The sequence below is a fragment of the Megalobrama amblycephala genome, unplaced genomic scaffold (assembly GCF_018812025.1).
Source record: "Megalobrama amblycephala isolate DHTTF-2021 unplaced genomic scaffold, ASM1881202v1 scaffold391, whole genome shotgun sequence".
Taxonomy (NCBI): domain Eukaryota; kingdom Metazoa; phylum Chordata; class Actinopteri; order Cypriniformes; family Xenocyprididae; genus Megalobrama; species Megalobrama amblycephala.
In genome coordinates this window covers 84,790-206,193 of record NW_025953355.1, presented here as the reverse complement: position 1 = coordinate 206,193, position 121,404 = coordinate 84,790, and the positions used below count along the sequence as shown (strand labels likewise).

The 121,404-nt window shown below is 38.7% G+C and overlaps 7 protein-coding genes across 7 annotated transcripts; 5 read left to right on the top strand and 2 right to left on the bottom strand.

Annotated features, from left to right (window-relative positions):
* Window positions 1-7,052: 7,052 nt before the first annotated feature.
* LOC125261326 lies at window positions 7,053-10,038 on the bottom strand. Its single transcript, XM_048179897.1, has 8 exons — window positions 9,920-10,038; window positions 9,549-9,629; window positions 9,029-9,236; window positions 8,545-8,714; window positions 8,225-8,323; window positions 7,569-7,801; window positions 7,306-7,484; window positions 7,053-7,218 (listed from the first exon to the last, which is right to left on the bottom strand). Exons 3-8 carry the CDS (start codon window positions 9,226-9,228, stop codon window positions 7,095-7,097), a joined length of 1,005 nt encoding a protein of 334 aa, XP_048035854.1. The 5' UTR covers window positions 9,229-9,236; window positions 9,549-9,629; window positions 9,920-10,038; the 3' UTR covers window positions 7,053-7,094.
* Window positions 10,039-14,880: 4,842 nt separating this feature from the next.
* Window positions 14,881-26,888, top strand: LOC125261322 (gastrula zinc finger protein XlCGF7.1-like). The gene is made up of 2 exons (XM_048179893.1): window positions 14,881-15,563; window positions 26,404-26,888. The coding sequence occupies exons 1-2, from the start codon at window positions 15,440-15,442 to the stop codon at window positions 26,886-26,888; spliced, it is 609 nt and encodes a 202-aa protein (XP_048035850.1). The 5' UTR covers window positions 14,881-15,439.
* Window positions 26,889-27,280: 392 nt separating this feature from the next.
* LOC125261321 (zinc finger protein 226-like) lies at window positions 27,281-82,167 on the top strand (the record flags this gene model as incomplete). The annotated part of the gene is made up of 4 exons (XM_048179892.1): window positions 27,281-28,280; window positions 39,010-39,036; window positions 81,908-82,019; window positions 82,164-82,167. Coding segments are annotated over 4 exons (1,143 nt in total), but the record flags the coding sequence as incomplete, so codon positions are not given.
* LOC125261316 lies at window positions 40,670-42,135 on the top strand. The gene is made up of 4 exons (XM_048179886.1): window positions 40,670-40,851; window positions 41,213-41,345; window positions 41,509-41,713; window positions 41,831-42,135. Exons 1-4 carry the CDS (start codon window positions 40,700-40,702, stop codon window positions 42,133-42,135), a joined length of 795 nt encoding a protein of 264 aa, XP_048035843.1. The 5' UTR covers window positions 40,670-40,699.
* On the bottom strand, window positions 42,324-45,653 carry LOC125261315 (RING finger protein 141-like). The gene is made up of 5 exons (XM_048179885.1): window positions 44,672-45,653; window positions 43,958-44,148; window positions 43,712-43,805; window positions 43,081-43,280; window positions 42,324-42,819 (listed from the first exon to the last, which is right to left on the bottom strand). The coding sequence occupies exons 1-5, from the start codon at window positions 44,959-44,961 to the stop codon at window positions 42,629-42,631; spliced, it is 966 nt and encodes a 321-aa protein (XP_048035842.1). The 5' UTR covers window positions 44,962-45,653; the 3' UTR covers window positions 42,324-42,628.
* Window positions 82,168-98,090: 15,923 nt separating the features above from the next.
* Window positions 98,091-100,398, top strand: LOC125261320 (E3 ubiquitin-protein ligase Smurf1-like). The gene is made up of 2 exons (XM_048179891.1): window positions 98,091-98,640; window positions 100,188-100,398. The coding sequence occupies exons 1-2, from the start codon at window positions 98,091-98,093 to the stop codon at window positions 100,289-100,291; spliced, it is 654 nt and encodes a 217-aa protein (XP_048035848.1). The 3' UTR covers window positions 100,292-100,398.
* Window positions 100,399-108,207: 7,809 nt separating this feature from the next.
* LOC125261319 lies at window positions 108,208-121,190 on the top strand. The gene is made up of 7 exons (XM_048179890.1): window positions 108,208-108,483; window positions 110,873-110,938; window positions 111,123-111,182; window positions 113,189-113,311; window positions 114,376-114,411; window positions 118,972-119,182; window positions 121,178-121,190. Exons 1-7 carry the CDS (start codon window positions 108,219-108,221, stop codon window positions 121,188-121,190), a joined length of 774 nt encoding a protein of 257 aa, XP_048035847.1. The 5' UTR covers window positions 108,208-108,218.
* The last annotated feature ends 214 nt before the right edge of the window (window positions 121,191-121,404 follow it).

Sequence of the window (121,404 nt, the reverse complement as noted above, 5' to 3'; positions counted from 1 at the left end):
AAAGAAAAAGGCTTCCCTCCACTCTCTGGCTAACCAAAAACAGGGATAAACATTACAAAAGAAAAAGTGGCACCCTCTCCCTACAACATCAAAATATTTAATACAAGAAAAATACAATACCTTTTATTTACCAAAACAATGTTAGAAAGAAAAAAGAAACCACTTCCTGGTAACGATAGGCCTGTGTGGCAGGGGGGGCGTGGTTCAGTGGAGTCTGCAGCGGGAGAGAGAGGGAGGAGACACGCGGTGTCTGAGTGGATTAGACGCAAATAGTAAACACCTGTCTCTTGTTTCAGTAATTGGCGTGGAGAGAGTATTTAATGCCAGGAGAAACAGGAGCCTGCGAGAGAGAGAAGGACTACTGGCTGTGTTCCCCCACTCCTGGATGTCTGTCTGCTGCTGGAGTGAAGTGACGTTATGTTGATTGGTTTGTGCCTGTTTGCACTGTTTTGTTATTATTATTTTGCTGATTAATAAACAGCCAGTAGTCACCCGCCGACCCTGTCCTCTTCCCTCCTTATTTACGAACTTTGTTACAGCCTGCAACACTGTTTTATCACTAGAGCACACAACAATCTCAGGGTGTGCAAAGTAGACCTTCAGACCAAAAGCAAACACATAGGTTTTACACTCAGTTACACAGAAACAACACAAGTCTGGTGCAGGGGAGAAGTAAACCTCCAACAAGCAGTGTTCACTCCACTCTTTTATAGTGGTAGCTTTGCAGCACACTCCTAACGAACAACAGGTGTGGCTAGTTAACTGCAAAGCATGTAAACGAAAAGAGGAAGAACTGTTTTATAGTTTGTTTGGTTATAAATATACATGCAGTAAAGATTGTAACATTCAGCCTAAATAAGGCAGGGTGTAGCCAAAAAAACAAAAAATAAATGCCAACCCAGAGTGTTTTATACAAGAAGACACGGGAAAGCAATATAAACAAAATGTATAGTGTCTGTAAGATTGTCCTTTGAATGGTGTGATCGCATTTAATAATCCAAAGAAAGCATGTTGATTGTTGCTCCAGAACACCGGTAAGTCTGCTTTTTTTTATGGGATATGTCCGAATCAGCTGATCCTGATGACGTCATGGGGATTCCCTGGCATGTTGCGGCGGAACTCTCGTGAGACAAAGCAGGAACACAAAACTCGACGGGGCAACTGAAACACAGTGGAAAACAATTATACACAGACAGCTGACATATATACATACATACATAGTGGAATTCTGGTAGCCACTGGTCCCAGGTTTGATGTTGCTGTCCAACATATTGCTGCATGTTAAATTTGCCTGTAGGTGGTAGCTTGTTGTGAGTTTCTGAACACAACCCCATGTCTTGCACAGAATGCTGGAGGTGAACTGGGTACCAGGTTTGGTGATCTGTGCGCTCTGTAAAAGTCCTGGTTCCCTTTCGAAAGGGAACTCAACTCTGTGTTTACCGCATTTGGGGAATGGCACACGTGAACCGACTCCTGAAATCCAAGTATCAAATCTCTCCAATCCTATTGACCAGCGACAGCCTATGACATCATTATAACACGACCCGGATGTATATAAGGAGCACCTAGAGAATCAGTCAGTTTCTTTTGCCTGGTGATTCTGGCCCTGTTTGTGCTGAGGCGGCTGCAATCATGGGGCTTGCAGGTGAATTCATTGGGAAGTTTGAAAGAGGTGTATTCTCTCTCAGCCTCCTGGAGCTGATGAGGATGAGTTGTTGGATGACGATGACGTCATCGCATCTGGCAGCGAGCGCTATTCTGGCTGCTGTATATGCGGAGCTGCTGGAACTTGTGGGACGCATGTCTGGCAGGCTGCAGCTGCCTTGCGGGCGCGTTAAGAAAGGGGCCCAATGCGAACGTCTCGACGAGCGGTTCCTTTCTGTCCATAGCTCTGCAGCTCCAGTGAGCCTTCCAATCCTTCCTGATCTCCATGTTTAAGATCTGAATCTGGGACAGACGGGAGATGGATGATTGATTATAAACTCCAGCGGCTTTTGTGATCGATCCCCCAGCTGCAAGGGCCTCCTATATATATATTATATATATTTTATCCTTTTCTGGTTTAATAATGAGAGGCTCTTTTAGGCTTAAAAGAACCCTAAATTCCATCCTTTCATGTGGAAAATGAGGAATCTTCGGTCTTCGAGCCACAGAAAGGTAAGCTGGGTCTATATTTTATGATTTAAAATGGCCAGAGGTCCAGTATGGCCGCTCGGGCACCTCCTCCTTCTTGGAACAATTCACAGAGATGGCAGGACTAGAAGAGGAAGAAGCAGGTTTTAAGGGAGGTGATCGATTGGAGATGCCACCACTGTCTGTAATCGATTTCCTCTCTTTGCAAGGGTGACTTTACACCCTCGCCCTTCTTCCTCTGCCTCCTGGGTTTTGATTCATTTAACATACTCAGGCACTTCTTAAACAGTCAGGCTGACAGCTGGGCCCTTGATAAATATTTTTCTAAATGCCTGCCTTCTGGCTTGATAATGAAAGAAGCTCTTTTAGGCTTCAAAGAACCCTAGATTCCATCCTCCCTTGTGAAAGAAAAGGAAAAGAGGAGTCTTCGGTCTTCAAGCCGCAAGAAAGTAAGCTGGGTCTATATTTATGTTTCTAAATATGTTGACCATATGTTGACCTTGTGTTCCTGTATAGTTTTTCCTGAGTATGTAGTCGGAAAAAGTAAGAGGTTTTTGGGCAAACTGAACTTTGAAGTTTGAGTTAGCACTTGTCAGTTCAGTTAATATTTATGTCTAGTGTCTAGAACTTTAGTGGCCACTACACTAACGCCACATGTTTACAAGTAGTAAACATGCTTCTTTGAGAGCATGTTGGTGTATGTAATAGTGTACTCCTCTTGCTGAGAGAGTTTCAGAGGTGTTTTACTGAGTACACTGCTGGTTGGCCAGGGCCCCAGGTGACTTATTGAACCTCTCTGTAGTTTGGTTATTTGTCCGCCCTGGAGCTTGAAACACTGCTATGAGCTGACGCCACATGCCTGTCTGAAGTTGTAGGCCCGTTTTTGGGCCTCCTTTAGATCATGATGGCGTATGTTGTACTCCTCTTACTTTAAAGAGTAAAAGGTGCATTTACTGAGTACACTGCTTGTTGGATTGTGTTAGGTGGACTGTTATGTGGGCACTTTACAGTCTTATCTGCTGTTGCTGTTGTGTGGTTATTTTTTGCTCCCAGCAAGATTGGTGTTCAAGGTGAGTGGCCTTGACAGGCCGCCCTTGGATTTTTCCCACTCCCACTTCTGGGGTTGTGACTTAAGCAGAATGACATGTATGATTTTCTACTCCACATAGAACTATTGTCATGTTGTAGGCCCCTCTCTGGCCTCCATGATTATGTGCCTACAGTATGGTCTATCTGTTAGGTTGAACTTTGTACTCCTCTGCTAGGGTTGTCTTGTATTGTGCTTAGGTCCCTAAGCTGATCATTGGTTGAAGGCTTCCATGAGGCCTCCCATTGAAGATCAGCACCAGGCTGGTTTGTGCTCCCCTGTAGCAGGGTTTCTCAGTGCACAGCCTCCTCAGTGTAAATAATCAGGCGCTGAGTAGATCCTAGGATTGAGCAGATTATACTCCCCTCAGTAAGAGGGTTCATAGCATTCAGCTGAGTTCTGCTCTCCAGGATGCCCATCTTCACGCGTGGGTTTGAGTTGCTTACTGCCTTTTTGCTGTCGCTCTTACTTGCTGTCTTCTCTGAAGAATGCATTGTTGAGATTCTGTTTTCAGAGACAGGGTTGGCCAAGACTAAGTTTGTCCTCCGTCAGACCAGGTTGGTCTCCCTGGTGGCATTGGAGTGACTACGTTCCCCCTTCTAGTGGCTTTCAGTTCCCTGGCCACATTCCCTTAAAGGGACCTTCTTTCCTCTGAAGATTTGGTCCCAGAAGCCTTGGAACAGCCTTGGTAGGCTTTCTACGGAAGGCCTTTTTGAGGTTTAGCTTGGGCTGTTAGCTGTAGGGAATGCTTTCACTGCCAGCCTTTGTGTGACCCAAGGGTGAGTTGCTATCTGGCGTTTCTTTCAAAACTGCTTGATGTTTGTCTAGCCATCTTATGTCATGTACTCTCCTTAAGCATGGCGGCGTGGGTATAACGTTCCCCATAGCGTTCTGAAATGCAGAGTTGAGTTCCCTTTCAAAAGGGAACATCTCAGGTTACATATGTAACCATGGTTCCCTGAGAACAGGGAACGAGACTCTGCGTTGCCCTGCCATGCTTTGGAGCTGCCTGCTGAACAGTCCCTCAACACGATAAGATACTGATTCTCTAGGCGCTCCTTATATACTTCCAGGTCATGCTATGATGATGTCATAGGCTGTTGCTGGCCAATAGAATTGAAGTGGTTTGATACTTGGCTTTCAGACATCGATTCACGTGTGACGTTCCCCATAGCGTTCTGAAATGCAGTCTCATTCCCTGTTCTCAGGAAACAATGGTTACATACATAACCTGAGACAGTTTCCTACATTTTTTTTTATTTTTTATGTCATTTCAAAGTCGAGGACAATTTCCAAAAGCCTGGACCAAATATTACACAGCATTCAAAAATTTGCTAGACCTGGCACCAATATAAAGGACTATACCCAGACAGCAGGTGACTCCGCGCCGGATCCGTTTTCAAACCGGCAAATCCGCGTTACAGTTACCTCCGTTTCACTGCTCTAAAACGGATCCAGCCCGGTCCCGGTTTCAGTGGGCGGGAACAACAGTCGCAAAGCAGATTCGGCCCGTATCCGTGGAAACGAGTGCGCAAATCTTTTTCTGGAGTTTAGAAGAGGAGGCAGCCACAGTCGGTGCTCGGTATCCTACCTCAAAAACTTCACCAAAGTCAGTCAAACTGTTCTATTAATTAATTAATTTCTAATTAATTATATTGTGAACTAGTTGGCTTAAAGTTTAAACTGAAGTTTTGGAGTTTTTATTGCTTATTAGATCAGTATTGAATCGTAATGTTAGTTAACTCTTATGTTAGCAGAGAGCACGCTAACACGATCCTGAGCATTATAATTATATAACTGACGAATTTTAACTGCTTTTATTTTTACTGTTAAAGTTTGAATTGCGTGGTAATACTAGTGATAAGCTAGCGTTAACTTAAGCTAGCTAAGGCCTACCACAGACCCGTACTTTACAAGGGTTCATTTTGTTAACATTAGTTAACAACTAACATAAACTAACCATTAACATTATATAGTTATTTGTTAATCTTTGTTAACGTTAGTTAATAAAAAAATACAGTTGTCCATTGTTCATGTTACTTCACAGTGCATTAACTAATGTTAACAAATACAACATTCGAATTTAATGTATTTGTAAATGTTGAAATTAACATTAACAGAGATTAATAAATGATGTAGAAGTGCAGTTCATTCATGTCAACTAACGTTAATGCCAACTAATGATACTAGTCTCTTCTGCTTACCAAGACTGCATTTATCTAATCAAAAATACAGTAAAAACAGTGATATTGTGAAATATTATTAACCTACATTCTATAGTAAAGTGTAATTTATTCCTGTGATCCAAGCTGAATTTTCATCATTATTACTCCAGTCTCCAGTCACATGATCCTTCAGAAATCATTCTAATATGATGATTTGCTGCTCAAGAAACATTTATGATTACTATCAGTATTAAAAAAAAAAACGTTGTTGCTTTTATATTTTTGTGGAAACAATTATGTCATTCAAACATTTGTGGTAAGATTAAAAAAGAGAAATTAATACTTCATCAAGGATACTTTAAATCGATCAAAAGTGACAGTCAACCATAAATGATGACGTTTATAACAAAAAAATCTATTTAGTAAATGCTGTAAATTTAATTCAATAAATACAAATAAATTGACATTTTCTATTCATCAAAGAATCCTGAAAAAAGTATCACCATTTCCACAAAAATGTTAAGCAGCACAACCATTTTCAACATTGATAATAATCAGAAATTTTGCATGAGCAGCAAATCAGCATATTAAATGATTCTGATCAATTTAAATTAACATTTAAATTTTTACCTGTTTATCCTTTAACTGACCTACATTACAGATGAGATTTCAATTAGGATTCAGGAGCGTATTAGTCTGGAGGTTGGAGATGTTTATTGCACATATATATTTTTTCTCAACAGGAGCTGTAAGGAATAACCAGTCCTCTACCAGTGCAGCAGATTCTTGCCTTTGACCGTGGCGGTGGCCAGAAGGAACATGCCAGAGCCAAAGAGGCCTTAACTGAGGTAAATTTCAGATAGAAGCAGCATAGTGGCGGGTTGTGTTTTTAGCCATTACTGTTTTTCATCACCATAACATTACAATAAGCAATAGTAGCTGACTTCATAAAGAAAAAAAGGGACAGTTGAGTTATATTGTCACATGTTAGTGTATGCCAAGCCCAGTTGAAGCACATTTATCTATATAATACTGTATAGTATTATCTCTACATTTAGAAATTATTTTCTGTGGACTGGGCTTGCCTTATCTTTTTTGAAAACATTATATGAAAAGCATTATATTAACATGAGAAAAGCATAAGGAGAAATGTAGAGATTTTTTTTACTTGGATACGACAGTGAAAAATGTGTATAGGAGAGCAGATTTTTATCACAATAACATGATTGAAATGTTTTTATTAATGTAATTATAAAGGATTAGTTCACTTTCAAATAAAAATTTCCTGATCATTTACTCACTATGTCATCCAAGATGTTCATGTCTTTCTTTCTTCAGTCAAAAAGAAATTATGGTTTTTGAGGAAAACATTACAGGATTTTTCTCCTTACAGTGGACTTCACTGGCCCCCAAACAGTTGAGGTCAAAATTACAATTCCATATTCTTCAAGAAGCTGCTGTTGTATGCTGTATGTCCTACGCCTTTCCTATTCAACTAATGGAAAAAAACTGAATTGGCACCACGTTCGTTCCGTAAGTAGAATAGGGAAGGCGTAGGACATACATAACAAACACAACAAATCAAATAAAAGCAATGGAGTCTTACCATATATAGCATTTATTCTCTCAGTTTGATTTTAGAGTAGTTGGTAGGCAGAAGTAGTTGAAGTGGGGAGGAAATCCAGGACACATGGTTATTTTTGTAACAACTATTTTGTCAAGTTAAAATTAAAACTTGCATTTCTCACTGCTTTCTGTATGGTGTCGACAAATGTAGACACCGCACTGTCTTCAGCCACAAAGAGCCCTTCAAAAAAACCAGGATCATCAGAGCTGAGGAAGAAAGACAAATAGAGAATCCATCCATTGCATATATAAAGTAAATAAATAAATCAATAAAAAGACTGAAACAAAAACCACCTTGTGTTTCGTTGAAAACGATATAGCTTTCTGTTGCCATCGGCGGAAACAGCCAGCATTTCCGGTGTGCAGGCTGGGCAGGTGAAAGGAGCACTACAGCAGAGCTGGTCTTCTTCAAAAGAAGCGTAGGAGAACTCCAAGAAGCTCCGCTGCAATGCATCGCCGTTGATATGTCCAGACTGGAAGATATATAGAAAGAAATAGTATTTGTGATGTTGTCTGCTTATGTTATAAGTAATAACAGTAATAACAATTACACTTACTCTTCCTCCACACTTAGTCCGATGCTCCAGCAGCTTTGCAAAGGCTTGTCTGGAGAATCCTGGAGCGATGACCTTGAGCTCCTGAAAGGAGCTCAGGAGGTCCAGTGTATACAGCGTTGAATTGCTGACAGAGGCTGGCCAATATCCACTCCTAAGGAGGACCTTCGAATCAGGAGTCCACTGCTGCTGGCATGCTTGACATTCATATAGTGGCTGATTCAAGTCAAAACGCCCTTGGAACAAAAAAGTAAAATTTAAAAAATAATAAATACACATTTACCACATACTTTATTTTACAACAGTTAGTTCATTCTGCACATTGTGAATGGTTGAGAGACATTGCTTAAGTTCCTATAATCCCAGTATAGCACTCATACTTCTGAGAAGTCTCACACCAACTTTGTTTACATTTGTCTAATTCACCAAATTCCAAACAGCTGTGTCGATTGGACTTCAACCTGGAAGCATGCAAAGGATGTTACTGCTTTGCAACAGCTAACTATTTTTTTTGTTTGCAGAGGACAAAAATAAAAAGATGTCTGTCTTTGTTCCGGTTAATATCAATACCATGGGTGTTGACGGGCACAATGTCACAGCACACCAGTGTGAAAAACATCAAATCTAAAATAGAAATCTAAAAAGTGAATTGTTTTTACCATTGATGGTAATCAAAACCACTGGTTTGCCTGGTAATACAGTGAAGTTTGTGCCTTCACAGGAGCAGTCTGGCACCTTCACAGTTGGCAAAATGCAAGCTGGCAAAAAGAATGAAAACAACTAAATTAGATGATCTGTAATTGGCTGCTGACACACATGAACAGCAAAATTAGCCTTGTGTCTCAATCAGCTCCCTAGTTCAGTAGTCAGGGCACTGATCAGGGAATCAGCCACATTCACTTTCATGATATACTGATTCACGACCTAGGGAACTAGGGAGCTGATTGAGACGCAGGGTAGGACTTTCATGTCAACGTACCTTGCTCATGGGTGCAATATCCACCATCTCCTTTAATGATGCATGAGGTTGGAGGAATGGCTTCAAAAAACCCATGAATCACACTTTCCCTGTTGTGGAGTGGCTGTTTTTTGTGATGCAATACATCACAGTCCCCACAGAACCAATCCTCAGGAAGACACTCTCTGCACCTAGAGAAAAATAATAAAAAAAAACATTCTAATATACATTATTTCAGGTGATTATTTTAAGTTATTTCAAATGTACTTTGATTAGTTCTGATTTGATTTTATAGGACTGCATAGTAGCTCAGTGTTTAGCACTATCACCACACAGCACAAAGTTCCTAGATTTACTTTTCTCATTAATGTGGTTTTCATCTGGGTATCCAAGTTTTCTACCATTCCACAAGACATGCATCTTAGCTTATAAAGCATGCCACTGAGCATTAATTCTCAGCAAACTGACCCTGGGTAATTAAAGTTTAATATTATTGAAAACCAACCTGATAACAGCAGGCTCATGGCAAAGGCAACACGAGGGATGACCAAGAGCCTCCTTTGCGATAAGGCATTGTAGGTGGTATGGTCTTGCCTCTTTCCAGCGCTCTGAGGCTTTCTGCTGCCGAAAAGACCATGATGAAGCAGAGCTTCTTTGAGGCTCAGCAGAAGGACATGATGCCAAAATGTTTGAGAGCCTCTCCATATTTTTCTCTGTAAAGAAAATACAAAATAAAGCTGTAAAGGACGATTTAGATGAGGACCAATTAAAAGTCAACTGATCAATATTTTGAATAAACTTTCATGATTCAGTATCAAACTGGACCAAAGTAGCGTTTCCCCCCAAAAAATTTGGTTTCAATGGAGCTACGATCAACTTAAGCTTACGATGCTTTTGGGAAACGCAGCCCAAATCTTTACTACATTGTGTTCTTAATCCATCTACTGCACTGACAGTTTTGTCTTTAATTACTTTACTTTTATATGAATTTTAGATTTAAACTTAAAATCATCACTGTTATTCACCAAATTCCTCTTAAGGATTTAGTATTTCTGAGGGAACCTCCACACTGGATGACAGGGAACACTCAACCGGGGGGTGTGTGACTGTCAAACACAGAAGAATAACAACAGGTTAGGCTATAACTGCATTCATGTTCTTTCTTCTTTTCAACCTACTGTATATACTGAACAATTTTTGAAATCGGATATATTTCTGTCAAGTACTTGGTAATGTCTTCTATAATAGTGCCACAAAAAGGTTTATGAACTTTTAAATGTCTTTTTCGATATTGGAGCATTTTAAATTCTCAACAATCAATTACAGTGTTCTAATTTCAGTTGGTCCACCATTTACATAGTAAATTCCAACAAACATCAAATAATTCACATATAACCTGTAGCTGAGGCTTGGCGTCGCCCTCCACGCCTTCCCCTCGGCTTGCCACGACCTACAAAGACCCTTTTTCCCCATTAGTGGACAGATATGCTCATCCAATATATTGTCTTTCATTTTCATTTTTTATATGCAGGACCAATTAAAAGTCAACTGATCAATATTTTGAATAAACTTTCATGATTCAGTATCAAACTGGACCAAAGTAGCGTTTCCCCCAAAAAAATTTGGTTTCAATGGAGCTACGATCAACTTAAGCTTACGATGCTTTTGGGAAACGCAGCCCAAATCTTTACTACATTGTGTTCTTAATCCATCTACTGCACTGACAGTTTTGTCTTTAATTACTTTACTACTTTAATTACCTTACTACTATTATTATTGTAGCATGGAGACTGTGCCTTGTAGCATGGAGACTGTGCCATTATGCTCATTGTTTCTCTTTAGTTCGATAAAAAAAAACTGAATAAATTGACCAAAACATTCAAAATCACTTATTTATTGGAATATTTTTGAAGTTGTTTACAACCAAGTCACCAAAATACGATGAATACACATTGAGCACAACTCAACACACAACAGTAAATCTATTAGCCTTATTACAGTTCACATATTTTTATCATGTTAGTTGTTGTTGGTATCCAACAAGCTATTGTGTGCTACCAAACAAGCTAGGTAACATTGTAATCGCTAAAATAGCGGACTCACGGGAAAAAAATCATGTTATCATCTTTTTTTATCTTTCTTTTTTTTGTTATGACAAATTATTCAGCATCGTCAGTATTAAAGAGAAAATAATCACTTCATCCGATGTTTTTGAATAAAATAGCCTTGACAGGCTACTTACTGGAACTCTTCTCAACTAACGTTACTGTAGTAGAACTGTTCTCTCCCGCCGGCGCCGCTGGTCTTGTACACTCACGAGTGTGACGTGCACGGTGGACCAAACCACTGTGAGGCAAGGGAGGGGTGACTCAAACTGTTTCTAAACTTAAAACGCCTGTTTGCGTTTGTATTGCTATACTACTTACACAATTATTTAAGTATATATAATTTATTTACAATACTTAGAATGGTTTTTAATTAACCCCCCCGGATTTCCGGATTTTTCCGGAAGAATCACACCCCTGGTTAAACGTACTGGAACCAAAAGAAATGTAACTAGTGAAAAGAAAACACAACATAGTGTGTTAGTAAGGTGTTAGTAAGGTGTTAACGGCTTGAATGAGCCTTGGCATAGAAGTCTTTGTAACTCAAATATATTCCCTCATTTACATATGCCACAGAGCATGATAGGATGTTAAATGCTTAACTGCATCATGCAATATACCTGTCTGAAATCTAATACACTCATCCTTCCACATTCATTATGTTTTTACTTCAGTTTGTCCCTCATCTGTATGTTCAAGTATAAAATGATTGAGGTAAAGATAAAAACTCTAACCCTGGCTTCAGCTAGAACGTGATCATGTTTCAGTTCAAGAGCCATGCGTCTCCCCTCTTGGTAATGGGGGTCCTGTGAGTCAAGGATATGTCTGGTGGCCATTGCAACACAGACAGACTGACAGAGACAGATAAGACAGACAAGTAGACAAAGACAGAAAGAGAGGAAAGATTGAGAAATAGAGAAATTGAGATAGATGACAGATAGAGATTGAAGAGATGGATAGAAATATAGATGGACAGAGAGGTTGTGAGAGATAGAGATAGAAAATGATGAAGATAGATAGAGGTTGGCTCTTAAAAGTGCCTTTGGTTTTTGGAAATCAGGTGTATCTATAGGGTGAAGATGAAGCTCGACAGGATCTGCAGGGAGAACAGAAAATGTTCATTATATAGTGAAGGCTTGATATGTTGAAAAAAGGTTTAAAATGTGTACCCCGATAGTGAGAGATACCAATTTTCTTTAAAATATTTCATAAATCAATAAAATTCACGTTTTTTCCCATTTTCTGTATGACTGCACAAAATGCGCATCTTTTTTTCCTTCTTTTTTTACTGTTAATATGGAAATCATTGGTCGGCCTTTAATTCGTTGCTCTAACATGTAAACCATGTGAGTTTAATGGCAAAGAAAAGCATCAATTATAACATTTAAACAAATTTGATCATTACTTTCAAGTCTCGTGGCTTACCTGGAAAGTGGTTCGAGCGCAATGACGGAGAATTCGCGGCCTGCAGAAATCACCCAATCGCGAAGTGGACTGGCTCCGTCTCCATAGCAACGGATGCTGAGGCTCACGGGTAATGCGGGCGTCCACTAATTAATTTAATTTATTTTTTTATTTCATTTTAATTTAATTAATAACCACAACTAAACCCCCGTTCTCACAATAGAAGGAGAATCAAATAAAACGGATGGTCATGACATCGTATTGTTGAATTATCAAGCACACTTTCGTGTTTATGTGTTGAAAAAAAGATGAGGATATCATTAAAAGAGAATCGGCGGTGGGTCATCAGGTAGTTTTAGCTGACGTCTTCAACATAGTAAAAGTAGATAAGGCTCATGGGTACTGTAATATTTAGTTTACTGTCTGATTTGACACACCAAATAGATGGAAAAACGGCATTTCTCAGAAAAGAAACCGTAGCACAAAGGTTATAGCCTACAGAATATAAAGCAATAAACTCAAGGATAAAATCTCCTGGTTAAATGTTGAGTAACTTGTAATGTAAGGTGACCAGATTTCTGAAATGGAAACCGGGGACATTTCCTATGTGAGTGGTCAAAATACCACCAAAATCTCATTTGTTATTATCTATTAATTAAAAAACGGGGACAGTACATTTTTTATTTTTTTATTGCTGTGGGTTTCACATTTTACATTAATAAATATTATGGTTTAATTTTATTATTAGGATTTTTGGTCTGGTTTTAATACAATTCACCAACAGCTTTACTGACATGAAAGGAGATTTGTTGTAGTATTCTTGAGTAAAGTTCATAAAATGTAGGCTACATTATTTCCCACTGGAATTTGTAAAATGTTCTGTATACCTCCTCTAGGGTGGTCCGGGGGCATGCACCCCCGGAAGAAAATTTTGTACATTTTAAGGTTAAATGCATCAATCTGGTGCACTTTGGAAGCTCAAAATTAAGAGCTTCAACCCATGTACAGTGTGCACATTGAACAAAGAAACAACATTGACTTGTACCTGGACATTAAAGAGGGTTCAAACATCTTTTTAGTTGTGATATAAAGTCTACGTCATTTTAGGTGTTTTAGGTTGCCAAACAATTATTACAATAAAATAATAATATAATAATGTTTTAGGCCTAGCTATATAATTATTCATATGACAATAATATCCATATAGGCTATTGTAACAATTTTTTTTTTTTTTTTTTTTTTTTGGGTTAGGCTACATTACACAACGTATAGGGAAATTAAAATACTATTTTTAGCCAATTTCTAAGATAAATCCTTGAGTTTTAATTTTGATCACCATGTCACCAGCTGATCGTGTGAGCAAAGTGCGCACTTCTCTTTAAAACACGCAGCACAGACTGTATATATAGCCTACTTAATCACTGTATTTTGTTGTTGTATAAAGGCACAAAGCCATATCACGGTTTCAATTTTAGTTCGTTGGCAAAATACAATGTTAGAGACCATTATATTTTAAATTTTCGGTTTATTATGAAACAGCGGTGGCGGCACAGGGTCATTAATGGGAAACACTGAATGAATGTTTAGCTGTCACATGTGCTAAAGTTGTCATATCAGTTGTTATATCATAACAAAAACCCTTCAACCGGACCGAACGAGAGTCTCGAGGCCTGCCGCTGCTCTGAGTGAGTGACAGGAGGCGTGTCTGTGTTCAACTGCGGTGTGCGTGAACTCGCTGCCGGTGTATATGGATACTGTAGAAAAGCGGTATTGAACCGTTTAACATATTTTAATAGAGAGATATGTTTAGAAAAATTAAGAAACCTCTATGCTGTATGCTGGCCAGATTTTTTTGCAATGTATTTGCGGATTATTTTGAACGAGATAAAACGGGGACATTTCCGGGGACAGCTCCAGTCGGGGACGGAGCACCAAAAACCGGGACTGTCCCCGGAAAACGGGGACGTCTGGTCACCCTATTGTAATGTTGAAGTGCTTAAAGTTTAAAAATGAATAACAAATGAGAAAAAAAACAATGCTTCCGAGTGGCAGAAAGAAAAACGTGGTGCAGACACGAAAGATGCCTCCTATTGAAATACATTGGATCGAAAGTCGTGCTGAGTGACACGAAAAAAGAGGGAAATTCGTGTCCACGAACACGAACCAATAGATTAAATTTCGTGACTATGTCACGAACTGCCGTGAGACTGGGTTGTGCTCAAACAGTGAACATAAACGAGAACAACAAACACTAACAAACTAATCATGTTTTCTTCAAAGAGTAATCATTTAAATATTATCTATAATTCATTAAAATACCAAGTGTAGATCATACATGTGTGATAGATTAAAATATGCATTTAAATTCATAATATGCAATTAAATGTGATAGATTGAAATATGCATTTGAGTTCATAATATGCAATTAAATTCATAAATCTGAAACAGTAAAAATATTTTACATATGATCTTGTGAATGTTTAAAACTTTATAGAATGTACATATGTAATTTGTTTATCATTTTGAGTTCATCGGTGATCTATTAGTTTGGCACATTTAAGGTGTGATCGATTGCTCTGGCCTGCTGGAACACTAGGGGGAGATCTCGCGGGTTTCTTCATTCTACATAAAGTTCACAGTGGGGAAACAACCACGAGATTTATGTTTGTTCATCTCCCTCTTTTCAGGTATTCTAATGATAAACTGTTATAAGGTGTTAATGATATAATGTTTAAGAGTGTGTAGATGTTACAATGATACCGATTGCATTTTGTTAAAGATGTTTAAAAGTTTATTAGTTTAGAGATGTACGAGCTCAGCCATGAGATGGCGCGAGGGCTACATAATGGTGCGAGATCACATGTAGAGTGTTTAATATTTGCGTATTTTGTATTTAATGTTGTTGGTTTAGTGCCAATTGGTTGAATTGCTTTAAAAACATGAATATATTGAGAAATGTGAAAAGTGAATTACAGAGAATCCAAGATATTGATGTATTTTCAGACGAGATAATTGTTTAAAGAGTATTAACATGTAATTTTGAATTGTATCGGATATTCTCATAAACAGCTATATAATATGTATTAATTAATGTATTATTTATAAATAACTGAAGATTTTATAATTAACTAAAAATTGTATAATTAATAGCTTATGGTACTCATTGTAAAAATCTGTGAAATGAAAAGAGAAGACCATTGATGCTGTTTTGCAAAGTTTATTGTCAATTGTTATGAACAAATTCTACATAAAGTTCACAGTGGGGAAACAACCACGAGATTTATGTTTGTTCATCTCCCACTTTTCAGAGGTACAATACATGCCTACATATAAAGTGTTGTTTATTATAGTGTTAGCTTTCAGTGTTTTTGTTTAAACCATTAACTCTGTTAATTCTCTTCTTAAAGATGGCGTTCATTAAAGAGGAAGAGAGTGAAGACATAAAGATGGAGTTTATTAAAGTTGAGACTGAAGACATAAAGATTGAAGAAACAATCAGTGTGAAACATGAAGATACTGAGGAACAAACAGGTTGGTTTTATTCTCTAAGCTGAACTCAGTCATTTGATCATTATTAAAATCTCCAGCTCTACAGAAATAGAGAATATTTTGTGCAACATTAAACTCAATATCTTCTTCTGAATAGAGAACAATGGAAAAGTAAAGAAGTTTTTCTGTTCATGCTCAAAAGTTCTGTACTATCATTTTAACATACTTTAACATAGCAGTAATTGAACATTAAAGTAAAAGTTCACCCAAAAATGAAAATTATCCCATGATTAACTCACCCTCAAGCCTTCTTAGGTGTATATGATATTCTTCTTTCAGACGAATACAATAAGAGGAATTTGATTTGTGGCTTCTTGCTTGAAGCTTGCTCTCTGGTTGACCACTGCCGTGTGTGTATTATGTGTCCTGTAGCAAAGTGCGGCAAAAACTCCCACATGACGTTAAAGGGATAGATGTGAATTTGTTTCTTCAGTCGAACGCAAATTATGATTTTTAACTGCAACCGCTGCAGTCTGTCAGTCAAATAATAGCAGTGGATGGGAACTTCTACTGTAACAGTAAATAAAACTTGCTTAGACAAATCCAAATTAAACCCTGCGGCTCATGACGACACACTGATGTCCTAAGACACGAAACGATCGGTTTGTGAGAGAAACCGAACAGTATTTATATCATTTTTTACCTCTAATACACCACTATGTCCAGCTTCCTCCAAATGTCTAGAACCGGCCCTGACTTTAGTGATAAATCACATGATAGCGCTGACAAGAAGTTTCTGCATTCCTCTCTGTGGAAAGTAACAGGATTAAAAAAATGAAATAACCGACATGGGAAAATTACATTGGTTAGAGGTTCAGAATTTTGGTTTTGATTACTTTTCGATTAATCGTCCAGCCCTACATGAGTGCCGCGTTTTTAAGACGGTGTGTCAAGTTAAAAGAATTTCAACTTTTACATGCAGCAGCACTCATCAATGTCAGTTCCAAAACAGTGGACCAATCAGAAGAACTGGATCAGTTCGCCGCTCTCAAGCAGCTCTGGTCTACATGCCTTTTCCTTCTGCAGCTGCAGTTGGAAAATAAAAGAGCATAATCTCTAATGAGCAGATCTCTCACGCCGTTGTATCAACGTCCCTTTGCACATGGATGACGGGCACAGTGAGTGCATGCGATGTCTGGGCAAGTCCCACACAGAAGCCACGCTCACTGAAATGACGTGCTCTTATTGCAAGAGCATGAGTGTAGCCTCCTTGTGCTCGCGGACAGCATTCTTTTCAGAATGCGACTCTGTCCCTCACGCCCTCACATTTTTCATCCTCCCAGGAGACCTCTCAAACCCATCCTCGACCTCAGATATTAAAATCAGGCCCTGATGGCCATGCAGTTTCACTGCGTGATTGAAAAAGGCTTCAGTAATTAGAGAAAAAGAAGTTTCTCCCTGTAGCGTCTTGTTTTAGAAAGACAAATGATGCAGGGAACCATATCTAAGGGAACCGAGGTTACATTAGTAACCTAGTACTTTCATTATGTAGTTACTCTGGTTTTACTTCAAAAACCATAGTAAAACAATGGTTATTTTGTAGTTACTATGGTTTTACTATAAAAACGTCTCGGTTATGTATATAATCTTAGTTCCCTGAATAGGGAACTAATATTCAGGGAACTAAGGTTATATATATAACCGAGACGTTCCCTTTCAAGGGAACTCGCGCTGCGTAAATCGCTATGGGAACGCCATACCAACATCGCCATAGTAGGCGCACATTCACAGTAACACTTGTGCCCCTGGAGCGGAGCCGAGGTCTAGCTCGTAGAACCTGACAAATGTGTGCGGTGACGACCAGCCTGCCGCATCACAAATGTCCGAAAGGGAGACTCCCAAGATAAAAGCCTTGGAGGCAGCCATACTCCTAGTAGAGTGCGCCCGGACAGCCAATGGTGAAGGCTGTCCGACCGCCTCATAAGCAAGTGAGATAGCTTCGACCACCCACTTGCTCATTCTCTGCTTAGATGCCGGTAGACCTTTTCTTGGTGCACCAAAACATACGAACAGCTGTTCGTTCTTTCTCCACATGGCAACTCTGTGAACATAAGCATCCAATGCCCATACTGGACAAAGCAGATTCAGCTTTTCCTGGTCCGATGACGTAAACGGAGGAGGACAGAAGGCCTGCAACACTATAGGTCTCGCAGTATTAGTGAGAACCTTAGGGATGTATCCCGGTCTGGGATGTAGAAATGACTTCACATTACCAGCCGCAAATTCCATGCACGGTGGAGCAACTGACAGGACTTGAATGTCCCCAATTCTCTTGAGAGACGAGTCGATGATAAGAAACACTGTCTTTAGTGTTCAAAACTTTTCTGCCACCTCTTCGATGGGCTCGAAGGGGGCCATAGACAGGCCCTGTAATACAATGGCCAAATCCCATGCCGGAACTCTCGTGCGTACTGCAGGTCTCATCCTCATAGTGCCACGAAGGAAACGGGTTATGTGTGGGTGTCTCCCCAAAGAGACTCCACTGAAAGGAGCGTGGTAAGCAGCTAAGGCCGCCATGTACACCTTTAGTGTGGAGGGGGATAACCCTGCAGAAAATCTTTCCTGTAGGAAGTCCAGCACCACGCTAACCGGGCAGTTAACTGGATCCCACTGATGATTTTCACACCATGAAGTGAACAATCTCCACTTCAGAGCGTATAGTTTCCTCGTGGACGGAGCTCTGGACTGGAGTATGGTCTCAACAACCTCAGTTGAGAGACAGGAATCTATGAGACATGCCCCCTCAGAGGCCACGCCCACAACTTCCATAACTCCGGGCGGGGATGCAGTATTAGACCGCCCGCCTGTGAGAGAAGGTCCTTCCTGACCAGAATCTCCATCGGAGACCCGTCGAGGAGAGAAACCACGTAGAAACCGGTAGCCTCGGCCACGGCTGTACCATAGCATCCAGCCCAAGAGGTGCTGGGTTTGTCATGGAGAACCACAGTGAACTACGGCGAAGCCCAAGTGGATCTGTTTGCGTCTCGAGGGACAGTGAGTCGTCCCTCGAGACGCAAACAGATCCACTTGGGCTTCGCCGTAGTTCTCCCAAAGGAGCTTCACCACATCTGGATGAAGTCTCCATTCCCCGGGCCTCGGCCCCTGCCTCGACAGGATGTCTGCTCCCACATTCAGGTACCCCGGGATGTAAACGGCTCTGAGGGATAGCAGTTTCCCTTGGGACCACAGAAGAATCTGATTCGCCAGCTTGTAAAGCGGGCGTAATCTCAGACCCCCCTGGTGATTTATATACGAGTCTACTGATGTGTTGTCTGTCTGGACTAACACATGTTTGTCTCTGAGGTCTGGGAGGAAGTATCTCAAAGCTAGAAATACCGCCATCATTTCTAGACAATTTATGTGCCAAGTGAGATGATGGTCCTGCCACAGACCCCGTGTCGAGCGACCACTCATGATCACCCCCAACCCGTGAGGGATGCATTAGGGCTGGGCGATATATCACATGCGATTGTCACGCGCATTTCGTCAGTAAAGCCGGTTCCCTGATTGCCGCTAAATCGCCATCACCTGCTTTCAAATGGAGCGGCATTTACTAAACAGAGCCGTAGTTCACTGAAAAGCCACGCAATATCGCGTTCATTATCGAAGGCGATTCATCTGCGATATGAACGCGATATTGCGTGGCTTTTCAGTGAACTACGGCTCTGTTTATTAAATGCCGCTCCATTTGAAAGCAGGTGATGGCGATTTAGCGGTAATCAGGGAATCGGCTTTACTGACGAAATGCGCGTGACAATCTCATGCGATATATCTCCCAGCCCTAGGATGCATCTGTCGTTAGCGTGACGCAGCGACTGAGAGCCCCCAGCACAGGTCCCTGGGATAGAAACCAAGGTTGCTTCCATATGTCTAGAGCACGTAAGCATCGCCGCATGACTCTGATCATACGAAACGGATTCCCCCTCGGTGAGAACCCCTTGGTTTTGAGCCACCACTGCAGTGGTCTCATGTACAGCAGGCCGCAAGGTATAACGTTGGACGCTGCTGCTATCAGACCTAACAGTCTCTGAAACTGTTTTACAGTGAGTGACTGGGCTTGCCTTATGTCCGAGACAGTATTGAGGATTGATGATATTCGAGCCGGAGATAAACGGACTTTCATAATCACCGAATCCCATACCACGCCCAGATAAGTGGTTCTCTGTGCAGGAGAAAGCACACTTTTCTTTGCGTTTAGTCTCAACCCCAACTTTTCCATATGAGCGAGAACAACACCTCGATGTTGAACCGCCATCTGTTCTGATTGAGCGAGAATCAACGAATCGTCTATGTAGTTGAGAATGTGGATGCCCTGCATACGCAAGGGCCTCTGCGCCGCATCTACACATTTGGTAAAAGTTCGGGGTGACAATGCTAGGCCGAAGGGGAGAACCCGATATTGGTATGCTTCGCCCCCGAAAGCAAACCTCAGGAATTCTCTGTGATATGGAAGGATCGACACATGGAAATACGCGTCTTTCAGATCTATCGTCACAAACCAATCCTCGGATCTGAATCGCGTACCCCTTTTCTATAGTTCGCAGGACCCACTGAGATACTTTTGACAGATTTTTCCACTCTGACAAAAAATCTACTAAGGGTACCAGCGGCGGACCGGCAGGGAACAACTGGCGTGACTGCAGAGGAAGCGCGCCACCCTTGGGTGACAGGCAGGGAACTACTGCGCCCCGGCATTGCGGCGGGGTTGGCAGAGCGCCCTTCTGAGGACACCGAAGACACACAGGCACCGTATGATGAGGTGAACACTGTTTGTCTCCGGAGGGGACCACCCTCAGGATCCTGACCGCCCCTCTGGCGTCAGGATCTCTTAGACGAAGCCCTCTTAGCAGCAATGACGGCCCTCAGATCCGTCTTGCCCTTCGAGGACTTCGCCTGCGAGTGCTGCCCCGCCTCCCAACTCCTCGGAGGGGGAGCATGGGTAGCAACACTCTGCTTCTGGTGTTGTCTGTATTGCGAGGAGCTTGTACTAGGCTTCTGCTGCTCTCACCCGGCAGCAGAAGGGATTTGGCCGCGTGCGGAGAGAGATGGCCCGCAAGCGTCTCTTCCGCTCTTGGCATCGCCCCATACCCGTGTCTCCTCATTCCAGCCACGTTGCTGTAAATGGAGGTCTGAGGTGTGTAGACACGGGTAGATACCGGCTTCTTCCACGACCTCGACACCTCAGTGTGGAGGTCGGGAAAAAATGGTAGCGCCCGACGTGGAGGCTGAGCAGACCTGGATGGCAAGAAGCGTTCGTCAAGCTTGCTTCTCACCGTCTGCTCTTGCTTTTCGGCCGGCCAATCGATGCTCAACTTGGCCACAGCACGAGAAAGCACCTCCATGAGCTCCTCGCTCGCGGGAGACTGAAGTGGCGAATCCTCAGACTCTCCCGTGGCCACGCTAACAATATCCAGCTCCTCAGAACTAGACGCCATTAACGTGACCGTATCCCCCGGAGCGGAAGAAACCGCAAAGCGTGCTTCCGGCCTGGATACACTGCCGGATGCACCAGGTGAAGGCAGAGATAAGGCATGGCCCGTCTCTAACCCCTCTGATAGATCCATCTGCGAACCCCAAGACATAAGGCGCCACCCTGCCTCGGCAGAAGCGGGACTCGAGCCCTGGGGAACACGAACCGAGCCACTCTCCTCAAAGAGAGCTCGGCGGGAGCGCAGCGTTCTCAGCGGCAGCTGATCACAATGCACACAAGCAGCCCCCTCGAGAGCTGCCTGGGCACGCTGCACTCCCATACAAACAACACACATTTCACGCGAGTCCTCGTCCGGGATAAAACACGGACAAGGGTGCACGCACTTCCTGTATAGCTGCTCGCTCGCCATGGTAATACTTTTCAAAGTAGACAGACAACGGTAAATAAGACACACAGATCACACGGAGCGCTTGCTGAAGACACAGAAGCTGAATGACAGTGTTTTCGGGCTGGCTTTATGGTTCCTGGTCAGTGACGTCACCCGCCTATGACGTTCCATCTCCTGATTGGACAGATTGCATACGTGCTTCATTTACGCAGCGCGAGTTCCCTTGAAAGGGAACTATAGTTAAACTATGGTTACTGTAGTAAAACCATAGTTTTACTATAAAAATCATGGTTACTACAAAAAACATGGTTTAGTTTCATAAGGGTGAGTGTTTGTAAGGATACTGATTGTTAGAAGGCAGCTGTCTGACTCTGTCTGAGTTGAAGAACAGGAACGGTATGTGTAACACTAGCATCACATTATTAGCTGTTTGATAACGTAGTCAAGCAAAAGGCTAATCATATTAATTCATATTAATTAATGACAAGGGCTGTGCCAAGTGTGTGAGCGCATAGGGGCTTGCGCTAAGTAAAGTGACAGCTGACTTGAAATAAAGCCAATAAAGATCATTTGTTTGTCCTTCGAAATATTTTAAAACTATAAAACATACAAACCCAATTCCAAAAAAGCTGGGACACTGAACAAATTGTGAATAAAAACAGAATACAATGATGTGGAAGTTTCAAATTTCAACATTTTATTCAGAATACAACATAGATGACATATCAAATGTTTAAACTGAGAAAATGTATAATTTTAAGGGGAAAAATAGGTTGATTTTAAATTTCATGGCATCAACACATCTCAAAAAAGTTGGGACAAGGCCATGTTTACCACTATGTGGCATCCCCTCTTCTTTTTATAACAGTCTGCAAACATCTGGGGACTGAGGAGACAAGTTGCTCAAGTTTAAGAATAGGAATGTTGTCCCATTCTTGTCTAATACAGGCTTCTAGTTGCTCAACTGTCTTAGGTCTTCTTTGTCGCATCTTCCTCTTTATGACGCACCAAATGTTTTCTATGGGTGAAAGATCTGGCCTGCAGGCTGGCCATTTCAGTACCCGGATCCTTCTTCTACGCAGCCATGATGTTGTAATTGATGCAGTATGTGGTCTGGCATTGTCATGTTGGAAAATGCAAGGTCTTCCCTGAAAGAGACAACGTCTGGATGGGAGCATATGTTGTTCTAGAACTTGGATATACCTTTCAGCATTGATGGTGCCTTTCCAGATGTGTAAGCTGCCCATGCCACACACACTCATGCAACCCCATACCATCAGAGATGCAGGCTTCTGAACTGAGTGCTGATAACAACTTGGGTTGTCCTTGTCCTCTTTAGTCCGGATGACATGGCGGCCCAGTTTTCCAAAAAGAACTTCAAATTTTGATTCGTCTGACCACAGAACAGTTTTCCACTTTGCCACAGTCCATTTTAAATGAGCCTTGGCCCAAAGAAAACTCCTGTGCTCCTGGATCATGTGTAGATATGGCTTCTTTTTTGACCTATAGAGTTTTAGCCAGCAACGGTGAATGGCACGGTGGATTGTGTTCACTGACAGTGTTTTCTGGAAATATTCCGGAGCCCATGTTGTGATTTCCATTACAGTAGCATTCCTGTATGTGATGCAGTGCCGTCTAAGGGCCCGAAGATCACAGGCATCCAGTATGGTTTTCCGGCCTTGACCCTTACGCACAGAGATTGTTCCAGATTCTCTGAATCTTTGGATGATATTATGCACTGTAGATGATTATAACTTCAAACTCTTTGCAATGTTTCTCTGATTGGTGATCCTCTGCCCATTTTGACTTCTGAGAGTCACTGCCACTCTGAGAGGCTCTTTTTATACCCAATCATGTTGCCAATTGACCTAATAAGTTGCAAATTGGTCCTCCAGATGTTCCTTATATGTACATTTAACTTTTCCGGCCTCTTACTGCTACCTGTCCCAAATTTTTTGGAATGTGTAGCTTTAAAGAAATCCAAAATGAGCCAATATTTGGCATGTCATTTCAAAATGTCTCACTTTCAACATTTGATATGTTATCTATATTCTATTGTGAATAAAATATAAGTTTATGAGATTTGTAAATTACTGCATTCCTTTTTTATTCACAATTTGTACACTGTCCCAACTTTTTTGGAATCGGGTTTGTAGCTAAAACAATATTGCTCTGAGCGTGTGACCGTGATTCATGTGCATATTCAGTCAGTGTGGAATCACACGTCAAGTTCTGAGAGAGATATTCAGACCATTATAAATTCGAGAGCAGTCCAAATGTTTTGCAAAGGCGTTTTACCAATTCATATTCGATTTAAGCATCAGAACATATGAGCAGTTCAGTTGCAGAGCTGTTAAACTGAATATACGAAGCGAAGCAAGCTTTTTTATTAAATATCCACAACACAAACAACAAATTGCTCATATCCAATAAAATAAGTATTTTTATTGTTAAAACCGCCTCCTGTGAGGCCCATGTGAAAGTGCGCACACATACACACCTTATTTACATTTAGTTCACACTTTAATTCATCCTCTCTAATCTACATGTAGCCTATACTGGTGATTATACTGGATTTAATACAGATCACTGTTTTGATATCTTAAATATGAGATGATTCTGTATTATGATGATAACCCTACTTTGTGCTGCTCTTTATTTCGAAAGGTTTTGTGATCATTGTCTCTTCTGATTTAATTTCACTACTGCAATCAATGTACTTTATTAGAAAATCAAACTTTCAGTTCATATATATTATATTGATATGGTATTTAGCAGCAGTAGTTGATGAAGATGAGTGTTTGTTTTTGTATTATTGGTGTTTTATCCATGTCTTGTTGTGAAAAATAACAGTATTGTCTTTCAGTAGAGCAGTTTATAGGACTTCAATAATGTATTTCTATCATCAAACACTCAGAATAAAGTGAGATGATCTGCTAATGATCTGAATGTCTTGTTGAATGAGTGTTGATAGTCTGAGGATCATCAATATTAACAGAGAAACTGCTGAAAACACTCTTTATTTCATGTCAATAGTTCCTGTTTTCACCTAATTTATTATGCTGATGTCTTCAGATCTGCTGTAAATTGACACTTAAAGCTCATTTCATTGCTGTCAACAGACTGAGGGGATTCGTGGACCTCTAACATGAACAATTATTTTTGTTTTTGTGCTTTCAACTGTTTTCTTACAGTTCTTTACTACTTTTCTGGATACCTGTCAACATTTTAATGGAGAAACAGAATGAAGTTCTGAATTAGCATCAGTTGCTTTACGATAGACCAATTTAATTCTTAATGTGCTTAGTTTATGGGTGAAATACAAAAAGTGGATAATATAGCACAAAAAATAATTAATTGAAAAAGAATCTGTTACACTAAATGATGATGTCACATTAAAACATTTTGTTTTCCAAAAAGTAATTTAAAACATTAAATTCTTCTGCTCATTTAGAGAAACAGTTAAACTATGAAATGATACATAATGTTAATTTTTAAAGGTGCCATTGAATGTTTTTTTACAAGATGTAATATAAGTCTAAGGTGTCCCCTGAATGTGTCTGTGAAGTTTCAGTTCAAAATACCCCATAGATTTTTTTAAATTAATTTTTTAACTGCCTATTTTGGGGCATCATTAACTATGCACCTATTCATGCTGCGGCCCCTTTAATTGCTCACACTTGCCTTAAACAGCATAAACAAAGTTCACACAGCTAATATAACCCTCAAAGTGGATCTTTACCAAATGTTCATCATGCAGCATGTCTAATCGCGTAAGTATAGTATTTATTTGGATGTTTACATTTGATTCTGAATGATTTTGAGGCTGTGCTCAGTGGCTAAAGCTAACATTACACACTGTTGGAGAGATTTATAAAGAATGAAGTTGTGTTTATGCATTATATAGGCTGCAAGTGTTTAAAAATGAAAATAACGACAGTCTTGTCTCCGTGAATACAGTAAGAAATGGTAACTTTAACCACATTTAACAGTACATTAGCAACATGCTAACAAAACATTTAGAAAGACAATTCACAAATATCACTAAAAATATCATCATGGATCATGTCAGTTATTATTGCTCCATCTGCCATTTTTCGCTATTGTCCTTGTCCTTGCTTGCTTGCTCATATGTTTATGTCAATTTTCTATACAGAGGAGTTATATTTATTTAATATTCATTGTCATCACTATGAGCGCTGGTGTTTTCAATTCATACTTGCAGACAGAGGGCGCTCTTTGTGCATTTTTAGTCCACAAATTCATCTAAAGAAGAAGAGGCTATTCCATGAATGGTGTTTTCAATTCATACTGCAGCCGGAGGGCGCTAAAGAAACAAAAACTCATCTAAAATTCATCTATAGAAGAAAAGAAAACAGGAACTAACTGCATGTCTTCTAGAGCTCGCTAACCATGACTTTTACATCCAGATAAACACTTTTCAAGACAATAAATACACGATTGAGACGATGTATGCATGTGTTGCCTCTGAATTTGCCTCTGAATAACGCTCGTTCTGTGGGCGTAGCTGAATTAGTGGGTAATGAGCTGAATCACGGACTTCTGACATGGCTCTCTTTTCATACAGATTACATAAACACAGAATGTTTGTTTTCAATTTGACTTGCACGATTTAAAACCTGACATTTCAACGTTTTGTGACATAAGTCTGATTTTTTTTTTTGTGATTAGTATTCAATAAGTTACAGTTCATTTTCTGAGAACTATCAGATTGGACTTCGTTCAGAGGGAGACGAGAGATCACGCATCATGTTTGTTTTCTTTATTTTACGAAAAGCACAACATTTTGTTTTTACTCTGAGTGTATACAAATAAAAGAAGATATTCTATAGTTTCAATTGATATATTACTTATGTCTCTATGACAAAAAATGACGGAGTATTTTAAGTCTGTTTTGCTGCAATGTGAAAAAAAACCTGCAAAACGCGCCAGCGCGTTTTCAGACCTCAGAGAGTTAAATTACTCTTCTTCTCTCATTTCAGACCTGATGGAAGAAAGCAATGAGAGTGAAGAACTAAAGACATTTCTAAAGAAAAGAGCGAAGAAATCTTTCACCTGCACTCAGTGTGGAAAGAGTTTCTCAACCAAACAACATCTTAAGGTTCATATGAGAGTTCATAAAGGAGAGAAGCCGTTCACATGTGATCAGTGTGGGAAGAGTTTCACACGATCATCAAGCCTTAAAGAACACATGAAAGTTCACACCGGAGAGAAGCCGTTCACATGTGATCAATGTGGGAAGAGTTACACACAAAAAGGACATCTTAAGAGTCATATTAAAGTTCACACTGGAGAGAAGCCGTTCACATGTGATCAGTGTGGGGAGAGTTTCAGTCAGTCAACAAACCTTAAAAAACACACAAGGATCCACACTGGAGAGAAGCTACACACATGTGATCAATGTGACAAAACATTTCTAGAGTCATCAACCCTGAAGAGACACCTGAGAGTTCATAAGAACACATGAAAATTCACACCGGAGAGAGATCGTTCACATGTGATCAATGTGGGAAGAGTTACACACAAAAAGGAAATCTTAAGGATCACATGAGAGTTCACACTGGAGAGAAGCCGTTCACATGTGATCAGTGTGGGGAGAGTTTCAGTCAATCAACAAACCTTAAAAAACACAGGAGGATCCACACTGGAGAGAAGCTACACACATGTGATCAATGTGACAAAACATTTCTAGAGTCATCAACCCTGAAGAGACACCTGACAGTTCATACAAAGGAGAAGCCACATTCATGTTCTGTGTGTGGAAAGAGTTTTTCACTGCTGTATTATTTATATCAACATCAGAAAACACACACTGGTGTGAGAGAGTACATGTGCTTTGAGTGTGAGAAGACTTTTACTACAGCAAACAATTTAAAAGTGCACCAGAGAATTCACACTGGAGAAAAACCTTACAATTGTTCACACTGTGACAAGAGATTTAGTGATTCATCATCTCTGAAAATACACGAGAGGATCCACAGCAGAGAGAAGCCGCACACGTGTGATCAGTGTGGAAAGAGTTTCACTATTAAAAGTAACCTGAAGATACACATGAGAATTCACACTGGAGAAAAACCTTACAAGTGTTCACACTGTGACAACAGATTCAGTCAGTCATCACAACTGAAAACACATGAGAGGATCCACACTGGAGAAAGATCTTACAAGTGTTCATACTGTGACAAGAGATTCAGTCGTTCATCATCTCTGAAATCACATGAGAGGGTCCACACTGGAGAGAAGCTGCACACGTGTGATCAGTGTGGAAAGAGTTTCACTATTAAAAGTCACCTGAAGATACACATGAGAATTCACACTGGAGAAAAACCTTACAAGTGTTCACACTGTGACAACAGATTCAGTCAGTCATCATCTCTGAAAACACATGAGAAGATCCACACTGGAGAAAAACCTTACAAGTGTTCACACTGTGACAACAGATTCAGTCAGTCATCATCTCTGAAAACACATGAGAAGATCCACACTGGAGAAAAACCTTACAAGTGTTCACACTGTGACAAGAGATTCAATCAGTCATCATCTCTGAAGACACATGAGAGGATTCACACTGGAGAAAAACCTTACAAGTGTTCACACTGTGACAAGAGATTCAATCAGTTAGCACATCTGAAACAACACAAGAAGATCCACACTGGAGAGAAGCTGCACACATGTGATCAGTGTGGAAAACGTTTCACTATTAAAAATCACCTGAAGATACACATGAGAATTCACACTGGAGAAAAACCTTACAAGTGTTCACACTGTGACAAGAGATTCAGTCAGTCTTCATCTCTAAAAACACATGAGAGGATCCACACTGGAGAGAAGCCACACACGTGTGATCAGTGTAAAAAGAGTTTCTCTATTAAAAATCACCTGAAGATACACATGAAGATCCATGCAGTGGAGAAACCACATCACCACAGTCTGAAATCATGATAAGTAGTTCATCTTTGTGCTGAGAAACAACGTCTCTTCTAAGACACACACCAAATCTCTCCTCTCCACCTATAGATGGCACTGTTGCACTGTCTGCTGTTGAATTATCCAGGTTGTGGATGAGGAGCGGCCCCTGATGTGATTGCGAAGCATTTAGGGTGTACAGTAGTACATAGTAAAGTGCTATATAAATGCGTCATTCATTCATTTATTCATAGTTATCCATTTCTCAATATGCTTTCTTGTCTGTGTTCTTGTGAAACGTCATCAGTTGCTGTCCAAGTACTGTTCCAGTTCAAAATTCACATCTAGCCAAGTACAGTTCAAATCTCCGGATGTGTTCTTGATACACCCTTTTTATCACGAATACATAGAGAGGTGACTTGTGCGGACTTGAGACAGCCAGGTATCCCAGAATGCATTGCGTACTAACCAGCAAGTGTTAGTAGCAGAGGAGAAAACCCAAGTAATTCAAACATACTACTGTTATTATGTCATGATATGTAGTTTTAAGAGTTTTCAGGCAAGAGTGTACTGTTTTAAAGCTCAAATTTGTGGTTTATTGATAAAAGTAGAGCCTATTTGGAGTTGTGAGATCCAGATGATCACCTGGTGCTCAGTGCTCATGTACCCCGCTGAGAGCATCCTTACCTTGGCTACTTCTTCTGATGTTTGCCGTTGACTCTGATGTCTCTGTAGTGGTTGAACATAATATAATTCATCTTTTGTATATCTAACGGGTGATCTTTGGTCTCATAAATCTATAATTTGTTGAACTAAAAGTGAAATCTCATAACTTTATATAGTTAGGAGTTATATTTTACTGTTGTAGCCTACTAGAGCGCTGACTTTGTATGTTTGACTGAATCATTTGCTTTATTTTTTATTGTATCTTCTTATACTTTTTGCTTATACTTTTATAATAGTTATTTGGTAATTAAAACTGATATCTAACAAAAAGAGTTAGGGTTGTTTTATATTTGCAGACTATATGCATATATTGCCTGAACCACATATGTTTAATATTTTTAAAATGTAAACAAATATAGGAAGAACTGTGTTTTATAGTTTGTTTGGTTATAAATATACATGCAGTGAAGATTGTAACACTCTGCCTAAATAAGGCAGGCTACACAAATAAAGTTTGTTCTTTTCCCTCCTAAAACTGTTTGACTGAGTGAGGTTATAACAAATAACCACAAATACAAAGAATAAATGCCAACCCAGAGTGTATTATACAAGAAGAAACAGAAAAGCAATATAGACAAAAATGTGTGTGTGTGTGTGTGTGTGTGTGTTATAGTTCGGCCTCACCGGTGAGGCATTTTGAATCTGGGAGCACATTGAGGAACAGCGCTGTCCTGTGAAGAAGTCCAAAGCAAAATAATCCCACCAGGTTGGTTTGTCCTCAAGGATAGAAAACAGAGTCACAGATGTCATGTATGTTGATTGGTTAAAAATCCTGATGATGCCACAGGGATTCCTTGGCATGTTGCGGCGGATCTCTCACGGGACAAAACGGGAACAAGACAGAAAGACGGGAAAACAATTATACACAGACAGGTGAACAGCTGTCCCCTCAAAATAACAATAGTGAGTGGGCTCAATTAGCCATTTTCTCTCCCCGGTGTCATGTGACTCGTTAATGTTACAAGGTCTCAGGTGTGAATGGGGAGCAGGTGTGTTAAATTTGGTGTTATCTCTCTCACTCTCTCATACTGGTCACTGGAAGTTCAACATGGCATCTCATGGCAAGGAACCCTCTGAGGATCTGAAAAAAACAACTGTTGCTCTACATAAAGATGGTGCAGGCTATAAGAAGTTTGCCAAGACCCTGAAACTGAGCTGCAGCACGGTGGCCAAGACCATACAGCGGTTTAACAGGACAGGTTCCACTCACAACAGGCCTCGTCATGGTCGAACAAAGATCACACCCTTAATATAAAATGTGATGCTTCTCCACCCTTCACAATGAAACATTACATCAAGAGAAACTGCTACAATCTTACAATGGGTAATATTCCTGGTTTTCTTGTAACAATTAATTCAGAGTAGTTTAAAGGGGCTTTATATAGGAAATGACACCCAGTGGTTGAAATAGGTACTGCAGTCCAAATTCAAAATATAGTTTGCCCCGCCCCCTCGTTCAGAGACGCGGGTGGCCAAGGATACGCATCGAGAGGGAGCACAACTGACAATGGCTACGTTTACATGCACCCAAATAATCCACTTGTAATCGGATTGAAAAACGTTCATGCAAACGCCTTAATCGATCCGATTGAGCTCGATCCAAATGAAATTTCGATCGGATTGGAAGGGGTGGTTTATTCCTTTTCTAATCCGATCTAACAGCAAAAAATTACCATGTAAACGCTTGAATCCGACTACTTTCTCAATCAAAAGTCAAAAGTCTCTGGAGCACATGTGCAGTGCAATGTTGACATGCATTACGCAGTGCGCAAGTTCACGTTCACGTCTGTAGTTGTAAAGATGTATGCCAACAGGCAGTGACGTATATATCCTTTCGTTATAATATTGGATTTTTTTCCGTTTTAAAACAAGAAGGGGAGCCAATGGATATCACACAAGAAGCAACGTGCAAACTTTGCTCAAGAGTTATGCCGGTGAAAAAGTCTCAACCTCGGTCAGTATTCACCACAAAAAGTGAAAGTAAAAAAGTGACAGAGCTGTCTGACGCTGCATTAACAGAGCATATTCTCTCAGAGACGAATTTCAACATAAAATGCTGATAACGGTATATAACTCTCTAAATTTATTCCATTATTTGTCTTGTGGCCGTACATGGCTAGTGAAACAAATGAGAATAATAGTATTTCGTGTAAACAGTTTGTTTGAGTGTTTGTAGTGTTTGTCAGTGCTTGAAGTAAAGCTACGCTTAATTTTCATTGATGACAATATATAGCCTACACTCTCAATAATATAGGCCTATAATTCATTGTATAAGACCTAAAACATTTTAAATCATTTTCAAAGTTAGCAAATAGCCTAATCTTATGTTATCCTCAGGACATGTCAGTTATGCAATGATGCGCTATGAAATTATTGCGGGGCAAATTTATTATAATATTAATTTAATAATGAAAGAAAGAAGCCTAATGTAACAGGCCTACAATAATTGGAAATGCCAAATCTTCTTAATATTGCCTAGATTTGATGCTTTTGACAATATCTCATCGATACATGATCGTCTGTTGACGTAACCCGGGTTACCGCAAGTGTGATTGATATGACGTCACACATGAGTACATGTTTAGAGTACATGTAAACAGATCTGCAGTCGGATTCAATTCATTCGGATTGATGAAAATTGGTGCATGTAAACGTAGCCAATGAAAGCTGAGGAGACTTACACACTGTAAGCTGATAAGTTGATTTATCTGTGTTTTAAAGTGCTGTTGTTCATAAAGATTATTAGATGCATCCAGAGGCTTTAGGTCAAGTAGAATCTGCGATTCTCTGACCCAGTTTGTTAGCTGGTTTCCACGGCTGCAATATGCGGTGTTTTCCGCCAACTGGCAACCTGTTATGTCGAAATACTATTGGATAAACTGGCTGCACACGGTTTCACACAGACCAAAACAAAGACAGACATTCCAACACGGAACGCACATTTCAAAGTAGAATATCTGGCTGTAGTATTGTTTTTCTGAGAAACAAGTAGGTGAACTTAACATGTTTCCTAAATATCTGCAAACATATTGGGGTATTTTTATGCTTTATTAAAGTAAAAATCTTACATATAGCCCCTTTAATGAATTTAGGACAGATGTTTGACAGTTTTAGGTTTATAAAACACAGTTCTCTATTTTGAGGCCACCACCACTTCTGGTTAAAGCCTGTACCAGCCCCTGAATCCGTTCCAGTGTCAGAGTCAGCTCCAGTCCATGAACTCCGCCCAGTGCATGCACCTATACCAGAGAGCATTGCAGTGGCCCTGATGACACTAGCAATTGTGTGTGTTTGGCCACCCACACAATCACTCCTGCTTACTTGCTTACCTGCATAAAGTCTGTTGATTCAGCTGTGCACATCCAGATGTTAATACTGGCTTGTCTAATGCCTTGAACTTGGGCTGGCATATGCAAAATTTGGGGGCGTACATATTAATGATCCCGACTGTTGCGTCACAGTCGGTGTAATGTTGAGATTCGCCTGTTCTTCAGTGGTCTTTTGCACAAATCAAATTTACATAAGAAGAAGGAAACAATGGTGTTTGAGACTCACTGTATGTCATTTCCATGTACAGAACTCTAATTATTTAACTATGCTGAGGTAAATTCAATTTTCAACTCTAGGGCACCTTTAATGTTTGGCACGGAGGCCCGATATCCTTGTGAGGTGCCAGAGACGTATGAGGTAATTTACATTGTTTCATATAAATATCATGTAGTATCATTTAGAAGTTAATAATTTCAATCTTCAATGTTGTTTCTGAAAAGGTCAACAGCACTGTGGAATCTGTGTTAGCAGAGGACACTATATCAAATGCCATTTCTCTGAAGAAGAAAATGGACAACATTGTAAAAAAACCCAAAAAAACAGGACAGAAGACAGAGGGTGGCAAATCAGGCACCATTTTTTGTAGGCCAGAAGGTCCTGTGAAAAAACATAAGGGCCCAGCAGATGAAAGGGGGCAAGTTTGAACACAGGTTGTTGGGACCTTATGAAATTGTCCATTTACAAGAAAAAAGCGCAGATTTAAGGGACGAAAAGGGATTTTTTCCGCCCAAAATCAACACTGACCATCTCAAACCATTGAAAAAAGACAAACCCCGGATATCTCATACAACAGGGGTTCTCAACCTTTTGCAAGCTGGGCCCCCCCAAAGCTGGTTCATTGCAGTTGGGGCTAAAGAATTCCTTCAGTCTACTGTCACTCTTCAGCTCAATAAGCTGTTCCTGCATATCAACTGATAGCTCGTTTGCTGTGCACACAAACGGATCTCGAACCAATGCAAAAGAGCGATAATCCTCTTTAAAGTATGTCGCAAATTGTTTTCTCATTGCTGACAGGTGCTCAGACGCTGATTGAAATAGCGAGGAGAAATCGTGTGACGTGCCTGCATCAGTGATAAAGTCTGCAAGGCTGAGGAACATGTCGCAGTTCCCTCGACTGATGCGGCCATGCCAGAGGTCTAGTTTTTGTGTGAAGGCGTGCACTTTGTCTGCAAGGTGCAAAATATGAGTTTCGCGGCCTTGCAAAGACAGGTTGAGGCCATTCAAGCTGTCAAATATATCGACCAAATAGGACAGAGACGCAAGCCACATAGTGTCATCCAGATGCTTCGCCAGATCTGATTTGATTTGTCAAAAACCACTTCACCTCCTCTCGCAGCTCATACAACCGCTGTAACACCCGCCCCCTGGAGAGCCAGCGAACTTCAGTGTGCAGAAGCAACTGTTCGTGCCCTGACCCCATCTCCTGCCTGCGCACCATCCATGCATAGGCTAACGCATCGGTCCCAAGCCAAACCATTTTCACGGATAAAAATATCAAGGACATTGAAAATGGCTTGTTCTGTAGTGTGCAACTGAAGAGGCCGGCAAAACAGGACATCCTCCTCAATCGACTTGTCCCGCAGATACCTGACATAGGTGAGGAGCTGTGCCTGCCCAGCAATATCAGTGGATTCGTCCAGCTGCAGCACGTAGTAAGGACTCTTTTTTACGAACTCTATTGCTCTCTGATATCATTGGACTTGTCTACAATTCTCCTAGCGACAGTGTCATTGGACAGGGGTATTGCTCCGAGTTTGGCTGCTGCACTATCGCCTATCATTATTCTGCACGTCTTGCGCTGCCGGCAAAATGAGAGTCTCTGCGATTGTATGCGGTTTACCCAGTTGAGCGATTCTTTTGGCCACTACATACGATGCCTCCAAACACTGTTTAGACACAGTGCTGTGCACTGAAATGGTTGCCTGTTGCTGATGGAGGCCATCAAGCTTTCTTTTAAAATATTCAGCCGGTTTATTTTTAATTCCAGCATGCTTTGTTTCGAGGTGCCTTTTTAATTTGCAGGGCTTCGTACTGTCGTTTGCCAGCACCTGGACACACGACACACTGAGGTCTCAGATCAGCCATGACTGTAAACCCAAACTGCAGGTATACTTCATCGTACATTTGAAGCTTTTTTGCAGCTGGTGGTGCGTCGGTTGGCTTGTTGGTCCTCACAAGAAATTTCTCCATTTTTGTTATGTGTTTTCAATAAAGTTTAGGCAATATGTAACTGTGTGTGTGGCTATGTTGAGAGACGTATCAGGGGCTAATCAGTCGGGACTTAGGCACGATCTTTAATTAAACGAACAAAATAATTATTTTGCAGACAATTCAGATTTTATTTTAATACTTAACAATTGTAGTCCTCGTCAGTGTGTGTGTGCGCATGTGTGTCTTAAGGCAGGAGCACACCAAGCCGACGGTCGGCCGTCGGGCAGTTTTTCTTCGTCGGCCAACTAAGTTTTCTCAGTGTGTTCTGCAATGTCGGCTGAAGTTGGTCCTCGTCGGCTTTTTTTCGGCCGGTTCGACATGTTGAATCGGCGTTGGAGCTCGTCGGGCCATCTGATCATTCTGATTGGCTGCTCAGCTACTGCCGTCTGCTGTTTCGGAAAGGCATTTCATCTCACGCAGGCGCAGAACTGACGTGCTACTTGGCTGTCGGCTGTTTAGCGTCGGTTTGGTGTGTCTGGGCAACTTTGGACACAGACGCTACCGACGTGAGCCAACCCCGCAGTTTGCTTTCGTCGCCACTAGTTCGTCGGCGTCGGCTTGGTGTGTTCTGGCCTTTAGTCGCGTGGGTAGTTTTAGCTAAGTGTAGCTACTGCCTAGCAGATACTGGCTAGGGCTGAGATTTGATCTAATCTTTAAAAACAATATTTGTGGGTTTAGTCTTTAAAAAGTCTGTTGGGGTTTTGTAGTGAAGGCCTATGTAAATCGAGACTGATAACAGACTAGCGAGAGCTGGCACAAGTGAACTTGGCAAGAGACTAGACTAGAGTGAATGGAGAGCTATGTCGTGAGTCAATTTAAATGCAGTTTTTTATTTTTGTGTGAGAGTGGGTGAACATTTACACTCCGCTCTGTAAGCCAGGACAGGAACGGCAGCGGCCATGTGCATGCGCGATTCATTTGCAGCCTGGACGCGGAGGGGTGTGTGTCTCCTCTCTGCTCTGACTGCAGGCTGGGATTGCTGCGCGAGGCTACTGAGAGACTGACCGCCTGTGAGTGCTTTTGGATAGGAGAGGGGTTCACGGCAGCACCCGCTGCTCGTTGAGCACAGTAGGGCTCACTGCAGAGTGATTTGTGCTTTCGAGTCTCCAAACACCACAAAAGTCGCTGGATTTGTCGCTTTTGACAAAAAAAAGAAGTCGCCAGGAGGATGATTTGTTTGTGTTATAATCAGTGCTTGAAGTGGGGGAAAAAAGGTGGCGGTACTCTCTTTGCAGTTTATAGTTTATAGTTTATATAAACTAAATACAACCTCAGGTTTTATACATTTGCAGCCTCTGAAACTTCCATCCGTCATAAAAATTAATTCAGATGGTTCGATTTTCTGCATTTTTCGCATCCGTTGCAAATATTTTGAGGGGTGTTTTTGACAATTGAGAGCCACCAAATGATGAATATGAAAAAACGAATAGGACAGTTTCGAACTCAGTTAGGATGCAAGGACCTTAAAGGTGATAGAGAGGATTTTTTCATCGACTGAGAATCCAAAGACTGTTAGTGAGTTTTTGAAATGAGCGCATGCGTAAGAACAACCCCCCTCCTTCACAACACATTTCAAAGGAACGCCTCCCAAAATGCGTGCACGAGTATTGATACACAAGTGTTTACCATCATTTCGAGGGAACGCCTCCCAAAACTCGTAAACACTCGTATTGGAACACAAGTGTTTACCACCGGCATTCGCTGTGTCGTGTTTTTTGGATTCATTATGTCGGACTCACCGCAGGTAACTCATAGTCTGCAGTTGTTACTCCTGTCTCCTGACAAAAACATTGCATGCGGCGCCTGTAGAGTGTGGAAAGTTACTGGAGTGTGCAGCCGCGCTCGTCTCTCACAAGGAACGTCACGGCAGTGATTGACAAGCCAGAGGGCCAATCGTTTACGCGATGATCGCGTAAATGATTGGCTGATGTTTTTAAGGCCCTACCTCGTGCACAGATGATGTATATTAATATTATTACTTTCAGTGCACCTAATAAATAGTCTTTTATCAGTTAGTAAAGACAGTTTCAAGTAATATTGCAAAAATGTATAAAACAAAACATCCTCTTTAGCACCTTTAAACTTTTGAGGCTTGCACAGCTTCTCGAGGAGAAATCAAACAAATGAGCGCCATTTTCTAAAGTCTATGAGCGCAGCACACACAAATAATCTAAATTGACATAATGCAGTTCAATTTCAAAATATGGTGTTTTTATATTTATAACATTTGAATACAGTTCAGCAACATACATCATCACACGACCTGACGACCAAGAGAGCTGACAATTGACCATCACTTAATTTACCATCACCTCGCGATTGAAAATGTGACACTGATATGACAGTTCAACAAACAAGTTAATAATATTAAGTCACTTACATTTTAGACGAAATAATGACTGTTTTGTTCTATTTTAGCAGCGAAAATAGATCCGATGAATCCAAAAAAAGATCGCAACATCTCATAGCAACACTCAATCGTGTTTTGAATGATTCAGTGTTTTGAACAAATCGTTTGAGTCAAAGATTCAATGACCCATGACCCGTCTCATTCTTGATGAATCGGCCGTTTGAACGAATCGTGAATGAATGATTCAATGACTCGCTTAATAAAACCGCTTATCACCTGCATTTGCACTATCGACAAACCAAATTTGTTCAAAACTTTTAAAAAAAAAATCAGTCCAAACACATTTTAATTTTTATTCAGGAGTTATGTATATACAAAACTATAACTTTTTATGACAGTAGTTTAGTGATAAAAAAAAAATTGCACTTTTTTTTTTTTTCAGGTTTTTTTCCTCCCATCCTGTAGCCTACTCACGCCCGCCCGGGAGAGTGTGAACACTTGTAAGGTTTTTCTCCATTGTGAATTATCTGGTGCAGTTTTAAACTGTTTTCTGTAGTAAAAGTCTTCTCACACTCAAAGCACATGTACTCTCTCATGTACTCTCTCATGTACTCTATTAGTATGAATTTTCTCATGTTCTTGTAAACTATACAGCTGTGAAAAACTCTTTCCACACAGAGAACACGAATGTGGCTTCTCCTTTGCATGAACTGTCAGGTGTCTCTTCAGGGCTGATGCCGAGAGAAACGTTTTGTCACATTCATTACATGCGAACAGCTTTTCTCCTGTATGAACTGCACTGTGAATCTCAAGACTTTGTTTTGATGTAAAACTCTTTCCGCACTGATCACATGTGAATGGCTTCTCTCCTGTATGAACTCTCATGTGAACATCAAGACTCTGTTTGGTTGTGAAACTCTTTCCACACTGAGTACAGATTGTAGATTTCTTGGCTCTTCTTTTCTTTAAAAAAGTCTTTTTAGTCTTTGAGAGACTCAAAGGTTTTTCTCCAGGTTTGTCATGACGATCCTTCTCCACTTCACTCAGTTCTTCACTCTCCTTCACTTCCATCAGCTCTGAAATCACAACAAAAAAAGTTAATTTTCAGTATATTAAAGTAATTCAAAATGAGGATTATGAAGTGAAAGAACATAAAAGTGAACCTTCATGTACTGAAGTAGACAACTGCTATGAAATATTCTGATCACTTTGATGCCTTTTTATATATTTATTATATGTCCCTGAAACAATTATTATATTTAAAACATTATAGACAAATCAAAAGTTTCTATAGTGAGAACTTTTCAATATTTTGATGAATGACACAATTATTGTCATATTTTGACACCAACTTTTAGATTTATATTTATTTTACTAAAACTGTTTAATTATTAAGGGTTGGTCACACTTTTTCTTTTACAGACTTCCACACATGTGAATGTGGGACACTGAAAACAAACTCAAGTGAATTTTGACCCTCAACCCTGTTATGAATTTTCCTCATCTTAAAACTGTGACACCCAGGAAGTGACATCTGGGCTCTTTCTAGCATGATGGGAGGACAAGAAAATAATCTCAATCCATCGTCTCAGTTTTTACACAAACTGTACAGTGTTGATCACATTCATCACCTCTGCTACCAAAGTTACTGTAAGAAGAATAATCTATATAATTATGAATAACTTCTACATTTTATGAAAAGTACAAATTTATCAATAACCTTAAATCAGTTTTTGCTTAAGTGAAGCTTACAACCCTGTCAGCCATTCTGGAAAGTGAATTTGCTTGATACAGTTTGGTGTTTACTGATATTACTATTTTTTTATTTTGAAACATGTCTAAAATTTTGGTTACATTGTTGCAAATTTTGAACCAGATATAAAAATATGTATTTTGACCTGATGTTGATAATCAATATGAACATTTTTCAAATCTCACTTTACTGACCATTTGTTGAATATTATATTAACTGCATATCTAAATGTGTTGTTGAATCTTTCTAACATGAATGTTGTTCAGCATCATGAATGAATGAAGAATAAACACCAACCTCTTTGTTCTTCAGTATCTTCAGTGTGTTTCATTCTGCAGGGTTCTGGATAATCCGTGTATCATTCGTTCTTTTCATATTAAATTAAGAAATCAAATTCGGAAAATCGAAAAAGGACTTGTTATTTCCTTATTCGTTTACAAATACAATATTTAAAAAACAAATAATGACTGTTTTTTTGTATTTTCGATTACATGCTCAAATTGAAAATGGGAGATACGAAAAACGCCTCCACCACGAATCTGATTTTGATATTTAGTTATCCAATTTGGCATGACCCGGAAGTTTGTCTTCACACATATGGTTCCACCATAACAGTAGCAGATACAGTAGGCTACCTTACTATGGCCGCTCTAGACCAATACATTAATTTGGTTAAAGGCTTATTCGAAAGTGGCAAGACTCATGCAGAGATTTCCATCCATCTGCAACAAATGGGTGTCCAGCGATGCTCTGAAATGAGTGTTAGACGAATCTGTTTTAAACACAACCTTCGTCGAAAAAGACAAGTATCGGACACAGAACTGGAAGCAGCTATGATTGGATCTATTTATGAGGTTTTTCATCTTCTTCTTTATCTTATTATTATTATTTATATTCGTACTGTTCGACCAGTGTTTTGGGACAAGACAGTGCATTCACAGCTAAGTTGGTCCTTCATGAAACAGGCAGCTTTGCATTCAAAACAATTAACTGTAGATGTTTTTTCTTTTAATTGTATTTACTTTTAGCAATTATTTTGTAATAAACGCTTAAAGTGAGCTATTAAAACATGATATGTTGAATTATGTTTTATATTTAAGGTAAGTATAGGCACTAGTTTTTGTGTTCATTTTTATTTCCTGTCGCTGCTCTTTTTATTGTAGCCTATTGTAGTTCAATAACCATTTTATTTAAGGTTTCATGTATTTACTGTAGGCCGGTTTCGATTACGATTTCAAGCAGTAGGCTATCGATAATGCCAAAAATGTTATGTACAGTCAAATGTCCCGTTGTATACTTTTTAAATATCTTGCTTCTCAGTCTTTGGTTGTCATGGATACAATAATCTTATCACTCAAACATTATTTCATGGTTATAATTTCTTAACAGACGGGGTCATCGTATGGCCGCAAGTTCATGACTGGCTATCTATCTTCACTGGGAGTGCGTGCAGGAGAAAGTCGAGTCGGAAAATTGCTGAGAGAAATTCATCAGCCATACCACGAATTGCGACGGCAGGTAGGTTTTGCTACACTTGTGCTCTGTATTAAACAATAATAATAAGCATGATAAAGTGGCATCACAATCACCCTCTATTACTAGACAGAAAAAAATCTTGATTACTTGTTCCACAAATCATGGTCATGAGATCCAAGTATATATATGCATCTAGTTTTGTTTCCTTTCGTTACTTCCTTACACCATACAAACTGTGGCATAAGTCCTAAAACATTTTGTTATCAGAAGCATTCCAAAAACATTTAAATGTTAACCCTGCAAAAAAAGAATGTTAGTGAAATATGATTACTTCAAATTTCCTTCGTAGTATTTGTGGTGGAACTTAATTAGTTATAACCAGCATTTATAAGAATTATCTTGTAGCAAAAAACATTCTGTAAATACATGAGCTATGGGTTCAAGATGTAAGCCTGCAATAATCAAATGTTCCCCCCTTGTTTAGGGTGCACGTAATCTTAACCCAGTCCCATATCATGCCGAATATATGGGCCACAAACTACACCTTGATCAAAATGAGAAGCTTGTGATGTTCGGTGTAACGCACGTTTTGGCAGTTGATGGCTACAGCAGCAAAATTATTGCCAATGCTACAATGCCAGTGAAAAACAACCTCGTAATTTATGAAGAAGTTTACAGGTGAGCATGTTCAGAGGAAGTAACAAGCAGTGAATGGTAACATTTCAATATGGGGACCAATTCTCACTTTTAACTAGTTGCTTATTAGTTTGCATATTGGCATATTAATGCATTATTCTGCATGATCATATTCTACATCCCTTAATCCTATCCCCATACCTAAACTTAACAACTACCTTACTAACTAATAATAAGCAGTAAATTAGGAGTCAAAAGTCATAGTTAATAGTGACTATGTGTTTGCCATACTGAAATGTTACTCAGTGAATATGCATTGCTGTCAACATAAAAAAATGCTAAAAATTGTCTTTGCATTTCTCAGAATTTTCATGTGCAACAAATTTACATCTTTTTATTTCAGATCTGCTGTAGTTAACTATGGCATGTGGGACCAGCTCAGGGTTGACCATGGTAGGGAATTTTACATGTCCCTATACATGCAAGAGAAGCTGTCAAGACGCAGACAACCATACCTCCAAACAGCTTCAACAATGGTGAGGTTTTTGCAATGCTGATAACAGTTATAAGACTACTACAACCAATATAAAAATATGTAATTAATAATACATATGTGCATTTCAAACTGGCAATTTATTTTCCTTATTAGTTCATACGTTCTTCATTGTGTTTCATAGAATATGAAACATTGTTTTTCAGAATCTTAGAGTTGAAAGGATTTGGCCTGAAGTGAACAATCGGGTGAACTACCCATTGAAACAGGCCCTGGTGCACCTGCTAGACCAAGAAGTCATCAACATGGAGGACAGTATGACTAAATTCTGCACTTCAAACCTGGCATGTCAGTTAAGCCAAATTGGACTAAATAGAGTAGTGCAGGCATGGAATGCTCATAGGATCCCAGGTATGCTCTGAGGACTTTACAATATTTTTCTGAATAGGCACTTTAAAATCACCGCACATTCACTTTCAGGGCCCATTCACTTTGATAGCTGCTGTTTACCATGCTTAATTGTTTTAGGCCGTGGAATACCCAATGAACTTGCAGCAAGTGGATGTCCATCAAAAATTTCAGATGAGCTGCTGCCCAATGCCTCTGTTGTGGCAAATATGTACGAGCAGGAGTTGGGATCGTCGCTGACTTGGACGTCTACCTTTGGAACGGACCCCTTTTCCTCTGAGGAGGACAGATGTCATGCAGAGCAGGACTTTGTAGAAAAGTATCCAGACATCTCTCTACTTTTCAATGAAGCAGTGAACGGTGAATATAGCCTTTTTCAGGATGCATTGCTTTACCTCATAAATGTAACCCAAAGATATGTATGAAAAGTGACATTAATTCTCTATTTTTTTTTTTAAGCAGTGAAGTCTTAATTAGGCAGTATTAATTAGGCATGTAAGTAGACTTCTACTGTGAAGTCAATAAAATCAGCTTGGGTATACAAATAATGGATTAAATTTTTGTATGCATGTATTTAGCTGCCACCATGCCCAAATCTCAGTTGAATAAACAGACAAGTCTATTTTTTGCCAAGAACTCTGTTGTATTTAAAATGTCTTGTTCAAACTCTTCAATACAAAGACATAAATATATTAAACATTTTGCTTCAGTTTGTATTTTGCAACAAAAAAAACAGTTGTGTAAAATTGTATTGGATAATACAATACACAGATTGGATGCAAAACAAAATGAAATAACCAAATGGAATGATGCACATCTAACTGTGCACTAGAACTGCATATCTTGAGATGAAGGAACAACAGTAAGAACAACAGTAAAACGCAATTGTGCAACGTTTGATAATACTAGTACATAGTATTAATCCAAGAATATGTTTCTGAGTGCAGCCAATGCATCAGATAGGCCCATGAGTCTTTGTATGTTGTTGCCAGAATCACCAGCACGGCATTTTGGGCAGGAGGGAGAATTTGTTTGCCATTCCTCAATGCAACTCCTGCAGCCAATAAGGCTTTGGCAGCATGATGAAACCATGGGCTCGTTCATTGGACCTGGAAATTTGATTCAGAAAACAGTTTTAAATACTATAGTTACAGTATTTGAGAACTATTCGATACATTTGTGGAACACTGTTGTCTTTGTGTAAAGTGGTAAATCAGTTGTATTCATAAAGTTTAGATTAGCACAAACAAATTATATATTGTTTTCTTATTCCATAAAATGGTAGGTTCAGTCACTGCTTGATGATTTTACACAATTTAATAATATTTTAAAATATTATTTTGAAGAATAAAATATAAAATTATACAAACCTTTGCAGATTATACACGCAAAAGCATCTCTGACAGCTGTGGTTTCTGCATCTGTAAGGGATACTGTCGTCCTCCGACTGGAATTGGCAAATTCCATTAGCTCTTTCATCGTTGTGGACACTGCTTGCAGTCCCTGGGCTGCTGCCACAACCTCTTCAATAGTGTCCACAACCTCTTGGAGGCCAGTATCTTCTCTTCGACTGGAAAACATTTAAATCATACAAGGCAAAAATTATTACATTTGTTTTCAACAGATAGTGTATTCACAGTGAAAGTAAGCAGATACAATCATTTTAACTATACTTTGATCATTATAAACCTATTAAAGTCTCAAGGGCTTCATGCAGTCTAACTGTAATCCTATGTATTAACCTGTGACTTTAAATAACATGTTAAGCAAAAGTAATTGTTGTAATAAACAGAGTAATTAAGGTCCCAGTCCATCAACTCATCTGAATTTAGTGGCCCCAACTGAGCCCAAGTGATGCTGTGCATCTGCACTAGGACCTGAATTCTCAAATATACTTTTAAGAAAATACTGAATATCTAGCAAATTTAGTTGACAATCCATACACATGTGATTGAAATTGTAATGAATTTAATTAATAATGAAATGCAGCAGTTTCTGTACCTCAGTCTCCTCCTTTTACCTTCTCGTAGCTGCAGGAATTCTTCCTGCGCCACAGCAAATACTTTCCGTGCATTCTGCTTCCAGTATGCTGATCCTGTATAGTAAATAATTTATAAAACAAAAGATTTGGAATAATTTCTAACATGATTATGAAGCATTTAAAACAAAGTATGCTGTATTTATATGTTGTGTTCTTGAGGCAGTGAAAATGCTGCTATAATAAGAAATACAAAATGTTAATTATACCTCTGGTTCCTTCAGAATCCAGGATTTCCTTTCCTTGCCCATCAGTCAGGATCAGTGAGTCTTCTTGTCCAAGGGCCTCTTTAACTTTACTCAGAATACCCGAAACAGAAGACTCAAACTCAGAAAAACGCACCGTTAACGTTTTGTTGGTCTCCAACTTGCCATCATGAAGTTCAGCAATGAAAATATTCCTAAATAATTATAAAAACAAAAGCATTTTTGCACATTTGATATTAGAATCCTCTTCATGTACATTATGGCCTGGTTTCACAGACAGGGCTTATATTAAGCCAGGATTAGGCCTTAGTTCAATTAGGGCATTTAAGTAGCTTTTATAAATGTTCCGTATAAAAAAAAAAAATAAAAAAAAAACATTACTGGTGAGCATCTTGAGACAAAACAAAGGCACTGAAACATTTTAAGATATCTTAGTGCAAGTTGCTTTCAAAACATCTCAAACAAACATTTTAGTCTGGGACTAGACTTAAGCCTTGTCTATGAAACCAGGGGTATATGTTTACATGCATGCAGCATTTTTATGTTTTTGGCAATTAACTTGTGTGACTGGATGGCAAAGTAACTAATGCACTGAAAGCATGTAAAGTCTTCAATTGTTTTATATACTATTATACTGTGATGCTTAAATTATGTACTAGGTGTAACATATTTAGTTGTTTCAAGTTTTTACAAAGAGGAATTGTTTAATTTGGTTACCTTTGGAAAGTTTTTGGCATAGTTGCTCTTGGAACTGCAGAAGAACCAGTTGCAGAACCCGCTGCTGCACTGACTGGCCGGTGGAAGGAAAAGCGAGTAGGGTTGGGCGTTACAGGTGTATTAGGTGAACACTCCACGCTGATGCTCTCACCGTGCACCTCATAATGACCCCTTACTGTGAGGTCAAGAAGACTGAAGTGGCCATCAGGCTCAGGAAACAGAGCCACATTGTTGTCATCAGTGATGTACAAACTGGGGCCATGGACCTTTAAGATATTTATTTTCAACATAAACAAGTTCAGGATATTTATCAGGCCACTGGAATTTATGGTGTAATTTAACAATGGTGTAATTTAACAGATGGCGTCCAATTGTTTTCAAAGACAGTGGGCCTCCCTTCTGACAGAACATCAAAATGGTGTATTCTGAACAAAAGTTTTGTAAAGAGCATAGTGAATTTTTTTAATATACATAGAGAGGTATATTAGCCTGATGTCACTTTAAGACCTAGCACATGGATTCAATTCAATTATATACATTCGATTTTCTCACTAAAAATTTGCCAAATAAAGGCCAATTCACCCTACACCGACAGACTCCGACAACGTTCTACAATCAACAAATTACCTAAACCATTGCCAATAGAGCCAAAACACTGATCCGACGAAACCAGGTGAAGTGTCTTGGTCGGTGCAGTGTGAATTGTAGTTGAATCTACAGTAACTTTACCTGAAAGATCCTGCCGATCTTTATGAAGAAGACCTGCCGGTCAGTTGTAAGGTCATTTTCTTTTAAAGTGATTCGCTTGTTCCCTCTAAAGAACACAAAACTTTCCATTGTGATCGATTGTCAGACAGTGATGGTCACGTGCGCTCTTTCATCAGTGTTGCCAGGTATATGGTTTCCCGCTTGAATATTCCTCTTTCCCTCCCTGGATGTGGAACGGAATATTTACCACCCAAAAATGCTAATTTTACTCCCCGAAAAGTTATTACATTTTTTTATTTGATTTTTTTTAGAAGGGGAACACCTCTGGAATTCAGTTGGGATAATGATGGCCGTTTTGTGGCTAGATTGATCAACAATTGGGAGGGTGTTGTTATGCAGACTCGGCAACCCTGTTTCACAGCTACATCCGGGTCATGCCAAATTGGATAACTAAATATCAAAATCAGATTCGTGGTGGAGGCGTTTTTCGTATTTCCCATTTTCAATTTGAGCATGTAATCGAAAATACAAAAAAACAGTCATTATTTGTTTTTTAAATATTGTATTTGTAAACGAATAAGGAAATAACAAGTCCTTTTTCGATTTTCCGAATTTGATTTCTTAATTGAATATGAAAAGAACGAATGATACACGGATTTCAGACCTGCAATGGACAGTTCCATTGAGTAAAACAGAAATGGAAAGTGTCATTAAAACAGAAGTCAATAAGTTATGGCAAGGACAATGGTAAAAGGAGACCAAAGGTCTTTTTTTATATAAAGTACAAAAGCAAGTGACAACAAGGAGGCAGGGTGGTTGGAAGCAAAGACTAAGAATTGGACATAGCCTACAGGTCTCAATCATAATCTCAGTCACTTAGGGAAACACACAACAGGACTGTGCATAAATTGTGACAAAAGAGAGACTGTAGAACATGTATTGCTAGAGTGTGAAGCATACAGGACAGAGAGAACCATACTGTTAGAAAAAGTCAAAGAATTAGGATATACATTTGTCAATAAAGGATTTACTTTCTTTTTATACAACAAAACCATCAGCATGGCTAGTTCTCATGAGATACTTAAAAACTCATGTAACTTATGTACATACAGGTGCTGGTCATATAATTAGAATATCATCAAAAAGTTGATTTATTTCACTAATTCCATTCAAAAAGTGAAACTTGTATATTATATTCGTTCATTACACACAGACTGATATATTTCAAATGTTTATTTCTTTTAATTTTCATTATTATAACTGACAACTAAGGAAAATCCCAAATTCAGTATCTAAATTAGAATATTATTTAAGACCAATACAAAGAAAGGATTTTTAGAAATCTTGGCCAACTGAAAAGTATGAACATGAAAAGTATGAGCATGTACAGCACTCAATACTTAGTTGGGGCTCCTTTTGCCTGAATTACTGCAGCAATGCGGCATGGCATGGAGTTCCAAAGGAAATGCAAAATTTACTTTCATCAGAGAACATAACTTTGGACCACTCAGCAGCGGTCCAGTCCTTTTGTCTTTAGCCCAGGCAAGATGCTTCTGACGCTGTCTGTTCAAGAGTGGCTTGACACAAGGAATGTGACAGCTGAAACCCATGTCTTGCATACATCTGTGTGTAGTGGTTCTTGAAGCACTGACTCCAGCTGCAGTCCACTCTTTGTGTATCTCCCCCACATTTTTGAATGGGTTTTGTTTCACAATCCTCTCCAGGGTGCGGTTATCCCTATTGCTTGTACACTTTTTTCTATCACATCTTTTCCTTCCCTTCGCCTCTCTATTAATGTGCTTGGACACAGAGCTCTGTGAACAGCCAGCCTCTTTTGCAATGACCTTTTGTGTCTTGCCCTCCTTGTGCAAGGTGTCAATGGTCATCTTTTGGACAACTGTCAGGTCAGCAGTCTTCCCCATGATTGTGTAGCCTACAGAACTAGACTGAGAGACCATTTAAAGGCCTTTGCAGGTGTTTTGAGTTAATTAGCTGATTAGAGTGTGGCACCAGGTGTCTTCAATATTGAACCTTTTCACAGTATTCTAATTTTCTGAGATGCTGAATTTGGGATTTTCCTTAGTTGTCAGTTATAATCATCAAAATTAAAATAAATAAACATTTGAAATATATCAGTCTGTGTGTAATTAATGAATATAATATTAGTGAAATAAATCAACTTTTTAATGATATTGTAATTATATGACCAGCACCTGTATATGCTGCCACTGAGCCAAATAATGAGAAAGAACCAAATAGCATATCACAGTTATGCAGATGACACCCAGATTTATCTAGCCCTATCACTTAAAGACTACATTTTATGTGCCTAAACCTCTTTCAGTTAAACAAAGGTAAAACTGAAGTCATTGCATTTGGAAACAAAGATGAAGTTCTCAAAGTGAACGCCTACTGTTACGTTCCACGTATGTTTTGTATTTTTTGTTTTTTCCTCCCTCTCTTTTGTTATCTATTGAGTTATTTAGGTATATCTTATTGGACGGGAAAACCAGCAATCATCCTTGTGATGTTATGATGTTCTGACGTCATGACCAGCGTTCTGCCAATCTGCGGGTGACTGATCGTTTAAAGGGCTTTGTCGGCGTTCCACCTGCAGTAAGCGTTTGGGCTTCGGACCTCACTCACCTTTGTTGAGCCAGAAGCAGCCAGCCAACCTACGAGTCTTTGAACTGTTCACTTAGTCTGTTGTTTACTGAGACGGCATTTCTGTGATTTGTTTGATGCACTCGTGTAATAGTTAACCTGATGGAGTTAGAGCGTGATACAAGTTTCACATGTTCATTGTATGTGCGCATTTGTATGCTGGTGTGAAGTCGTTATCTGTTAACCACTTGATTTGGTCTTGATTGGCAAATAATGATCCCTTTGTTATGTACAGCCCTACTCAGTGTTAATCTCAACCTCACTGACAATTGTTAATTCCGTAGTGCGTGACGGCTCGAACTGGTAGCTAGTACTCTATGTTAGTTAGTGTGTGGGTGTATTTTGGTTATTTATATAGTAAAGTTTAGTTAAGGCGTCACATACGCCAAAGATTTCAGTTTTGTTTCTACATTTTATTTTTAGTAGTTAGTTTAGGGGCGTGGGCGCTAGTTAATGGATTTTGTTTTGATTATTTCTTGATTATTTTTTTTTGGAAACACCCTCATTTTTTCTTTTATTGAGTTCATGTTTTTATTGTATTGTCTAAATTCTCCCCGTGTCAATAAATATTGGGTTATTTCTGCATCCCTTGTTGTCTGGTCTGTTCTCCCTCACACTGCAACAGCTGCATCTCACCTAAATGTTGCATTCATTCCATTTAACATCTTTAAATACGTAACTGTCACAGACATGGCTTGCGACCATGTATCGATTACCAGGCACTTAACTCCATCACCGTCAAGTTCAGGTACCCCCCTCCTCTCGTCCCAGCGGCCCTGGAACATCTCCGTGGTGCCACTGTGTTCACCAAGTTGGACCTCCGCAGCGCATACAACCTCATCCGGATACGCGAGGGGGAAGAGTGCAAGACCGCCCACCGGCCACTACGAGTACCTGGTGATGCCTGGTACTGCCTGGTCAATGCCTCCTCTGTATTCCGGGACTTCATCCATGAGGTGCTCTAGGAGTTCCTCCACAAATTTGTGCTGGTCTACATTGACAACATCTTGATCTACTCCCGGAGCATGAACCATCAAGAACTGGCCCACACCCACAACAGGAGCTCCAACGTTTCCTCGGCTTCGCCAGTTTCTACAGACGTTTCATCCAGAACTACAGCTCCATCACCAGCCCGCTCACAATCCTCCTCCGCAATAAACCCAAGTCTCTGTCCTGGACTCCAGCTGCCACAGAAGCATTCGACATCCTCAAGAAGGCCTTCACCACCGCTCCTCTCCTGGTCCACCCTGACCCAGACAAACCCTTCATTGTGGAAGTGGATGCCTCCACCACAGGAGTAGGAGCGGTACTCTCACATCAGCAGGGGAATCCGAGCCGCCTCCATCCATGTGCCTTCTCCCGCAAACTCAACCCAACAGAGGTTAACTATGATATCGGCAACTGAGAACTTCTTGCTGTCAAGTTGGCCCTCGAGGAGTGGAGGCATTGGTTGGAGGGAGCCAGACACCCGTTCCTGGTACTAACTGACCATAAAAATCTGGAGTACCTCCAAGCTGCTAAAAGACTCAACCCCAGACAGGCCCATTGGGCGCTGTTCTTCACAAACTTTAACTTCACCATCTCCTACTGATCCGGCTCCAGAAACATTAAAGCAGATGCCTTATCAAGACTTCATGCTCCAGAAGAAAACACAGAAGAACCTGAGTCCATTCTCCCTGAGCAGATAATTGTCAGTCCCATCACCTGGTCCACCGAGACCCTTCCCTCCTCCAATGCCTCCACCAACACTCTGCCGGGTTGCCCACCGGGCTTGCAGTATGTCACCAGGACATGGCTCACTCCACTTATTCACTCTGCCCACTCTTCACTCGGCACTGGCCACCCGGGGGTCAATGAAACCCTCTCGCTGCTGAAGGAGCGCTTCTGGTGGCCCAACATGGCAGCCGATGTCAGAATTTACGTGCAGGGATGAAAGGAATGTGCCTTCTCTAAGAGCCCACGCCATCTACCATCCAGCAAGCTTCTTCCTCTGCCTGTTCCTAATTGACCCTGGTCACACCTAGGATTGGACTTCGTCACTGACCTCCCATTCTCCAATGAATGTACCTGCATACTAGTTGTGGTGGACAGGTTCTCTAAATCCTGTCGTCTCATCGCTCTGAAAGGATTCCCCACTGCTATGGAAACTGCTGAAATCATGTTTAACCATGTGTTCTGATAATACGGTATCCCCGAAGACGTCGTGTCTGATAGAGGACCACAGTTCATCTCCCGAGTGTGGAAGGCTTTCCTCTCGCTCCTAGGTGTTACCGTCAGCCTCTCGTCAGGATACCATCCACAGATGAAAGGGCAGACGGAACGGAAGATTCAAGAGATTGGTCGCTTCCTCCGTACCTTCTGTCATGGCCACCAGGACTCTTGGAACCAGTACCTGGGTTGGGCCGAGTATGTGCAGAACTCCCTTTGCCAACCGACCACCAGACTAACACCCTTCCAGTGCGTACTTGGTTACCAACCCCCACTGTTCCCCTGGACCGGGGAACCATCAGACATACCATCTGTGGATTACTGGTTCTGAGAGAGCGAGAGGGTCTGGGACTCAGCACATCACCAGCAGCAACATGCTCTCCATAGGCGCAGGATGACAGCAGACCTTCGCCGCTCCGAAGCTCCTGCATACCAACCTGGACAGAAGGTCTGGCTGTCCACCAGGGACATCCATTTGTGCTTACCATGCCGTAAGCTGAGTCCCAGGTTTATTGGCCCATTCACCATCTTAGAGCAGGTCAACCTGGTCACCTACAAGCTCCAGTTACCACCTGAGTACTGCATTCACCCCACATTCCATGTGTCACTTCTGAAACCTCACCACCCTTCTGTTCCTCTCTCCACAGAGCCTGGTGTGACCGAAGCCGAGCCCCCCCTTCCACTCATACTGGACGACGGAGCTGCAGACGAGGTGCGAGGGATCTTGGACTCCCGACGCCGGGGTGGTCAGCTCGAGTATCTCGTGGACTGGGAGGTTTAAGGTCCTGAGGAACAGTCCTGGATTCCACGTAACAACATTCTTGATCCCAACCTGCTAGACACTTTCCACACTGCTCATCCCAACAGACCTGCCCCTCGTGGAAGAGGAAGACCACCACGACGTCGGGGTCCTCGGCCCTCAGGAGCGGGCCCTGGAGGGGGGGGGTACTGTCACAGACACGCCAGGCTCCAGCATCCACCAATCACAGCGCACACCTTCCCCTGAGTACTAATCACTGCCACCTGCATCTCATCAGTGCACTCATCACCAGCACTATTTAAAGGGCACCTATTATGCCCCTTTTTACAAGATGTAATATTGGTCTTGGGTGTCCCCAGAATGTATTTGTGAAGTTTCAGCACAAAATACCCCACAGTTAATTTATTATAACCATTTGAAAATGTCATTTTTGGGGCCTGTTTTAAAAAGAGCTGTTTTGGTGTGTATCACCTTAAATATAAATGAGCTGCATATCCCCGCCCTGCCTTTGGATGAGGGCGTAACTTGCATACCTATGGCAATAAACAGAGACCCGCTGTTTTGTATGGCATTCAGCCGTACATGTTTGAACCGGAATCAGACCCAGATGATGAAGAGACTCCGGCAGAAGAAACACAATTGAGAATGGAGCAGGACGTCTCTGAATGGTTATTTGATACATTTATGTACTTATAGAGTTTTAATCGCGTCCCCTTTGCAATTATGGATGTGCAACACACACACACACACACTGTGATAACGTTCGCGCAATTTTTTGAAACTACAAACACAAATACTGTGATAACGTTTGCTAAGTACAAACGAAATTATATTTATGCGAGGGAACGGTTGCGTCATGTTGACATTACTTGTCGTACAGGTGCTTATGTGGCAAATGTGAGAAGATGGCTACAGAACTATACAAACAAGGTTTAAATTATAAACACAGACATTCTACGACGACGACAACAACTTTAGACGCATTTGTTATTGAATTGGCTGACATCGACTGAAATGACTATTTGCTCAAAAAACATTAAATACACTTACTTCTTCTGGAGGTGACGTTGGATCGCGAACAGTAGGCAACTGCAACTATCCACACTTGAGGATTAACTTTGAAGCAAGACCTGCTTTGAATTGACCCTCGTTTTCAAAACAGTCAGTCAAAAAATGATTCGCGCAAACATAAACGTATTTTGGAATTTTGAGTGGCGCCTTTCCTTCGTAAATAAAATCCATCCACTGCGTTTTCAGTGGCTCTGATGTCGGAAGTAAGTGAAAACTACTATGTTCATTATTACATCCCACAACATAACACTTTCTGTTTCTTAGGAGACATTACCGGCTGTCGTTGAAACAATGGAGGATGATTGACAGATCCCCGAGGGCGGGGTCTACCGTCTATGCCAAAACCAGATTGTCAATCAAACCACGTGGGTGGGGCTTAGCGCAATTCTACGTCACAGTGAGAGCAATCTTAGAACAGGGCGTTCTGAGACAGTGCTTATGAATTATTGAGATTGTAAAAAAACCACTGGGTGGATTTTTCTCATTCTAGGGTGGTTTTGCTCACACACTGCCAACACACATTTATGGTCAAACACCATGTAAAAGTGAATTTTGCATAATAGGTGCCCTTTAAGACACTCACACACACAGTCACATTGTCCGGTCTCGTTCGCATCAAGGAACTTACCTCTATGCTTACCTCAAGGACTCCATTGCTACTTACCTGTCTCCTGTGTCTCCGTACTACCTCCTGTGCTCCAAGTCTGTGTGTGAGTGTCATCCGCCAGCATTCTCCAGTCTGCTACCGCTGCCAACCTGCAAACCACAAAGGACAGTATTATCACCCATTCATTCATCACTCACTTCTACAACTGCTATTGGTGTGATTTTGGAGTCAGACCTGAGTTTCAGTAGTCATGTAAAGACATTGCAAGAATTAGATGCTTTGTCTCCAGTTAAGACTTAGAGAAACTTTTTCATGCTTTCATCACCAGCAGGATTATTGTAATGGACTCCTCACTGGCCTTCCCAAAAAGACCATAAGACAGCTGCAGCTCGTACAGAATGCTGCTGCCAGGATTCTGAGCAGAACCAGAAAACATGAACACATCACACCAGTCCTCAGGTCCTTGCACTGGCTTCCAGTTACATTTAGAATTTGATTTTAAAGTACTGTTACTTGTTTATAAATCACTCAATGGCCTAGGACCTCAATACATTGCAGATACTCTCATAAAATATAAGCCTAACAGATCATTCAGATCATCAACATTAAGTCCCAAATACCAAGGGTTCACTCAAAGCAAGGAGAGTCTGCTTTTAGCTGTTACGCCAGCCTCAGCTAGAACCAGCTTCCAGAAGAGATCAGATGTGCTCCAAAAGTAGCCACATTCAAATCCAGACTCAAAACACATCTTTTTATCTATGCATTTACTGACTGAGCACTGTGCTATGACCAAACTGTTTTACAAATTATTTTACATGTATTATCTTTTTATTTTTTTAATTCCTTTTCCTGTTTTTATTTTCATTTATAATGCATTTTATATCTTTTATGTATCATCTTTTTTATGCATTTTAAATCTGGCTGTCTGGTTGAAAGAGCTGGTAGAATTATGAAGTAAGTGATTAGGTTAAAATGTGGTAAATTTGGAAAAGGGGACAAACCATGATGGTGGGGCTACCTGACTCTGTGGTACGTAGAAGGGCTTTCTAAGGGTAATTGAGATCACTTGCAAAGGCAACGTGATTAACGCATTCTGGAAATCAAAACACGTTGGTTGGGGCACTTTCCAAAGGAGGAAGTTTCAGAAGAGGAAATCTGCGCTGTGGTGCATAGTTAAGATATCTCTGGATTACAGTCAGGACACTTTCCAAAGGGGAAATTTCCAATGGGAAAATTTGAACTGCATTGCATAGTTAAGATATCTCTGAAAGGGGGATTGGGACTGTGGTGCAGTTTGAGGTGTTTTGGCAAAAGGGGAGATTGAAATGTTTGAAGTGCCTTAGCAGGTAGAGCAGGCTCTGGTGAGAATTAAATGTGAGCAAGATCCATTTACATCCTGCTCTGATGGATAGATCCTTTTAGAGCCACTCTGACAGACAACAAAAAACTCCCTGAAACTTCCTAACTCTTCCATCCAGATAGCAGAATTCTCTGTTTTTACTGTTATCTCTATTTCTTATGCATTCCATTTTTATTATTATGTATTTGGTTCTTCTTTAAGCACTTTGAATTACCATTGTGTATGAAATGTGCTATACAAATAAAATTGCCTTGCCTTGAGAGTGGATAACATCCCGGGGCATCAAAATGTGGGGGCAGGGGCTGAGGCCCGGGGAATGGAGACTCCACCCCGAGGTGGTGGAGCTCATATGGAAAAACTTTGGTCGAGCAGAAGTCGACCATTTTGCTTTGAAAGAAACGACTCATTGCCCTATGTGGTTCTCTCTCACTCATGTTTGTTAATTTTAACCTATTATCATACATAAACCAGTACTCGTCAAATTGGCAAATGGCTGCATTTCCTCCTTCCAGTGCCCTGCAATACAAGAGAGAATGCACCTGGCCTCACTTTTGTTTCCGTCTTTAGGTATGTGCCTTATTGATGTAAATGTTATCAATGGGTATATATTAATATAGTTAAAAATGAAGAATTTTGGACCCTTGCCATATTTTTTTTTTCTAAAAAGTAAAGTAACGGGCCACTGTTAAAAAAAGTGCATGGGTACACAGCTTTTTGTACAGATTGAAAGTCGCCACATTATGAATTAGCATAGCATGAATTGTTCAAATTCAAAACTTTCCCTATAATAATAATAATAATAATTAAAAAACAAAGAAAACTTTTTTTTTTTTTTTTTTTTTTAAAAAACAAAAACATGTGGAATTTGTGCCAAAAATGTTTCAGGGAGAAAGAACTAAGTGGTTTTCACATATAAAAGTGATATTCTGCATGTGTCTAATTCATGCATAATTATCATGTTCTACAAGTGACTACACACACAAAATGATATACAGACCATACACCCACAGGCATGCCTAAGAGAAAACATATTAAAGGATTAGTTCACTTTCAAATTAAAATTTCCTGATGTCATCTAATATGTTTATGTCTTTCTTTCTTCAGTCGAAAGGAAATTATGCATTTTGCAATCCAGGATTATTCTGGATAGGATTATAATGGTTGAAAAATTAGTTTCAGTGCAGCTTCAAAGGGCTTTAAAAAATATCAGATGGGGAATAAGGGTCTTATCCTCTTATTCTTCTCTTGGCTCTCAACGAAGGCGCATTTTTCTTCCCTCTCCTCCCCTTTAACTTCCCTGCTTTGCTCCTCTCATCTCATCTCGTTTATTGTCTACACTTTGAGAGACTCTCTCTGCACTGCTCTCCAAACATCTAAAATCATGGATTTGATCAACTGGTCTCTCAACACATTATTGAAGCAGTGGGCAGAGCGGTCAGTACTGAGACTGGGACTATCAACCGCAATATGGATAACATCACGGAGAAGCTCACGGCTTTGCAAAGGCAAATGGATCGATTTGGAGACCAGAATGGACTAAGAGAGTAGCCGTGTAATTGAATGCGGCTACTCGATCTAAGACCAAACAATCCCAATCTTATCTGCTTTCGACTCCCCTCAACCAGCACTGGCCTCAGCCAAGGCCGCTGTTGGAACAACAACTCCCCCGGAAGAGCACTGCAGTGAGACGCTCTTGTGTTCCTCCCCCCATTCCCACAGACACCTGCTGATTGACTCTGTCTGGGACTTTATCAAGGTTGTCTCCATGGCAATTTGCTGTGTATCGCTATGACAATCCTGCGGACTGAGGCACCTAGATTTGATGCCAGGAGTAGCGACTCTCCAGGCCTACACATACAAGAACTTTACATACATACTTACACACACATATGCACATACATAAAGATATGCATTCACCCCCCAACCCCCCATCCCTCGCCTTCGCCGCTTTGTACCGCCAGTCTGACAAGCGGGTCTGTGACCAGCGCCTAGAATGGCTGCAGGACCGGATGGCTGCTTGCCTGTGCTGGGTTACCTCCAGCCCCCATTTCCCTCCCCTGTTGCAAGTCATGTGTTTTCATGTTGTACTGATTATGTGCTTATGTTGCTGTGGTGTTTTTTTTTTTTTTTTTTTTTTTTTTTCCTGTTCCCACACTGTACTCCCCACTAGGAGCATAGTCTGGGGGTTGTTTTTTTTCTCTCCTACCCTCCCTCATGTTATGCTGTATTTCTTCCTTAAATCCTCTGTCTTCCTGTCCTGTCTACCCCCTTGTCATATTGTATGTATGGACAGGTTGATGGCTAATTTCGCTGGTACCTGTGACTAGTGACAATAAAGTACTACTACTACTACTACTACTACTTATCTAGCAAAATGATTAAAAAATTTTTTAGAAAATGACCAATGTATATGCTTTATAAACACAAATGATCACCATGCAAGTGTTTCCGCCTTCCTTATTCTTCAAAAAGCTTGCGCTGTATGTCCTACACCTTCCCTATTCAAATTACGGATCTAACACTTCTTCAACTCATACTCTTGGGTCCTGTTCACTGCCATTATAAAGCTCAGATGCAACAGGATATTTATTAATATTTCTTCAATTATGTTCATCAGAAAGAATTTAGTCATATACTAATGGCGTGAGGGCGAGTAAAGCTTGGGCTAATTTTCATTTGAAAGTAAACTAATCTTTTAAAGCTGCAATCCTTCACTTTTGGCGCTCTAGCAGTTAATAAACAAAACAGCATGCGTCCTGTGGAGGAACATTGTAGCCGGAGCTACTTCTTTCCGTTTATATCTATGGCGGTTCACGCAGTTACTAGTGGTTTCTACCAGACCGGTCTAAAATAGTCTGAATATAAACACTTATTATAAGTATACCATAATGATTCAGTATTAGACAAAAACACAGTTTGGAAAATGGATTCATGTTGTACATTCTCATTATATATTTTTTGTACATTTTGAACACAAAGTTAGACAGCAGCTTTAAGTACAGTTAAGACCTTTACCCAAGTTGTTTTAGAATTTGTCACTTTTAATTTGTAATGGAGTAATTTTTGCTGTAAGATATCTGTACTTTTATTCAAGTATGGTTTTCAGGTACTCTTTACACCTCTGCTCTTTCCACAGTGACGACTTCTAAAAGAGTTATTTTTCGAGTGAATCCTCATGTGGCCCTTAAGGTCACCTTTAGTTATGAATCTCTTTCCACACTGACCACATGTAAAAGGCTTCTCTCCAGTGTGAATATTCATGTGTTGCCTGAGACTTTTTTCCCGTGTAAAGTTATTCCCGCCAGAGTGCAGGTGTAAGGCTTTTCTCTAGTGTGAATTCTCATGTGGGCTGTAAGTGTCCTTTTTGAAGAAACTCTGTCCACATTGCTGGTGGGTGAAAGGCTTTTCTCCAGTGTGAATTCTCATGTGGATTTCAAGCTTTCTTTTATGTGTGAAACTCTTTCCACACTGTTGGCAAGTGTAAGGTTTCTCTCCAGTGTGAATTCTCATGTGGACTATAAGGCTTCCTTTATGACTGAAACTCTTTCCACATTGTTGACAGCTGTAAGGCTTTTCTCCAGAATGAATTCTGATGTGGGCTATAAGGTTTCCTTTCTGACTGAAACTCTTTCCACACTGTTGGCAGGTGAAAGGTTTCTCTCCAGTGTGAGTTCTCATGTGGACTTTAAGGCTTACTTTATGTGTGAAACTCTTTCCACACTGTTGGCAGGTGTAAGCCTTCTCTTGATTGTGAATTCTCATGTGGGCTATAAGGTTCCCTTTTTGACTGAAACTCTGTCCACATTGTTTGCAGGTGTGAGGCTTCTCTCCAGTGTGAATTCTCATGTGGACTTCAAGGCTTACTTTATGTGTGAAACTCTTTCCACACTGTTGGCAGGTGTAAGCCTTCTCTTGATTGTGAATTCTCATGTGGGCTATAAGGTTCCCTTTTTGACTGAAACTCTTTCCACACTGTTGGCAGGTGAACGGTTTCTCTCCAGTGTGAATTCTCATGTGGATTTTAAGGTTATCTTTATGTCTGAAACGCTGTCCACATTGCTGGCAGGTGAAAGGTTTCTCTCCAGTGTGAGTTCTCATGTGGACTTTAAGGCTTCCCTTTATAGTAAAACTCTGTCCACACTGTTGGCAGGTGAAATAAGTTTTAGTTCCTGTCTTTTGAGCTCTTTTTTGTAAGGAAGACTTTTTAGCCTGTGTCAATCTTTCTCCAGTCATGAAATCCTGATGTTCATCATAATGTTCTTTCTCTTCTTCCCTTTCATTAAGTTCATGACTCGCCTTCTTCAGCGCCATTAGGTCTAGGACAAAAATAGACAAAACAATTTAGACATTTAATGCATAAAAACCAACAACATGCTCTTTAGCACGGTGAACTAAAATGTGCTTTTAATATACTATCTCTGTATTTAAAAATATATTTAGTTACCAGATTGAACACTATGGGTTCAAATGTACTATAAGTAGTATCTAAATAAATTTTCTAAATACAGAGATAGTATATTAAGAGCACATCTAAGTTCATATTTCATAGTGTCTCAAAATAGCACAGTTGAGTACACTTAGATGTTAAGAAATACTAAAGAAGACTTTTTAGTAAATTAAAGGGAAGCCCAGAAAGTACTGCATAATTACAGCAAATTTACAGCGTAACTTTCGATAATTGTAGTGTACTTATACAGTAAGTATGTGTAAGTATAGGGGACTATGTAATATGTAAAGGAATAAAGGGGTAACAACAAGGAAAATATCAAATTATTTATACTGCAAGTATTTTATTACTAAGGGGTACACTGTTATGACAGACAACAATCTTACATTTGGGAGCAATTTAGCGATTAAGTTAAGGAAAGTAGAAAGATGTCACATTTACCCTGTAACTACATGAAATAAGAGCGTAACAAGCTCCACTTTAATTTACGGCCCAGTAATATTTACCCTGTAACTACACAAAACAAAAGCATATTTCCCCATTTATTAAAAAAGATTGCAATAGTTCTTTCTACTTACCTTGAAACAACTTAATCAGTGCATTTTCTTGCTAAATTGCTCCCGAACATAAGATTGTTGTCTATCATAGTTCTAAAATACTTACAGTATAAATAATTTGTTAATTTCCTGGTTGTTACCCTTTTATTCCCAAGATTTTACATATTGTTTCCCTATACTTACACATACTAACTTTGTAGGTACAATATAATTATCAAAAGTTACGCTGTAAATTTATTGTAATTATGCAGTACTTTCCGGGCTGTAATATAAAGTGTTACCGTGGTTCATTGTGATTTCACTTTTTTTAACTTTAGTTAGTGTGTAATGTTGCTGCTTGAGCATAAACAGTATCTGCAAAGTTACAGCGCTGAAAGTTCAATGCAAACGGAGATATTGTCTTTTAAAGTTATGGCAGTTTTAATGCCTACAAAAACGACCGGTTTGGACTACAACAAGCTTCTTCCCGGGTTGGTGACATCATAAACCCTGCAAAACACGCCCCCGGGAACATGCAACAAAGTGGGCGAGGCCATGTGACGCAGCATAATGGAAGCGGAAGAGTTGTGTACACCAGATGTGAGCGGCACGTCAAAAGATAATAGAACCCATTATAATCTGTGATATTTTCTACACTGGATGCGGCGCTGAAGAATCTGAAGCTGAAGCTTCCAGAATCTACACGAGTTCAATGCTGGATGGCTATTACTGAATACACAAAGGCTTATTACTGAAAGATGAAGCAGTTCCCTACTTTAAAAGCAGAAGCTGTTTATGGGCCCAAACTGTAAGTACGTTTTGTAAGGTCTGCACAGGATCAAAATTAGCAGGCCAACCATAAACTGTGTTTAAGCCTTAACTCATTGAACTTTTGTTTGTAAATCTCACACTGGCTCCGGCCTGGCGGACACTAACAGCTCACTGGACACGTTTTATGGCTATTTTCGATAGATTCCTGAACATCTCCCTTGTGACTTTCATATATTAAATACATTATATTCATGTTAGATTGTTCTGCTACTCATTCAGAAAACCAAGTCACTTCTACGTTTTGTTTCTGCAATACTGCTTTACACTTTGATGCTATAATAGGAATTTATTCTCGTGGCCAGAGAATAAAATTTCGTTTCATAATCGATTGTTCTGCTGCTCATTCAGAAAACTGATGGTTTGCTGGACAAACTAGGATAGTTTTTTAAAACAACTATTAAACTAAAACTAATCATATATGTAATTGATTATAATCCATTGTAATTAATTCACAATATATGTGCATTATTCCCTCTTGGGTTGATATATATATCATAATTAATCATGAGGCTTTATGATTATATATGAAGAGTTCAGATGCAAAACCCTCTAAATCCATCAGACTTCTTTTCTTTTAAATGAGCATTTTTTTACCAGGCTTTTACAATCAAGTTCAGGAGTTTCATTTTAAAGGTAATGATAATGTTATTAGCTAGTGAATAAAATAACATTTTTTCAAAAATGTCACTCTAGACAATTTATTGGTTTTTAACGAGTTAGATTTTCTTTTGCGTCAAAACCAGCTAAATCCACTTGTGTTTATTTTGCAAAAACCTAGAATCCACCTATTTGGGGCAAGACATAGTAAATAGTTTAAAAATCACTAAAGATGCAACTAGAAACCCTGAAAAAGATGATAGCACAATCATTTCAAAACTAAACAGTAGACAAACCTCTTTACACAGGGATCTAACACGTCTCTTCTGTTCAGCCTCCACTTTTTGCCTCCTCCGTTTACATGGCACAGCTTCCATATGAGACAGAAGAATAGGATCTTGTTTGACTTTGTCTTTGGCGAAATAGAGCTGTTGTTTGATGTATAATAAATCCGATTCCTTCAAAGTAACGGCACTGTGCGAATAACTGTTATGAGTGCATGATACAATTGCGACCAAGCCATTTCCACTGTAGGCTATTTTGCCTTATGACAGGCGGAGTTTTGAGGTAAATAACGTTTTCTTCTGCCATTCAATATTAGTAGGACAGGCTGATCCATTTCATCGTACTCCATCTTTTATTTTAAAAATCTCAATCTGAATCTGACTCTAAAAAAATCTCCTCAGCGCGCCGCTATATTGGAAATCATATGTCGATTCGCGCCTTCTATTGGTTCTATATAGCGGCTTTTGCTGCCAAAGGGAATGGCGTTTAGAGGCTTTTAATTAATCATAAGGCTTTAACGTGTAATGTATTATATCTATATATATATATATATATATATATATATATATATTTCACCCATGATTTGAGCTAACTCATTGAAATACTTGTAATATCGCTAAAGATCGTTACAGTTTTATTGTTTGTACATGTCTTTTAAACATATAGTTCTGTTGCTTTTTGGAAGAGGCTTGTTGCATCAAGGAAGTAAACAAGGACAAACGCGTTTTTGCTTCGCTAGCCAGTTAGCTGTATTCTAGTGCGTACTTCTCCGAACAAACGCCAACAAATGTCTGTTCACAGACAAACAGTTGTTCATGCTATAAATTAAACGCTACCTTTACAAAAATGCTGACTACTCAGTCATGTATTCAGCTACAGTAAAGCTTTAATCAGGATAAAACTGTATATTGAAAGCTAACAAACAGCAGTGTCAGCATCTAAACACTTTGACACAAATACTAAATGAAATACCATTTCATAAACGTCCTTTAAAAAGCCAGTGATTGCAGAGGTTCTGCTTGACCCTCTTTCATCTGGGTCTGATTCGGGCTCAATTTGATACAGCAATATAGATGCCGTATCATGGGTGCAGCAGGAGCAATGATATTACGCACTGCCTGTGACCCCCTGCTTGCACAGGGAGCGTGCCTTGCAACCAAGGAGACATTTATGAGAGACGCAGTGTAATATCATTGCGCCTGCTGCACCCATGGTACGGCAGCAAAGTTCCTTGATTATTACGCCGAAATGAGAGTATAGTTCCTAGTCATATCGGCCTAGAAAATTCGCGACATTTCATTTTACATCGATCTCAGTAAACGATGTAACTACAGAAGAGTCAAGTTTAAAATAGGAAATAAATTTTTTGAGCGAGATGCTAATGGTCTCATCAGATTCAATGAACTATGCTAAGCTATGCTAAAAGTGGAACCGTCAGACCCGGAGATTCGGCTTGAATGGATTCAAAAACTGGTAAAACTCAACTGTTTAACTCTAGGGGAGTTGGAAAATGAAAAAAAAAAAAGTGTTCTTTTAAATAACATTTTTCAAGGTACAACGGTACTGTAATAAGAGAAAATTTCAAGTTTTGTTCAGTTATGGCACCACCGAGTGAAACTGTCCCACCACTTTTTTTTTTTTTTTACAGTCAAGCTTGGTAAAAATATCTAATTTCATTTATGAGTTCCAGACATTTACATTTTTGAGCACATGTCCAGAAAACTACCTATGTCCGATTTTATTTTTACGCTTACAATCAAAATTTTGACTTTTGGCTTGAAATATTAATGGGCTAGTAATAAAAATTCTGTCATCTACTCATCATTATGTTTTTCCAAACCTGTAAAAGTTTCTTTCTTCTGTTAAACAAAATTTGAAGAACTGTTGGTAACGAGATAGCTGACAGTTGCAATTGACATCCATAAGTACTTTCGTCCTATTGAGGAAGTCAATGGGAGGCCGTCAACTGTTTGGTCAAGATTCTTCAAAGTACACTATATTGGCAAAAGTATTGGGACACCCTTCCAAATCATTGAATTCAGGTGTTCCTAATCACTTCCATGGCCACAGGTGTATAAAATCAAGCACCTAGGCATGCAGACTGCTTCTACAAACATTTGTGAAAGAATGGGTCACTCTCAGGAGCTCAGTGAAGTTCAAGCGTGGAACCGTGATAGGTTGTCACCTGTGCAGTAAGTCCATTCATGAAATTTCTTCACTACTAAATACTGTCAACTATCAGTGGTATCATAACAAAGTGGAAGCAATTGGGAACAACAGCAACCCAGCCATGAAGTGGTAGGCCACGTAAAATCACAGAGCGGGGTCAGCGCATGCTGAGGCGCACAGTGCGCAGAAGTCAGCAACTTTCTGCAGAGTCAATAGCTACAGACCTCCAAACTTCGTGTGGCCTTCAGATTAGCTCAAGAACAGTGTGTAGAGAGCTTCATGGAATGGGTTTCCATGGTCTGAGCAGCTGCATCCAAACCTTACATCACCTAATGCAATGCAAAGCGTCAGATGCAGTGGTGTAAAGCACTCCGCCACTGGACTCTAGAGCAGTGGAGACGTGTTCTCTGGAGTGAACGAATCACGCATCTCTGTCTGGCAATCCGATGGACGAGTCTGGGTTTGGTGTTTGCCAGGAGAACTGTACTTGCCTGACTGCATTGTGCCAAGTGTAAAGTTTGGTGGAGGGGGATTATGGTGTGGGGTTGTTTTTCAAGGGTTTGGGCTTGAACCCTTAGTATCCAGTGAAAGGAACTCTTAATGCTTCAGCATACCAAGACATTTTGGACCATTTCATGCTCCCAACTTTATGGGAACAGTTTGTGGATGTTCCTGTTCCAAAATGACTGCGCACCAGTGCAGAAAGCAAGGTCCATAAAGACATGGATGAGCGAGTTTGGGTGTGGAGGAACTTGACTGGGCTGCACAGAGTCCTGACCTCAACCCGATAGAACACCTTTGGGATGAATTAGAGCGGAGACTGTGAGCCAGGCCTTGCTCGCCAACATCACTGTCTGACCTCACAAATGCGCTTCTAGAAGAATGGTCAAAAATTCACTATAAACACACTCCTAAACCTTCTGGAAAGCCTTCCCAGAAGAGTTGAAGCCTGTTAATAGCTGCAAAGGGTGGGCCAAACTCCATATTAAACCCTACGGATTAAGAATGGGATGTCATTAAAGTTCATGTGCACGTAAAAGGCAGGCATCCCAAAAATATTTGGCCATATAGGTGTATTCTTCTTTATGTGTTCAGCAAAAGAAAAACTCAAAGGTTTGGGGACGACATCAGGACGAGTAAACGATGACAGAATTTTAATTTTTCGGTGAACTACTCCTTTCATGTTTATTGACTCATAAAATCCATGCTAAGTTTACTTAGTTTAACACAAAATTTTCTGAACTTATTTTTAATTTGTATCAGTAACTTTTTAATCATTTACAGAATATTAACAAAACATGTAAATGACAATTTCATGACAATTTCACCTCTAGCCTCAATCTGCTTATTAATTTCTAACCTGCACCTGTACCACAAATGACAAGGTAAATATTTTTCACTGGTTTCAATCAAATATTATCAGTTCACTCGGTTCTACTTCAAAATGTTTTACACACTTCTACTGCTGACTTTCCTCCATATGGACACACACATGAAATGATTATTGATGTAAAATATTTAAATTAGGACTTATTTATTGCTTGATTTAACGTTCAGTTCCTGCTATTTATGTTCAGGTATGTTAAATGTTAGTACAGCACTTTTGAGCATGAACAGAAAAAAAATACTTTCATTGTTCTCTATTCAGAAGTAGATATTGGGTTTAAAGTTGCAGAAAATAATTATTTCATTTTGGCTACTTCTGTAATATTCTCTGTAAGATTATACTTCTGTATATTCTCTATTTCTGTAGAGCTGGACATTTTAATAATGATCAAATGACTGAGTTCAGCTGTGAGAATAAAACCAACCTGTCTGTTTTTCAGTATCTTCATGTTTCACTCTGAATGTTTCTTCAATCTTCATGTCTTCAGTCTCATCTTTAATAAAATCAATCTTCATGTCTTCACTCTCCTCCTCTTTAATAAACACCATCTTTAAGAAGAGAAAAATGAACAGTTGAGGTGTAACGTACACGCATTCATACTGAATAGGTCTCCTATTAATCGCAATAAGTGCTGCATTTTTTTATACTTTCGACAAGAAACAAAGTGCCATCCTTCAAATTCTCTCTACAAAATCATGAAATTTAAACAGAAAATGCCGTTTTGACACACTTTGATGTGACAGATCACTGTTAAAACCGGCAGCACGAGCATCTCTTCCTCTTTAATACTAGTTACAGAATAAACATGAAAGAACATCTGAAGGTATGTAGAAAAGATACAGTACAACTTACTGAAACGGTCATATTTCATGTAATCGCTCAATCAGTGTTGCAACGGCAGAAAGACGTCAATAAATCAGATTGTAAACAATATGTCATGTAGCATTTACTTCAGAAAAGCCATTCAGTGTCCACAGCTTCTTAGTTCACCAGATAAATTAACTCTATCACTAAATATAGGCTATGCACTGTATTAACTCCTATATTCATTATATTTTACTTCACCTGCTATCTTGATTATTTAATGCATGTTTATATAAACCTGTCATGAAAATGACAACCACTGTGTAGAAATTATTATATTTCAACAACAAACTGGAGTAAAAACATTCAGAAGTTAATGGTGCAGCTTATATGTTTGCATGCAATTTGAGTGTTGATTATTATATCTAAAAATAGAAAGCGATTGAATTTAAGCTTATAGTTTTGGCTCTTGTAATAATATAATAGCCTAATTCACTGAATCATTTTTCAAAGTGTTTGATTCAATTGACTCGGAGTTGAAAAGTTCAGTTTCTCCATCATTACTCGCCAGAGACTGAACTCGTGTTCATGATAAACTGGCTGTTTCTCAATATGTGTTCTTGTCTGTACTTGTGGACTTGTGAAACGTCATCAGTCGCTGTCCAAGTTTGTTCCAATTCAAAGTGCACATCTAGCCAAGTTCAGATCAAATCCCCGGATGTGTTCTTGATCCTGCCCCTTTTATGGAGGATGCATCGAGAGGTGACTTGTGCAGACTTGAGAGAGCCAGGTATCCCAGAATGCATCTCGCACTAACGAGTAAACGTCATAGTAAGGAGAAAACCCGCATAATTTAAACATATTACTGTTATTATGTCATTAGAGTGTGATATACATTCTTATTGTATATTCTTACCTTTTATAATGGCCTATTATTGAACATTAAAACTGACATTTAACAAAAAGACAGTTGTGTTTTATGTTATAGCCTATTTCATTTCATTACAGTGAAGATAATCAGAGTATGCACAAATAGTATTGTTTAATATTTTTGAAATATATACGAAAAGAGGCAGGGTTGTTTAATATTTCGTTTTGTTATAAATATTAGTATGCATTGCAGATAATCAATCACTCGTTGCCTGAGGCTAATATGTTTTTGTTTGTGTTTTAAATAAAACGAAAAGAGGCAGAGTGGTGTTTTATAACAACATTTCGTTTTATTGTTGGCTAAAAGATACATGCAGAGATAACCGGAGAAGCCAGAGCGAGCTGAGTGACGTTATCAAGTACGCTGCTGTTTCATTTGCAGAATCACCGGACTTACGTACTCCCGTATGTAACGTTAAGTATGTTCTCCCGTCCACGGGAGTTCGTTCTCCTGAGTCGAACTTACCAAGTCCGAACCACCAAGGACGCAAGTCCGAACTTTGCGAACTTGGTTTTGAGAAACGGCCACTGATTTATGATTATATAGAAGAGAGAAATGAGACGCAGGTTTACTGTTTCTCATCAGTGGATATATGAGTTTTACTCACACAAATATCCTTCATTACAGTTAGATAAAGCATCACAATGTTACATTAAACAGTAAATAAACTAATTTAACATCGCTTGTAAAAAATATCAAAACAGTTTATATTTATTAAAACAGCTTAAATTCTTAAAACAAACCTTTCTTCAGCAGAATCACAACAGATGCAGGAGCTCGGCGCAGTCTTATGACGTCATGTCGTCACTCCAAAATAAGAGTCCTGTTCAGACGCTGCATTGCTGCAAGTTATGGGAGAGTCCTGCTGCTGACTAAAACTCTACTTTATTCTGCTCTTTCATATTGATAATAGAACTAGTAAATCTATTGACTCTCTGTTGAATGTGTTCAGAGGAATTTCAATTTTCTGCTTCACTCATAAAAATGTCATAATAGTAAAGTTTGTTTTTCTTCTTTGGTGTTTTTTATGACAATTAGCATCCAAAATGAAAATATCTCTCCATCATCTAGTGTCTGTATGGTTTGTACCTGATTTCAGACCAGTTTTATTAGACATTTTAATGACTTTGTATAATAAAAAAGAAGCGCTGTAATAGTCTCTTAATTGGCCTGAAACTCTCCATAAAACAAACAAAACAAGCCCTGGAAATGAATAAAGAACACATATACAGACACTTCATATTTATGCCGAGTTCAGACTGCACGATTTTAGCCCCGATTTTGGCTCGCCGACAGGTTTTGAGAAATCGCCGACAAATGCCCGAAATCACAGGCAAATCGGTGCTCGTTCACGCGAGTGACAATCACGCAGTGTGAATGAGCAAAGATACGATCTGAGAGAATCACAGACGAGTCGCCGACGCCCGTGAGACATTTGGCATGCTAAATATCTGGACCTGTCGGCGATTCAAAATCCTGCTGTGTGAAAAGTGTTCTGACTGAAAACTACATCGGCGATGACCGACAGCCAATGAGAGAGCAAGATACAGAGCAGCGGGGAGTTCGGGGAGGAGTTATAGACCACAATATCAGCAAGCATGGCTTCATTCACACAATTGTATCAAACGGAAACAAAACACAAACATTTGCTTGACCATCCGCAACAGCAGCACATTGAAAAGTTATGTATTTACCTCCAACTCTCGTTGCAGAACACACAATCCACAGTCTCCCCAACCATTTCCTCCTCCATATTTTTCTTTTCTTTTTCTTATATTCGCTGCAAATCAGCGCACAGGCAACTCGTATTTCAAGCTTCTTGCGGGCTACCGTTTTTAATAATAATAATATTAGGCTTGTTTGAGATGAGCAAATTCTGCGCAGAACCGATCACCGTGATCACCGCGAGATGCATGCCGGTTAGAAATGTGTCCGAGGGTGGGCCGCCTTGCTCTGATGTCAAAAACCTCTCGCGAGTGCGAGGCGGACGTGTCGGATTCTGCAGTCGAGCACAGTTGCTCTCCACCGACTGCGCTGACCAAAAGCACGATGGGAAACGACTTGCTGACGACACAGTTTAAAGCTTATTGGTTTAAACAACCGTGATGTATTGATCTGATTTAAAATGTTTGATTTTAAAACTATAATATCATGTTTTTATGTGTAAAAATAATGTGTGAATATTCCCAAACTCTCTGACACAGTGATCTCTCTATGGGTTATGCGAACGTTGTCATTTATAAAAAAAATATATAAAACATGTCTATAATTAAAGTAAAAATGATTGATACACACATCTTTCGAATGGAAATAAATAACAAGTACTTTGGGTGTATTGTTCATTATGTTTATTTTCATATAAAAGCAACAGAACTTAAATTACATCCAGTTTATCAGCAACACAGCGCACGAGTGTGAATCCCGCGATATCCGCCTTTGATCTCGTAGGTTCTGATCCACTACGAGAACAGAGAACTGTTCGTCTTGCCTGCACTTTTTTCACTCCTCCCCTAACTGCAGCCGCCTACTCTCGGCTGAACTTCAGGCTAGGCTAGGCGCATCTCAAACAAGCCTAATAACTCCGGTCCTGCACGCGTGATATCGCGTTGTAAATTTATGTGGGTACCAGCGCATGTAGGGATCAGGGGAAATGAGATGGCAGATAAGTTAGCAAAAAGGGCATTATTGAAAGATAGTATAGAAATGCAAGTAAGTTTTAGCAAAGCAGAGGTTAAAAGTATAATATGGGAGAAAATAAATCAAATTTGGCAAGAAAGGTGGGATAGAGGGGATAAAGGGAGATGGTTATATCAAATTCAAAGAAATGTTAAAGGAGATAGGGTAGGATGCAGGTATCGGAGAGAAGAAATAGTGATGACTAGGTTAAGGTTGGGACATTGTACACTAAATAAAACTCTTAAGATGATAGGGAAACACCAGACAGGATTGTGTGAAGGATGTCAAGAAGAGGAAACAGTAGAGCATATAATCATGACTTGTAGGAGATATGAAGTTCATAGAGAGATGATGAGGAATAAATTGAGGGAATTAGGGGAACAGGAGTTCACGGTAAAAAGGTTACTGGGCACGAAAGATAGGGAACAGATTAGAGTACTGATGACTTTTTTAAGAGAATCAGGGGTATTTAATAGGATTTGAAGTTAAATTAGTAGAATGTGAGGGAGGAATTATAAAAGGATATTAGTAGGGTATAGAAAACAGAACCAGTTATTTTGGATAATTTAAGTAAAAGATTATTTTGGAGAATGTTTTGTGTGTGTGTGGGATGGGTGGGGTTAAAATTGAGTGGGAAATAGAAGGTAAGGAATAAGATTGTAAACCTATTATCTGGTCCACACTCCGGAGCAGAAGGGGGCGGTAATGCACCAATAAGCTGGATGCCAACCGCCGTAAAAGCAGAAAGAAGAAGAAGAAGATATCGCGTTGTTTTCTTGTCACATCTCGCGTGTGTTTGGTTGTGAAACGTAGTTTGCGTGCCAGACAGAGTTGTCGGCGATTCTTCCTATTGTAAAGTCATGCAGTGTGAAACCGTCTGTCGCCGATCCATCGTGCAGTTTGAACACAGCAGCGACTGAATGCTGGCCAAGATAGTCATGCAGTGTGAAAAGAACAGTGACCCGACTACTTTGGAAATCGTGCAGTCTGAACTCGGCTTTAGTGACATTCAGCGATTACAGTTTACACAGTTTTGACCAGCAGGCGTTGCCTTTGAGTCGTTTCGAGTGATTCACTGAATCATTTAGTGAAGCATTGGTTCAACTGATTCAAAGTTTTGTTTCTTTCATCAAAACGCTAGTTTTCTAAAGAATTATGACATTTAATTTCGTCTTTAAACATGGATTTTGGATTGATTTATTTTTGGAGTTTCCAATGATAATAAAATGCTGTTTTGAAGTGATCCTTCACTCGATTGGGATGTTCTCTTTTATTCTGGACGGCAAGGGCAGTGACTGTAACATCGAGCGTATTTTGCAGTATTAAACACGTATTTAATCAGGTTCCGAAAAATCTTCAAAAAGAACACAAAGAATGGCCTTCTCAGCTGCCATAGTGTCAACTCCTGCATCATCAGAACAGAACAGAATGTTTCCGTTTAAAAAACATTTTGCAACGTTTTGTCGGGGCTGAACCATGGGCTGAACGCAGCCCAGAGTTTGAAAAATGCACTTTCAGCCATCTTTCTGTGATCGCGATGCGTGAGGCAACTTTGCTGATCAAAGAAGAAAACAAAGGAGCGCACGTTTGGATGACTACAGATGAGACGTTATGTACTACAAATAAAGAAGCAAGTAAGTATCTTGATATATACTCTCTTTATTTTTATTTTTTCACCGGAACATAGCAGTTCTTATTGCCATTAAGAGTGTAACTTATTTAGTTTAATCGCAATATGGAGGTGAATTAATCATTATACGCAACAATATATCATTATAATATATTTCCTGTAATTTATTTATGTTTATAATAATTTCTTATATATGAATGTAGTCGCGTGTGTGGGCGTGTTCAAAGAATTTGGCTGCTGAAAATATAATATTTTAATTGAACTCTGACTTTTTTAATCATTTTAAATGACTTGCCCTTACAAGAAACTTAAGATTGTTTCCCTCCTCTTTATTTTCCCACCAAATTTCGCCCATAAGTTTTAAACCAATCCCACGAATCTGCGACTCGCGTAACAATTTAATTATATTTGCCATTTCAAATGTTCCGGTTAAGAGCCGCTAAATAGAATGAAAAATAATGGCCACCAGGGGGCAAACAATTACGGTTTTGTCGCACATTTCTGTACTATACAATATAATCCCTCCAATAAAATGTATTATTTCATTTTAAATTGTAGTAAAGGCTACAGTTTAATTTGGAGGAACTGTCTCTGGGTTAAAGCAGAATGGTAACATCCAATAAAGGTGGCGTTTTTTATTTGACCACAAGTATTCAAAAATAACTCCACTTCAACAAAAATAGTATCTTAACATGGATGGACAAAACATGGTATCATAACAATAGTAAATAGTAAACAATAGTATCATAACATGGGCGAAAAATAGTAAACAATAGTATCATAACATGGACGAAAAATAGTAAACAATAGTATCATAACATGGACGAAACTTACAAAAATAAATAAATAAACAAACAAACAAATAAGTACGCAAAAACATAAATACACACAATTATAAATGAATAAAGGTGCAAATAAATACATAAATAGATATATAAAACTACATATTCATTAAAAATATTCAAATAATTAAATGTGTAAGGGGATAAATAGTTAACCAAATAAAACGAATGTTGGGGAAAATATTTTTTTTTAAAGGAAATGCTGAGCTGAAATTTTACTTTTTTTTTTTTTTTTTACTTTGAAACGTTTATTCATTGTTGTTTTAAATGTAGCTTTGTATTTAAATTTACTTGCCGAAACATGCTAATAAGAGGGTGTCAATCAAACATCAGAATACGATCTCAAAAAGTTCTGCAACAATAAATTACACTGGCTGAATAATTACATAACAATTTACATAATTGTTATGAAACAAAAATCGTTTTGAGCAGTGAGTGGATTTTGAGTCGTAGACGCTGGCAAATATTCCCTCATAATTCGTTCCAGAAATCAACAGATTTGTTCGTGATTAGCTACAATGCTCAATGCTGTAAGAACATGTTGTAAAGCATTGTCGCTCTTCAGAGCGCAAACACAGATACGCACTGGATCGTTTGCCAAGATATGTTTCGCCAAAATGCAAATATTTTCTGATCCTAGACCAGTAGTTATGTGCAGTTTTTCCCTCTAAAAGCAATCAGAAGCAGCAGCAGGTAGGCAGTGGTTTGAGTGAGAAAATATTTTAAAATTCTATTAAAATTCTATTTCATATTTCTGAAGATAATGTGTTATTGTGTGTGGCGGAATAGCATGTTAGCACGTGGTGGCAAGGAAAATGAACACGGAGCAACATTAAAAAAAAAAAAAATGAATAAACGGTTCAAAGAAAAAAAAAGGCCAATTTTCTTATTTCTTAATTTTTTTTAACATTTTTTTTTATTTACCCCAATATTTTTTATTTAGTTAATTATTCCTCCTTGCACATTTAACTTCTATATAATTATTTGTGCAGGAATGTCGATTTATATATTATTTTGTGGATTTATGTATTGATTTATTTCCGTATTTGTTTTGATTTTTTTCGTATTGTGTGTCGTCCTCCATATAACAAACCTTGTGCCTATTTATTCATTTATATAAATGTTCAATTGTAAGACAGGTACTTTACTGATTTTGACAGATTACTATTACTTATAAACAAGTATAGATATCACGTCAAATGGCAAGATTAAAATTTCACATAGGACGTTTGTATGATATATGAAATGAAACTCAAATAATTCCGGATCTTTACACATCTTTAATGTCAATTGGCATTATAAAAAAATAATATGTACAAGAAGAAATGTAAAAAACAAAAACAACCTAACATATCAACGAGAGTGAGTAGAATTTTGTACAGTATTTGAGAACAGAGAACATCACACAATGACAAAGAACGTTTTTTTCCACTTTCTTCCACTAAATCTAGCTTGGTTTCATTCTAAATTTATATACTTTTTTAGTGTCATGCATTAAGCGGCCAATGGGTCCATGTCTGTGATCCTTCCCAAGCCAATAGTTCCACTCAATGAGACGTAGATTTCTTCACAATGACTGTTTGGTAAGGTTTCCCCTGAAGCGGTATATATTTATATGTGCGCCATGTACGCTCCATGTGCTGGGTGTGGGCGCCCGTTCGCGGATGGACAAAGAAACGTCTGTGGTTAACCTGATAATGAATGTAACCATGCTGTTGGACGGTGTTGTATGCCCTCCAGCATTCACTGAGAATTTGAGTCCCAGTTCGTACATGCTTTCGAATGATGGGCATCAGATGCCTTCTGGAACGTTGTTTGACCAGCTCCAATACTGGTCTTCGACGTTTGGCCTTCACCTCCAGCATTCCAAAGACCCATGAATGCTTTCTTTGCCAGGTTCTCCCAAATCGTCCACGGTTGTACTAGAAATAGTCAAATAAAAATTATACAGTCATGTTATTATTATATTATTCATTGCAGTGTTGTACCTTTCTTTTGTGGCAGAATTTGCTTTCATCAATGACAACAAAAGCATGTCTACCACCAATTTTCTCAATCTTTTTTCTTCCTCTTGAGTCATTTTAACAGAAGCAACGCAGCAGTGGCGAAGAGCATCATACACTTTTGTTATTGATGCACTGCTGCCACAAACCCCTTCCTCAGTCATGTCCAAATGTCTTTTTCTATGACCTTGAGCAAAACTGACAAATGTGTTGGTGTTAAAACATACACTAAATAGCCACAACCTTCACTCAGTAAAACAGTAAACAAGTAAAATGATGCTACAATGTATAATGTGTCCAGAATAAAAAAAATATTTCTTGAATTTGCCGTGTGTCAGAAGGTTGTGAGACACACTAAGCTAAAAATTTAAATTCTCTAAGGGTGAAAATAGAACTATCGTTTTAACATACAAACGATAAAATAATACATTCAAATAAGTAAATTAATAAACTGACTTATGCATTATCTTGAGCCAGGCAGAAAGGTCCATGTGTGAATTCTCAAAGATTGAACCCTTCGTAATTCGTTCTTGAAATGTCCCTATGGCAGCTTCTTCGACATCTCCTGTGAAAAGATGAAATACAATGTTAAAAATCATGACATTTGATAATGCACAAAAGTTAGATAAAGCTTACTTTCTTAATGATCTATACAGATAGTGTCACACAACATTTACTCACTTATGACAAATCGGAGCAATATTTCACTGTAGACCAGGTAACTGAGGTTTTAATGACAGATACAACAGTTCCAGCTCTCTGATTCCTAACACTGTTGTCTGACACACATTCATAAAAATGTCTAATATATTTTTGGCTATAGACTTGCTGCTAAAATGATACCAGGTTTAGAGGAGAATTATGCTTTCTGATATGCTGCATACAAACATGGATTTACAGTAATTAAATTACTATAATGTAATGAAAATGATTTGGTTATTTAGATTGAGGGTATTTTCTGTTGCTTGTGCATTAGGTAAGGTCCATATAGCAAACCAGTTACACAGGCTCCATCCCAAAAGTGTTCAGTGGGGGTCCCACCAAATTTCACCCACAAGTCTTAAACCTACTCAACGAATCTGCCTACTCAAACAATAATGTAATTAGGTTTTTTTGGCATTTGCACATTCCAATTCAGAACCGCTAAATGGAATGAAACAATGCCCACCAGGGGGGCAAACAATTTAGTTTTGTTGCACTTTCATTTCTATACTGACAATTGATATACTGATTTCTTGGTTTAGTGCAGTCCAGTCAAGTTCTTCCTAATCGCTCGCGAGAGGTTTTTGACACACGTCGGCATGACATCAGAGCAAGGCGGCCCACCCTCGGACACAATTCTAACCAGCATGCATCTCGCGGTGATCACCGGTGATCGGTTCTGCGCAGAATTTGCTCATCTCAAACAAGCCTGTTGTGTTTGACTCAATCCCGTTACACAAACCATTCTCCCCAATAAAAATAGTGAACTGATGCTTATATGACATCATTAACAGGAAGTGACATCATAAACGTCTTCTGAACAATGTGAGCAGACACAGGCAAGTTACCATTTTATTTAATAAGTGTAACTCAATTATGTTTTGAAATTGTGTTTGTCAAGCTTAACGATTCAATTAAAGATAGAAAACTATTACTAGTTAAAATTATCTTTATTTCAACATTATTCGTGATTTCTTAATATTATGCATGCCATGTGCTCTCCATTTATTCTCTAGATTTAGAGTGGCCAATTTGTGCAAAAAAATCACAACCCCGTCACACCTACATTTTTAGTTTTGTTAAGTTTATGAAAAATAAATTTAAAGTTTGTTGAACTCTGTCTGAAATGTTCAGAGCAATCATAAGAATCGTGATTTTAGTTCATATTCTGAAACCTTTGATAAAAAAATGAGGTTGCTTTCACAAAAAGTGCCCATTTCAGGCTTTAGTACAGCAAAAGTGTGAGATTTCATGTAACTTATGTTTGGAATAAACTGAATTAGTGTGAGGGACATCTGATTAATAGAAAAATGTTGATTTTATCACAAATACACTTTATAATAATATTCAGAGAGCTCCCATAGTGTCCATGACTTAAAATAATGACAAATAATAATGACAATAACAATAATAATAATAATAGGGATTTGAGGCCTGAGTTTCTGGAATTTAAATATGTCATGATTGTTGTGGGGTGTTCAGAAAAGTAATTTTGGTAAAAATAAATCTAAAAATAAGTCCAAAAGTCTGTGCATACGGCGAATGTTTAAGTTACCTCTACTGCCGTGACCATGGTGAGACCTGCCTCCAACAATGCCATTTTACTCAATCAGTGGTCAACCGAGACATCCACATCTGATAAGGAGAAGAAGGCGATAATAACTGTCAAAAAAGAACTGACCGAGACGGAAGTTGTTGATCAATTCCAGGATAAAATGGTCAAATTCAAGCAACATCTATTCAACATACGTTGGCAGTATAAGGCCTACAGGACAAGTTAGAGAAGATCTCAAGGACCATGAATGTTTAATTCATGTGGACTTCAGTGAAAACTATTTGTGCAAATATGCAAATGAAGTGCAGTCTGTCCATTTTGGGGGATCCCATCAGCAGGCAACCCTGCACACTGGCGTATTATATATAGCAGCACAGAATCCTATAGCATTCTGCTCCATTTCCCCTTCACGGAGACATGATCCACCGGCAATCTGGGCACACCTGGATCCAGTCCTGGATATGGTCCAGTCAAAGTTTCCCCAGGTGACTCGGCTCCACTTCTTCTGATGGGCCGGCAACTCAGTACAGACAGAAGGGAAACTTTCTTCTTCTTTCCACTGAGCCCTTCAAAAGAGGCTTTGAGGCCAATCATGGCAAAGGGGCACCGGATGGTGTTGGGGGGACCCTGAAGCGGTCAGCTGACAGGCTAGTGTGCTTAGGAGAGGACATCCCTGATGCAGAGGCGCTCTTTAACAAGCTTAAGCTCCAGGAATCAGTTGTGGAGCTGTTCTTTGTCAGTGAGAACAGTGTGGAGGAAAAGGTGAAGGAAATGCTGTTGGTAAGTGTAATTTTATCGTGGTAATTTTGTCTTTAATTTCAACTAAGTATTACAAAAATGTGTCAAAAAACTACACTCACCTGAAAAACAAACAAACAATAGGAAATCTGATGAAACATTGAAAATTAATTTAATACAAACTTAAGAAAACACCACAGAAAACCGAATAATAGGAATTCCACAATTTTACCTGAAAAAAAAAAATTAAGTATAATGCTCACCTGAGAAAATACATGAACAACAAATGATTTTTATTTTTTATTTTTTGAAACAATATTATATGGGTGCAGTTCCACAAATTACAGATGGGACACACTGCAGGACAATGACGGAAAGCTCATCCACTGTTAGAACCTGTTAACTATGATGTTCCACCCTGTTATACTCCGTTCCATCCTGTTAGTTCCATCCTGTTCATCCTGTTAGTCATTTTATATAATAATTTGACAGCAACATTACATTTTTGGCATACTTTTGTCTTATTTTGTGAGGTGAGGAGGACTAACAGCATATATATGTTTTTGAACAAAAAAATTGTATTATTTACCACTCTATTGGCAAAAATGGCCACAAAAAAGTACCTATTCTTAATAATCAAGACATATTATATTCATCAATAATTGTTTTTTTATTGTTTTGAAAATAAAAAAAATAATAAGATGGCATAAGTGACATATACTATCCAAGAAAAGCTCATTTTTGTTTAACATTTACATTATTAACATGTTGTGATGACTATGTATATGTCCTTAACAGGGTGGAATATTTTCATGGCCAGTGTCTGGGCAATCTACCTATAATTATTATTTTTTGAGTCGCCGAGCTTGACCAATATGTATCCTAATAGTTAAACGTCACTATTTTGGTAGAATGCAAAAAACATAAAAATCATGTACCTTTTTTTCCAACACTTATGAAGCCAAAATGTTACTGCATACCAGGAATGACCCATGAATGAACTCTGCTTAATGAAATCATACAACCTTTTTACCATGTTTGTTCGTATCATATTTAATACAAAGGTTATTATCTGGTAAAAGTCTATGCATTTCTGTGATTGTAGACGATGCAGCGTCTGAACAGGACTTTTATTTTGGAGCGGCGGCATGACGTCATAAGACTGCGCCGCGATCCTGCATCTGCTGTGATTCTGCTGAAGAAAGGTTTGTTTTAAGAATTTAACCTGTTTTAATCGACAGAAACAGTACAATGATTAATAGTTGTGTGTTTTGTTTTAAACAAGCGATGTGAGTTTATTTACTATTTAATGTAACATTGTGATTCTTTATCTAACTGTAATGAAGGATATTTGTGTGAGTAAAGCTCATCCACTGATGAGAAACAGTAAACCTGCGTCTCATTTCTCTCTATATATAATAAATCAGTTTATCATGAACACGAGTTCAGTCTCTGGAGAGTAATGATGGAGAAACTGAACTTTTCAACTCCGAGTCAATTGAATCAAACACTTTGAGAAATGATTCAGTGAATCACGACTCGTGCTGCTCAAACAGTGAACATGAACGAGAACAACAAACACTAACAAACTAACTAAACATGTTTTCATCAGTCATAAATGCCTAAATATGAAGTTTATTCATTTGCAGCGTTAGTTTTTAGAGATTTTGTCTAACCAGGTCATTTAAGACCATTAACTCTGTTAATTATTCTCTTAAAGATGGCGTTTAAAACAGAGGAGAAGAGTGAAGATATAAAGATGGAGTTTATTAAAGATGAGACCGAAGACATGAAGATGGAGATTAAAAAAGAGGAGGAGAGTGAAGATATAAAGATGGTGTTTATTAAAGAGGAGGAGAGTGAAGACATAAAGATTGAGTTTATTAAGGATGAGACTGAAGACATGAAGATTGATGAAACATTCAGAGTGAAACATGAAGATATTGAGGAACAAACAGGTTGGTTTTATTCTCACAGCTGAACTCAGTCATTTGATCCTTATAAAAATGTTCAGCTCTACAGATATAGGCTAGAGAATATACAGAAGTATAATTTTACAGAAAAGTGTCCTAATTCACTCAATTCACTTCTTCAAGTGCACTTACTTGAGTTAGGGTTTGGTTACTTGTAATTAAGCATTATTAACTCATTACAATAGTGAGTAAATGTAGTAATGTGTAACTATATCACTTTAAATTCAGTGTTTCCATTAAGGGTGCGTTCACACTTGTAGTTTGGTTCGTTTGTTTCATTTGGTCCGGACCAAAGAAGAAAAAAAAAACATTTAGTCCTGGTCCGATTAGCATTCAGATTAGCAATTTTATCACCGAACCAAAAGATACCGAACCTAAAGGCACAGGGATACATTCACAACTTGATTGGTCGGATTTTATGATGCATTGCCTATTTTGAGACGGAACTTACCGAACATCCAAAACAGTGCTGTGTGCTGAGGTTAATGCGCTCGTTCTGTGTGTATTTAGTGTTTTTAGGGTCTCGTCTTCCTGTTTTTGGTTCGTTTACATGTCTTTGGTCCGTGTTGCATTCATATATCATTCGAACCGCACCAGAGTTCGTTCTTTTCAGCGGTCTCGGCCCGCTTGTTTGGTGCGCACCAGGGTTCGGATGGCAGCGTTCACACATATTCAAATGAACCTCACTAACTGAGCAATCGCACCAGGGTTTGTTTTAATCGAACCAAACGTGAACGCACACTAAATCTGATCCTGGACCACAAAACCACAAAACCAGAAAATGTTAGTAAATTAGTAAGCAGCTACCTAATTCAGTAACTTGCTAACTAATAATTTTGACGCGATATAAGGTAAGTAAGAGATTCATTGTGCAGTGTAACCAGCTTCATTGATTATTACAGGAGTTTACACAACAGTGCAGAACTTGAAGTTTGAAAATTATATAGATCGACATGATGATAACCAGCATTGGACGGGACAGAAATAACTAATAGACCTGCCACATATTCAATTACGTGTTATGGGTTTCTTTATTGTTCATCGACTTTGTCTTTGACTAATATTTTTATTTTCAAATAGTTAAACAAAACATTAAATTAGTTCCAATATTTTTTGCTTTACTAGTATCGAGAACAGTTTGTCATAATGTATGATTAAGAGCTCATATTAAAAACTGATTTTATAGTTAAGTCATGGCAATAAACTATGGAAGTGTCTGCTGCTAAATAAAAAAATAAAAAAGGTAATTGCAACTTTTTATCTCAAAATTCTAAAAAATTCAGAGCTTACATAATTATGTATGATATATAAACTCGCAATTGTGTTATAAAGTCAGAATTATAAATTGCATAACTATGAGATAAACTCGCAATTGACCCTTCACCGGGAGTTTGATTGACACGCGATCTAACCAGTCAGAACGCAGAATCCGCCATTTTGTCCGACAAAGCAGTCACGAGTTAGAAGATTAACTTTGGTGGAGTTAAACTTGAAAAATTGTGTATATTGACATCTCTGCAATGTATTTTTCACTGTGTGTGGCGTGACAGCGCCACGGCTTGTCGGACAAAGCAACAGTAACTAAGGGGGGCGGGTCTTTGCGAAGGGTCAATTGCGAGGAAAAAAGTCAGAATAATGAGATACAGAAAAAGGTAATTGCAACTTTTTTTTAAATTCTGTGGCGGAAACAAGCTTCCATAGTCATAATGTATGATTAAGAGCTCATATTAAAAACTGATTTTATAGTCAGGGCAATAAATCATGGCAATAAACTGTACGCCTTTTAAAGACTTAGAGAGCAATATATTACTTTAGAGTGTGATCCTTGTCTTTTATTCCTGCCATAGTAAAATTTAAAATGTCCTGGAAAATGATCGCTGAAAAAGAGTGGGAACCCTGAAATGGTTATCGTGCCACCAGCTAGCAGCAATAAGTGTGGCACATAGTCAAGCCTTTAAAATGATCATTTTATAGTTACAGTATTTTCATAAGTGCATCTGCAAATCAGCTCCATAGCAGATTCTAAGCAATCAAGAGCTTAGAGAGGTACATTTAACCCTTATAGGGTCTTTGGGGTCTTTTTAGTCTTTGTCCAAATGACATGAAACTTTGTACAGGGATTAATACTTTCTAGATCTACAAAAAAAAAAAAAAAAAAAAAATGGAGTGATATCTTGTTTTTATATTAGTGTAGAAAAAAAAGTCACACTCAGGGTACAAAATGTAATTTTGTAACAATTTTTTTTTTTTTTTTTTTAAATAAACATAATTTTACTCTGTTTATTAATGTATTTACTTCATATTTTGGAAGATTTATCAGATCTTTTAAATTTATATAAATAAATCCTTTTTTTAGTAGGTTTTTATTCAAAAACAGCTTTTTATGTACAATTCACTTTATAAATTTCTAAATTTCATTCATGGGGATAACATGGATAATTTGACATGGTTTAGTGTAAGATTTTTGCTCATCTTTTGGAAAGTGCAGTTTTAAAAGTAAAAAATTATGCAGAGCTCTGCACAAATGTTGAAAAAAAGTAATGAACAGAGTAAAATTACATTTGTTTTTGGTTTTTTTTGTTTTTTTTAAAGACAATTATTTTGTTACAAAATTACATTTTGTTGCCTGGGGTCTGTGGAGACCCCAAAGATCCTGAGTGTACTTCCCAAATGAAGACTGCACAAGGGTTAAAGTAGCTAGACAGATTCTGCCAGTGTTGGTTCAGTGTAAACAATGATGTACACCTGAGTCCTTAAGATGGAGGGAAGTTAGCAAGGGAAGGGCTGATCAAACACACCTGCCCCTGAAGATCTTAGTTCACTGCTTCAGGTGTGTTTGATCAGAGCTGGAGCTGAACTCTGCTGGAAATGTAGATCCAAAGCCACTGGAAGGCAAGCCTGCAACCTTTAGCCAAAAAAGCATAACGGCTAATGCTAACGCTCCGCCCCAGCGGTATGCAGGGAAGAAGACCAGAGGCTGTTTTTTGAATGGATGTCAATGGATGAGAGGCTTCACTATGCTGATTAAACAGCTTTTGTGGGGAAATAGTTAATCATTTAATTAATTGACAGTCTGTTTGCTGATCTTCAGCATGTTTTACACTAAACAATACTTTAGAATAGATGTGTAACATTTTTGAAGAGGTGCACGGCAGGCTGCAGCCTATGGCGTACCTACGGTGTACGCGTGACACAGAAGTATAAATCAGTCTTAAGTCTTCAGGAATGCTTGAAAATTACAGGCAGGTATATTTGATTAGGGATGAAACTTAACTCTGCAAAAGAGTGGCCCTCTAGTACCAAAGCTGCCCATCCCTGATCCATAGGATACAAACATGTTGTGGGTTTTGATGCTTTAAATGTCTAAATTGTTTTGTCTATTTTTGTCCTAGACCTGATGGCACTGAGAGAGGCGAGTCATGAACTTAATGAAAGGGAAGAAGAGAAAGAACATTATAATTTAATGAGTGAAGAAAAATCAACAAAGTTTTCCTTACAAAAAGGAGCTCAAAAGACAGGAACTAAAAGTTATTTCACCTGCCAACAGTGTGGAAAGAGTTTCAGTCAAAAAGGAAACCTTAAGGACCACATGATGATTCACACTAGAGAAAAGCCTTACACCTGCACTCTGTGCGGGAATGGCTTCAAACGGGAGCAAAGCCTCAGGCAACACATGATAATTCACTCTGGAGAGAGCCCATTCACCTGCCAACTGTGTGGAAAGAGTTTCATTAGAAATGTAAACCTTATAGTCCACATGAGAATTCACACTGGAGAGAAACCTTTCACCTGCCAACAGTGTGGAAAGAGTTTCAGTCAAAAAGGAAACCTTAAAGGCCATATGACAACTCACACTGGAGAAAAGCCTCAAGTTTTGATTCATTATTTTCTAATATCAAAATAAATTGAACAGCTCAATATTGCAATAAATCGAGGTTGACACAACAGTTTACAAAGCTTACGCTACTATTACAAACTCAAAATTCCTATTTTTTGCATCATTTACAGTTGATCAAATCTATCAAACCGAGAAACCAGAATGAGCTTTTATCATTTACATAACTTGTATCTCTTTTTAACTTTAAAAGTTGTCACCTTTTATAGCGTTTTGTGTCTGCTGATACTGAAATGAATATGGAACCTGCTTACTTTATTTGTTTTTGACTTGGTTAAATATTCACATCCTTCATGGTATCGTTTGCAGGGAAGAGAAGATATTTTATCCCATTGAATGATAATTTGGTGTTTTCACTTCAGTTTTGAAGAATTCTGTTTACAATGTTGATCTGGTTACCATGAGAACAGTGTCACACGCTGCTACTTCAGCCATCATATGGTAGAAAATGTCCAAACAAATAAATGTGTTCAACAAGCTGACAGAAGTCGATCCATTTCTTTGTTGGTAGGGTGTAAATATTCACTTTCCCATATGGCCGTGGAGGAGAATCGGATGGGCATTCAGCGGACAGACATCGACACACTGTATTTTTTTGTATTTATTTCAACAAATGACAACCAAAATCAAACCCATAGAAGCTTGTGAACAGTTTTTAAGTGGCTGTGTGCAAGTTATACTCATTCACAAGCCGAGTGAGAGTCATACTCGCAAATGTAATGTTAATTAGCCTTTCGCCGAGCCCCGCCCCCCTTAGTTACTGTTGCTTTATCCGACAAGCCGTGGCGCTGTCACTCCACACGCAGTGAAAAATACATTGCGGAACAAAGAGGATACTGAGCACACATCGACAGACAAGACAGAGCAGGTTACTTATGATATTAAACAAAGTCCCAGCTTTCAAACTGTGTAGTTATTAAAGAAATTCAAACAATAAAAACCGTTTTGTTGCTCTTTAATGTGTCGTGACCATGGTCGTGACAGATTGCTGTAGATCCTCAGCTCAACCGCTCGTAAAAACCGATCTCTTCCTATTAGTCCATGAACATGAGAATGAATGTTGTTTCAAACGTGGAAAGACGTCAATACACACTATTTTTCAAGTTTAACTCCACCGAGGTTAATCTTTTAACTACTGGCTGCTTTGTCGGACAAAATGGCAGATGCGGCGTTCTGATTGGTTAGATCGCTTGTCAATCAAACTCCCGGCGAAAGGTCAATTAAGCTGCAAGCAGCGCTGAAAGGGCCCTCGCACCCGGGCTAACCGCCACCCACTGGCCTTAGGAAAAGAGTGAATAGTGGGCGACATGCATGTAATCGAGTAAATACAGGAGAATTATGGCAAAGTCATTTCAAAGTGGCACACTTCCTGCTGCCAACAATTGGCATTTGACCATAACCGAATATTGTGATATAGATGTGTTCAAGCCAGAAATATTATCAAACGTGTGACGTTTGGAGCAGATCGGACAGTGTATGCCTGAGTTACAACAACTTCCTGTTTCATGGCGTTAATTGTATACATTAGCACTTAGAAAAAAGCTGCATGATTTAACATGTCTCGCATGTTTGGTACTTCATGGCATATTGAAATGTGTTTCTGGTGGTGAATTAACATGTAAAGCATGCCATTTCCTGTTGCCAGCAGGTGGCGCTACGACTAACTGAATATTATCATAAAGAAGAAATGTCTTTAGGCCAGGACTGCGTTCCACTCCAGTTTTAGAATGGCATTCACGAACTTCCCTGAACACTTTCCCTCGGGGGAATACTGTCGTGGCAGATTTGATGTTTCTTTGTCCCTTCAGATCTGGTCTTGTAGAAAAACTCGCAGAGTCTAAGTTTCAGGTCTCAGAAAAACTCACAGAATCGAAGTTCCAGGTCTCAGAAGTATTTAACTTTATTGTCAAGCAACAAAGTGAGATGCCAGCTTCACATCTGAGGCTCCCTTAGCTGGGGCTCAGTTTTATAAATTTTTCTTATCTCTTAAAAACACACCAAATTAATATCATTGGCTTTTTCTTATCTCTTAAAATACACCAAAGTAATATCATTGGCTGGTAATATTCACCCTAACAGTTATTTTCCATGATATCATCTACGGGGGCTCTTCTCCCACACCTCCTTCCCATGTACTCCCCGACCTTTCTGCCATAGACACTTCACTAATATCATTGCAGGTGTTTCTTATGTAAGAGAATTTTCTTAGTAAGGGTGACCAGCTTCCAGCTACTGTACATCTTTTGACTTCATTTCTCATGGGCCTTCTGCCAACTGATGGTCAACCCTTTTCCCATTGGCCAAATGAAACATTGTATCAAAACAGTCAACACTCCCCAGAGGCAAGAAGCCTTCATGTGACACCCTTAATAATGGTCTTGTTCATTTCACAGCCACCTGTTGTCTGGTGGAAAATTACCAACAAAATATGCTCAAGTAAACTTGTCTGACCCTTACAGTTACAAAGGCCAAGAGGCCTCAAAACACTTCTAGCCTTTATAATAAGCAAACAAATTCTACAATTGTTTTCTATTGGATGGATAAAATACTCCATCATATCCCCCCTCTGGGAATCTCTTAATTCCCACTTCCATTTCCCTTTTTCCAGAGTGCAACCTCACAAGTCAGCCCTCTCATCTTCTGTCTCAGGACCAATAGTGGTCCTCCTTTTCACTACCAAATGACTGCCTCATGTGACTGCACTCCAGAAGAGGTCAGAGTCAAACATCACCACCCACAATTTTTACTAGGGAAGTGTAAAAGGCTCTGCCTCCCTAACTAAACACTCTAGGGGGTCAACAAAATAAAAAACAATCAACAATTTGTGTTAAGGCATGTGCATGGAATGTCTTGTCACGTATATAGAATAGATCAGTGATTAAACTCATAATGGATAATATAACATTATTTAAAGATATTAATTTTGGTCCACTGGTTCTCCCATGGTGTCAGAGGAACTCTCAGGCGCTTCCGGTGGCCTGGAGCGCTATCTGGGCTGCTCCACCGTTGCCAGAGGTACCCTGGTTCTTCCTAGGGCACTATCTGGTGTTGGGGCTGACAGCGGGTTTTTAAACCACCAGTAAAGTCTGCCCAGGCTGCCAAGCACTGATGTGCTCGTCGATCCTTTCTTCTCTTGAGTTCCATTGGACTTTTCAGTAGGTTAGTAAGTACACATTACAACTCCAAAGTAATGATGAGTAAATGAATGAATATAGTAATAAAAGAAATTTAAGAAAACATTCTTGTCATTTCCCTTTAAATCTGGTTGCATTACCTCGTAACACGGATAATGACCTGCTTAAGACCCTCAGTCGTCCCCTCTCATTCATGTAGTGTAATATAAATATAATAACTTGAATAATAATAATAAAAGATAAAAACGAAAATAAAAACAGGAAGAGGGTTTTAAGCCAAAATAATAAACAAAACACCCACTTACTAACTGCCTACTCTACCCATGTTCTAAATTACTTACTTTATTTTTTCCCCAAAGAAAAGACATGAAGTAACTAACTCCCTTTCTCACCAAAAACATGATCAAACTTTGTGATAAAAATAAAAAAGGCACCCCTTCCATCTCTTTATGTAGTTGGTCTTACAGAAACTCATCCAGTTCATCCAGCCCTTGACCAATTGGATACACTCCAGTGTTGGTGCATCCGATATTGATCATCTGTTTGGCAGCTGCATTGGTCATCATTGATCTGAGAAAAGGCACAATACAACAGAACAACAAAACAAAAATAGCAATAGCCAATGCCATTATTATTCTCACTTTAGTAAATCATTTACCCCATAATTCAAATATTTTGTCAAACTAGTTCCCAATATGCTTATCTCCTTCATTTTCAGTGATTTCTTTCTTGTATTATTCAGTTTCTTCATTGCCTTGTTGAATGATCCATCAGGAGCTGTATTATTTGGAACATAAGTACAATAGTTAGCTTCATATACTGTACTTCACAAACATCTCTTTTCTTCTGTGAATAACCAATTTAATGTTTGTCTGATTTGCCATGTCCTTTTGTTTATGGGTCCCACACTGTTCTCCCAAGGTTCTCAGTGCATCTTCAGCGTGGTTAATGAGCTTCTGTTAATCACAATAAATGTAATTCATATTTTTTCATAAATTATACACACAAATATACTCAAATTCAGATTTGACTTCATCTCCATCCTTAAGTTCATTTGGTACTCCCCTTGGTTGACCATTCAAATCCATGTACACATCTTTTCTGACATTGTTTTTGGACACAAATGTTGCATTTGGCTAAAAAATAAAAAATATCAATCATTTATCAAAAAAAAATCATCAAATCATCTGTCAGTAACTTTGTCACTTCAAATCATCTGCCACTTCCCCCCTTGCGCAATGGTTAAAAACCATGCGCATCTAAGAGTTGCTGATCTAATCATGGGTCATCTTATATCTCATTTGTCCATCAATCTAAAGTTGAGGTGTTTTAGAGTTTGCCTCCTAATTGACTCATCAATATTTCTTTAATTATATATGCAATTTACCATCCTAAATATCAAGGTTCGAATACCACCAATACTAAATTAGTAGCAAAATTCTAATGGCATGATCTACTGAACATAGGCCATGTGGCATTCCCCATTTGACAGTGTCTAAATGTTTCCTATAATACAGTTTATCAGTATTAGTTACCATGTAGTTGTGTTAAACACCACAGTCATAAACCCCCAATGTTCCAATTATCTAATAAATCAAATAATCTGCTAAGTCTGGGACATATCGCAGTGTTAAAGGTTAAAGAACCGATTTCAATTTCTCAAAGCTAATTTGTCATTCATCTGTTAATTTAATCTTTTGTCTTAAGCCTTTTTTTCCTGTTAGTCATAAGCTGCTCTTTGAATTGACTTTAGATTTCACCATTATTTTGAATTAATGACCAACAATACAGTATTAACATCATGCAATCCCTGGTAATGACAGCCTTTGTGATATCATACATTTGTAATTTTGAAAATACTACTTTAGATCTAGCTCACAAACTTCACTATGAGCAAAGATGGAGTGACCAATGCCATAGCTTTATCATCCACATTTTTTCAAGTACATTATGTCCCTTTCCCCACGTAGAAAGCTCAGTATCATAAAGGCTCATCAGCTCTGTCCTAAAAGGCAAGTCTAAAATGTTTCTCTACATTGGACAACTTCATCAATGATCTAATTATGCATTTGCCCTTAGTTAGTTAATTCAATATCCCCTCACTAAGCTAAGTCCAGTCCCAGTTTTAGTTAATTGTTGAGTCAAGCAAACACTCAACCTCCCCTCCTTTTTTCTTTCTTTCTAAATTTTTATTGCTTACGGCTGGACTGATGTCTATTGAAAGAAAGCAGATAAAGAGTGTTAGCTTAACAGAATGCAGAGAACTGCTGTTAGACCGGAGAAAAATCAAAATATAATTAATATGGCCCATCAGTAAAATTTGAAGCGGTCTCTGTTGTGATAATTGGAAATGAATCACCTGTGCCTTCTTAGGAAAGGATGAAGTCCTTCTGCTTGAGTCAGCAATCAGCTGAACTGGTCGGGCTGCTGTTCGAGTGTTTCCCTCCTCATCCGATGCTTTTGCTCAGTCAGTCTGTGATGGCATTCAAGGGCCTGGTGTCATGGTCTGACAGTGGTTTGACTCTGGATGCTGTTGTCTCTCTGCCTCTCCTTAGTCTGACTTTTGATCAAGCTGCGGAGGAGACCATTTGTATGATAACAGCATGTTTTCTCAGTCATTACCGCATTGACTCTGTCTTTGTCCATATCAACCCCTCAGAAGTTTTCAGATTCCTCTTTCAGGGGGAGCGTAGGCCCATCAACCAATGCCTCTTCTCCTCTCTGCAGCCATGTCCTTGTTTTTCGCTTGTTGCACAGTCCAGTTGCTTTTAGTTAGTATGTCAAGGCAGCCATCCCAGAAGTCATCTGGGGTCATCTGGAGATTGAACACTCAGAGAACCGCATTAATCAAATTTATCCTTTATAAATTCTACAAAGTCTCATCTGGTTGATAACAGCAGTTTCCCTGTGCCATTTTAATAAAGCAAGTTCTTTGTTGCAGAAAACAGCAAGCACTTTTCTTCTTTGCAGAATGCAGAAAATAGCAGCATTTCCATCTGTCTGAGTAGCCTTATTTTTAGTCACATGTATACCATAGTATTTTAATAACTCTTATTATTGATACCTATTCTCTCAAACCTTTTAGGGTTAAATCAATGAGTCTCATTGTTGTAAAATCTGTATAACATGTCTGTTAAAAATGTTTGTTTAGCTTGGTCACTCAGTCTTGCTTATTCAACACAATGCCCAAATTTATTTTAATTAACACAATCCAAAAATCTTAGAATCTCTGCAATGGATCAAATTTCAAACTGTCTCCCAGGGATAACAAGATACAAGTTTCAGGTGCCTACATATGACATGCCAGTGTCAGTAATACAGTTGTAAAACCCACATCTAGCATCTCTATTTTTAAAAATTTTATTCCAATTATTTCTATAATCCTTTTTGTCAGTTATTTGGATTTCCTCAGGGAACTGCACAAACCACTTATACTAAGGAGAAAACTCCAATGTTTTTGGTGGCCACCAGTTTGTGCAATCCTCCAGATCAATCCCTGTCAGCAGGCCTGCTTATTAATTTAATTCCCTATGGACCGGTCAACTAACATTTATGCAATATTATTTTCTTTCAGGGTTACTTATCCATTTTTGTTGGAGTTTTCTTAGTAATTGTTCAGTTGGCCTACTTTTAATTCAAACTAGTTTAGCTTTTTTCTACAATCCTACATATGTACTTGTTTTCCATTTCTCTTAGTACTTCAGCAGTTTTTGAATACAGTTTTTGAGAGGTTTGTCTATGGCTTCCAATTTACTTTTTTTTAATGCTCGTTTCATCATTGTACCTAAATATTTTAAGCGGCATGCTCTACATACAAAGTGTCATGTGGAATTGAATTTGGAATTCAAAACTTAACTTTTTTTCACCTGCATTCCTGCTCCTTGTGGGCCTATTGTTATATTATAGAATTAACAGGATCTTCTGCCCCTTTTGTGTCATTTAGCCTCTTCTTTTCGAGTTCTCATTCCAAAATCAAAAATTTACCCTCACCGAACACCTCCAACTGTCCACAGTCAATCCATCATCCTAAGTGAAAAATCAGTGTTGGCTAAAAAAGTCTAAAACACAAAAGACTGACATTGTTCGCCTTTTGGACAGCAAGAAAGATAAAATTTTCACCACTGTTCAAAACACCCAACCAGACCGACAACACGGCCTGACAAACCAAACCTTTATGTTAGCTCAACATACTGACAAGAGACCACTACCACAACTGGCAAAACTCTAATTCAACTCACCGAAACTCAACCAGGCCAACCCAAAAAAAAACCCCCCAGAAATCCCTGTCTTGGAGAGTTCCCAAACATTGTGAATTGAATGAAATTCAGTTTTTGTCATACAGGGCTCATGGAGTTACTCTTATGTACTCATTTGATAATTGTTTTCTCTACATCTTTTCCCTAAATCTCCTAACCAATATACATTAGCTCACAATAATTTACTTAACTCTTTGGTGGTCTTGTGTTGTATTTTAACCTGCAATTTTGCAAGCTCTTTTCTCAGGGCCTACTTCCCTTTCTTTATTCATTTATCAGTCCTTTCTATGTCTCAATCTAACTCCGTTATATCAGACAGACTTTAATTAGATGTCTCTCTTTTCTTTAGGTTTTCTTTGTACGGCCTTGGTATCTCTTTTCTTGACTCCCTTGTGGCTTGATGCCTCCATTTCCCTTTCATCCTCATGTGTTCTATGTGCATCTGCTAACTTCTTCCTGTAACTTGATGTGCTTATCTCTCTTTCTTCTTTACCCTACATTTCAGCTTGTGATATCTGAATGATTTTAATAGGCTACTTCAAAAAGTTGTAAAAGGTCAAAGTTTTAGGCCAATGCACATAGCAGGGAAATAGACTGGGCACACGACTGTTACTTATATGTTAATAGCTTGACATTAAAATAGAGTTATTAAATCTCAGAAAACACAATAAACAGGTGATACGCAATAAACCTCAGAAAACAACCCATTGCGGTACTCGCGTCATCTGGCACCCCCCGAAAAGTATGCACAGAAAAGCCGCCTCTTGGACAGCGTGCAATGCCAACTCCTGTTCTCCCTCATGGCCCTCCACAGTCTAAGTCTAAATATCTGTCTTGCTGAGTATTCATATGAGCATAGTAGGTTATGTCATATTAGTTTTTAATGATATTCTAATATCGATCTAGCTTACTGCAGTGTGCAACAAGTGAACACTCTGCAGCAACTCAAATACATTTAATATGATAAACAGCGCTGTGTTACCTCATACGCTTCTTCATCTTATGACAAAAATACTACATACTGTGCCTTTAAGGGTCAAAGACATTTAGTCCACTTCAACAGAAATTTACAAAAGTGATTTAATATATCTAAAAACCACATTAAATGCAAGTGAAATGTCTACTTTTAAGGTTTCAGAAAAATAAAATGTCAAAATGTGGGTGAAATAATGTTCCATTGTCATTAAGTGTAACACTTATATTTATATAAAAATTTAAACAACATACTATAACCTGTACGTATTAAAATATATAAAAGAATAATCGAGCATACTAAATTTTATTGCATTTTAAATGAGTAAAACATTCTTGCTGGTAAATGGGCAAATCCTAGGATAGTGGCAATGTTTAAAATGTAAATTACAAGTAATTAGCATTTGGGGTAAAAGTAATTAGTCTTTAATATGGCATAAATAGATTTTTTGTTTTAAATATCCCTGACAAGATTGCTACACTGAATTACATTTGTGTGTTTTCTGTAAATCATGGTAAAAACTAATTTAATAATTTTTGCTCAGAAGAAACAAACAAATTAACCCTCTATGGTTTGCATTATAGCTCTAACTATGAATTAAACAGAGCCATTCTGATGTATTGGAAAACAACAACGACAATTCAAAGTTGTATTATACTTATTGTTTTGATGCTTGAAATCCCTTTTTCATCTTTGACCCCTAAATCAATATCGAATTGCATATTGCATTTTTTTTTTTCTTCAATATCGTATAGCCCTACCTCTTTCTTCTACTCTTCCTGTTATGTCAGACATCTTTTTCTCCAAAGGGCCATAAGGTAGTTCATGGGGAGGCGATCTTTCAGCTTCCTTTTCCTTTTTGTCATTATATCTCCATTTGACTTATCTCCCTAATTTTAATGATTTCTTTTTTATCAATGATTTAGCTTTTCTGTACATAACCACGTCAAATGTTTTCTTAGCTTGCCTTATGTTTCTAAGCTTTTTGTCCTTTTTCCCTATTTTCTGGAGGTTATCCTATAGTAATCTCTGTGTAACTGAGCTTGCATCTATACCTTGGCATCTCTAGGTATTGATGCTATTATAATCTAAATTATGACTATATGTTTCACACTTTTTTAGTAGGCTATATGCCTCTATAATCCCAGCTTACATCTATTCTTAACTAGTTATCACCACAATGATGAGACAATATTTAAATATTTGATTAGTCTTTCTTAGGTATTTTAAACAGGCAGTTCCTCTATTCCACTGGTGGGAATAATGTTCAATAATCAAAATGTTGTTCAAAGTCTATGTTGGAATTTGTTCCCCATTTTCTGGTTCATAAAATAGTCACAACCAGAAAGGGTGAACTTTTTCTCTGTCTTCCTCCCTGTACACACACACTTCTCTCCTCTCACAGCCCCGCCTTTACTGCACTCTCAGTTTTCTCCTCCCTCTGTCAGAGGCAACCCCGCCTTTAGCTCACTCACCTTCCTCCTCTCTCTGTCAGAGGTAGCTCCACCTTTAGCTTCACTCTAGTTTCCTCCTCTCTCTGTCAGAGGCAGCCTCCCCTATCTTCACTCTCTAGTTTTTACAATGCAGGCTCAATCACACACTTTTTAAAACAATCACACACCCGGGTTTTCACTCACGCAGCACACTTTGAAAATTACTGTACACCAGTTTTTGCAAAAAATGGAGAAACTGAGTTTTCTCTATGAACTTTTGCTTACTTGTTTTGACTTATTAAGGGCTGTGTTTCCGTCTGGATCGCAGCGCTTACAGTCTGGAAAGTGTCCAGATAAACGACAGAGCCAGTTTCTGGGAATGTTTGTAGTTTTTTCAACAGTTCTTTTATAATATTTTACATTCCCTTTTATTATGTTGGATTTCAGTGTCCATTAAAAACTCGGTTTTCCATTTCACAAAATCAACAGGAATATTCATATATATTTTTAAACAACATTCTCATACGCTTTTGCAAACTTTACACCAAGCAATAAAAATTTATAATACATCAATTTTTGCTAAAATGGAAAAACAGTTTTCTCTGTTACCTTTTCCATTATTGTTTTGACTTATCAAGGGCTGTGTTTGGTCAGTGTCCAACCATACGACAGAGCCAATTTCTGGGAATGTTCTTAGTTTTTTCAACAGTTCTTTTAACAATATTTTACATTCCCTTTATTATGTTGGATTTCAGTATCCATTAAAAAACCTGCCTTTTCCATTTCACAAAATCAACAGGGATATTCACATATGCTTCCGAACACACTCTCATACACTTTTGCCAACTTTACACCAAGCAATAAAAATGTATTATAGACCAATTTTTGCTAAAATGGAAAAACAGTTTTCTCTGTTAACTTTTCCGTTATTGTTTTGACTTATCAAAGGCTGTGTTTCCCTATCTGGATCACAGCAGTCTGGAAAGTGTCCATATTAATGAAAAAAGCCAATTTGTGGGAATGTTTTTAGTTCCTTCATCAATTCTTATACAATTATTTTACATTTTTTATCCCATTTATTATTGGAATTTTAGTGTCCATTAACCATCTTGTTTTTCCATTTCACAAAACCTGCAGGATTATTTCACATATGCTTCCAAACAATACTTCTCACTTTTACACTTTTATCAACTTTACATCAAAGCAATAAAAAGCAGTTAGAAACAAACCCAAGCAATTCTATTTCACTTTCTACCTAATTCTGCAATTATACACAATATTATATATCTCAGTCACTTTTTTATCAAATTCGCCCTCCCTTCTCAAGGCCTTTTTTATTTACAACTAACAGTTCCCATCTATCCTGGCAGTCAGCTCGGAGCCCCCGCTCAGCGCCGGGTCCTCCCATCCGCTCTGGCTATCACACAGACAATCATGATCACACAATTTCAGCGCTTTTCACCACATACAGACGTATTTCACATACAGACATATAACATTTATGTGCCCCACTCAGGCAGACAAAAACAAAAACACACTTCTTGCGTGTAAATAAATATTTTATGCCCCACACAGGCAATTTTATGTAAGCCCCACTCAGGCAGACATGTAAGCCCCACACAGGCTGAGCCCCACGCAGGCTGATTCTATGCCCCACACAGGCAATTTTATGTAAGCCCCACACAGGCAGACATTTGAGCCCCACACAGGCTGAGCCCCACACAGGCTGATTTATGCCCCACACAGGCAATTTTATGTAAGCCCCACACAGGCAGACATTTGAGCCCCACACAGGCTGATTTATGCCCCACACAGGCAATTTTATGTAAGCCCCACACAGGCAGACATTTGAGCCCCACACAGGCTGATTTATGCCCCACACAGGCAATTTTATGTAAGCCCCACACAGGCAGACATTTGAGCCCCACACAGGCTGATTTATGCCCCACACAGGCAATTTTATGTAAGCCCCACACAGGCAGACATTTGAGCCCCACACAGGCTGATTTATGCCCCACACAGGCAATTTTATGTAAGCCCCACTCAGGCAGACATGTAAGCCCCACACAGGCTGAGCCCCACACAGGCTGATTTATGCCCCACACAGGCAATTTTATGTAAGCCCCACACAGACAGACATTTGAGCCCCACACAGGCAATTTTATGTAAGCCCCACACAGGCAGACATGTAAGCCCCACACAGGCTGAGCCCCACACAGGCTGATTTATGCCCCACACAGGCAGACATGTAAGCCCCACACAGGCTGAGCCCCACACAGGCTGATTTATGCCCACACAGGCAATTTTATGTAAGCCCCACACAGGCAGACATTTGAGCCCCACACAGGCTGAGCCCCACACAGGCTAACAAAAAACGCACTTCTTGCATATAAAGACAAACAACACTTAGACACACGCATGCGCTACCCCTGGGACCTGGAAGTTACTTCTCTTTTTCATTTTAATCAAGTTCATTAATTATTTTATTTTTAAGTCATTTTAATTTAAATTTTTATTCATTTCTTTTTAAATTTCAATTTAAATTTTATTCATTTCAATTTTAAATTTGGATTCGTTTTGGTGAAGTCTTAGGCAGTCACCACGCAGGCATTAGCTCACACAGGGGCCACACAAAACAAATATAAGCAAAATTGCTTACCTTATTTGTATAGCGCCTTTGTTTTGTGAAGCCTCATGCCAGCACGCCTAACCGCAGTTCCACCCCGACCTCTTCCTGGCTCCTGGCTCAAGGCCTCTCCAATTATGTCGTGGCAAGATTCGATGTCTCTTTGTCCCGTCAGATCTGGTCTCGAAGAAAAACTCACAGAGTCGAAGTTCCAGGTCTCAGAAAAACTCACAGAATCGAAGTTCCAGGTCTCAGAGGTATTTAACTTTATTGTCAAGCAACAAAGTGAGATGCCAGCTCCGCATCTCAGGCTCCCTTAGCTGGGGCACAGTTTTATACATTTTTCTTAATCTCTTAAAAACACACCAAATTAATATCATTGGCTTTTTCTTATCTCTTAAAATACACCAAAGTAATATCATTGGCTGGTAATATTCACCCTAACAGTTATTTTCCATGATATCATCTACGGGGGCTCTTCTCCCACACCTCCTTCCCATGTACTCCCCGACCTTTCTGCCATAGTAATTGCAGGTGTTTCTTATGTAAGAGAATTTTCTTAGTAAGGGTGACCAGCTTCCAGTTACTGTACATCTTTTGACTTCATTTCTCATGGCCGTCTGCCAATTGATGGTCAACCCTTTTCCCATTGGCCAAATGAAACATTGTATCAAAACAGTCGACACTCCCCAGAGGCAAGAAGCCTTCACGTGACACCCTTAAATGATGGTCTTGTTCATTTTGTAGCCACCTGTTGTCTGGTGGAAAATTACCAACAAAATATGCTCAAGTAAACTTGTCTGACCCTTACAGTTACAAAGGCCAAGAGGGCCTCACAACACTTCTAGCTTTTATAGTAAGCAACCAAATTCTACAATTGTTTTCTATTGGATGGATAAAATACTCCATCAGTACATGTAAGTGTACTTTGTCTGTACAACTGAACAACATGTTTTTTTAATATATCCCTTTGTGTAAAATGTAATCATAATATAACAATTTGCAAGTTGTTGACCAAAGTCTTGTGAATGAATGGTTGATGTAATGTCAACCTCCTCAATTCTTTCTCCTAATGAATCTTATTGAGATAAAATGCAACAGATATACTAGGTGATATAATTTGTGCATATTATTAATTAGAAAAGTTTAATATAACTGATCTTAATACAGATTGTGACTCAAAGAATGGCTGAAGCAGAAACAGTTTCTGCAACAAATGGGACAAACTTCCAGTTCCGCTATTCAGATGGAAGTTACCGCAGGAGGATTTTTCATCTGGATAGCCCTATCCAGGTGCGTGGAAGATCCAAGATACAGTATTATTGTATACCTACCTGCTATTAGCTTCACACATGCAAAGCAGTAAATCTTACAATGTCATTAAAGGTCCTATACACTTGCAAAGTTTATATGAAAGTTAAATGTATGTCTTACTCAGCAATAGTATTAGTATTTTACTCTAGATATATGTTTTGCAGTGATGGGAAACAGTCATGTTTTCCTATCCTTCCTGTCATTTCCTATCATACCAAAACCATCATTAACAATGGGAAAAAAGATACACAGAGGCACACACAACCATGAAACAGTTTCATGGTTTATTTTAAATATATATTTTATATGGTATATTCATGTTTTATTTTTTTTATTTTTTTTGTTTTGGGGATGTATATTTCATTTATTTTAATGATAATTTGTATCTTTCATGTAGACTTGAAATCATGTTACTGTACATATTTGCACATTGCAAATTCGTACATATTCTATTAATTACCCAACAAAATCTTAATATTTAGAATTTACACCACACATTAGAATCACAATAATAAAAATCGCCATTGGCAAGTATGCTTTCACAATGACTTTTTCTTGGTATTGAAGCTTCCAATGTACAAATACAGCAAAAATACATGTATATGTATAGGTATTTAACTGTTCAAAACAGAAATGGTCTGCAGGAAGAAACTGTCCCAGTGCCTAGATGTTCTAGTGCCCAGTGATCTCAATTGCCATTCATTACAAAGTAACTGTCCTGTTCATTTTAAAGCACTTAATGAATACAAGCAGTACAAAGAAACTTAATTTCAGATGTATTCTGGCCACGTGGGAAAGTACTAGCAGGGGTTCAATTATGTTGATGTACAGATGGTATTAGTGTTACACTTAATTTAATATGTGAACTGCTGTAGTAAGCCACAAGAAATAACACCAATTCTTATTGTAGGGCCAGAGATAGGTAGTGTCATGATCACCGTCTGTTCCTGTCAGTTCCCGGACTACATCTCCCATCATCGTCTCTGCCACTCACCTGCACACACTTTACACTAATCACTAATCACAACACCCAGCTGCAGCTCATTACCAGGACTATAAAAGACTCTTACACACATCACCTCATTGCTAGGTCTTGTTTTCCCAGTGTAACATTTCCAAGCGTTTGTCCTGTTTATCCTGTCTGTTCCGGTTCCGGTTCCGGTTCCGGTTCCGGTTCCTGTTCCGGTTCCTGTTCCTGTTTCTGATCCCTGTCTGGTTCTACTGTTCGGTGATTGATAGTTGCCTGCCTTTTGACCACTGCCTGTTCTCTGACTACATTCCTGCCTGTCTCTGATGTTCCTGTTTGCCCCGTTTGACCATGCCTGTATGACCACGCTCAACATTTAATAAAGCTTTGCATATGGATCTCACTCTGAGTCCCGCCTTCGTTACAGGTAGTTACTCTTAAATAGTTCACCCCAAAATATAAATGTTGTCATTATTTACTCAACTACAAGTTGGTCCAGACCTGTATGTGTTTCATTATTCTGTTAAACACAGGAAAACATATTTTGATAAGTTGAGACACTTTTTCAATATTGTTTCAAATAAAAATGGTTTCACCAAATGATATTTCATGCCGTTCTACCCAATTTTGCAGTATTTTAAGTATTACAATTTAAAAGTGAAAATACTTCCATTTATAGTATATTCGATGAAAGGCTTCAACTGCAGAGCACCTGTAAGTGGCCATAGTCTAGTCAGGAAGATGAATCGCATTACATCGCAGAGTGTCTTTTTTAAAAATAAAATTAAATGTATTTTACATCAGATTACTATAATGTAATTTTGCACTTCAATCACCCAAATCCCCTTTGGCTGCAGATAAAACCATGTGGTAACAAAAAAATTTGTAAGTTTGTTGTTTTTGTTTGTTTGTTTTTTGTTTTTTCCTTTCCTTTCATAGGTACATTTGTATTTGACAACGGTATAATATTTATATGCTTGGCTATGTTTTTCTTTGTTTACAGAGCCTCATTTCTTTTGCTGGGGCTGTACCCAATGCCACAGAGGATTTCATATTAACATCTATAAATCCAGCTTTGCACCTGCACAGTCAGCAGACTGGAACCTTGAGAGAGTGTGGGTTGTTGGAGACAACAACCTTATTTATTCACTGGAGACCAGCTGATCAGGTTATTTAAATTAAGTTTATTTTAACATCTGGAAATATTGAAATCAAAATTTGATAACAAAAGTGATATCAAAACATTAATAAAATTAAAGAATAAAAAGAAAATGTAATTAAATTAAATCAAAATGTAGAAATAAATTACTAACATTGGGGAAAAAAGAATGGTAGCCATGATTCAAAGGTTTCCACCACAGGCTTCCCTAGGGTTTTCTCCACCGCGGTCTCCACAGGCTTTACCGGGGTCTTCTCCACCACAGACCTCCCCAGGGTTGTCTCCACCACGGTCTCCACAGGCTTCCCCAGTGTTTTCTCCAGGGTCAACACCACAAGTTTCTGCAGAGTCTCTACCACAATTTTCCCCTGGGTCCCCTCCAGGGAGTCCACCAGGCAGTCCTTTGACGTTAGAGTCTGACCTGAGGGTGGTACTCCGCACTCTCCAGGAAAGAGTTAATTTTGAGGAACTGCCACCCACAGCTAATAGAATAAATGTTGTAAGGGGAGACGTCCTCGAATGTGCATTCAGGGCGTTCAGAAGAAGGCAGTTTGACCCAAAATTAAAACTGGACATAGTCTTTGTAGACACGTGTGGCCAGGGAGAAGGAGCTGTAGACGGTGGGGGACCCACCAGAGAATTTTTGACCCTTCTCATGAAAGAACTAATGAACTCACGTTTTTTTGTGGGCCCTGTGTGGAGGAAAAACCTTGGACTGGATTCTATAGGTATGTACATGACAGTACAGCATATATATCTTATTAACAACCAATATAATTGTGTGTGTGTGTGTATGTATTTATGTATTATTATTATATATATATATATATATCAATTTATGTATTTATAAAAAAGCCTTTATTTAGTTATGGTAAAAACCTCAAAGTTTGTCTAAAGTTTATTTAGAATTAGCATTTTTTTTTAATGCTCCTATGTATAGGTTTCTACCTAAGTACTGGTACTTCTGAATGGGCTGAGGCTGGGAATGGGCAGGAACCTTTAGGTCTTGATATGGACATAGCAAAAAATGCAATATCCATATGTACCATAACACAAAGTTGCATGGAGACAGAAAGGACTGATCACCTTGCAGTGCCAAGCTACATACATGTGACCATATATGCCCCCAGAATTGTTTGAGAACTTGAGAATGTTCCTTTAAACCAAGAAATGGCTAATCTGTTGCAGTACATGAGAACAAACTGCATTGTAGTTTGATATAGAGCCAAATATCATTTTTTTTACAACTAACCAGTTAAAGCCAAACTATAAATAAAACAACTGCAGCTTCCACTCCAGTCTAGAAATGGAATATTACCTTCTAAACATATAATCATACAGAATTGCAAATGTTTTTTATATTTTCAGGACTCAGCAGGGGCAACTACAGAGTTGTTGGGACCATATTGTCTGTCTGCCTGGTGCATGGAGGGATAGGCCCCCATGTTTTTTCACACAGGCTTCTTTGCCAGTTGACGGGGGAGCCAAGACCACCTGTTGATATTATGGAGGTGGATGACGAAGAACTAAAACAACAGTTTCTGAAGGCCAGTTGCAAATTAAAGCAATTACATTTAAGACATTTCCATTATTTTTAATCAGGTTTACCATTTTGAGTTTTGACACCATAAACCAAATTTAACATGTTAATATCACTGGTATCTTGTATATGTGATTTGAATATAGGTGCAAAGAATGTAATGAGTAGACCTGATATTTTTACTTTTTTTTTCTATGATCTTTTATGTAGATACATTCAGTTTTTTTTCCTGTCAGGCTCTGGAGGATTGACTAGCACTATAACATTTGTATTTAATATTGCTAGTAGCTGTTAATAATTAACAGTTAATATTCTTATATAATCCATGTGTTTTGCCTCCGCAGTATGTCTGAGATAAAAAATAAATACTTCAATGTCATCAATGATGATGCACACTCATACTTGCCAGATGACATCATTGAAATATTTATTTTTTATCTCAGACATACTGCGGAGGCAAAACACATGGATCATATAAGAATATTAACTGTTAATTATTAACAGCTATTAGCAATATTAAATAAAAAAAATTATAGTGCTAGTCAATCCTCCAGAGCCTGACAGGAAAAAAATTTTATAGAAAAAAGGTAAAACTGTCAGGTCCACTCATTACTTGCTTTGCACCTATATTCAAGTAACATTTACAAGATACCAGTTATATTTCATATTGAAATCTACTAACAGAACATGTACTTATAACATGAACAGTAAAGATAATTGTTGTGTTTATTGTAGATACAACAAGCAAAAACAGTGGAGGAAACAAGGGATGCTGTAGAAGAGGCAGCCTCCAATCTGGCACTCTTAGGGTCCTTGACTGTCGTCCGGTCACTAAGTGACCGTGATGACATTTTGGACTCCTCTTTACAGTATTATCTAGAGGGTAGACTAGAAGCACCTTTGAGACAGTAAGTGTTTTTATTGTGACAGTTGTTTCCTGTACATAAACATTTGTGCAAGTAAATGCCCTGACTGCTGCTTTATCCCTTTAACTGTCACCCCCATTTTTAAAAATAGACATGAAAATGCACTATCCAAACTTAAATTATAATTATATAATGAATTATAAGTTTTCATTATAATATGATTATGATGTTCCATTTCTTGGATATGCAGTGTCTCATTTTATGGCTTTTAAAGGGTTAATTTAGATGTTTTACATTTTCAGTTGAAATATACTTTATAATGATTTGTAAAATATGATTTAAAAAAAAAAGGCAACAAAGAAACACTTTTTGTGACAAAGCTTAGAACTCATTTTATGATGTAAATTTTTGAGGTGCATTCTTGTCATAAATTCATCTATTGCAGTGGTAAAATATCAACTAACGAGTCTTAGACATATCCAATGATATATATAGTTTGTCATGATTACATTAGGATTTATTTGGAATATAATGAAGTAAACATAGGCATGGGTGACAGTTAAGAGGTAAAAGGGATAGTTCATCCAAAAATGAAAATTCTGTCACTAATTATATCCCTTTGTGTTGCTCCAGACCCTTAAGACCTTAAGATATTTTTGATGAGTTCTGACAGCACCATAGACAGCAAGGTTACTACCATGATCAAGGTCCAGAAACATAGCAAGGAGATCAGTAAAATAATCCATGTGACATCAGGGGTTCAAGTGTAATGTTATGAAGGTTCGGGAATACTTTTTTTACGCAAAAAATTGGTGTACTCTGCATCACCCTGGTGTCATTTTGTAGAATATTTTTGTAGCGTATGCCATTCTGTGTCAGCTTCAACACACAAATATGCTTTCTATGTGGTATGTATGCTTTGATTTGAAAGAAAGCAATGTAACATGTGATGCAGCTGACACAGGAGAGCATACGTTGCTTCGTAACATTACAGTTGAACCCCTGATGTCACATGGATTATTTTACCGATCTCCTTGCTATGTTTCTGGACCTTGATCGTGGTAGTAACCTTGCTGTCTGAGAGCTGTCAGAATTCATTTCATGTGGCAAATACATATGAAAATGTTATTTTTTTACAAACAGGTAGTAAAGTAACTATTCATTGGACTTTATGTAATGTCTTCACTAGATTGCAGGAGGGCTTGGACACATTGGGGGTGCTACAGGCACTCCAACGTGACAGCGCCCTATGGAACTTGTTTATTGGAGATCCCCCTGCCCCGTTGACTGCAAAAACATTAACTGACCTCTTTAAGGTCAGATATTCGGAAAGAGGCACCTCTCGGCGGTTGCAGGAGGAACGTGCAGTTGGCCAGTGGAGAGACTGGTTGATTGACCTAGAGGGTATACACAGTTTGTTAAGTACAATTGGACAATGCAAAGAACAAACACTGTTACATAGTAATGTTACAAATTAACACACTGTCTATAAGTACTTACATCAACACTGACACGTGGGTGTATATACTGAACAACATAATAGTTCTCACAAATTCATTATGATTTGCCACATTCTGGACTGTTGTGTGCCTGTTGTCACAGTATAGATTATTCTTTTGGCTTCCTTTTGTAATGAACAACCTAAAGAATATATGAATACTTTCTAAAAGAGGTGAATATGTATTGCCTCATTATTCTATTCAGTTACGATTCAGAGGGTAACAATTTGATTGCATCATTTTAACCAATTATTTTGTCAAACAAAATTATTTCTTTATATTGATAATCACAATCTAGCTTTTTGTTATTGTGTTGTTCATAAAAATGACAAACATTACAATTATAAGAAACAAATTAAATCAACAGTGCTTTTTTACAATTAAAGGGATAGTTCACCCAAAAATTAAATGTGATGTTTATCTGCTTACCTCCAGGGCATCCAAGATGTAGGTGACTTTGTTTCTTCAGTCGAACACAAATGATGATTTTTAACTCCAACCGTTGGAATTCCCACTGACACGCATTATACGGCAGACAGACGGCAATGGTTGGAGTTAAAAATCATCATTTGTGTTCTACTGAAGAAACAAAGTCACCTACATCTTGGATGCCCTGGGGGTAAGCAGATAAACATCACATTTTCATTTCTGGGTGAACTATCCTTTTAAGTTCATTGTACAATTAGTTTAAATATTCAGATCTAGACAGAAGCATTCAAATAACAAAAATAGAAATTGAATACATTTAAAACAGTCACTACTTGCTCTTTAGTGTTTTATTCCAAAACAACTTGTTATTGTAGCTGAAAAATGGTCACTTCGAAAGTAATAATTCTATCTTTTATGTTATTTGATAAACATTAATGACAGACCACAGCTTGTTATGACCATATACAGAGATTTAATGTAATGTTACACATCAAATGTTTTTCCTTAAATGTTTACACAATACATAACCAACTATGTTTGCGTTGATAGATAGGATTTTTTAAATACTGTAATTTTGTGTGTATTGACCACTCAAGTGCAGATATAAATTACAAAAGAGAAGAAAAGGCCTGCATAGCTTTCATTTATGCAGACTTTACATATTTAAATTTCTTAATTCCCCCTTCCTTTTATATTTCAGGTGGAGATGCTGTGGTGACAGTAGAGGACACAGAGGTCAAAGTAACATTTGAAAGTGTTTTAATGTTTGCCACAGGAACAGACAGGATCCCAGCACTGGGATTCGATCCAGAACCCACGCTCGAATTCCTACACGTTCCAGTAAATGGATCTCCACAAATGTATCCAGTGGCTAACACATGTGGATTAGTCCTGAGGCTTCCACTGCATGCGTCCTATGAATCATTTAATGAAAGTATGACTTTAGGCATTGTACAGTCACCGCATTTTGGACTAGCTTAAATTCAGTCCTCACATTTTGGACTTGGCAGTATTATTTATGTTGATTACTTTTTCTTTTTTCATTCTTGATTTTGTATTTTTGTTGAAATAATAATTTTGTGTTATAAAAAAAATGTTTAACAACATTATGTGTCTGTTTTGCTTTTTTTCATGTCTAAATAGTAAATGTTTGTAACCCACAATAAAAAAAAAAAAAACAAATAATAAATGATAATAAATATAACAAAAATAATACTTCAGTTTACAAATAAATTATTGTAAAATTAATTTATATAAATTAATTTATTAGCTCACTTCAAATGAGAACAGTGAATTTAACACATAAATATGTACAGCTGAGCTGTACAGTACGTATTAATGTTTAAGAGTTCACAATTTCTCTGCAATGAACCATTGTATTTATTTTAAGAAAACAAAATATTTTTAAGGGACATAGAAAAGTCTTACATAAGTCTCCTTTAAATTTTTATTTTCCAGAGAATAAAGAAAAAATACGTGTTTGGGACAACATGCATCTCGATCTCTTTAACCTTCTGGTACTGTTCAGTTCAACAATTGAGTTTGTGGCAGAACCATTTACAGTCCTTGTATTATTTTATTCTAATCTTTGTAATTTTAATTCTACACAATAACTTGCATTTGGGAATGTGGACAAAACTTGTACTGTTGAAATTATTTGTAGCAACTTAAAAACATACGCCAGCAACACATGAATGTATCAATATATTTATAATTAAATGTTTAGGGTTTCAAAATACAACTTTAACTGTTGGGTTTAATTTTTCTATCATAAACATGTGGCCAAACACAGATTAAATGCAATTAAACATGACAGAAACAATGGTTTGTTCGTGATGTAAAGTTGAACAACAATCGTCAGGCCGCTGTCGCCATCTGCTGGCATTTGTTAGTCTATAACACGCTATTTTTTTGTTTATACATTTCTTAATGTAGGTGATTAGTGTTTATTAGTAAAACACTATGACTACTTACTTTTAATACTTAATTTCAAACAATTATTATTGCCTCATTATTACATGTATTTAATTCATACTAAAAGCTATTGTTCACTTATCTTAATTTAAAAAAAAAAAATCTTTAGCAAATGATTAATGAAATAATCATTAGCTTACTGAGATCCCTAGTTAAAACATTTGAAAATTAACCTGCATTGTTATGAAATTTGTGATAAGTATTTTCCTATATTTTGTTAATGTTGATTTCTTGAAAATATATTAAAATGACTCAATATCGCATATAGTCTGATATTGTGAGCTATTCTATTCACACTTTGTATATTCAGCTGTATTAATTAAAACTCTCAACACTATCAAAATTATTCCATAATACTATGTTTCTAGATTATAGTTATACATTTTACGTGCTTGAATTTGAAGTTGGTAATAATCGTGAACATAACATAAAATTGCTACTTTGGTGGTGTATAATTTGTACAGTCATTAATCTCAAGGAGAAAGTGAATGAATTCTTTTTTTTTAATTATTAGATTTTTAAATAGTAGGCTACAGAGATTACATATACAACTTTGTATGCAAAGTGTCATCAGACCACAGGAAAATATAAGAAAACAGTAATTGACAAAAACATGAGGGTAAGATATTAATTATCTTACGTGGTGGCCACATGCCCTTTCTCCTGCGTTGGTGTCACGCACCTGTGTTGCGACGTGCCCCTTCTCCGGCGTTGGAGTCACGCATCTGTGTTGCGACGTGCCCCTTCTCACACGTGAAAAGTACACGACTGTTTCCTTTGGTTGGTAATCAATGGCACGATCCAACCCTCATACTGCCTGACCCCTCTCTCGCCTAGGGGGCTCGTAATTATACGGTAATGGACCATCGTAAGAGTTGACATTTACCCCTACAGCAACCTCTTCACTGTCTGACTCCATTACGAAGAGATGATATTTACCTGCCGTTGCGTACTTCCGATCAGAGCGTTTTTCACAGCGGAAGTAATTTTACTCACAATTTCTTTTAAAAAACTTTTTTAATACACATTTATGATTAATTTCTTCACGCAAGTCGAGTTCCTACACTATTTATCTACACGTTCATTCACAGTGATCTTCAACTTGAAAGATGGGCTTTAAATACACCATAATTTACAGATAGGAGTAGACATAATTCGATACTGCAAAGTTTACTTTTAATTGTGTAGCCTACACTCACACTAAAAACAGAACATTGTGCTTTTGCAAAATAAATAAAACAGGATGCGCTTTTTTGTCATGTTTCTTTTCCTTGAACTTGTTTATGGAGCGAACATCTGATTTCAACAATCACGATTTTTCATGAAAAATCATACTATAATTACTGTATAGGCCTAAATACATTGGTATCAGCTTGTTTTCATCAGTGGTGTAATTCATTTCAAATTTATTTGATTTGTCATGATTAATTAGTTTATAATAAAATAAACACTCTTCTAACAAGAATGAACACATATGAACAATTAGAAATTATTATTGTAGCCTATTATTAATTATTTTTTAACTATCTTGAAGCTATCCAAACTTTATGTATGTTTATTTACTGTTGTATGTTGTGCAGCGAATGAGAGGAAAGCCCAATGGAAATACTATGAGATACACACACGAGATACACATTGTAAACGATGGCTGATTGTCAGCACAAGTCTCGGGTCAATATATGTGAGAGTCAAATCATCATTGGGCTTTTTAACATATGATGATGATGATGATGGTTCTTATTTTAAGTTACTTTGGATAAATGTACCTGCTAAAGTAAATCTGGCTCTGACTGTAACAGTCATTTCTCAATCTCTATCAGTCTACTGCATACATCAGATAAGACGTACGTGTGTTTTGATGACAGGCTGTGATTTTCCCCAAAGTCTCTTGAAAAACCGGTTTCCCTTGATTTCCCAGAGACGAGTTTCAGAGCTTTTTCTCGAGAAGTCAGTTCAGAGGAGGAACAAGAAGCCTACAAATGTCCTAGTTTTTCACGGTAAGTAAAAACTGCTTCATAAAATACTGACCTATGGAGATTTAAAGGGGTACTTCACCCCTGGAAAGATGAATGTGTATTTAAAATTGGTCATTTATGTAGTAGAAATGTGAAATTATTTTTGAATTTGGAGCTTTCTAGATTGAGAAAAGGCAGAAAATGCATTTTTGACTAATGTGAATGAAAGACAACAACTCCCAGAATGCACTTGTTTTGCTGCCCTTGCGAGGCCACGCCCAAACCACGCCTATCGGTTACAGGCGGCATTACCAGAAAAATTCAAACAACTAGGCTTGCTTTGTTACATATTAATTCTATAAATCATGAGTTAGTTCATACATATACAGCGAAATGGTGCTAAATTGACACACGGCCTAAGGCTGAAACAAATTCCTGCAAAATCATTTACAAGGAAACAGTGCCGTGGATATTCCGTATCATAGCAACAAAGCGTCTCAACGGAAAAAAACGCTGCGCTGCAGAAGCTCTCTCAAGCGCTCACAGACGGGTGTTTTAAGCAGAGTGCTCTGGTGGACACACGGCCTAAGCGTATTCGCCTTGAGGTAAGACTCGCTGATACTAGACTCTTATTTCTGATAACACAGTAGCCTATATGTAGTGTTGTAGGTAGCAGTGAAACTGCAAACTTAGCAAAGTAACGTTAGATAGACAATTACATATAAGTTGCATATAAGTTGACTGTTATCAAAGTAAAGCCACTGTTCTGTAAAACTGAGTTAGTCTATTTATCTGTTTATGCTAACGTTACCACAAAAGCCTGTTGCTGTATTGGTTGAGATGACTGCAGAGACCGATAAATTTGCGAGATGAACCACTGATGTAGTGCAGACTATAACAAAATAACGTTAATTACTGTAGGCTTAAAAATATAATTGACACCCACTTTTGATAAAATCTTTGATCTATGTCCGTGAGTAACCTCAAACGCGCATATGTTATGGGCGTGGTGAAAAAATGCGGAACTACCTGCTATTACTGGCTGTAGTTTTAAGCCTCTGGCCAAAAAAGCCTCAGATGACGCAAAATGACGATTTTTGCGTCATCTGAGGCTTTTTTACAGAATAAAAATGCATAAATCTCTCATCTCGGGCTGATATGAAGGGGGAAAGCACGGTAATTTGAAAATACTAGTGGTATTCTACTAAAGCCCCGGGTATACTTCACTTTCCGCGCCCGGACGCGTCAAGCGCGCAGTCACGTCCGCGCGTCTTTCAAAGTATACTACACCACGGATGCGCGCGAATGACCGCGTTAGTCACATGCGCAGTACAGCTTTTTTCTATGCTCTACCTGACATCGGAGAGCAGCACTGAGTCGTGTCATCAACGTGACATTCACTGGGCATGATCGGAGAAGAAAAGAAGTGCATCCTTTCCCATATTTTACTTATCCCCCTCCATGAATTTGCCGCCCTAAACACGTCTTTGTACTCTTTAAACATGTACAATTGTACAAATGTGGGTACTTTCTAATCTCTTCGCACAAACGCTCGCCAAGTTCACTGTCCATTGTCGTGTTTTCTCTTTTCAAGTGTGTTGTTTTTAAAATGGTCTTTTCACACTCTTCTTTGACGGCTGAACACTGTGCTCAATACTGTGCGTATTGCCACCTAGTGGACTCTTCTATACTGCTTGCGCATGCGCTGTTGCACGCGGACTGTCCGCGCGGTCTCGAAATTTGGCCTGCACGCGGCCAGGGTGTGCGGCCGGCCGTGAGCCCTCTGTATGACGAAAATTACGTCATGTGGACGGTGCACGAACGCGGACGGCCGAAGTATACCCGGGGCTTAATACAAAGCTTAATGCTAAATCCTGAAGTATCCCTTTAAATGAACTGATTCCAGACCTTCAGCATCAGTAAGTGACAATTAAACATGTCAAATAAGGTAATTATTTGATCTTTTCAAGTAATTATAGCTGTCTAACACAAATCAGATGACTTGCTGTATTTTCTTGTCCTGCAGACATGAATCAGTGAAGAATGATGGAGTCTGTTTTATGCGAATATCTTCTGGATGCTCTGGATGATATAAACACAGAAGAACTGATGAAATTTAAATGGTACTTGAAGAATTCTTACCATGTTCAAAGTTCTGATCTGGAGAAGGCAAAACACAGCACTGATACAGTGGATCTGATGAAGAAGCATTTTGGACCAGAAAGAGCTGTGAAGATCACGGTGGACATCCTGAGGAAGATAAAACAGAACCATCTGGCTGAACAGTTGGAGAAGAAACACAAGCAAGGTAACAGGTTAATGTTAAAATGAAATCTGTTTAAAGAATAAAAGTGAAACTGAAGAATTGATTTTTCTGAACATACTTCAGTTTTCCCGCACAGACACGCCTCTCTCTGTGTGTCTGACAAACAGCCTCGGTGCGCTGTGTGAGAAAACAGCTTTCTCTCTGAGAGCCCGTCCACACAGAGACACGTATAGATGTATCCGTAAAGATTTTGTATTGTATCTGTATTTCGTCCAGATGGATCCAGTGTTTTGGGAGCCTGAAGCCGCTATTTTTTTAAAAACGGGTCCCAGAATGGATAAATCTGAACACAACATGCTTGTGTTCATGCCGCAGAAGCTACTGAATCTATAAGCTTTACTAAAGTTTGTATACAGCGCGCAAGGTTTATGCACATGCTCCAAGTATTACTTAATCAGCATAGTGAAGCCTCTCATCCATTGACATCCATTCAAAAAACAGCCTCTGGTCTCCTTCCCTGTGTACCGCCAGAGGCGGAACATTAGCCGTTACACTTTTTTGGCTAAAGGTTGCAGGCCTTTCAGTGACTTTGGTATTACACTGGTTTCATACTGCAAGCATGAGCAGCGTGTTTTTTCAGCGTGCATGTTAGCCAATGGATGCATTCACACTGGGAGCAGGAGCGTCACATGAGCAGCAAAGTGAGGGTTTCGGCACCAAGTCTATTTTTGCTGCACTTATAAACATAATTTCACACAGAAAGTGCTCAGAATGCATATATATCTTTCCAGACATTGTTGCCTTGAATGTTGGAAAAATTGGAAAGGTTTTTAAAAACATGACAACCTTTTAAATCTTTAAATTGTGAGAAATCACATGGCAATTATAAGAGGGGAAAAGTAAAACAGGCTAAACGGGTTGATCCTGGTGAAATCCTGGCACAAACTAGAGTATTATTGTCACAGAGACACACAAACTCGAGTATTATTATCGCACAAACTCGAGTATTATTAGCACAGAGACAAACAAACTCGAGTATTATTATCGCAGAGACGCACAAACTCAAACTCGAGTATTATCAGAGACGCACAAACTCGAGTATTATTGTCACAGAGACACACAAACTTGAGTATTATAATCGCAGAGACGCACAAACTCAAACTCGAGTATTATTATCGCACAAACTAGAGTATTATTATCGCAGAGACGAACAAACTAGAGTATTATTATCGCAGAGACTCGAGTATTATTATCGCAGAGACGCACAAACTAGAGTATTATAGCACAGAGACGAACAAACTAGAGTATTATTATCACAGAGACGCACAAACTAGAGTATTATTATTGCACAAACTAGAGTATTATTGTCACAGAGACACACAAACTCGAGTATTATTAGCACAGAGACAAACAAACTCGAGTATTATTATCGCAGAGACGCACAAACTCAAACTCGAGTATTATCAGAGACGCACAAACTCGAGTATTATTGTCACAGAGACACACAAACTTGAGTATTATAATCGCAGAGACGCACAAACTCAAACTCGAGTATTATTATCGCAGAGACGCACAAACTCGAGTATTATTATTGCAGAGACGCACAAACTCAAACTCAAGTATTATTATCGCACAAACTAGAGTATTATTATCGCAGAGACGAACAAACTAGAGTATTATTATCGCAGAGACTCGAGTATTATTATCGCAGAGACGCACAAACTAGAGTATTATTATCACAGAGACGCACAAACTAGAGTATTATTATTGCACAAACTAGAGTATTATTGTCACAGAGACACACAAACTCGAGTATTATTAGCACAGAGACAAACAAACTTGATTATTATTATCGCAGAGACGCACAAACTCAAACTCGAGTATTATCAGAGACGCACAAACTCGAGTATTATTGTCACAGAGACACACAAACTTGAGTATTATAATCGCAGAGACGCACAAACTCAAACTCGAGTATTATTATCGCAGAGACGCACAAACTCGAGTATTATTATTGCACAAACTAGAGTATTATTGTCACAGAGACACACAAACTCGAGTATTATTAGCACAGAGACAAACAAGCTTGATTATTATTATCGCAGAGACGCACAAACTCAAACTCGAGTATTATCACAGAGACGCACAAACTCGAGTATTATTGTCACAGAGACACACAAACTTGAGTATTATAATCGCAGAGACGCACAAACTAGAGTATTATTATCGCAGAGACGACTCAACTCGAGTATTATTATCGCACAAACTAGAGTATTATTGTCACAGAGACACACAAACTTGAGTATTATAATCGCAGAGACGCACAAACTCAAACTCAAGTATTATTATCGCAGAGACGCACAAACTAGAGTATTATTATCACAGAGACGAACAAACTATTTTCATTCTGATCTCTTTCTCTCTCTCACAGCTCAGGCTGAGGGCAGTATTAAGGGTCCTGACCCCGCTGGAGTGAGTTCAGAACTGAAGAAGAAGGGTAAATAATGATCACCGTCTGTACAGAGAAACTCCAAACTCAGCTGCTCTATCCTGGGTTCTAGAATGACTCCTAAGTGAATAACTGCTGTCTTTCAGCCTAATCTTCCCTCTCTGCTTTGCTGATGTGTTTGTGTGGTTTATGTCGCAGTATTTTCATTCTGATCTCTTTCTCTTTCTCACAGAGGCTGAGGGCAGTATTGAGGGTCCTGACCCCGCTGGAGCCAGTTCAGAACCGATGAAGGGTAAATAATGATCACCGTCTGTACAGAGAAACCCAGATTTGAGTTTATTCTCACAGATGTGGCCTTGAAGAATCCATGTTTTTTTACCTGGCATCACGCAATTTGTCACACATGATCACAGTGATTCCTGCAGGCGCGACTCTTAAAATGTAAAGAAGTGTGTTGAGCTTTACACAAAATCCACAACATACTGCAGCTCATTGGTTCCCAAACATTTCCTGCCAGGCCCCATTGTGGTAATTAACACACTAACTTAGACTATTAGTTAATAAAATATGTTATTAAGGAATTAATACGTCATGACACATTTAATTAAAAGCAATTCATATATTAATCTATTAATCATATAGACTCTTTATTAGTTGCTGATGCAGTAATCATTCATTAATGGTTCTTCATGAGTCATACATTAACACATGATTATCTGTTTATTAGTTAAGCATGAATTAATGCATATTAGTGCACCAATATTGTAAAGTGTTACCCAAAACACTTCAAAAAGTTATCACAAATTGTAGGTGTAGCATCAGGGAATGAAAGCATAGTGATTCAGTACATTATGTATTTTGTACTAAACCGAGTCTTTGGGCTGTGTGTGTGCATGCTTTGCTATCAAGTTAGAAAAATATTTTTCCCATGTAGCCTTAACTAAGTGCTGGTAACTCACCATGTGATCTCTCATTTCTTATCCTATTCACAAAATAATTAGCCTGGATGCCAGCCGAACTTAGCCCCGCCCACAACATTTTGAGGTCGGGGAGTTCGGTCTGGACTCGATCCGTAGAGGAGTAATTATGCCCGAACAGAAACTGTTCGGACCAATCACATTGTCAGGGCGATGATTGACAGATTATCACCAGAAACGTAATCAGCCACGTCATCAAAGAGCGCTTGGGGAGTTTGATTGACAAGCGATCTAACCAATCAGAACGCCGCATCCGCCATTTTGTCCGACAAAGCAGTCAGGAGTTAGAAGATTAACCTCGGTGGAGTTAAACTTGAAAAATTCTGCATATTGACGTCTTTCCGCGTTTGAAACAACATTCATTCTCATGTTCATTCATGTTTATTTGATGCTATAAATGGACTAGTAGGAAGAGATGATGAGGCGCTACAGCAATCTGTCACGATCATGGTCACAACCCATTAAAGAGCCACAAAACGGTTTTTATTGTTTGAATTTTTTTAATAACTACACAGTTTGAAAGCTGGGACTTTGTTTAATATCATAAGTAACCTGCTCTGTCTCGTCTGTCGGTGTGTTGTCAGTTTCCTCTTTGCTCCGCGATGTATTTTCCACTCTGTGTGGCGTGACAGCGCCACGGCTTGTCGGACAAAGCAACAGTAACTAAGGGGGGCGGGTCTTTGCGAAAGGTCAATTAGTTTACAACAATGATGGCTGTTGTTGAAGAACTGAGATGTGTAGATTCCGCCATCGCGTCCGTTATAGAAGATATCGACAGCGCATTAATTTTAAAAAAGGAACAGAGGACCGCGATCAAGGCATTTGTCGATGGGAAAGATGTCTTTGCCATCCTTCCTACGGGATTCGGCAAAAGTTTGATTTATCAGCTGGCCCCGATGGTCGCTAAGAAGAGTTCTGTTGACAACTATGCGTCGCTCAACATACGTCACTCTGATTGGTTGTAGGTCTATCCAATTGAGGTCTTTCCTGGATCGGTTGAAATACGCCCCCATAATCAAAGCCCAATGGAGCAGTATCAGACTCATATTCTGACTAGAATTGAGTATGACCAGGTCAGGCTACAAAATAATAGGAATGAAAAATAATAATTGACAATAAGTGTGCTTATTTGCACTTTCTGCAAGTATTCATGAGATATGTGAACATAATTATCACTCAATTAAGCTGCTGATTATTTCATATTACTCCCTTAAAAAATTCAACTTGAGTGATGCAACAATTGTCTTATTATTTCATGCATATTTTTATACAGTTATGCAAATAAACATTTGAACTAAACTAATTTAGTATCATGTCCAAGGAAAGGGATCCCAGCTCAGCACTTGTCCCGATCCCAGAGCACTCCCCCCTTCTCTGGCTGGGCTAGGATTAAACGAGAGTGAGGAGTGGAAGAGAGATGATGAAGAACTGTTGAGGAACCGAGGTGAGTCAGCTCCATATATAATCCTCTCTCTGATTGGGTGGAGTATCTGAACATGCTCCTCCTGAACTTGATAATAAAACATCATTTCTTTCAAGTGTTTTTACAGATACAATGAGAAATGCAACATAAATACATGTGAACAATAAAGTCACAGATAAAGACTACATTGATAAATAGCAGGAGTCTACACTAGGTCTCAAAAAATAAAACATTACTGCAAATTCTTGAGTTGTTGAACACACTGTAAAGGTATTTAGGTTTTTACACTGAGTGAAGAATGAAAAATAACTTCACTTGAAGTAAACTGTGAGAAATCACATGGCAATTGTAAGAGAGGAAAAACTGCAGAATGTGAGTAAAACAGGCTAAACGGGTTGATCCTGGTGAACTGAAGGAGAGAAGAGATTGACTCCTCAAATTCTGGTCACTTCTATCAGCACTAACATGAGTCACTGCAGCCCATATTTACTGTTAAATTCACACATTTACATACTATTGATTCTACTGATACCAAGAGCTGAATGAACATCTGATAACAATGTGTTTTAAGAATTTAAGATATCAGTATTTAAAACATATTTACTTAGAACTAAACTGTGGCTTCCATGTTTTCACAGAAGTGTTCATAATAAACAGCAGAGTTATAATAAAGGCAAATCAATGATTGACTGATCAATAAATGTGTCATACTCAGTGTCTCTTTGAGAAAGACTAATGAGGAGGTCTGAGATTAAAACTCAAATCTATTCAATCACAATTCTTCTCTTTAATTTCTGTGTTATTTCACACAGTATACAGATTTTAAGGGTTGTGTCACAGACGTTACATTCCCTCTCTTATCAGATCTGTGATCAGTTCATGTCTACAGAAGACAAATCAAATATGGTGATGTGTCAGTAATAATATCAATCCCTCAGTGGTGGTTGTGTCAGGATTGGGCTCTGTAAACAGCATTTCTCTAAATATCTTCTGTGTTGGAGGATTTCTGCATGTGTTAGCAATGGATGCAGGGATGATTTTCTCCTGATTATAATCACACTCTTCATGTCTCTTGATTCCCACAGGAACCGATCCCAGGACCAGGAATGACTTCCTAAAATGTAAGTCACTGAGAAATCAAGCAGATAAACTCATTGAGTGTGTTCATGTTCTTCCTCCAGAAGGGGAAACTTTGACACAAAACACTGATAAATAATGACAGACTCATGAAATACAGGGATAGACTTTGTCTTTTCTATCAAAACTTCTCTTTCTGCAGCTCTTCATTAAAAGCACACCTGTTTTGATCTCTAACTCAGAGACACACAAACTAGAGTATTATTATCACAGAGACCGATCACACATGCGCTGCACAACAGACACGGAGCATGTGAACAAATGTGACGGAGGTGGTCTTTCTCCTCCACTCTGGATGTGGTTTGTACAAACACTGTGACAGACTCAGTCTCTGGCAGAACAATAGATGCATGACAACACAAATACTGGTTTAGTGTATTACTGCCCTATATAAATGTAAGTAATTAGGGGCCAAGCACCGAAGGTGCGGAGGCACCTATTGTATCTGTTGGCGTTCCGTACGCTTCTTCTTCTTCTTCTTCTTCTTCTTCTTCTTCTTCTTCTTCTTCTTCTTCCGCTCTTGAAGTCTATGGCAGCCCATAGAACCGCTTGCGGGAAAGTTGTGAAATTTGGCACACAGTTAGAGGACAGTCTTACCTTTGTCCATTGCAAATTTGGAGTCTATATTTCAATTCCTCTAGCGCCACCAGCTGTCCAAATTTGCACTTATGTTTATGCTAATAACTTTTTAACCGTAAGGGCTAGAAACAAAATTATTTTTAAGAATTTTTCCTCTGATTCCTTGGGTCAAGACGAATCGATTGCACCCTATGACGTCATTTTCCGTCATGAAAGATTTTCACGAAAATTGAACGAGATCATCTTCAGACCATGACAACAAAAAGTTATGGAATTCAAGTCGATTCCACAAACCGTTTTCGAAAAACACGCGAACAAATTGTACATAGTGCTTGCGAAAATAGACATAAGGCTGTATCTCCGCAACGCTTTATCGTATTCAGACCAAACTTGGTACATGTCATCACAAGCATGACCTGAGGCAACATGCAGCGTTTCGGCGCAGCGCCACCTAGTGGTGCGGAGATATGAAAAATGTATATTTTTTTTATAACTTCTGATGGGTTTGGCCAAAAATCATGAATTTGGTCTCGTTGGATTTGGGGCATCATGCCGAGTTGAATGATATCCAATTTTCCCATATCAAACATTTTAGCTGTCGGCCATTTTGAATTTTGTGCTAAAATGCTGTATTTTACGAACGCATTAGCGTATCATTATGAAACTCGGTATGGGTCATCAGCATAATGCCCTGAAGGAGCCTAAGAAGTTTCGGACCAGCGCCACCTTGTGGTCAAAAGTTATAACAAAATTTACAAAAATGCTAATAACTTTTGACTGTATTAACCGATTGTAATAAAACTGGTCTCAGTAGATTCCGTGGGTCATGCTGAGAACATAGATATCAAATTTGCCATAGTTAGCTGAACTTCCTGTCCGCTGTATTATTTTTCTTTAAAAACCTACTTTTTCGAACTCCTCCTAGACCGTTGCTCCGATTTTCACCAAAATCGAACCGTATCATCTTCAGACCATGCTGACAAAAAGTTATGGATTTCAAGTCGATAAGTCAAAACGTTTTCGTATACCAGAGCAACGAATTTGAGGCATGATGCAAAAACGACTCTTGAAGCTGTATCTCTGCAATGCTTTATCATATTCAGACCAAACTTGGGACGTGTCATCACAAGCATGACCTGAGGCATCATACAGTGTTTCGGCGCAGCACCACCTACTGGAGTGGAGATATGAAAAATGGCTATTTTTGCTTATAACTTCTGATGGGTTTGACCAAAATTCATAAATTTGGTATGGGTCATCAGGACAATGCCCTGAAGGAGCCTCAGAAGTTTCGGACCAGCGCCACCTTGTGGTCAAAAGTTATAACAAAATTGACAAAAATGCTAATAACTTTTTTTATCTAATTGCTCACTGCTGCTGTTGGTCTGATGCTCCCAGCCATGTTGGCTGGCTTCTTGTGCCGTTTTTGTGCTTGGCCCCGTAATTGCTGCTTGCAGCTATATTTATTATTATTGTCTTTATTATTACTTCTTTTTACTACAGGCTGTAGAAATAAATAAATCACCCTTTTAGTGGTTTCTTTTGCTGCAGGCATAAGTGACCTAAATAAATATAAAATAACATTAACCATGGCCTTGAGTTCACAAAAATAAGGCCAAATAACTTATAAAATATATGTTAATAGTCAATTTAAATGGTCAAAATATTACCCTAACTATATCATAAACATAAAACACTCAACTTATTTTGCATTATAATCAAATATATTTAACTAAATTGGGACAGAGCATAAGTTTACCGACCCACAGCGTGCAGTACACATTGCAACTGCAGTTTGCCTGCAGTTCTCAGACAACCCACATGTGGGCGCCAGTACAACATGAAATCAACTGCTGCTGACTTTTTAAGAATTCACAATAAGCTCGAGCGTTTCTTCACAGCAGCTGCTCTTGGTAACAGACCTGAGAGTCGATCACCGAACTGATGGAGGCTTTAAGATTCACAACTACAGATGAGATTATGTGAGAGACAAGAAGATTCTAAATCAAGTTCAGATCTGAGACAAATCCTACATGAACTCGTCAGATTCTGGAATAGATCCAGACCAGAGCAAAGCATGCTGGGAACTGCCCAGTTTCAGTTCGTTCAACACAAATGATGAAGTGAACTTCAGTTTGACGTGTTTAAGTGGATTTACTCCATTAAATCAGGACAGAATGTGCAGTAATTGTGTGGTTTAACTCATTTTAATGAAGTTCATTTAACAAGCAGCAGAAATCATGTTTACAGTGTAGATTAAAAGATGGACATTGATGATTCCTGATTGTGATGTGTTTTATCTCCATCAGATTCCCATCGGATCACTCTGGATCTGAACACAGTGAATAAAGAACTCCGTCTGTCTGAGAGGAACACAGTGATTACTCACACTTACCCACAGCGTCAGTCGTATCCTGATCATCCAGACAGATTTGATGAGTGTCTTCAGGTGTTGTGTAGAGAGAGTGTGTGTGATCGACGCTGTTACTGGGAGATTGAGTGGAGTGGAGATGTGTTTATATCAGTGTCATATAAGAGCATCAGGAGGAAGGGACGGAGTAATGAGTGTGAGTTTGGACATAATGATCAGTCCTGGAGTTTGATCTGCTCTTCTGACTCCAGTTACTCATTCAGACACAATTACATAAACACTGATCTCTCTGTAAAGTCCATCATCAGTAGAACAGTGAATAAGAAGAAACACTATAGAGTAGGAGTGTTTGTGGATCACAGTGCAGGAACTCTGTCCTTCTACAGCGTCTCTGGAGACACAATGAGCCTCATCCACACAGTCCAGACCACATTCACTCAACCGCTCTATCCTGGGTTTGGGTTTAGTGTTTATAGAGGATCAGTGAAACTGTGTTGATGAATCAGAACAGAGAGACTCTACCCATAATGCTTTGAGCTGATGATGAATCAGAGATGTTATAGAGTCTCTTCATTACATTAACACTGAAATATCACAACACAATAAATGTGTGTTAATGACTCAAAATCACATCATGAAATAAACTTGAAATATTGTAATAAATGTTGAACTGCAGTTTACAAGTATATTGTGTCATGTGGTGTCGTTATGAGGAGCAGGAGTGACACTTAAATTGATTGTTCATGTTATTTTTCAGTGGGTTAGTGGATCTAAATCTTTATCAATTTAAATTATTTTAATCATTAATCATTCAAACATAAATGGTAATTTTTACATGTATGAATAAATACACAAATTTAAAACTTTTATTTGATTCATGTTTTAAACGTAGATTAATAGAACAATAAAAAGTACATTAATAAATCATATTAAATTGCTTTTTAAAAAGCATTTGCCAATTGCTTTTCTTTATCCATTTGTCAATCGAGTTAAAAATGCCATTGGTCAGGACACACGTGGAGCAACCAATCAACTTTCACCTCAGTGTGAAGAGCCAATCCTCTGTCACTGTAAATGTACCACGCGCTGTCATTGGACAGTGAGAACAACTATTCGTCAGAGCCGTTAAATATGAGAGTTGAGACACTCTGACTGAAGGAGTCTGAAACCGTCTACTTCTCTACTATATAGTAGGGTTTTTCCTAACAAAATTAAAATGAAAATTCAAATGGTTAAACAGATCAAATAATAAATCAAAGTTTCAAAACAGCTGCTCAAATGATAAATGAAATTCTCAAATGCAATTTCATTTCCTCATTCGGGGAAGCATGAACTGTATCAATAATCAAATTAAAACTAATTTGTATTTTATTTTTAATTTTTATTTTCAATCAGTATAAACCTGTCATAATTAAATCTATAATTCAATGCTTAAATCATAAATCAAATCAAATGTCAATCAAGTAGCGTGGGCGGAGCTTTGAGATGGAAGAGATCAAGATATGTGACGATGAGCAGCACTGCGGCTTTTCAAGGTGTAATTTCAGATTTGTGTGCCTAAGATGTGTTAATGACAATGTTGTGGAGTCAACAGTGGAGTATCTCCTTGAGAGAATAGGGGAAATATCGCCCACTACAGATGCCGAGGTCAACAATGAAGCCATTGCCAGGAGACCAACTCTAAATATTCCAGCAGAAACCATCGAGACGTATTTAATGAGAGGTGTAAAGGCTGCGGAAATCACAAGATTGTTTGGCGTTTCAGAGATGACCTTACGCTGTCGAATGCATGAATATGGAATAAGGTAAGTCACATATCAATTATCACTCATTCACAGGGGATGCTGGGAAACAGTACTTATGGAGAAATTAAGCTTTTCTAAACTCAGAATCAGATGATCCTTCATGCGATTGTTTGAGAAATGATTGACGGAATGATTCACTAGGCTCTTTTCTCTGATAAGAGTTGTTGGAAATCTCAGAAGCATAGACCAGGAGACTTTGGGATCTCTTGAAGCAGAAGTTACTCTTTATTAAGAAACACGCTGTGCGTCGCTGTAGTCATCCAAAATCTAACTAAGGCAGTGTACATTGAAGTTTTATATACATTTTAGGGGGCAGTGCTTGGGGATAGAGACAAAGCACCAGGGAGACGACCTTAAACAAAGCATGCAAATGAAGTATTCAGGTATAGGAACCCGCCCCAGACTCTAGAGTGTTGCCAGTCCTAATCCAATCAGCATACCTATTCAAAGAATGGGACAGGGGCTCCAAGAGCCATTAACAACAAAAGGTGAGAATCTCAGTAATCTGACTCATTAGACATACAATAAAAAGAACAGAAACTGGCAGAAAACTCTTGCTGGAAACGTTGCTAAACAGAATCATTCATCTAATGCCATCATCTTTACCTTAAAATGCTAAATACAATGTACTTCACCTTATTTCAGGAGATGTTATGTCAGGACGTAGGATCATCAGATCTTAAACAGATTCTTAAATTTGTAATCCCACAGTTCCCCCTTTGAGAGTTCTAATAACTCTCACATAATACAAATTTCAAATTCCTTCTTAAATCCCTTCTGTAACCTATGTTTGTTAACATAAGTCCCATCTTCCAGTCATGCAACTTGTAACAGTTACAGGCACATACATCTTATTCTGTGTCGTGTCCAACGTTTACATAAGTGTTTTTCTTTAACTTGAGTATACTGTTGACACGTATACAACACAGGGTGGTAACATGTTGTATAAACTACATGATGACACAGAAAACCATGTAGCATAAGCAAGGAAGTCCTAAAAGTCCATGGCGCCTGAATATCTGTGGAGTCTGTTCCCTGTAGAGTCCGTTTCCATGTTTGTCCCAAGATGATTCTTTGTCGTTGTGCAACTCCGAGTTGCTCAGATGACTCCGTCATCATGAAGGTTGTTCATGGATATCTGAGGTGATGCTCTACACCAGGTGCTGCTTATGAGACGTCATGGCATATACACATACCTGCACACAAAAAAACAAAGAAACAGCAGACCAGCAGTATTCATGCATAGACTTTAGTTCGTTAGACCTCTGATGATCATATAGTTTTTCTGTCTGACTCTAATCATCATAAACTTCTAGTGATCGTATAGTGGTTTTGTTCTTCTTTTTCTTAACCTAGTCTTAATCAATTTGACACCTATAGACCAGTAAGGTAGAGATAAAGTACTGAGAGGGAAACCTATGAGGAAGTCTTCACCACAGGGTTGGCCCCTGAGGCCTGTTGCACTTCGGTTCTTCCCTGGGCTCCTCACTGGTCTGTGTGTCCTATTCTCTCCCTGTAGTTAATTTCCAAACTTTAAGGTGCTACATCTCCATCTTCCATTGAAACATCAGTCATAGCAGACATCATAACCCATAGAGGATGAATAAGTGAATGGTGTGTGCTGTAGCATAACATTTAAGGCTGTGAGTGTACTCAACCTGTGTCCCCGAATGGTGGAAGTGATAGTCAACTTTCTTTTGTTCAGAATGAGTCTTTCAGCTTTCTTGTAGATTACTGGGGAAATTAAGCACTCACAGCCCAAATGGTTAGCATGTCAGCAAGCTGTTGCTCCAAGAGTTTGGAGAAGAGGGGAGGGGCAATTTCAATGTAGCAAGTAGACTGAGTAGGAGCTGAGTAAAGCTGTTCATTTCTTTTAATGTCTTTTTGTTTTTCCTACACTCTTTCATCCAATGTCCAGGTTTACCACAGTAATGACAACTGCCTTCTCTCTTAGGACATTTACGTTTCTGTTGATTCTCTGTGTTGACCTTAAAGGATGCTGCTGTAATCTTTACTCTTGTCTTGACATCGGAGTCCCTTTCCCAAATAGCTAACCTATCCAAATTGTTTTGCAGGGTTCCATTGGACCATGTGAGGTCTAAGAAAGGCAATGCATTTCTGTACTCTGATGAAAGCCCATCAAACCACATGCGGACCAGTGGTCCATTATCCTCTAACACCTTCTCTGGAGTATCAGCTATTCCACTGTATGCTGCCGCTGA

Bases quoted from the DNA above. Each gene is read 5' to 3' on its own strand.
- LOC125261326 (XM_048179897.1), bottom strand. From the start codon at position 9,228: ATGGAGAGGCTCTCAAACATTTTGGCATCATGTCCTTCTGCTGAGCCT. The intron at 8,324-8,544 runs GTACGTTGACAT...TCTTTTTGCCAG, and splicing joins ATATTGCACCCATGAGCAAG to CTTGCATTTTGCCAACTGTG. The intron at 7,219-7,305 runs GTGGTTTTTGTT...TTTCTTCCTCAG, and splicing joins CGTTTTCAACGAAACACAAG to CTCTGATGATCCTGGTTTTT.
- LOC125261322 (XM_048179893.1), top strand. From the start codon at position 15,440: ATGGCGTTCATTAAAGAGGAAGAGAGTGAAGACATAAAGATGGAGTTT. The intron at 15,564-26,403 runs GTTGGTTTTATT...CTCTCATTTCAG, and splicing joins AGATACTGAGGAACAAACAG to ACCTGATGGAAGAAAGCAAT.
- LOC125261316 (XM_048179886.1), top strand. From the start codon at position 40,700: ATGGGCCACAAACTACACCTTGATCAAAATGAGAAGCTTGTGATGTTC. The intron at 40,852-41,212 runs GTGAGCATGTTC...TTTTTATTTCAG, and splicing joins ATTTATGAAGAAGTTTACAG to ATCTGCTGTAGTTAACTATG. The intron at 41,714-41,830 runs GTATGCTCTGAG...TAATTGTTTTAG, and splicing joins GAATGCTCATAGGATCCCAG to GCCGTGGAATACCCAATGAA.
- LOC125261315 (XM_048179885.1), bottom strand. From the start codon at position 44,961: ATGTTGAAAATAAATATCTTAAAGGTCCATGGCCCCAGTTTGTACATC. The intron at 44,149-44,671 runs GTAACCAAATTA...ATAATTATTTAG, and splicing joins ATGCCAAAAACTTTCCAAAG to GAATATTTTCATTGCTGAAC. The intron at 43,806-43,957 runs GTATAATTAACA...TTTACTATACAG, and splicing joins GGATTCTGAAGGAACCAGAG to GATCAGCATACTGGAAGCAG.
- LOC125261320 (XM_048179891.1), top strand. From the start codon at position 98,091: ATGATTCAAAGGTTTCCACCACAGGCTTCCCTAGGGTTTTCTCCACCG. The intron at 98,641-100,187 runs GTATGTACATGA...TGTTTATTGTAG, and splicing joins CCTTGGACTGGATTCTATAG to ATACAACAAGCAAAAACAGT.
- LOC125261319 (XM_048179890.1), top strand. From the start codon at position 108,219: ATGATGGAGTCTGTTTTATGCGAATATCTTCTGGATGCTCTGGATGAT. The intron at 108,484-110,872 runs GTAACAGGTTAA...TCTCTCTCACAG, and splicing joins GGAGAAGAAACACAAGCAAG to CTCAGGCTGAGGGCAGTATT. The intron at 113,312-114,375 runs GTGAGTCAGCTC...TGATTCCCACAG, and splicing joins AGAACTGTTGAGGAACCGAG to GAACCGATCCCAGGACCAGG.